Source organism: Lytechinus pictus, chromosome 7 (genome assembly GCF_037042905.1).
Source record: "Lytechinus pictus isolate F3 Inbred chromosome 7, Lp3.0, whole genome shotgun sequence".
In the NCBI taxonomy this organism is placed as follows: Eukaryota; Metazoa; Echinodermata; class Echinoidea; order Temnopleuroida; family Toxopneustidae; genus Lytechinus; species Lytechinus pictus.
The window spans coordinates 11,369,831-11,506,355 of NC_087251.1; the positions used below are offsets into that span (position 1 = coordinate 11,369,831).

Genomic DNA, 136,525 nt, shown 5'->3' on the forward strand with positions numbered 1-136,525 from the left:
AAAATCAAAGTTTGTGATAGATTTTTACACAACACTTGGAAAAATAGGCCTATATTTCACCCTTATCCCTATCCTTTTCTCTTTTTTTTTGTGGTCGTAAAAAATTGGGGGGGGGGGGGGCAAAACGCCCATGTCCTATAAACAGTAATTTCTTAGCTTTATTCGTATAAAGCAACATAAAAGTGTAATAATCTTATAAGCCCTATTTAAATAGTGCGAGCTAAACATTTTGGGAGTTTCATGTATTTTGTTCTGAAAATTGAACATTCTGGGCAATGTTTGTAAACTGAACAAGATGCGTATGAAACTAGATATTATTGTGAGCGCGAAGTGCGAGCAGAAATTTTTGATATTGGTTCTGGCTTGATAGAAAGGACGTTTTGCAGTTAGCCATTAAGACGATGCATATTTCAAATACATGTGTATTAAATAATGTGAGCGCAAAGCGCGAGCTGAAAATTTTTGGTTCTGGCTTGATCGAAAGGACGTTTTGCAGTTAGCCATTAAGACGATGCATATTTCAACTATTGAATAATGCGAGCGCGAAGCGCGAGCTGAAAATTTTTGACATTCCGACCTAAATATTGACATTCTAAGCATTCTTTTTGTGTAATCATTAACGATATTGGTTAATAACCAAACAATTGATGCGAGCGCAGAGCGCGAGCGGAAAAAAAATATTTCAGACCTAAAAATGTACACCCTATTCATGTTTTGTAGATCATGGAAAAGGATGGGTAATTTGGTATCTTCATACATTAATAATGTGAGCGCAAAGTGCGAGCAGAAATTTTTTGATGTTCTGATCTGAAACCGGATAATTTTAGCATGCTTTGAATAAAGATCAAGCTGCGTATTTCAATAAACATGTGTGCGCATGTTTTATAGTTAGAATCTGGGCATTCTGAATACATTTCATTTTTTATCATGAAAATCAATAATGCGACCGCGAATCGTGAGCGAAAAATATTTTATCCGGTATGAAAAGGGTGAATTTAAGCACTATCTTAAGCACTGTGTAGGAGAATCATGGGAATTGTTAGATGGATATGGATAGTACTTAATAAATGATGCGAGTGCGTAGCGCGAGCTGATATTTTAAGATTATTTTGACCTAGGACTGGACATTGTATGCATAAGGACATTTTGTCATCATGTGAAAATAATGACTATCTTCCTATTCTTCCTAAGTGCGATATGAAACTTGTCGATATTTCTTTCTGAAAAAGGGACAATTTAGTCATTAGGAATTCATGAAAATTTTATTATATTTAGTAACGTAATAAGCCTAATGAGTGAGTGAAATTTGTAGACATTGAGGCCTGAAAATTGGATATTTTAAGCACTTTAATCATGAATAGGATTCATGAGTTGATATATGTGTAAAAATTGATGCGAGCGCAAATCGCGATACGAAATTTTTGATAAACTGTATATAAAAGGGGGATTTTAACTAGTTTGTTATAGAATTAATACATAAAGAATCTTATGGAATAAACAAAGACAATATGTAGGCCTACTTGGCAAATCAAATAATACGAGCGCACAGTGGAAAAAGCTGCAAATGATATTCACAATATATAACAGACATTTTACAGAACAATTAAAAAATCCATTTGTAAATCAAACAAAATGTTGAAAACTCGATCTCTGAGCTGAAATATGCCTTGTATATTGACTTCAAACCTTGATATTTTAAGCTACATATCAGCCTATTGAGCAAGATGTGTATCTCATCGAACATGAAATGCGAGCGTGAAGCGCGCGAAAATATAATATGTACCGTGTTTACACTTAATCGGCATTTGAATCGGCTCGCGGTTCTGAACCGCGAGCCGATTCAGCATCGGCTTTTTCATAGCGTGTAAACGCGAGCAACTTGAATCGGCTCGCTGTTCAGAACCGGCAATTTGCACCACCAAAGTAGTAGGTTCTGAACCGCGAGCCGATGCAGAATGGGCTTTTTTACTACGTGTAAACAGAAAGTCGATTCTGCACCGGCAATTTGTGCGCATTTCAATTACTTTACCATTGTGACGTAATTGTAAGCGCACTGATCCAGAGTTGTCTTTATTATGACGTATATTGTAGGTATGCGTATAATTTCAGGTTTTTGCATCGGCTCGCGGTTCTGAACCGCGAGCTGTAACAACGTGTAAACGCAATCCAAATGCCGATTCTGCATCGGCATTTGGTTCAGAACCAATTGCCGATTAAGTGTAAACACGGTAATAGTGACATGAGATATTAAAAAAAATCATTTTCCAAGACTTCCCCTGACCTTATTTTATTCACTTGTCTCCCTCCTCTTATTATCTTCCTCTTCTTTTTCCTCCTTTCTTCCCCCTTCTTTTTTTTTCTTTCCCCCTTTTTTTCATTTTTTCAATAGGGGGGGCCCTGGCCCCTCGGGCCCCCCCTGGATCCGCCTATGTTAAACTCACATTACAGGTCTGCTGCTGTCAGGGACAGATTCAGAATTTCTCAGAAGAGGGGACATTGAAATATCATTTAGGTTTAAAAACCCCTCCCTTCTCTCTCGAAAAAAATATATATATCAAGCTACGAAAAAGGATGCAATTGCTTGCCAAACAATTTGCCATCAAAGACCCCCCCCCCTAAAAAAAAAATCATTTCCAAAGGGAGGGCACTTTCAACAACACTGGGAGGGGGAATTGATGTTTATTTATGGAACATGTGGGATCATATTATGAGTGCCCCTCCCCTGACCTGTGTATAATGATGGAAAAAAGATTGAGGTGCCCCCATAGTATAAATTAAGTTGTAGTAAACCTTTGCAAATCAACTAAAAAATCCCTGTAAATTTGCTATCAGATTCAATAGTATGAATACTTATGCAGAGTATTATATGATTTAGACAGCAGTAGGACTATAATGGATCCGTCAACCAGAACCACCCCTTTGGTATGTAGTCAGAAGAATTATTGGTTGACCCATATACTGTATGGCTTGAATTCTAACTCTAATTTATCTCTTGACAGCAAAATATATTTGACATATTTCAATAGTGTGTACATGTACATGTAGATGCCTGATTTCCAGGATTTTTTTGTTGACTGCTTGTTTAATACAGGTAATAAGTAGTATAGAGGCGTCATAATCATTGAGGTATAAAACCACAGTAAAGATTTATTTTTATGTTTTTTTTTTCATCTCTTTGGTGGGAGTGAACAGTAATTTCAAGTTTAACAAGGGAATTATACTTGTATATTGGTATTAATACACTGATAGTAATGTATTATACCATTTCCTGACCCCTTTATGTCCAAAAATATCCTGGGATTTTCTCAATTCCATGAGTTTCAAGTATCATTAATGTTTCTAATGAAATTTAAAATATGCTCAATTAAAGATGAGCCTCCAACACATACAAGTACTAACCTACATGTATCTGGGCATGAATAAAACAATGCAAGTCTCGTTACTCTGTAACTTAATTACTATCATCATCAGCAGGCGTATAATTGCCTTACCTCATCCCATAATCATATCTCTTTAGGGTATGGGGTCTTTAAAGGGAATAGTCAACTATTCTACCTCTCCATTTTCCATCCATTTAAAGGAATTTTTTGTTATTTTTTGTCTCGCCTGCATCAGACATCAAGTATCAGTGATATCCTGAGTGATTTTCAGGTCACATGACCGAGGTCAATGAACTTTGGCTGTGTAGGGGTATTTGTTGAATTGCCATCATAACCTTGAAAATTTATGGATCTTGTTCATGAAACGTGGACATAAGGGTAATCAAGTATCACTGATCATTTTGCAGTAAGTCTTCGGGGTCACATGATCAAGGTCAAATGTCATTTACACTGTAGGGTCAATGAATATAGTATTTTATGTGAATAATTATTCTACAGTATAGTCATTACTGTGGCTATATTGAATGACTGCCAGAGTCTCCACTTGTTTTTTTTCTTTAAATTTGTTATGTAGACCTACTGTATGGTCATTTTCACAATATATGGTGTAACTCTGAAATTTCAATGTTTTTATCTGTAGCAGTCTCATAAAGCCAAATAATTTAAAGATGCTTTGGCATATGAGTAACCTCAATGAGTGCTACCTCGGGTAGCATAGACATCTTCACTCATTACTTCGTTTAATTTTGGCAGGCACATAAGTACCCTAAGTTGCACCTTTTTTGTGTACATAAAATACATAGACTTTTTTTGGAATGCCCTTTCTTATTTCTGGAATGTTGATGATTACTTTTGTTATGCAGAATGTGAAGTTAGATGTTCAATGAAAAATACCAGATAGGTTTTTAGTGTGACTGCTTCTTTATTTCTGAGAACGGGGTGGTCCAATTTGTTGTTTCGGAGGCTTCATTTTCCGTTAACAATAGCTAACAAACTTTGTATTCCGAGCATTGGTTTTCAAAAAATAAAATTCTGCTCCCTAGGACCTTTATGCAACATTTGAAGTATAAACTTCCAAATAAAAACAAAATATCTTGGATCACACTTCTTTTTACAATTTTTTCAAAGCCTAACTGATCAAGGTTAATTTTCCGTTAACTATTTTGAAGCCTCCGAAACAAACTTTACAGACTGCCCATATAAATATGAACGAAGGAACTTGTCCAATCAATACATCACAATGTAGTATATGGACACCTAGTTCACCTGTCAATAAATAGCAGAGATATTCCTTGCTGTTTGAAAATAAGAGATGATACTAACTTTCCGTTAACAATTGAAGCCTCCGAAACACTTGAAGCCTCCGAAACAGTCAAATCACTTGTTTTTATTTTTTTGTTACTTCAGTCCAAAATTTGTAGGTTAAATTTGTATTATAATCATATGTTATGTTGTATAGACTGGCCTCAGGTAGAAATTGTATGAATATCAATTCAATTTTTTTCAGAATTCGCTGATAACATAAAAATTCTGTTTAGGAGGCTTCGAGCATAAGTTAACACATGTTTTTTTTTGTTATTCTAAATTCATAGATAAGAGAGTGTTCACATTTTATTTTGTTGTTGTTGGTTTTGATCTACTTAAGAACAGAAACATATTTGATTTTATAATTAATAATATTTCTTAAGTTATACCTGAGCTAAGTATTTGAGATGGGATTTTTCACTCATAAAACATGCATTTCCCTATTTCTAACTCAGAATATAAACATTAGATATCAACTAAAAGAAAGAAAAGTCACACATATAAACCATGTAATGTTTATTAATATTGTAATATACAGTGGCTCAAAATAAAGCTCTGCATTTTCCCAAATTGACAGGCATCCTAAACTTATGTTAACACTTGTTTCGGAGGCTTCAAACAAGAGTTAACACCATATTTTGTGTTATTCCAATGTCCTGGATAAGAAAAATTAGGCATTTTTTCAACAGCATGTTTGGTTTTGATCTACAAAATTACAGGAATTAGTATTTCTTCATCAGATTTTCAAATTTTTAATGATATACAAAAGAACTTGTATTTGTGATTGAATTTTACATTTGTAAATGTGTGTTATCCTCAATCAAATTCAGGTTACTCAGTGTGTAGATACATGCATACTTACACACATACGCACAAATACAATATTTAGGAACATTTTAATATACAAAGATTTAAATAAATCTTTGCATTTTCTCAAATTTTCAAGGTATCTGAGACATGTATGTATATATGTACATGTAAATACATGTACATGTAAGTTCTATGTTTCAGAGGCTTCATTCTCTTTGTCATACCATTATAAGTTAAGGTTTTAAGTTTGTCATCCAAAAACCATAAATTGGTGGACAGACCATCCTTTTATAGATTCTGAGGAAGTAATAGTGTTATTACCACAAATGATTAGATCATGATGAACATGTATTGGTATGGAGAAGTTTATGTAAATATTTTAAGCAACATCTAATAGCATATGTATCTTCAAGATAGGCATGAATACCAAATACCGGGTTCTCATTCTCCAAGCACTTAGTCCATAATAGTACATTTGCTTTTTTCATTATCATTATTTTATCAATATTTTCTGCACAATTTGTTTTGATGGAATTGTGAATTCAAGTATTTTCAAAATATAAAAGTCTGTCACTACAATTTATTTCAATGAGCTCTTGGTAATAAGTACATAACAATTGGCATTACACTTTTTGAGTAATGTATGAGCAATGCAGAGTGACACAGCCTTATCATGTTCGCAATCAGTGATTGTGAATTGTGATCATCCATTTTGTACATTGATTTCTTCTGAAATACAGGTTGGTTAGACTGTGACCAGCCACCCCAAACCTACAATAAGTCACTAGGGAAGGTTCTCTGTAAATAGCCAGAATATTATGTTTTTGTAAAAAAATAGAAAAAAAAACTAATTGGAAAGAGTAATTTTTCTTCTTCATATACAGTCAAAATCTCAAGCAGTAAACTTAGATAGAAAATCAGATAAAATAGTCTTGACAGAAGTGTTTGTGGACTGTTTGGACTTTTCTCTGAGATCGCTGCATCTTAAGCTTGAATGGACCCTAAACTTTGAACATTGTTTTTCCCTATTTAAAAAGTTTCTTCTGCATTCAATCAATGACTAACATGTATGTGGGTTATAATGGATTAATTTTGACATGTTATATACCTTTTAAAAGCTTGAGATGAAATAATTTAAACTCAATAAAAATTTCATAATTCATTTTGGCAACATATACACTGTAGTTGGATTCGGGATGGCTGGTCACAAATTACCTATCAAAGCAATGTTAATCCCATTAACTTTCTCAAATAAAATTACTATCTGTGAGAGTTGTATCAGTTTGCCTTGAAGGATTTTCATTTCAGTTTTTAGAATATGATTTGAAATGATTTGTTTATAAATACTTAATGTACAGCTTACAATGTATGTCTTGATTGTCTTTTTTAAGAAAAAAAAGTGGGAAGAAAACCATGTGCCAAAGATATGGTAACATGAAAAAAGATCAAGATGAAAGCAAAGCATGATATAAAACCTTTCAAGTATAATTTGATTAATTTTGTGAGCTTAAGCTCTAGGTTGGTATGCAGACAGTACTTGTGCCATAAATAAAATTACCCTAACTCCATTCACTACAAGTGATTCCAATACCAACAATTGTTTTGAATTATAATCATAACTTACATGTATTGTATGTACTTTTTTTAAAAGCTTGTTGTTGAATGATGCAAAGTAAAGTGCTATTAAGCACTAATTTGAAAGTGCAGTATTAATAAATTCAAGTCCCTAGCATAGAAAATTTCACTAATCACACATACATGTACATGTTTGCTCATGGCTATGTTCCTTAACACTTCCATTTGATAAAACAGTAAGGAATAAATATTCAATTTTATATTGTCATATCAACAATATGGTCGAGGTGCCGCGGCCAAGTGGTCTAAGGTGCCTTGCTATCCATGTACTTGGAAAGTCTGGAGTTTGATCCTCGGCCGTGGCACCTATGCCCGTTAGCAAGGCATTTAATTGACAATGCTCTTTTATCCTGCATTCAAATAAATGGAAATGCTATTGGTATTAACTAGGTGTGCATTTGTTTTAAAAAAATCATACATTTCTAGTGTCAATTCAATTCAAATCCAAACTGCCTTTTAATGTGTGACTTTGATGCACTTACTTTACTTTGGTACTTTGGGTAATGCACATCTACCTAACAAGCAGAATTTAAATATAGAAAATATTTCCTGGACATGTTCATTGTAAAAATATTGGATATTACTTTAATATGCATGTATATGTTACAGAAACTGTTGGACTATTAACATCATTGAAGTCTCCGAAACATACACTGTTGTTACCTAAAGGCATACAAAAAATAATTGTCAACCAACTTTCTGCATTGAACTTAAAGATAAATTCCAGTTTTGGTAATGATCTAAATATTACTTTTTACAGAATCTAATATAATGACCACCTAAGTGTCTGTTTGTATGAATAAAAAATATGTGCCAAAGGATTCTAGAAGAAATTGTGTAATTGCTGAGAAATAAGCAAAATAAGCGCGGATTCGGTCACTTCCGTCGGGTCTTTATTTTAGCAATAATAATACACTGTCCCACGTGTGCCTATCTGTGTTGGTGATCTTCAGCGTGAACATTTTTAGCGTAGATTTCAAGATTTCACAAAGTTCAGTTTATGTAACTGTACCAGATCTAGATCCTCGATGATATACTGACAATTAAGCCTTGTTTTACATACTTTCTCATGAAATCAGTGTTTACTGCAACTACTGGAATTTCTCTTAAACATATAATTCTGGATTTTTTTACAATTGGATTTAACATAATAATAAACAAGTGTTAAAATTGAAATAAGCTGTTAGCTATATGATGGAAAACGCAATATGTTAACATGATTGAAGTCTCCAAAACACTCTGGGAACCCTAGCAAAGCCACTGAAACACAAGTTTCAGTATTTCATCACTTTGTTTATGCATCATGAATATTCTTTTCTGTATGAGATGTACTTCTATTACTATATTCCCTTTAAAGCTGAACAATTACCTATCTTGGCACCAAGGCATTGAAATATGATGTCTTTGTGCAGTAGTTAACATTCGTGAAATACATTTTCCCATTCACGAGACATTAGTTTGTTTGATTTTGTTTACATTCAGTCTTATACTGATATGCCATTTGAAAAAGATAGATTTGTAAAAGTAATCAACTTAAATAAGGGACTTTCATAGTGCTAACATGACTGAAGTCTCCGAAACACATATTTTTGTTAACTGAAGCCTCCGAAACACACTTGGGAGAAATTTCCAACTTTCTTATTTGGTATCTGATTTCCATGGGATTTGTGTTAGTAATTAACCTTCATGGAGAAGTAAATGTACAATAATTTTTGCTTTCCTCTTCCTCTTGGAAGACATGTAATTTTAAACACTTTGTTGTCAAAATCCAAATTTGTGATAAATTTCAAAAACTCATAGAAATTTTTAGAAAACTAATAAACTTTGACTCCAAAACTTTTAAAAACCTCAAAGAACATTTAATTTGTGAATGAAAAAGTGCAAATGAAAATGTTTTCCACGAAATTTTTTTGTAATTTTGGTAATGAAATCAAAAGGCTGATTTTATTCAATTTTTCTCATTTTTCACAGTTGCACATATTTTTTTTGAGGTTTCTCAAGTAGATTAAGCTCCAGAACAGACAGAAATGAAGAATTTAGACATTTATTGACCTGTTTTTATTAGAAATGTTTAAGAAAGTCCATTTTGAAATTTTGATCTTGAATTTTGAAAGTTACACCCTTGACCGTGAAAAGGACCGTATATGTTGTTTAAGATAGAATTCCTGGGGGACACTCATCATTTTTAGAGTATTGTAAGCTCATGGAAATTCTTGTCAGAAATAGACATTAGTTGTGATCACTATCATATGCCAGTTAAACACAAACAAAAATCTGCAAATGGTGCAGAACAGGTATTTTGCAATTATTTTGCAGATAGGACTCAAGGAAATAACAAACTCCACACTGCGAATGATGCAGCTTTTTGTGCTTACTTTCTCTCCACAATCATTTCCTTTAATAGTTCCTTAGATAGATGATGCTCTTCTTTTGGTTGTGTAGATTACAGCAGTCTAACTGGCCCCTGCGCATATCCTCAGTCCAAAACACCACAATTTTACAGTCTGTGCGGGGTATCAGACAGTTTATTGTCACATTTATCATAACAATGGTTGACAAAAAAAGTGAAGTACAAACCAAACATATGAAATACCTGTACTGGCTGTACATGTAGTTTAAAAATATGTGGGTGTTTTTAAAAAAGAAAAGTTAGCAAATGTATGTATCTTAATTAGATAGATGTTTATTGAAATGAAATAGAATATTAAAGGATGTGTATATTTTTTATGTAGACCCTATACATGTACATGTATATCCGATGTTACATTTTAAAGAAAAAACATTGTAAATATATTTCATTGTCTGTTTTTTACTGGAAAGCCTGTTTTGTTACAAACTGTTGGAGTCTGGGTTACTGGAAAACCTGTTTGTTATGAACTGTTTAGAGTCTGGTGAAAGGGAAGTAATAGCAATCACAATAACTTCCCTGAGGTACTAGTATTGAGTCCATATACACTCCCACTAACATTTCAACTCCAAACAACTGTTCTCTTCATCAAGAAGTGGGTTAACTTTTTAAACTGTAACATTAATTTTGGTATAGGACTCCAAAAGGTCCATTTATGCTTTCAAATTTCATATGAAATTGCACCCACAACAATTTGTTACAGTTTGTTTTTAGACAGTCAATTCCAATACTGGACAAAGGCAAAACTATGTTTATAGGATCTTACTTTCCTTATCACAACAAAAAGACTCCCCAAATATTCAGAAATATATTATTAGCTCGTCTTTCAGTGGACCGTGATATAATTTACCTTGATATGTGCATGTTAATATTGTTATCATTCTCCTGATGATATGCCAGGAATTGCAGGAAATTCCCATTAAAAAAAAGTCTTGCATGACTTTAATAGCCAGGGATCGAACCCCCTCTCATTCATGAGGAGGATACATGTTCGCTACCACTAATTGGTCAACAAGCCTGTGTTAATTAGGTGGACTATTTGACAGTCCCCTTTAAAAAAAGCTCTTCAAAGGGTCTCTAATAGTCTTTATAGATTGAAAACTTCAGTAATGGAAAAAAAATCTTGGGTTTATTCATCTTCTCATAAGTGTATATGGGCTTTCCTGAAGTCTGTATTTTTGATTGTTGTGAATGTCCTTGCTTTTCTTGGTGTTTTCCAGTATCACTGTTTTTTTAAACGAAACATTATGCTTCTCTGTCTTTCTCTTCTCAGTATATGTATAAAGTATATTTAAGCGGTGCTGCACCAGCCCGAGTTTGCTCAATCTTGAGATTCTATCCTGATCAGCCCTCTTCGCGATTAATCTTGAGATTCAAGAAACCACATCTCCACTAGTGCAAGAAGAGTAGTTTGTGCTCGAGCGATGGCATCAGGCCCGATATTTCAAGCATGCGCACTTTCTGATCTTAAAGTTTCGACAGCCCGCGCTTTAGAATAACTTCCCGAGGTTGTACTCCCCATCACTTCACTGAATCGTCCATGCAATCCTCTCAGCTCAGCGAGTTAGTGATGTATTCTTTGTAAATATGATGGTTCTAATCTTAGCGTACGTACCGGTAAATTAATAAGATGAAGGTTGAAAAATTAAAAAAGACGAAGGTCGAAGTAAAACGTGAATTGCATTATGGTCCGAATCAAATCTCGAGTGTGTCTGCACATAAGCGGGATAATTAGTAAAATAGCATGCTATTTTGCAAATAAATCTAAGTCGACTTTAAAGGTAAAGTCCAGCCCAGGAAAATGCTGACTTAAATAAATAGAGAAAAATCAATCGAGCATAGTGCTGAAAATTTCATCAAAATCGGATGTAAAATAAGAAAGTTATGACATTTTAAAGTTTCGCTTATTTTTCACTTTTCCTTTGATAGGACTGCATTCTCGAGATTGATCCAGCAAACTATCGCGATGATTGCTTCTCTATTACAAATGATCTTGAGATTGTTCAGCTCAGATCAGGATAATTTGCCGGATCAGAAATAGTGTGATTATTTGAAAACTCAGGCTGGTGCAGATGGCTCTCATGTTGCAAACATCTACATGCTGAAAAACCACCCCAGATTCTGGATTTCTTCTTTTGTAGCAATTGATCCACAATGTGTCATAAGATACAACAGATAAAGAAGATTGTATCCATCAGATACCTCCTATTGGATGGCAGTGGATGTTGCTTTATATGATGTTCCATAAATAGATGCAGATCCAGAGATGGATTTTAACCTGAAAACTTTGCTCGATTTGACCAAAAAAAAGAAGAAAAAACAGTCATCAATATAAATTTTTCCACTGAAACTGATAAGCCCCACCAAAAGGGGCCATCACTCATTATTCTCTACATGCTGCACATGTACATTTCCAATACCCTTTTTACACAGGCTAAAATTTCCTTAACCCCGTACTATAGGTGGGGCTAAATGGCAATTTAGCCCCACCTATAGTACGGGGTTAAGCTTAGCCCACTTTCTTTTTACACAGCATTTTTGCAAAGTGGGCTAACCCCACCTTTAGTACGGGATTATTTGGCCCTGCAAAAAAGCAGGGTTATCCCAGCAATTGCGGTGCTAAGAGCGATAGTACGGGGTTAAGATCGCTAGTGTAAAACGAAAGTGGGCTAAGCTTAACCCCGTACTATATAGTACGGGGTTAAGGAAATTTTAGCGTGTGTAAAAAGGTACGAGTGAAGTACTTGTACTACGAATGATCGACAAAAACCACTAGTCCGGGGTTAGCGAGTTTCGTGTGTGAAAAGCAAGCATTCCTTATCCGGGGTTAGCGATAACAATTTGGCATGTGTGAAAAGGAAAAAAAATAGTACGGGGTTAAGGATAGTACGGGGTTAGCGATAGTCCGGGGTTAAGAAAATCCTGTGTAAAAAGGGTACAAATGTTACGAGGTATGCCCTCCCCTTCCACCCCCCCCCCCCCCTGATGTGCACATGATACAGAACCCCCAATGTACTCCCCCTCCACCTTGATCATCCTAGTATTTACACCTTTTTTCTTTTACCTACTGAAACCAAATGGTCCTAAGACTCCTCATACAAATCCTATATAGGATGAATACTGCAATCAAAAGGGCCGTCTGCACCATCCCGAGTTTTCAAATTAGCGCGCTATTTCTGATCCGGCAAATTATCCCGATCTGAACAATCTCGAGATTATTTGCAATGGAGACGCAATTATTGCGCTAGTTCGTAGGATTAATCTCGAGATTGCAATCCCAAGTCAACTTGGGATTATTTGCAAAATAGCGCGCTATTTTACAAATTATCACGCTAATTCGTAGGTGCAGACGCACTCGGGATTATTTATTCACGGCGTCAGACCATAATACATCAATGCTTCGCTCGAGCAGGAATCGCTCTTCTTGCGATGGTGGAGACGGGGTTTCTTGAATCTCGAGATTAATCGCGAAGAGGGCCGATCGGGCTAAAATCTCGAGATTGAGCAAACTCGGGATGGTGCAGCACCGCCTACAGGGTCAACTTAGAATGATATAAATCATGCATTGTACTGTACATGATGATGATAGCTGCATGATATTACATTTATAAAAAGGTTATTCTATTAGAGCTACATTTCCACCCTTTTCCATCCTTTTGATGTTATATCAGATAAATTTCAAAATAGCTTGACATATTTTTCATTATCTGATAACTCTTGCATTATTATTTGTTTCTTTCTTTACATGCAACTTTGTGCATCACAAATTTACCATTGTATTATTTGTGTTTTCTCAATTGTATAAATAATTAGATGATTCTTTCTTTGTTTTGTTTTTTAGATCCCAGCTACATTAGGTGAATCTAAGGTTACAGGAAGAGAAAGAATAAAGACCTTCACGTATGATTATTCCTACTGGTCAGTCAAGAAAGGAGATCCTCATTTTGCTTCTCAGGAGAGGGTAAGTTTTCAGAGATTTTAATGGCTTTATTATAAAAACCTTATACCTACAGAGGTACTAACATGTATAAATGTATCTACATGTAGATGAATCAGTGTTTACTCTTCCAATAATCAATAATTACACAAACTTTTACCCTATATTACAACTTTTTGAAAATGATAAAATACTGTACATGTATACATGTTATCACTATTTAAAATTGCAAATACATTTGAAAGTGTAATTCTGAAATCTATAATTGATTGCATTTATATGTTCAACCATGTGCTAATCTTTGTGTTACTGGATTCAGGGGAGGCTGTACTCATATGATGTTGTAATCTAGTGATCTGGGTACAAAATCCAAGTTGTTGCACTAGTTCCCTTCACAAGGCTAATTACCAGGGGCCCATTTCAAAGGACTTGCAACTACTGTAACTTTACCATTATGGCAGCTACCATGATAACAGAGTTCAGCAGCCAATCACAATCAAGGTTTCCATGGTAGTTGCCTCAATAATAGCAAAGTTGCCATGAATATATAAGTCTTTATATAGATATGAAACATGAATTTAAAATCATATTCATCTGATAGCATGTATACACTCAGAATTTTTTTTATTACTAACCCTAAATTGGTTAAAATATGACCCAACTATTATTGATTATAAAAAGAATCCCAATTTCATTTTGCGTGCAATCTTTTTCAACCAACAGTTTATTAGTTCATATTTGAACCAACTAAAAACAGTTTAAAGAATTCTGAGAGTATAATGTATAAAACACAAATGCTCTCTTAGCAGCTTGAAACAGCTTGTCAAAGTTTGGTGTTGACAGCTCGTAATTGTGTTTATCTGACTTTTGCTCTGGTCACAGCACCATACTTGAGGCTGGTGCTATGATATCACTGGATGATTAGACTTCAATATTGTGATTGTTACAATTTTGTAAAACCATGTACATTTGATTTTAGAGCTAGGGTAGGAACCCTGATCTATAGTATATTCATGAATTCTTAACACAACACCAACACCCAATATAAAAATCATCCATTTTATTGACTTTATATGGAGTGCTCAGGCAAATTGATTGTATTCAAATATGTTGCTCTATGTACAGTTTTTATAGTTATATTAAAATGCGCATTGTATGCAGGTCTTCTGATGATCAGGAATATACATTGTTTATACATGCCCACATAGACATTTACAACAATACTCTGTGTGTTATTCTAAAATGTGTTTGCTATTGCAGTGTTCAATGTAAATTATGCTTGTAATTCAAAGAGATTGAGAATGTGGCCTTGGTTATGTTGACACATACCCAAGCAGTGCAATCAGTAAGCTGAATTGTTCATTTTCAGATAAAGCCCCATTTTAAAGTGGCTGATTAACATTTTCTTTTATGAACTTTGTTTGGGTTTAGGATGTTTGTTTTGGTCTGATGAGATGGCTGGTAATGAATTTTATCCCAAATATTATAGAGATTCATATAAAATGGCAGCAATTGTGTGACTAGAGGAAAAATAATTCCTCAATACTTTCAATGCTGATTGTAGCACCAATTCTTTAACAATCTGTCCCCATTAAGATAATTGTGGCTAACCAAAAGATCTTTTTACTTTTAGGAAGCCAAATCTTGATAGCATGTCAGCGGGTCCAAATGTGTTAGCCAGCCCAATTGGGCCAGGCAAGAGTTTTTTAAGATCTATCCAGGGATGGCCTATTAGACATTGATGTGTAAGGGTACAAACAATTTCAACCGGTTCAAATCTTGTTGTGTATGAACTTTTGGTTTCCTAAATATTGTAAAAATCTTTTTGCCAGCCCAAATCTTAACAGGTAGATTCTGTAAAGTGGTAAAAAAAGACCTTTTATCCCTAGAGTTAACATTATCTCGATGCGAAAGGGGTTTTTATTTTCATTTGGTTAGAAAATATATTCCTGCTCTACAATTTCCTGGTAAACTATGATGTACATGTATGTATTTCAGGTATGATTGATTTTGTAGATCATTAAAATTACACTGTACATGTAGGATCTCTCGCACAATACTACATTTTCAATATTGAAATGGTGCTCTTCCAGGAAATAGCCCCTTCACTCTCTGCAACATGCAGAAATCAGTATGTGAAGCAGAGATATAGGCTTTTTAATAGTGTATGTATTATCTTAACTATATGCAACACATGTTAAAGATTGTTACATATGAAATAATTATGAGTTTCTCTGTTAATTTCATAGAAAATAATTGATGATTTGCTTATGTTCGGTTCCACAAGTAAATTTTTGTATATACTATTCACATTGAGTAGCAATCACATTGATTTACCTGAATTTCAATAATTGAAATGTAAGGGGGAGGGGGTGTTTTTACTGTATTGTAATACTGATTGAAATCTAGATGAATTAACGTTACTTCCCTACATTGTACTCATGTACCATCATCTTTTTTCCATGTATTCACTTTTGATTATTTTGCATGTTATGTTTGTTTTTTCCTTATGTAATTTGCTTGTCGGTTATATATTGTAAATATTTGTTTACAGGGCCCCCTTGAAAACAGTACATGACTACTGATGGGGCTACCCTGTATAAATAAAACGAAATAAATAAATAAATAAATATCTAACATAGGGCCTATACAGCTTAGCCTTTACCTTGAGATAAATGGATAGATAGACAGGGAAAGAGAATATTCAATATTACAAATTTGACTGAATAAATAGCCACATCATCCAAACAATAATTGATACCAAACTTGATTGTGAATATTTGCAATAAAAATGAAAAGCTTTTAGAATTATTTTGTTACTTGCCTCATTACCATTCCCTCCAAGTTTTCATAGAAACCTACCCATCAAGCTTGCAGTACACTGTTATATTTACATGTACTAATCCTTAATTAAAACTCGTATTCAGAGATGCTATCAGCTTTTAAAATATGCAACAGTTCTGGATGCATTGGGTTCTTGGCCTATTCAAGGCTACTGTATTCAACATAAAAACAGTCACATGATACATGCTAAGTCATGCAACACTTAGCACAGAATTGTTTTTTTCTCTCAAGCGTGATTTCCCAACCCACTCACTCTGAGCCATTGTCTTTATTTGATGCGATGAGTATGAATCATATTGAAGAGATATTGGTGAAGAATTTGATAAATGGAATTTTCTGTGTTATAATATTGCGTAATTATGTACAGTGAAATAAATTGAATTGTCTGAATGCATTGTGTACATTATTTTGACTATTAAAGTGCTCATTTATCTTAAATATAAAAAAAGATGATGCAGAAAAAATAAAGGATAATAAGATAATTATCTTTAACTTTGATATACTATTAGTAATTGAATATTACTTTTGTCAGAATAACATGAACATCAAGTATCCTCAATACACTTCTACTACACAGTGTGCACACAGGAAAGTGATAGAATATCAGTTTTCATTTTTGCAAAATATAATAAATGCACTTTAAACCACTAGACTTGTGTAGGATTCTCACCAGACATCTACATATAGACATTGAAATTAAACATTTGGCATGAAAGACAATTTCTCAAATGGTATAGAGGTTAATTTACTAATAGTTTTAATTGTGTACTATTACAAGAAAGTGTCAAGATGCTCTTGTGACAGAAAATAATTTTAATTGAAATATTAAATATCAGTCAATCTTTTGTGTGAGCTTATTTTGTTTTGTTTTTGCTTTATTATTGATAATAAAAATGAGAAGTTTCAAATTTGATTTCTGATGATGGTGCTGACTTAGCACCCTTCCATGCTTGACATCCTAGTGAGAATCATATCCTCATCAATTTAATAAACTATCACACTTCAAATTTTCATCAGCAAATAAAGAAATAAAAAAGAGAAATCAAATAAAATAGTTATGATATAGTCCACATTGTTATACATGTACCATGGAAAAGGTAAACAATTATGCCAGAAAGCCAATTCATTTTAATTTTTAGTCACCAATTCCAATTCTATATAGTAATTTTGTTTAATGTTCATTTGATTATTGTTATTTGATTGTTATTAATAAATGTAATTACCTTGTCCTATTAATCACTTTTGTCTTAGGTGTATTCTGATCTTGGTTCTGATGTCTTAGACTCTGCCTTTGAGGGTTACAATGCCTGTATATTTGCCTATGGACAAACAGGATCGGGAAAATCATTTACAATGATGGGAGAACCGGTAGGTATTTAAATTGGGGGAAACTAGTTACTATGTTTAGTTTATAGATATACTTAACTTTGTGAGTGACTTTTCTTACAATGATACTAATTCACTTAAGACCATGCAACGCAACACACAATAAGATGGGACATGACAACATTTGTCTCACTCAAGATTCTGTTGAAGCCTTAACCTGCCGAAAACCAGTGCTACATAAAAAATGTAAAACTCGACTAAAATTAGATTAGTATGGGGACAATAATAAAGTCTGTTGATGTTGACTTTGGTACTCTACTTGTACAGTCTCAATCTGTTTAATACCCATGCTGTGATCCAACAAATATGAAAGAGAAATTTGTTATTAAATATTAGATCACATTTTCATGAAAGAAAAGATCATTCTATAGGTGATTTTCAGAAACTCAGGGGAGCATTTCATGAAATGTAATTTTTGCTGACATATGGCTCTAAATCCATCAGATGCAAACTTTTTAGTAGCTTTATAACAGTTGTCACTGGAAGTCTCTGACTAGTAGCTTTATTATTAAATGCTTTTAGCTTTTTGATCAATTCTAATTGATCATGATAATAAGTAACATACATCTACTACCAGTTAGTTACATCTATTTATGTTCACAATACATGCAGGAACCTGAATCAAATAGGAATACGGTCTTTGCTTGATATAACTCCCCCTCAACAGTTCAGTTTGGGTTCAGAAGCCCTCTGTGAATTGGCTTCTTGTCAAGTTAGAACAATTCAGGGGGTAAAATAAAAAGAATAATTCATCACATAAGCAATTCCCATGGCTATGTGACTCATCAGTTTATAGTGACCCTCTCCCTCAACAAACTTAATAGCTGGTACATGCCTAGCAATTTGCAATTACTTGAAGTAGGCGACCTATTTGGGCTTAGTACATTACGTCTAATTAAGCTTCTTGTTGTGAACTAGAGGGGTGACTCTCCAATTAATGGTCGTTTATCTTGTTAATATCGACAAAATTACATATAAATGTGAGTAATTAGGTTAAATCATCACAGGTTTAGAGAAATTACATCATCATTGCTCGGGTAGGTTATGCTTAAAGATGAAACTATTTGAAACTTGTTTTGTTATTTCTATTGTATGTAAAGGGGAAGTTTATCCTGACAAAAAGTTTACTGCAAAAATAGCAGAAAAAATAATTAAAATATTGGCAAAGGTTTGAGGAAATCCATCAAAGAATACAAAATATGTTAGAATTTTAATTACCGGTATTTGAATTGTGACGTCATATGCAAGCAGCTTTCATACACATCCTATGGTAAATAATTGATGAAATGTCATTTTGTCAGAAAATTTTTAAGGTTTTTATTGTACCTTCAGTATATCAGTAGATCACTTCACACCCGCTCCTAAATGGAAACAAAATAGTCATCACAAACCATTAAAAAATAAAAAATTATGCATTTTATATTATGTAACATATTGGGCAGCTGCTAGGTATGTGACGTCACAAATTAAAAAAACTTCAAATTCTAATAACTTTCTTAATCATAAATGGATTTCCTCAAATCTTCAACAATATTTTTTTATCATTTGTTCTGCTGTTTTTACAACAAAGTTCAAACTTTTCGTCTGGGTGTACTTCCTTTAAAAATAGATGCCAACATTTTAGTAGCTATTTATCTTAAATGTGTTACAGTATCTAAATATGATTATAACAAGTTTTATGAAATGGGACAGGTCTTTTCATTCCTTTGACGGTTAAGGCCAGTGTGATATGAATGAAAATTTGTATTTTTTAAAGATAAAACTTAAGAATTACAAAGGTCTGGTTGGTAGATTTTCCTCCTTCATTTTATGTAGGCCTAGTTTAAAAAAAAAATGCAAAAAAGTAATAAAAGTAGAGCATATATGTTGGATAGTGTGTGTACCCAGTACATGTAGATGAGTGGCAAAGAATATCTTTTTGATATTTTATTCACCCTAATAGTGAACATCTTGCTGATTCATGCTCATATTTATGTCTGAAAAATTCTTCTATACAGAAACTTATGTCTTTCTTGAGTTGTAAATAGTCAGAGATTATCTGTGTCAGAAAAATATTTTTAGATGCTAATGTTAGTTCATCAAAAATATTTTTGATTACAATTGCTCCAAATTATTATGTGGAATGGTTTTTATTATTATAGTGCACCTTATAATAGATTATTTCTGGATATGTGGTGCAATATCATTGCTTATAATTTTTTTAAATATATTTGTACTGTGGAGGACTTAAAGCCCAAACCCTATCTACTCTCAGACATATCCATTCCCAACACCATGCATTAAAAGAAAAATCATATTTATCAACTGTATGCGATTTTTCATTGTTATGACTCATATGTCTAAAAATGGCAGAAGACCACCATATGGTTTCCTCAAACAGCAATCCCAGAAATCAAGCAGATCAAAAATATCAACTAATGTGTGATTCTTGCCAATGCAAATATGCTTTAAAAATTGGCCTATTCTACAGCTGTATTGATTAAAGGTCAAGTCCACCTCAGAAAAATGTTGATTTAAATAAATTTAGAAAAATCAGACAAGCATAATGCTGAAAATTTCATCAAAATCGGATGTAAAATAAGAAAGTTATGACATTTCAAAGTTTCGCTTATTTTTAACAAAATAGTTATATGAACGAGCCAGTTGCATCCAAATGAGAGAGTCGATGATGTCACTCACTCACTATTTCTTTTGTTTTTTATTGTTTGAATTATACAATATTTCAATTTTTACAAATTTGATGATTAGGACCTCCTTGCCTGAAGCACAAAATGTTAAAATAATGGAATTCCACGTGTTCAGGGAGGAATGAAACTTCATTTCATATGACAATGACGAGAAAATCAAAATATTTCATATTTCATATAATAAAATACAAAAGAAATAGTGAGTGAGTGATGTCATCAGTTCCCTCATTTGCATACCGACCGAGATGTGCATATAACTGTTTTGTGAAATGAAGCAAAACTTTAAAATGTCATAACTTTCTTATTTTACATCCGATTTTGATGAAATTTTCAGTGTTATGCTCGTTGGATTTTTCTCTTTTTATTCAAATCAACTTTTTGTTGGGGTGGACTTGTCCTTTAATGAGCAATCCAGGCTTCTTGCAAAATCCAGGTTTCTATATTTATACATAGCTGTGTGCAGACTGGGAACCGGGACCTCTCAGTTTCTGTTGTTTGTTGTTGACATTTTAAAGATAATAGTGATGAATTTGATAATTTTGATAAGATGATAAATAAATTGGAGAGAGAGAGAGAAGATGAGCATTTTTTGGGGGGAAGCTACTATTTTCTAGTCAAAATATCATATGATAGCTGCTTGTCTGCAATTTTTTTTTATATACTCACTCCAAAAGATGAAATGAAGAATATCATACAAAAGCAAAGAAACAATTTTTGATATGGAAATAAAAAAGAAAACATGAAATGGTGATAGGACCTATTGAAAGAAATATTTCTTGTCACTATTCTTCATAATAATTTGGGATACAAGTACATTACGTCATATCTAACTCCAGCACTGGATTACCCGACTGAAGAATTTCAAAATACTCCCTCATCCTAATATGATACTATTAAGATTAATGGTATCAGCAAATTGCTGTACCATCCTCATTAAATTTGCCGCCCAGATATGAAAGATTGTAAGAGTGCAACTGGATGTTGGATTGACCGTTGTGTGTGAGTCACCGGGTAAATTGAGTTCATTAGGCAAAACAACATCCCTTGTGTACATCGGGACATCAGGATGGCACTTCATGGGGAGGGGGTAAGGAGGAAGAAGAGGAAGTTATTCTTGTAATGAAAAGGGAAAAGAGAGGAGATAATAATTGGAAGAAAAGAAAAAAGAACAATAAATAAAGAAAAAGATTATTTGATTGTGTAGAGATACAGTATGCCATTTTTTATCATATTTCATTTGAAATCAGAGTAGCTAGATTAATGGTCGAGTGGATCAATGAAAAATAGAACTGGTGCATGTTTAATGTTATGTTATTTTGATGTATCTGTGCATCAAAAAGTTATTTTTATTTACATGTTGAGTTATTTCCTTTGAAAGGAAACAAATCCTTCACCTTGAGCCCTGTTTTGACTAACTATCAAGGTTTCAAAAAAAGCATTTTACAATTGTTAATGAATCCTCCCGGGGGGGGGGGGGCACTCAGTATATAGTGCATAGTGGGTATGTGCCGCGGAGGGGACCCCCATTTTTACACTCAAATTTCCGTTCCAAGGCATAGCATTTTTTGTCTTATTGAGATAATAGAAGAAAGAAATCCGCTCCAAAGCTTCGCATATACATGTATTTCGTTACACCGTTCCGGCCGCATTGATCTGCGACAATGAGCTGCAATTTTGGTGTAAAGCTGCCGCAGAGCGCTGTCCGACCATAGCCTCTGCGCGAGCGCACCACGGAGCGCACTCGGCGCCCATGGAACCGGACTAGAGCTCTGCATGCCCGTTCCATAGGGATGCATAGGCACTCACACGCAGGCGAACCGTTCCAAGGACCCCCGTTTTCACAAACATGTTTAGTTCCGAAGCCCGTTCCGAGGATCCCTCCTTTTTACAATAAGCCCGCTCCAAGGCCCCCGTTTTTTGTCTCGCCCGCGGCACATACCTACCACTTTTTGGGTCGAGTACCCCCCCCTCCCCGGGGAATCCTCTTACGTGCCTTAGAGACTTTCCCCAACTTAGCAGTAAATATATAGATTTAAATCATCCAGAAAAAAAAATCTAGTTTTAATGCACATGATTTTTTAATCAGAGAAAAACAATAATTAGTGTTCAGCTGTACATGATTATAAATGGGTCTTTATTTTTAGTGCAGCAGCATAGATTCTCATGTACACAGTACTTTCATACTGGCTCTTAATATATGCTTTCCAGTTTTAGTTGAAACATTCTTCTTGCATGTACTTGTAAGCAGTCAATGGATCAATGAAGTGTTTCATTTGTGTTCTTATTTTTCCCCACCAGGATGGACCAGGCCTTATACCAAGAATATGTGAGGTAAAATATGTATGCTTTCACTTTCTTTCCTTCTTTGCTTGTAAATGATTAATGTTTCAAGATTAAAGAGAAACTAGATTTTAATTCGTCATGCGGACGAATTAGGTGGTCTGTCCTTATTCTCGCCATCATGATCACTATTACCATGTTCAAGCAGATCAATATGATCTTCATGATGACAACGGAATGTTCATTATGGATGGAATACTTGTGAAAGACGGGAGATGATAAAGCACTGTGAAAAGGGTCTCTTTGATATATGAAAATACATGTGATATGAAAAAAGTAATTATAATCTGTTTAATCTTGCTAAATTTTAACTTTCATACCTTTTCATTATCATAAAGGATCATGTACGAGGTATTAAAAAGAAAAAAAAAAGAAAAAAAAAATTTGGCGATTCTATGTTCCGTTTTTTTGCAAAATGCTTAAAATGGCCTGAAACGTATGGAAAATTAATTTGGAACGAATTTGAGCATTTTAAAATTTTAATGCGCGCGTACGTGCGCGTCGAGGTGCGCGCGCGGAATTTGATGAAATTTTTAGATGACCGTTGACCTGAAGTTGATGTATACCAAATATAGTTGATTTTTGATGACTCGTTATCGAGATATGATAATGACCTGATTTTTACAAAATGGCGCCTGGATGACGTCACGATGACCTAATGACCTTGAAAAAAGGAGGGCACACTTCCGAAAGCTTAGAATCTCAGCTACATCATACCAAAAGCTCAGGGATAACTAACAAGAAAAAATGGAGATATAGCTCACGAAATAGAGGAATGTAGAATCTAGTTTTGAGAAAAAGTCCTGTCCCATAGAGATTACACGTAAAATGAGGAAAAATGACATGCCTCTTTTCATTGCAATTTTACACCATGATGCGTTTTTCAAAATGAGGATTCATGTAACTGACAAGAAATATTACATTCTAAACTACAACACATCGAAATCTGGGCGAAAAATGATCAATATTCACGGAGTTATGATCAAATTTGCATAAATTTGATGACGTCATTTTTGAAAAAATGAAATTTTCAGTTTAGGCGCAATTTTGATGACGTCATGATCAAATTGAGGGACAATGGTGACATGAAATCAAATCTACAACTCATACTCTATCGATATATGAAAAAAAATTGGGGGTCAACGGACTATTTAAAGAGCTACAGTGAATTTTTAATAGGCATGTTTTTGCCCATATATGGCCTATAGTAAGAGCTCGCGCGCACACGTGCTGCAAACTTTAACGGGTGTTAATTTCGTTATTAATGGTCGTAGAAGGTTGATCAAGGTATCAAATTGCTCAGAATTATATTATCAATGCAATGATATAAAAAAAACGGCGTTTCTGTGTTGCGTTGAAGGCGTTACGCGCGGAAACGCGCGCGCATACCTGTGCGTGCGCAAATTTTTGAAATGCTTAAAATGACCTGAAACGTACTTTACTTTGGTCAGAAAGTGATTTTGAGCATTTTAAAAATTTGACGAGCGCGTACGCGCGCGTCGTGACCTCCAGGTGACCTTTGATGACATGACCTGTTGACCCTTGACCTGAAGTTGATGTGATGTTAATTTGATTGATTTTTGATAATTGATAATGGAGATATGATCGACAATGTGATTTTACAAAATGGCGCCTGGATGACGTCATCATGACCTGATGACCTTGAAAAAGTTGATTTTACTTGAAATCATAGGGCTTGATGACTGACAGAAATTTCAAGGAAATTGACCATGTCGATTTCGAGTGAACGTGTGTACAAAAAAGTGTACGGAAGAAATAAAAATAAATAAAGAATAAATAAAGAATAATAAATAAAGAAAGAAAATTCTAGCGAAATCAAGAGGTGATCTGTCGTTGACAGACCACCTAATAAAGAATAAAGAAAGAAAATTCTGGCGAAATCAATAGGTGATCTGTCGTTGACAGACCACCTAATAAAGAAGAAAGAATTGAGCTAAAATATTTCCCATAGACTTTACACGTAAGGAAAATACGAGAATATCCAATCCAATTTTGCAAGTGAAATACGGGCATGATCCCGGCATCTGATCGAAAAAATAGGTCGACATTTTCGAAAGCTTAGAATCTCAGCTACAACATACTAAAAGCTCAGGAAAAACTGACAAGAAGAAATGGAGATATGGCTCACGAAATAGAGGAATGTCGAATCTAGTTTTGAGAAAAAGTCATGTCCCATAGAGATTACATGCAAAATGAGGAAAAATGACATGTCTTTATTATTTGCAATTTTTGAGGATGATCCGTTTATTAAAATGAAAATTAAAGGCAATAATTCAGAAAGAGTAAGACTTAAGCTACAACATATCGAAAAATGGGCGAAAATTGACCAATATTCACGGAGTTAGAGCCTAATTTGCATAATTGTTATGACGTCATAACAAGGAAAATTGATATTTTAACTTCCGACGCCATTTTGATGATGTCATGATCGAATTGAGGGATAATGGTGACATGGAATCAAATCTACAACTCATACTCTATTGATATATGAAAAAAAATTGGGGGTCAACGGACTATTTAAAGAACTACAGTGAATTTTTAATAGGCATGTTTTTGCCCATATATGGCCTATAGTAAGAGCTCGCGCGTACACGTGCTGCAAACTTTAACGGGTGTTAATTTCGTTATTAATGATCGTAGAAGGTTGATCAAGGTATCAAATTGCTCAGAATTATATTATCAATGCAATGATATAAAAAAACGGCGTTTCTGCGTTGCGTTGAAGGCGTTACGCGCGGAAACGCGCGCGCATACCTGTGCGTGCGCAAATTTTTGAAATGCTTAAAATGACCTGAAACGTACTTTACTTTGGTCAAAAAGTGATTTTGAGCATTTTAAAAATTTGACGAGCGCGTACGCGCGCGTCGTGACCTCCAGGTGACCTTTGATGACATGACCTGTTGACCCGTGACCTGAAGTTAATGTAATATGAATTTTATTGATTTTTGATAATTGATAATGGAGATATGATCGACAATGTGATTTTACAAAATGGCGCCTGGATGACGTCATCATGACCTGATGACCTTGAAAAAGTTGATTTTACTTGAAATCATGGGACTTGATGACTGACAGAAATTTGAAGGAAATTGACCATGTCGATTTCGAGTGAACGTGTGTACAAAAAAGTGTACGGAAGAAATAAAAATAAATAAAGAATAAAGAAAGAAAATTCTGGCGAAATCAATAGGTGATCTGTCGTTGACAGACCACCTAATAATGATAGGCTTAGAAAACATTGAGAAATCTGATCTGTGATTAAACATTTTTTTAAATATGGCTGGTTCAGATGTTAAAATTAAATGGTTTTAGATTTAGATTAGTATACATTAAATGGTTTTAGATTTAGATTAGTGTACATGTGTAAAGCATTTCCTTTACAAATTTATTATGGTACATTATTATTTTGAGTGACTCCATTAATTAATTTCCAGGGACTGTTTACGAGGATCAGGACCGATTCAGATGATGTATCATACAGGACAGAGGTCAGGTATGTATGGTGTAGGACACCATAGTTTAACAGTGAAGAAAATCTTGCTGTCATAAACGAATAAGGAATGCATAATGTAAAGTTACCATTTTTGTCTCGCCTGCATAGCAGAGCGAGACTATAGGCGCCGCTTTTCCGACGGCGGCGGCGGCGTCAACATCAAATCTTAACCTAAGGTTAAGTTTTTGAAATGACATCATAACTTAGAAAGTATATGGACCTAGTTCATGAAACTTGGACATAAAGTTAATCAAGTATTACTGAACATCCTGCCTGAGTTTCAGGTCACATGACCAAGGTCAAAGGTCATTTAGGGTCAATGAACTTAGACCATGTTGGGAAAATTATTTTCAAAATCTTAACCGAAGGTTAAGTTTTTGAAATTACATCATAACTTAGAAAGTATATGGACCTAGTTCATGAAACTTGGGCATAAGGTTAATCAAGTATTAGTGAACATCCTGTTTCAGTTTCAGGTCACATGACCAAGGTCAAAGGTCATTTAGGGTCAATGAACTTTGGTCAAGTTGGGGGTATTTGTTGAATTACTATCATAACTTTGAAAATTTATGGATCTAGTCCATGAAACTTGGACATAAGGTTAATCAAGTATTAGTGAACATCCTGCCTGAGTTTCAGGTCACATGACCAAGGTCAAAGGTCATTTAGGGTCAATGAACTTTGGCCAAGTTGGGGGTATTTGTTGAATTACCATCATAACTTTGAAAATTTATGGATTTAGTTCATGAAACTTGGACATTAGGTTAATCAAGTACCACTGAATATCCTGTGCGAGTTTCAGGTCACATGACCATGGTCGATGGTCATTTAAGATCAATGAACTTTGGCCGTGTTGGGGGTATATGTTAAATTACCATCCTAGCTCTGAAAGTTTATGGATCTAGTTCATAAAACTTGGACATAAGAGTAATCAAGTATCACTGAACATCCTGTACGAGTTTCAGGTCACATGACCATGGTCAAAGGTCATTAAAGGTCAATGAACTTTGGCCGTGTTGGGGGTATTTGTTGAATTACCATCCTAACTGTGAAAGTTTATGGATCTAGTTCATAAAACTTGGGATATAAGAGTAATCAAGCATCACTGAACATCCCCTGTGAGTTTCAGGTCACAAAACCAAGTCAAAGGTCAGTTAAGGTCAATAAACTTAGGCCATGTTGGGGTAATTGTTGAAGTGCCATCATAACTTTGAAAGTTTATGGATAGAGTGAATGAAATGTGGACATGGGTGTAGTTGACAGTCTTAAGTCTCCGTTCAAATGTCATTTATGGTCAATGAACGTGGTATTATGTCATTATATGAATGATGTTTTTGTGAATGATTATTTTATAGTAGTTTTCAAAGTTAGCACTGCTGCTATATTAAATTGCGTAATGCAGGCGAGACTGCCAGAGGCGTTCCACTTGTTAGCCAAAAGCGAGTGCAGCATGTCTTGATTTATAATTTTTCTTTGAGTAATATATGCAATTAAAGCATGACTATATGCACACATTTAACACTGGAAAATTTAAAACCCAGTAAGGATGTTTGTCACCTCTTATGCAAGCATGATGTTTAAATCAAATTTAATTTGGCATTCGTTTTAAAAAAATATTTAATTTTCTTTATTTATTAATTTATTGGTATAAACATGACATATAGATATTGCCCAGCAGCACACACTGAGGGGTCAATTTACTAATTTATGAATTACAATATAATACATTTTCAATCACTTACAGTGTTTTCACAATTGCCTGTACACTATTAATTTGCCATTACGTACAAAATGTGTCATAACCAAATGGTCGCAAATGAATCCACAACCAACTGTGAAAGTCCCTGTACATTAATATTGCATTCAGGTGTGATATGATGCATGCATGTACATGTGTCAACATTAATCTTGTTTTGTACATTCATCCTACACATTGTCTGCCTTCATTATTATTGATATTGAACATCATTTTGCTCTACTGCCTGGTGCTCTCACACCCTCCCATTTGGATAATTCCCAATATTGGAAAGACCTTACTCAGGGCCCCATTATTAGAATTGCTGGCAGTGTGAAAGCAAATTATTTGAACATTTACTGTAAATGTTACATAGTAAATGATAAATGCATAGATAGAATTAAGTGAAACAGATACCAACCGAATATATTTTGCTTGTAACTCCTACCTAAACTGGGTGATTATGGCAATGGTTTTATATATGCTTGTAGAGTTTCGCATTTCTGTTGAAAATAAGCATTTTCATGACCTGGGTTTTGAAGGAATAAAAGTTTTCATCAATAGCTTTCACACTGGGAAAGTTTGCATAATTTTGAAAAATACCTTATTGATGGGTACCACTATTTTATAGGGAAAGGAGAGTGGGGGGTATTACAAGTACTTTGCCTCTCTGTTCACATTGGCAAAGTACTTGGTACGGTGTAGTTTCTGATGAATATCCAATCTGAAGTAGACTTGGTATTTATCATTTGCAGGAAGGTGTAAAAGCATGTCTTGTAACATTTTCTCAAAGCTACAGGGACTGTGGTTATAAAACCACCATTAATCATAATAAACCACAGATACACTTGTCTGCTGTGTTAGTTAAACAGCATTGCATCACCTGACTCAGAAACAATTGGCTGAATACATGGCATTGTGATAGTGACAACAGAACCCATTTGCATTTAACATGTATTCTTACTGATCAGAACTTAGTTTTTTTTATAATGTTTTATCTTTTTATAACACCTTTGTAATATTTCATGTACTGGTATGTCTTAACAATTTTTTTTAGATAATACCTTCCCAAGTTACCACCTGTATAAAAAGACGACCTGTCTATAAAATATTGCATATGGTTACCTTTTCCAGATATGAAAGCCCTACTGTATGGATTTACATGATTATTTGACCTAGTATCTTAGTTTTATTGTATTTGCATAGAATCATTGTACAGCCACAGTTGTATTAATTATGTGGGGAAATTTTCCCTTCATTTTGTAAAAGTGTTGCAAAGTGTGTTTTATCAGTTTCAATTTCCATAGTCTCTAAGAGAATGTAATCAAAGTAGTTTTGTTCAATTTCAGTTTATTTGAGATTAGTCAGAATACCATTATCATTTACATGTCAATGATTTAAAAAGCTTTTTTAATATTGTCCTAATTTCCTCTAAGTTGTATTCACATGAACAACAGCCCTGGCTGGATTAATGTTATAGTTTCGTTGAGAGTTTGAGGAAATACAAGCAGAACTAAAACAAGAAATGTCAAGCACAGCATTTGAAGATGTTTTGTTTCATATTTGCATAAAGATAATTGACAGATGCGGTGAAGGATAAAAGGATTTGAATGGTAGCATTTCATTATCCAGTCATATATTTGTAACTTAATCAATAATTTTATGAAATATGTTTGATTGCTTTATGCCCAATAGTCTCTCAGACCCCTTGTAAAATATTTTAAAATGAAACCTGGCTGTTTGTCTGTAAAATGCAAATGATCATGGAAGATGGAAAATAAATCAGATTGTCATTCATTCTCCTCCTCATTGTCATGGTAATCATCAAATCCCACCTTTAGAAGTAATGTACTTTAGCATATCAATATACTTTTGCCACTCTCCACCCAGGTGTTAGATGGCTGACCAGTAGGATATGATCATAAGTGTTATTTTGGGTTCCCAATCTGAGTGCCACTTTGCTGCTTATTGATAGAATACTCCCCAGGGAGTGGGGATTGTTCGTACTGTACATTGACAATGAACAAACCAAGATCCATGACTTGGGTAATGACATATCTTCTCAATGCATGAAGCACTATGAAAAGTGGAATTTTATTACCATTGCCACCATATCACCTTTGTAGATATTGTTTTATTGAATATAGTAATTATTTGTGATATTTATGTTTTTATTGTCTTTCCTAATAGTTATCTTGAGATTTACTGTGAGCGTGTGAGGGATTTACTGAAGACTGGTAGAGAACACACGTTACGAGTGAGAGAACATCCAAGAGATGGGCCGTATGTACAAGGTATGTAAACAAAATGAGAGAGCTTTCTAAGCTTTCTCACTTTACTGGCTGGTTAAGATGGCGGTCCATGATAGTTGACGATCACCATGATCTACACAGTGTTGCACCCATACAGATACTGTGGTAACTCCTGTACCACGAACTCTGAGAACTGTGGGGGAATCACACACCAAAATTAATCATGTTTATTCTTATGTGACAGATTTGGGGTTTAAAATGATGTTCACCATGGGAAGAATGGTATCCTCCTTGATTGCATTATGTAGATGTTGATTAGTGATAAAACCATATAAAAGTCAATCAGTCAAAGTGAAAGCATTTGAAATTCTTGTAATATTGCTGCATTTTAGAATATGTATTTACCCATCGATGTTATTAATAACTGTATAAGGGTAAATTGTAATGTGAAATTTATGCCATCACTTTGAATTAAGAACTTCCTTGAACAGGGTTAGTGAGATAATACGAGGCAATAGGAGGAATGTACATAGCAATCTTATAACATTCCATAGCCATAAATATTTGATCATCTTTATTGTGGATACAAACATCTTATCTCTGGTTTAAGAATAATCCTAGCAATTCTTCTTTGGAAACGATAAACCTGTCATTATTGTGAGATATTTTTAAGTGGAATTGTGTCTGCCTTTTTCTTAAGATTTATCACATCTTATTTCAGATTAGTTTTGTGTTGATATAACATGTTCTATTTAAATTCAATGTTCTTGAATACTTGTCCTTGTATTTGTAACAAAACTCTGATTGTTTATTATTTTGTCACTCCAGATTTATCAAAGCACTTGGTTTCAGATTACTATGATGTCAAGGCACTTATGGATAAAGGCAACATACAAAGGTACTTTCATATCAGGTTCCTTTAAGGTCATTTTCACCCATAGAAAAAATTGTTTTATGAATAAATAGAGAAAGTAAAGCAAGTTCAGCACAAAATATCTATTGAAACTGGATGTTACATAAGACATTTATGACATTTTAAACTTCTACTTATTTTGACCAGTCATACTTAAATTTGTGTGAAACGTTAAAAAAAAAAATCACCATCTAGGAAAGTTAGTTTGGATGGTTAACAAAAACATATGTAATTTAAGACCCTTTCACACTGTTCTATGCAAGCCTAGGGTGTGACTTGCAGGTGACAATTTTTGCTACTCACAGTTTCATGCAGGCAAATGACAGTAATTTGTGCAGATCTTGTTGCAGTTTCTTGCATGAATGCATGCAAGTCCGATTTGCCCACAGAAAAGTTTTGAACACACTTGTTCAGGGTGATTCGCAGGTGATGCAATCAATCAATATGTACATGTAACATGAAAAATCAAATTTTTTTAAAGAAAAAAAAAACAAAGTCCTTTCATTCCTTGATCTATATATTTATTCATGTTATATTTCCACAAGGTAGCCCTTTCAGTTAGCAAACCGATATACAAAGGGGCCTTGCAACACACAAAAAAAACACAATTTGATATATTACAATATAAACATAAAATATGAAATAAAATGAAAATAATACATAGAGAAACAAATATACTATATGAAATGGAGTTTAAAAAGAAAAAGAAAAAAAGAGCCTCTCAACAATGACAAATGTATGAATAAAAATCAAGATTACAAAAATTAATCAAAGGAATGACATTTAAAAATTGAACATTAGCTCCTGCAAAATTCATTAGAGCAGAAGTCTAAATTGGAAATGCAGGATTAAGGTGATTAACAGATGATTTATTTATCAGTGATTTATTTAATTCTAATGTGAGCTCCAGCAGTTGGTATCACACTCCCTCTAAGCGGCCATTTTCTTTCAGTTTTATTTGTCAGGCTTTTCCTGTGTCTTTGGTGATGTGTCGTCACTAAGTACCCCGATGATAGTGCTTTCTGACAAGGGGGTTAGTAGCGACCTTGAAGAAAGGTTGCTACATGTATCTGCCTGGTTGTCTAAGGCAAATAATGCCTTTGGCCCCGCCTGGGCTGTGGATGTAGTGCCGAAGGACGATGGTCCTTTGATGGGGATCTGAGTCAAAGCCTTCTGCGTGTGCTTTGTACTGGGAGCCGTCTTTACATCTGATCAAGGAATACAGGAGGCGATCTGCATTTTTGATTAGCATCTGCCGTCTGCATGCTCACGCCGTCTGCATGAAATGGGCACCTGGTTCTGGCTTTGTCTTTGACTGGTGTTGCTCTATGGCCATTACCAGGATTCTGGCTGGTACATCTTGGAAGAATGCGCAGGTCAGACTTGTTGCGTGCTGCTTGTTTGAAGGCTGCTGACTGCTGATGTAAATACTGTGGCTGTTACCTCCTCTGCCTTGTGTTTCTCCTCCACTCCAATTCTAGTTCAACTGAAAGCTTGAGATAATCCTCCCAGTCCATGAATTGGGTCCATGAGCTGTCGCTGCAACTGGAGAACCTGCGTGTGGACAGTTGGCGAGTCACCTCCACCAGAGTGGAAGGTTTAGCCCTCTTCCTCTTTGTACAGTGTTGTTGCTTTGCTGATATGCTGGATGGGCCAAACAGGGTCATCAGCTGAGTTGGTCTCATGGTCCATCATAGCGATGATGTTTGGTTTGTTCCAAATCACCATATTCCATTGCCTTGGGCACGGCAACCTTCATGTATCTACACATGTATACAAAGATCATCAAATGATATGTAATCATTTTGAAATCATTGTACTCTACAAATTTGCCAAGTGGCAATCACTTACAGAAAAAAGATTGAACCAACTCATGAAATTAAAAATAACAATAATGTTATCCAATGTATATAGCATCTTGATCATACAGACATGTAGGTTTACTAAAGTGGACCCGTGCATGATAGAATCAGGAGGGGTAATAGTTTGAACATGTTTTCTTTTTCTCTTTCTCTTTTCATTTTGGTGGTCGAAGGAGGAGGCTGTGGTATAGGGTAGCCAGGAATATCTCTATATGTTCAGGAGGGGACTCACTAGGTGGTTTCAAACCGTCTTGATCATAAGAATCCCCGTTAAATTACGAGAACTATTTAAGGCTAAAAAATACCCATTAATTATTCCTGCATTCACACCGCCCCGAAACATACCCTTCGGGATAAGTTCCAGAAGTTACGAGCATGCGCAGTATGGTCTATATAAGCAGGCAAGGCGCAAGATTCAAAATCACTAGCTCAGCAGCCACCCACGGCGCCCGCGCCCAACGACACACTGGGCTAATAGTTGCCGTAAATTGCTTTCACATTGCCAAAATACCTGCGACCTTGGAAAAATCCCCGCGAAAGTTCTCGTAATTTCGCCAAGTACCTACTATTTAGCGGGTATTTTCTTTCGGGGAAATTACGCATAGTTTGCTTTCACATTACCAAAATACCTGGTATTTTCTGATCAGGGTAAATTTCCCGATCAGAGAATACCTGGAACTGACGAACTTCGAGGCGGTCTGAAACCACCTACTGAGCAGTTTTCCAAACTTGGGAAGCCTGAAGGACCACTGCCCTTGAAACCTGTGCCTGTTGGACATTTTAATTATCCAATATTTGCAAAATTTATTAAAACACTCGCACTGCATATGACGCAGGGCACCTTTTTTTTCATTACTTCACTGTGTGGGCCAAGAACTTATTCCCCTGGTATGTGTACATATGGGCCCCATTTCCGGACTTGTCTTTTAATAGTTGTTAAAAATCAACATTGATTAATATTATTGCATTGAACATTGGTCATATAGATGGTACCAGCACAACATTAATGTAACCTAACATTTTTATTCTGATTGCTATTGAAACAGGGTAATCCTGTTGCCTTACGCATTATTGGTAGCATCAAAATTAGAATGAAATGTTATACCTTTAAAAACGTGATGATATTGGTATGATTTTTAACATATGAGATTATTTAAATTGTCATCTTTCATCTTTTCTGGCGATAAATTTGATAATTATCATTGTTGTAATAATCTCTCCTTCCTTTTTCTCATTCATTAAAATAGAACCACAGCTTCCACCAACATGAATGACACTAGCAGTAGATCACATGCCATCTTCACCATTACATTCACACAGGTACATCTTGATGATAATGATGAAAGTGGTGGTTAAAGTAGTGATGATGATGATGATAATGATGATGAAATTAATTGTAATGATGATTGTGATGTTGCTGACAGTGATGATGATGACAGTAATAACGATAATAAATTATAACGATGATGATGATGGTAATGATGATAACGACGATATTGATGATGATGATGATAGTTATCATGATTGGTGGTTATGATTGATGATGATGAGGATGATGGTTATGATTGTTTATAGTGATAAGGTCGAGTTGTGTAGGATGGCGTTTTTTCGGGGGGGGGGGGGGTTAGGAGGTAATGTGTTCAAATTATTGAGTACATACCTTAAGATCATAGGTTTCAAATCTCACATTTTTACCCCCTAGTAAGATATATTTTCAAATACTTTTTTGAGACAATTTTCAGAATTTGTTATTATCATTTGTCAAAATATTCCTCTACTATCTATTTGATATCATTGAAAATTGATTGGTAACTGCTGAAGTGTTAAAGTGCAATTAAATGATGATAAAAGATTGATTTTTTTTTAAATTCTCCTTCACAATCTTGCAGACAAAAATAAACTTTGTCAATGTATACAAAGCCACAAATGATTTTGTGAATGAAATTTTTTCATAAGGAAATCATAGTTTCAATATTAAAAATGTTTTGAAGAGTAAAAATTAACTATATACAGCATAAGTAAACTATGGGATTGTTGTTTTGTTGGTTAAATATGGTTGCATTCTTGATCCCTCTCTGTCCATGTCTTGTGTTCTGGGTAGATGAAATGAGGGGGGGGGGGGGCTGCAGCTGTATATGTTATAAACATGAATATCCTTTTTCTATCACCCTGTACAGGCCAAGTACATAGCTGATATGCCAAGTGAGACAGTTAGTAAAATCAATCTAGTGGATTTAGCAGGAAGGTAATTGTATTTTCTCTTGTCTTTTTAATCTATGTTTCCCTCTCCCCCTTTAAATGTGTCTTTAACCCCTTGCCATCCTCCAAAACGTAAAATGTGTTAACTTTTCTTTAAAATGTTAAAAAGTGTAATTTGTAGAGAGATTTATCTACATTTGCTACTCTCCCCTTTGATGTTATATTGCATTTTTTAAAATAATTTTCTCAATCCTCAAATGAAATTAAACAGAAAATAATCACTAAAAGCCTTATCATGGAAATGCAATGAACTTGTCCAAATCATTGCCTTTTCATTGTTCATTTATAACTTGTAAAGGTGTTCTTCATTATTCTCTATTTTTGTTACATAAGCTTTAAAGGGAAAAATGCAGGGATGAAAGATACTATTGTATTGTAATGTTGCCAACAAAGAACAAAAGCTTCAAATGAGGCTTCATATAATAATTCACTGTCCCTATTGGTGTGCACAAATCCATCATCATCACATTCTTTTCACTTGCAGTGAACGAGCCAATGCTACCGGTGCTACGGGGGACAGGTTAAAAGAAGGTGCCAATATCAACAAATCTCTTGTCACCCTTGGCAATGTCATCTCTGCTCTCGGTAAGTGTGTTTTGGCCTGGTCTCACAAAGAGTTGGGATCAAATGCAACTCCAAATATCCTACGCAACTTGAGTTTAAACCAATCAAATGTGTGCATTTAGGACTTGTGCTTGATATGCAACAGGCCCCTGTCTCTTTTCTTAGCAAGATGTGGGATAGATTAAAAACAAACTATGATTGTGGTTGATCTAGATATATGTAGTTAAGAGAGGGGAGTTTTAGATCAATTCCAATTTGAGTTTGATTCGACTCTCACAAGTTTTTGTGAGGCAGGGCCCTGATAGGATCTAGGCCTCAACTCGTCTTTTCTAAAAAGCAATTCTCATGAATTTTGATAAAATAGAAATCCTATATAGATGAAATTCATTCTTATACGTCGCAGGTTATTTGAAATTATTGATTCATCATTACAAGTAATTACATTTTGGGCATTTTTGGCAAATGTCTCAACGTGCATTGTACATATGACATTTTTCTTTAATAGTCATCCATTATATTGTGGGGTGTTTTTTTTTGGTAACTGAAAAGAGGCATCGTCATATGAAACCTTGTACTACCTTGTGAAGTTATTTATGTTTTTAAAGACTGAATTGATTCTAAAATGAAGGAAATTGTCCTTGGTACATTCAAGACAGATGAACATAGACAGATCTGAATTTTATACAGGCTTTGATATCAAATTAATTTAATACAAAGAGGAAATTCCATAAAATATAGCCAATCACCTTTCTATGGAGCCTTTTTAAAATGATAAGTCTATGCTCATGAAGTGAATGAAAAATAGAAAAAATGGGGATGAGAGGTAAAAAATGAAGTTCATTTCATGGAATTGTCGAAAGATGATTCATGTTTAGGGTGATATTAACACTCTTAATATTTTTTTTTCAAATTTGACGGGTGGTTTATTTATTTATTCAACATCTTATTTTTCAATAAGCGAGATACAAAGTTAACTTTCATATTCCTCTTTCCATTGAGTCATCTTACTGTCTGTGCCTTCTCTGCCCCCCCCAGCTGATGCTTCGTCATCCTCTGCTCCTAGTCCAGGAGGGAACCGGAAGAAATCTCTCTTTATTCCATACAGAGATTCTGTTCTGACCTGGCTTCTTAAAGACAGTCTTGGTGGAAACTCTAAGACCATCATGGTAGCAAGTAAGTTTAATCCTTCAATTTATGTGTAGTGGCATTCTGGGCTTGTTTCATTAAGAGTTACAACTATTGTAAATTTTTCATTATTTCAACTACTACAACTTTCATTGAAGTCTTGATTGTGATTGGCTGCTGCACACTGTTAACATGATGGCAGTTGCCATAATGGTCACAAGAGCAAAGGTTTTGTGAAAGACTATTCCACAACTCATATGCATATGCAGTTCATAATTATTGATCACCAAAAATATAAATATAGATTTCATTTATACCTTGGTAAATGATAAATGCAGATTTGGCATTCTTCTCATTTGTGCTGTGATGCACAATAAGCTTTAGTGGACATTATTGTGCCCCTCTGATGGAGTGTTAAATGGTGGTCTCATTTAAATCCTAGATCCCTCTGCAATCAAGCCAACCTGTATATGTGCACCTCAACCATTCAGTTTTACTAGGATTATACACCTATGCCAACAGGACAGTGGGTCAGCAATATTTGAAATCAGCACCCCAAAATACCTCTTTATGCAACATTTCAGTGCCACAATTCATTTAAAAACTCAGAGATAGTATGAATAAGCAAATAATCACCATTGGTGAAGGTGTTGGGCAAACTATCACTTTCAAGGCAAGCTGGATGTAGCTATTTTTCCGAAGCGAAGCTGAGGAAAGATTGCAGGTACATCCAGCTTGCCAAGGAAGTGACAGTTTGCCTTGTCACCTGAAATCCAGAGGTGATTATATGCTTTATATTCCGCATCGGTATCCACTATAAACGAAGAAACAGATATCAATACGTCTCTCTTAGAATAATTTTGATTCCTTTGAAAAAAATCAATTGAGACGATTATGCTTGTTTTAATGCTAGCGCGTATGTAAACTGTGCACAAGCATCCGAGATCTTGCTCCAGCAAGATGTATTGTGACCTCAGAGGAATTTTACCATTACAACAAAACAATCGAGGCAATGAGCAAAGTGCTTATGTACACTGAACATATGCATTTAGATCTTGCGCGATTTTCACTGCAGGTGATTTAGAATGATGGAACAAAAAAATTGAGTGGCAATGACCTCTTCATTTCGCTTGTATTCAAACTTATTCATAATGCGTTATGACCCTCTGGGCTGAAAATATCAGCAAAACACAAAAGTTCCATCACTGCGAGTGATGATTGATGGGGAAACTACCCTTTATCACATGACTGACTTCTGACCAATCCTATTGCAAGATTCTTAGTATGCAGAATATAATAAGTTTTAACGATTTTATGTGGGGGCCATTGTTTAATTCAAGATGGTGTGGGCAGCAATTCTATTAAATTGTCTTCCCAGAATACCCCCCTTTTGCCAAATTTCACTCTTTCTGCTGTATCACAATATGCACTATAATAAATTAATTTGTAATTCAGTCTCACAACAGTACCAAATCTTAAACTGAAGTATTATTGGATTTGGCTCTCAGACTTGGCTCTTACAATACTTGTGTTTTATGGTCTTTCAGCAACTGTACATACCAGACTGAGTTTTGATTTAATATTCAAGTCATGGAATCGTGTCAGATTTCATTATGTGCTTTGGCACTGTATCGTATGTAACCCAAATAACCAAAAGAATCATGCACGCTTTCTTTTTCATGTAAATTCCAACATATTTTGTAATGATCTATGTTAAATAAAAAAATCTGTAGATATTCTATGATTTGAATATTTCTTTTTTCTTCTTTGCCTGTACTTTCCAGCCATTTCACCTGCTGATGTGAACTATGGAGAAACTCTAAGCACATTACGATACGCAAACAGAGCAAAGAACATCATCAATAAACCTACTATCAATGAGGTATGAAGATTTCAGATTTATGTGTTTCAATCATTAGTAAGAACATTTTAAATCATTGATTTTATTATGATAATGATGAAAAATTTATTAAAAAGTGGGTGGTTCAAGGAGGAGGGGGAGGGGATTGCCAGAGTCAACATTGAAGGAGCAAGTGGGGGAGGGTAGGAGGGTGGGGTTGTGCAAAGTGGAAGGAGGGGTAAAGATGATTGCAGTTTGGGGTGAATCCAATGGGTATTTCAAATAAACTTGATCCCATCCTCTTTTTTCATGAAACTTCATAATTCTCTGCTGAATGATCTGCATTTAAATATAAATATAATGATGTTATTGAAAAAACTAATCTTATGTAGATTATCACTTATTTTTATTTTTTCTGTCACCTATATTGCATTTTTGTTTATGCCAACAATTCAGATTTCTATATATTAATTGTGGACACACATACACCCTGTGGATGATACAAAGAACTGCGAAAGCTTCAAATTGAACCCAAATTTAGATTGATTTAAATCTTATCTCTTAATTCCACAATTTGAATTCAATCTATTACAGTTCTCTGTAAGATAGGAATGAAGGATGCAGAGTTATCTGAAAAGGAAGAAGTCTTTTATTACAATTTTTTTGCTGTCTACTTGAAAGATAATATTCCTAGAATGTGTTTATGTTTACACATCAAATTACATTGTGAATTATTTGGATAGTATTCTTGTTAACTGGTTGGGATTGAATTATGTAATATGCTTTATACACGACCATTGAGTCAAGTAGGCAAATAGTTTAGCAAACAGTTGTTTGAATGAAGAAAGTAGCTTGTCATTGTTGACTGTTTTCATTCTATTCTTGATATCAATTTATAGGATAAAAATGTAAAACTTATCAGAGAACTGAGAGCAGAGATTGCCAGATTAAAGAAGAGACTTGGAACATCAGTGAGTATCTAAATATTTTAAGAAGACATCTAAATTATGACAAACTTAAAAGCTTTTGTTGTGAACTTGGAAGTTATTTTGACAGTTTTTCATACTTCAGAAAAAGAATAATTTCATTCCCGTAGTTTGCAGAGGATTTTCAACTGCATGCAAAACTTGTAAGATTTGAATATTAGTGGACAAAGAAAATACATGCCTGGTGTTTAAGTCATGATTTTGAATTCAAAATTCTAGTTTTTCAGTGATGTATTCAGTTTATTTGTAATTATGTAATAACTCATTAATATGTCACTTTGTTGTGTGCCTGGATATAAATTTATTTGTTGTGCATATTTTATCAACAGTCTTAAAAATATTATTGTTCAATCATTTGAACTAGTTGTTAGGTTGGGCAAACAGTCTATTTTATCAAATTTATGAAATTTTGAATGATATAGTAAAAGATAAAAAACAACACCCTAGTAATGAATGGGAAAGTAAGCAGAAATAATAAGCCAGTTTATATATAATTAATCCCAAATCCAGCTGAAGTAGCCCAATATTGTTATGATTATATTTTTTCTATTAAAGAATTAATTATTAAGGAGTGTCTTTCATCCATACTTTTACTTTGCCACTTTTATTGATTGTTGATAATTAGAAGCACACTGATATTATTTTTCCTAATATTATATCTAATATGTGCAAGTGGCGTGTTCCCTTAATTAACAACTAATAATTTATTGATTAGAGGTAAAAGAGTAGGTTTAGATAGTGTAGCTATGTGATTAGATAGAACCAACTTCTTGAATTTAATTTATATTATTTTCTTTTCCCCCTTAACTCTCCAAAAGGACTTTGACGATCTCCCTATAGGCAATAATATGATGGACAAATTACATGAGAATGAAGAAAGAGTGAGTAATTTTATTGCTATGAATTCAGCAAATTGAGGGTTGATTTGAAAGCATATTTATTCAACTGTTAGTGATGAATCAATTCTGAGTAAATTTCTTGCATCTTCTTTATTTATTTCCTATTCTTTTCTGTAAAGCAATAAGACACGTACATTGGATGACTAGATTATATCATACTGTATATCACCCATCTTCTTTTTGTCTCTCTCTTCTTATCCTCCTCCTCAACCCTCCCCCCCCCCCCTCATCTTCCTCTCCCTTCTCATTATACCTCAAGTCTTGAAGACTTTGCATGTAGATGTACAAGGTTTCTTGCATTCTCTTTTCAGGGAATGTTGTTGGTATAATGGAATCATTGATTTGAATTCCTTTCCTGAATTCAATATGTTACTCTCTCACTATGGTCAGTTGTCTTGTACATAGCAGTAGTACATCATATCTTTATTAGAGATCAAGAATAACAAGAACCAGGCCCTGCATCCTATCAGGTTGGCCGGCAGGTTAAAATTTACATTATTACCAGATACATAACAAACAGTACATTATACATTACAATCATAATACATTATATGCAGATGCCAGATGATATACATATAACAGTAAAAGCACAAATAACGATGTTGTGAACAGCTGCCAATAGCAAAAGTGCAGAGGTTTGCAGTGGTGCGACTACCATGCTACCGGCGCCATGTCCTTTTTTTTTTGGTCAGTTTAACTTTTCTCTTATACATAACTAGTGTTTGCAATAAATATTTCTGATTTCAGAACTGTTCTTTTTCTGAAAAAGAGTTAAACAATTAAGTTTATTTCAATGTCACTGTCTGAAACTATATTCATTTGTAGAGTTTCAAGAAATTAATCTGTCAAATGACTTCTGTCTGTCTCTCAACATGTATTCATTTTGAAACTATATTAATTTGTAGAGTCTCAAGAAATTAATATGTCAAAGGACTTATGTCTGTCTCTCAGCATCAATTGTGACCACCTTTCACAACCATTATTACAGTGATCCTTATATCATGCAAGATGATGTGACCTTGTCATTGTTGCCTGGCCAACAGACAGATGAAATTCCCCAATGTATCATGTTGCAGTACTAGAAATAACATAACTGGGTTTGGGCAAGATGGGGATGGTAAAGTGGAAGGGAGACATTTCTGACTGTACTAGGACATCAGGGGTGTATTTTATGGAGAGTTTTGTCAGTGGTTTTCACTGACTAATTTGCTCTCAGCCAATCAGATGCAAGGATTTCCAGTACCTTTGTACACTGTACATGTGTTGATGAAAGCCACCGAGAGAACTATTTATGAGATGCTCCCTAGGAGAGCATTTGAGGACGTGTTGTGCTAGTGATTTTTTCACATACTGATTTGTGTTCATCCAATCAGATCGAAGGATCACAAGAGCACATGAAAGTTGTCACTGAAAACTCACTGCCAAATTGCTTCATGAAAGCGAGCTGAAAACAAACACAAATTTCATGAAGATGTACATGAATATTTTATTTGGTTTTATTGACAAGTTTAACACAGGCATAAAATTTTACAGCTCAAAATACACTTTCATGTGCTTAAAAGAATACACTTAACATCAATTTGTGTTCCTTAAAAAAAAAAAAAAATAATAATTCCTTTCCTCTTTATCATGTGAAAGTAAATTCTTTTAATTTGAATAAAGCATAGAGATATTTTTTTTATATTACTGTGAAGGAGCATGTTGCTAGAAATATATTTAGTAAATTTTGATTCACTTTGAAACTTTTGTAGTACTTTTATTATATTAACTAGCCATTTAATGAAGTGCATAATTTAAAACCACTGACAGGTAAATTTCATTGAAATTCTCTTTTTGTTTGTAGTAGGAGTAGCTTGAGATATTTGGAAGATTTAGGGAAAGGTCGCATTAAATTGAAATTTTTTTGTAATACTTTCATTAGCTCCGTACCACTTATTATAGTATCCATAGTGTAGACAAATCACAGAATGTATTTGCATGAGGTGAAATAGTGATTTCCTTTTTGCCAAAGACATGAAGCCAATTTAGGGCTCTTTAATGTAAGTAAATTGTAGCTACATACATGTATATCCTGTTGAATTGTGATCTTCTCATTAAATTGATGACCAGCCATAGTTAATCTATTGCTTCAGCCAAAGTTAATCTATTGCTTCAGCCAAATTTTTATCAGGGAAAGTTCTCCTTTCACTAACAGACCCTGAAACTGTCTTAATACCATTTGCACTGTTTTTTCCTAAAGAGGAGCATGGCTTGACTTCTATTGAAGACCGTTCGTCTTTGACAAAACTTGGAAAGTACCTTTTGAGGAATGTTTTTCTAAATGGTGCAAAAGTGATCATATATATAAAGGGGTTCATTGCACTGTTGAATTTGGCCAGGAATTCAAATGTGACGGATAGTTGCCATGGAAACTGATGTCTGGTGATGAGGCCGTAGTGCATCTCGATGGCGAATGGTCCCCAGCATATGAGGAATACGACGATGACCACGAAAATGCGGGCTGTGATGGTGATTTGTCTCCTAGTTTCTTCCAAACTTGTCTTTTCTCTGGCCGTGACCTGGTTCTGAACGTTTATCTTCTGCCCGGCTTTCCAGCTAATGTTTGTGATGCGTAAGCAGCAGTAGAAGATCACTCCCAGCGAAATGTAGAACCCGCACGTCAGTAGAATGATGGTGTAGGGCCTTGTGTTGTTGCTGGTGACATCGATCCCGCAGTTGTAGAAGAATGGCTGGAACTTGATGAAGTGTGATACCGTGACAGAAAACAATGCCATTGCAGATCCGTAGCCCCACGTTAGGAGGAGAAGGGAGAAGACGCGCCTCTTGGAGAAGATCAGTTGATAGCATAAGGGAACAGAAATGCAGACCAAGCGGTCAATACTGATGAGGGCTAGTGAGGTGATGGAGACAATGACCGTGCAGATGGCCGTAGAGGTCATGACCCTACAGAAGAGGTCAGTACTGTACCACTGACCTGTAATCACAACCGGGATGCAGAATGGCAAGTAGAAGATGCCGATGGATAAATCAGCAATGGCAAGGTTGATCAAGCAATAACCTACAAGAATACACACAAGCAGCGAGGTAAATCAAAGTGTAATTGAATTAAGACATACATTTCAGCAAGGACCGTTGCCCTGAAAATGATCTGAGCAAACTGTAGTGTCATAAGAGCATTCTGATTAGGCAAAAGACTGGAGGGGCTAGCTGTTCATAATCCATAGTGGCTTGCCCCTACAATACCTTTTGCTATGAATGTTCTGATACAACCACATTCTACCATATTTCAATTTCAACACCTTGATCAGAAGACATTGTTTTATCCTAAAGTGTTCAACAGATTTATGAAAATCCATTAAAGTGAATTTTTCATATTCACTGTTTGCTTTCATTTCCATATTGGTCATATTAGGCTTAGGGGATGTGCTTTTTTCATACTGTTAATAATGAGGTTTTGTGTGAAATGTCTCGTGCACATTGCAATTTTAATCAACAATTGTAATAATTAGTGTTTCTTTGTTTCATCAAACCACAAAAGCCAGCAATTAGCCATGATACTTATTTTATAGGAAAGCAAAAATTAAAGAAGTTATGAAAATAATATCCTTATTTTTATCCCCTCAGAGTTAACTCAGCATGAAAAGAATTGAGCCTGATTTTCATTCACACTTCCAAATATCCCCTCCTTCATAGGTTTCACTAGAAAGTGGACATAATGTATTTACCTGTTTGGTTGAAGAGACTGGGTGTGGAGACTATTGTAATGATACTCAGTGTATTACCTGTGATGATAACTGTTATGAGGATACAGATCATGATTAGTAGAGGGTAGTTTGGAGCCAAGACTTCCACTGGAGGAACCGTCTCAATTAGAGATGACATTTCAGTAACATTCTGTAGAGGAGATTAAAGTTGTATCGTATTTCATAGAATTCTTTTTCAATACCTGACAAACACAGTCCCAATTCATAATTAAATAAATTTCTTATGATATGGATTTGATGCGAAGATGAAATCAGAAACACTGCTTCAAATCGGTGTACAGCGAGAAACAAAGAGACAGACAGAGAGACAGTGAGAGAGAGGGAGAGAGAGAGATTAAAAGGTGATAAACAGTGAATAATTACAAGAAATATGCAGTGTACTCTGTATTATACCTATATGAAAGAATGAAGAAGAAAATCAACACTGAAAAGTTAAAATAAAAATTGGATATTAAATAAAAATGTTATGAAATTGAAATTTCACTTATTTTTTAACAAACAGTTATGCACAACACATGTAATATGCAAATGAGAGAGTCAATGATTTGCATTTTATTATATGAAATAGAAAATATTTCAATTTTTACAGATTTGACAATAAGGAAGCATCTTCATTGAATCCATCAATATAGGTTGATTGAATATGAAAATTAAAATAAGAACCCATATTTCATTGTTCAAAATATTAATCTGAATTAGAAATCCTTCATAAATTCATTTTGCTCTATCGATCGTGGGCCTGGCAGCCATTGTGCAGCGTCAGATGGACAGTGCTCTATCCCTTCAATCATTGAATGCCAAAAAGGGTAGCAACAACTCATTTAACGTCTATTTGGTCTGATTCGGCTGGGGCTTGGACTCCCGACCTCCCTATTGTGCGACAGACTCTCTACCAACTGAGCCAATACGTAATGACATTCCCATATATTCAAAGTGGAACCAATCCTGTTTCACATTATAATGAGGAAAGATTTGAGACATTTCAAATTTCATACTGGCAAGGTTGTGCATTTAACTTTAAAATTGTGAAAGTAAGTGAAACTTCAAAATGTCATATCTTTTTATTTCATATCTGATTTGATGAATTTCTCTTTTCATGCAGATCAAATTTTTTTTGGTTTGGACTTGCCCTTTAAGTACATAATGATTGTTCAAGTTCATGCCGTTGTGATGGCCCTGCTATGTCACTGGACCAGCTGCGAAATGCATATTTAAAGTTCAAATGATAGATCATATTTTCGCTGATGATAAAAGGAATGCATACATTATAAAAAATATATTGTATTACCGACAAATGCCATGTCAACATGCATGTACATTTTCTGTTTGACTTTTAACTATTTATCCCTTTTACATATCAAAGTATATTAATTTCTTGTTTGAAATAGATTCATGGAATGAAAGCATAAAATGGTTAAAGTGGATATATCTCCATTTTTCTACATGTGAAATTTGATTACTGAAGCTATTAAAGGTGAAAATGTAAATTTGAACAGGATTGGATATCAGACAAGGAAATTAAATATGTGTACTGTAAAAAATAATATGTTTAGATATCTGGCAACTATAACACAAAGCCCATCTATTGATAGCACATAATGATCAGTGCAATAATCATAATGATACATGTATTGACATCTGAAGATTCCAACAACGTGGTAAAGAAGAGATAACAACTAAAAAATTAGAGCAATTGAGGATAGACCAACATTTACAGAAATCAAATCTTCATAATAAGGTTTTAGTAAGATTTTGAAGCAACCAACAGAGGAAATGATCTTGGAAGTGTGTTTCCATAGGAATTGTCTGCTATATTATAATGATGTATTCTAAGAATGGTGAGATTGTGCTATATCAAGTAGAGATGGATTGGAAGGATACAGATTTCCACATACTAAGAATCTCGCTATATAATTGGTCATAAGTCAGGCATGTATTAGTTTCCCCATAAATCATAACACTCAGTGATGACACTTTTATGTTTGGCTGATAACTTAGCACAAATAGTCTGAAAACAATGTGTTATGGATGATTTAGACTATGCGAGACTACTGAGTGAGATTATAGACACCACATTTCTAGTGGGAGCGGCAGCATTTCCAACATTGAAATCTTAACCAAGGTTAAGTTTTTGAAATGTCATCACATCTGTTAAAGTGCAAGGACTTATTCTTTAAAACGTAGACCTTTGGTTTTTATTTTCAAATAATTTTTCATTCTCCAGTTTTGAATAATTATTCATTTACATTTTTTCATATTCAGTGAAGCATGTATATAGGAGTATCATGTATCAGCCATCATGTGAGTAAAATTTCAGGTAATTTGGCTAAGGTCAAAGGTCATTTTAGGTCTAAAATCTAGATGAAAATTTATGTTTTGTCCTAGATGGTTATATCCACTCATTTCCTTTTTTCCATTTAGCTTTTCTGTCAAGTATTTGTTGCATATGTACATACAGCAAGGCTCCACATTAACTTTTATTGGTGGTGGCTCGTTCGGGCCACCAAAACCATCAAATAATTTTTTTTGGTGGCCCGATATTAAAGTTTGGTGGCCCGAAAAATATAAAGAAAAACATTAAAAATTAATAAAACAAACTTCTGAAATATTAATTCTGCAGCCACTACCACTAAGTTACTTTCACTTTATACATCTTGTATGTAAACCTTGTTTGCTGTTATTTTACTTTGCTAATTGATAATTGTTTCTATCGTTGTAAAAATGAAATGATTGAAAGTGAATAAATGAATTGTATTGTTTGCAGGTTGTGTGGACTTTTTTTTAAATCTCTGTATAGAGATAATGGTAAAGTAAATAAATAGTGCATAGCAAACTCAGATAGATACATAGTACAAAACAATGGTTTTTCCTTCCTTCCTCTTTGAATCCTAAAACCTAGATTATGCATGCCCCAAATCCAGTTTATTTCTGTTTTCTCTTTTGCAGCATATTAAAGGAGAAAATCACAGAAAAATATGCTGCAAAATTAGAACAATGCATAAAAGGGGGAAACAAACGAAAAAAATTTTCAAAAATTATATAACAAAAAGAAAACAAAAATAATAAAAGAAATTAGTGAAATAAAACAAAAGAAAGAAAATGAAGAAAGAAAAAAACAAAGTCAAAGAACAGGGGGAAAAAAAGAAAAAAAGAAAAGAAAAAAATTAGAGAGAAAAAAGAAAAGAAAATGAAAGAAAAATTAATAAAACAAAGTTAATATAAAAATGGGGAAAAGGGGAAAATTAAGAAGCCATTACATATATTTTTTAACAGCTGTGGCGACAGTCTATTCTGACTGGAATATAATTAAAAGCCAAGCAAATAATTTTCACTTACCTTTTGGGAATGGCACATTTTTATTTTTATATCCTTTAGTTTGTATTATTTTATTTTCAGTAGAAACGTGTTTTTTTAATCAGGCATATTCGATGGGAAGGGGTATAAATGGTTTAACCACTGTCAAAAAAAAAAATGAAAGACAAAAAAAAAGAAAACGGCAAAAACTATATCTGTAAAAAGTGTGAGAATAGTCCTTCCCTATATTTGCCAAAATGTTGGGGAAAAAAATCACATTTCATATCAATGAAATGCCTTCCCAAAGTATTTACTTTCTCAAGAGTGGTTTAAGAAGTCATTTATAAACAAGAAAGAAAGAAAAGAAAATACACAGCTTCGAAAGAAACCAAGTATCAACATACATACAAATGCACATGTGGGACTGTGATGTACTTGCCTATGTGTTTTTATGTGTATTAATTCATGTGGAAATCGGTCTTTTTGAGTCAAAAGAGAGGTCATAATTCCTCTTCTTAATACTTGCAAATAATCAAGGTACACCAGATTTTCGTAATATAGACTGTAGAATTGCATTTCATTGGTGTAAAAGGTGACTTTGACTTAGATTTTCAAAGTTCTGTGGAAGATTTCTCAGCAGCAACATTTTTTATCGCAGCTCCCTGAGTCTGAATAGGCTGAGCTAGATCTAGAGCACAGCTGTATGCAGGGGCTTCATGCAAAGCTCACGCCAGCCGGCCGGCGCGGCTGGCTGGATAATAGCTACTGTAGGCTATAGCTGCAGGCCTAATATGCAAACTTTGTGTGTGTGTATTTGTGTGTAGATCAACAAAAAGGGCGCATGACAAACTGGCTTGCAATTTGAGCTGTAGAAAGTTGATAAATGCGTGCAAAAATGGGAGAAAAATTGCGCTACTTTGAAAATTATTGGTTGCCCGATTCGGGCCACCAAAACTTAACATTTTATCAATAATGGTTGCCCGAGGTGAATTTTTGGTGGCCCCGGGCCACCGGGCCACCGCTAATGTCGAGCCTTGATGACATACATGTACATGTTTTCATATACATGTAAATGTTAGATCAATATTTCTATAGGGCACATATTATATCACAAATTGGGAAAATTAAACAAGTGCTTCTGATTTCATCAAATCCATATAAGAAATTTATCTAATTATAAATTGGGACTATGTCAGGTATTTGCAACTATAAGTCACTTTTCAACCAAACTTGGATTGTAGATGTAATTAGGTGACTCACATGTTATGGTGCAGTCGCAGGTCACCTGTAAAGGTAAAAGGTCATTTTGAGGTCAACGTTAAAGTTTAAGTGCAAGGCACTGGTAATACACATAATCTGCAACTGTAAGTCACTTTTCACCCATAATAAGAAGAAACATATTAATGAATATCTAGCAACAACAAAAAAACAATTGACTTAAGGCAGAGTTATGAATTTTTTTTTTTAGTTATTTAATGTCACTGTGAGCAGCTCCGCTACTTTTTAATGATAAAAGTCAATTTGTTGCCATTTTAAATGGTTTACAATGATTGAATAAGTATTCCCTTTATTTGTCCAAACATGATGAGGATAGTGTGTCTTATGAATTGAATTGATTGGTAAGATCATTTTCAGTTTTCAAGAAATGTCACTTTATGAATTCATGTGATGAAACTACATTCATAATGAAAAGAACCTTTTCTTGTATTTTCTCTTTGCATTTTATTTCTGTTCAAATTTTAGCAATTTCATTTTTTTATTTTAAGAATGCCACTGCCAGAACATTTAAAATGTTCACAAAATACCTATTTGATGAACAAAATTGAGCCATATGAATTTTTTTCTTAAAATGAATATTTGATTTCATAATGAAAATATAACTTTCATAAACTTTAATTGATTACCAGCCTTAAGTTTGAAGGGGTACCCCAGGCTGAAGTTAATATGATTTGAACAGATAAAGAAAAATCAGACAAACAAAACACTGAAAATTTGATCAAAATCGATGAATGACTAAGTTATGACATTTTAAAGTTTTACATTATTCCGGTGAAACAGTTCTAGACATGTCTTCATGATTATTCAGTTAGCAAATTGATGATGTCATATCCCCACTTGTTAGACTATTGTATTTTATTATATGAAATTAGGTTCATTCAAAGTTTTTCCTGCAAGAACTAAAAAAAATGGATTGACAACTGATTTAGTGCATTAGATATTCATTGCTGCAACTTATTTCATTATAAGGGAGACAAATTATGCACACATGTATGAAATAATGAAACATTTATGATTTCATGTAATAACATAAGAAAAAGGAAATTGGGGATGTATCATCATCAGCCCACCTAAGGAATATTCATGACGATGTGCATATAACTGTTTTCACAAAATATTGATAAATTTTAAAATTCAATAACTTTTTTTATTTCTTATCAGATTTTGATAAAATTTTCAACATTTTGCTCTGTGAATCTAACTCTATTTATTCAGATATAAATGTTTTCAACCCGGAGTACCCTTTAACTTTGAAATGGCATACTGTAAGTAGTAAGACACCTGGAGAAAAGCCAAAGCAGCATTCTTTGCTTCCTAAGCGTCTTTTCATCACTAATCCGCAGAAGACGCATAGCACATTTATAGCTGTGGAATTCCTGCTAAAAAGATGCAACACAGACTTATTTTAGTTTAGGTAAGGGGGTTCTAGAGCAAGAATATTATCTTACCTCCATTGATCTTCCAGACAAGGGCTCGACACTGAGAAATTAATGAAGACAAATGTTGAAGTTTCTTCCAATGAACATAATAATCCTATTAATTAGAAGACATGTGAGTAACAGATTTAAGCAAATTACGTTTATATTTGATATTTCTGTAATACTGAAACATGTATGTTTCAGACCTGGTCACTGCTGTATGGGATGATGGGCCTTCTACACAAGTCTCATCAACCAGGTCATATTAAATGGACACAACTTATCCACAATAAAATGTCTCGAGTTCTTCTTTCCCAAGTTCATTAGATAATAGACAGAAACTCTTGGCTTGGGTAGCTGCTGATACCCTTCCAATTCACACACCTTCTCAATGAGCTGGGTAAAGGAAGATCTATTGTTTATAGAATGAAGGTGCATGATGGAAGAATGATCAGCTCTTTGATTGGATAATAGCAGGCTTAGCACATGATCCAGTGAATAGCCAACAGCCAATCAGAGCACAGAAGGAGTGGGTGGCAAAATAGTTGAGAGTATCCCATGCATAGTGTGTGTTGGGGAATGAAATCAGGAAAATTCTATTTTCAGTAGCAATGCATCTTCTGTTAATCATTTTCTTTGTCACTTTGCAGTGCAAGTCACCATTAATTGATAGTTTAATAAATTAATTTCTGCTGCTTCCTTTTGTTTTTGTCTTATCTTAATGTAATTGTTAATGAAAATATTTATCATGTAAATTGATTTACATGCAATGTTTGGTTAATATTTTGGTGATTGTTTTGTTATAGTGTTATTATGATATTGATTGTTTGAATGATTGATTAATGAATGATTATTTTCTTATTTATGCACATTCATTTACTTATCTATTCAATTAATTGATCAAATGATTGATTGATTGTAGAAGTTACTGAGAACTCATTTATATATTCACCTACATGTACTTATTCGCATTTTAAAAACTTATTTATTCAACTTATTCATTAGCGTATTTCTTTATCTACATGTATGTGCTGTGTATGTTGTATATTTGTCCACAGGATGTATCCATTCATTTTAATGTTTAATGATGTATTAAAGATTATCTAGGTTACAATAAGAATCCCCTACCAATAGCAAGTTACCTATGGCTATGAAGACAGATACCTGAAGGTAACACAATAGGTGAATCTTCTCCTCTATCGAGTAAAATTCAACATTTGCAGGTTGTTTTTCTATCCATCATTATAATGACACAAGTTGGCCATTTCCCATTTCCATTTGACATCACTGATTTGCTGCGAGGAGGAAAATGATTTTCAAACCCCACTTTGATGTCCGGAGATAACTGTCGTGCTGTTTACAGGTTTAATTTTTTTTTTTCATTTGAAGGGTGTTGATACAGTTTTTTGGAGGTTAGGGGCTTTCACACGTGCCCTGTTAGAAAAAAAATGGTATTTTGTAGTGTGAAAGCAAATAGGATATCAGCAGTATGAAAGTGAACTATCCCATCTGCAAGATGAACATATAATGTTATCCACGACCACAAACATGAATATCTCAATGCTTGCTCATGACAATCTCAGGGGGCTGTTTCATAAAGATGTTCATAAGTTAAGAGCGACTTTAAGAACGACTGCCGAACCTTTCTTATGCGCTAAGTAATCACCATTGAACATTTAATGGTAAAAATTATTTACCATAAGAAAGGATCACCAGTCGTTTTTAAAGTCGCTCGTAACTTACGAACAGCTGGTACTTTACCAAAAGTCAAAGCCACATCATTCTCACTGAAATCTTGCAAGCACTTTTATTTCATTGGGAATTCTGACATTTCATCAATGACAAAGAAATTAACAAGCTGGAAAGTTACTATGAAAAGATGCTTTGTACCTTTTAGCAGGATTCCTTGCTAAAAGATATGACATAGACTTATTATTTTGAAGTCAAACTAGTTCTTGTAATTTTACAGGTATTTTACTTGATATGGTAGGTCTGAATGTACCCCATGTGATGCCATGAGTTAATTATCATGCTGGTTTTTGGTTTCATTTTGGGAATGTCGATGGTGTTTTCATGAGATTGCCATGGTTATCATCTAAATGTCTGGAATCTTCCATGGTGAAGTACTGGTCAACTGAAATAAACACTGGTTTTCATTCAGTTGCAGAGAAATTTAATGGAGGACTGACCGGATGGTGTTGTAAGCCAAGTAGTTGATTATTTAAACCAAAGTTGGATCATGATGATGCAGATTTATTTACACAAATTTTCATTCAGCGATATCAGAAAAGTCTGAGCATACATGTTCATAAGAGTGGAGTGGCAAATTATTGTCGACACATTATAGTGGTTAACCCCTCCAATCCTTTGTGTACTCAGTGTTTTGGTGACATTTATATATGCCACAATAAGAATGAGATTGATATATAAAGTCACACCTTGTTTATCATCAACCAAATAATGGACCCAGGAAGTAATTCCTATTCTAGCCCTTCATTAGGTAAAGAATTAATGTTCAAATCTGCTTCTTTTGACCCATTAAATGTATGAGAAAAAAGCAAAGTTCTTTTAATCTTTTATAATATTTATTACAAATATAAACAGAATAATTATATAATGCTGATTTTTTAAAGATATTTTGAGCTTAAAGGACAAGTCCAACCCAACAAAAAGTTGATTGGGATAAAAAGAGAAAAATCCAACAAGTATAGCACTGAAAATTTCATCAAAATCGGATGTAAAATAAGAAAGTTATGACATTTTAAAATTTCGCTTAATTTCACAAAATAGTTATATACACATCCTGGTCGGTATGCAAATGAGGGAACTGATGACATCACTCATTCACTATTTCTTTTGTATTTTATTATATGAAATATGAAATATTTTGATTTTCTCATCATTGTCATGTGAAATGAAGTTTCATTCCTCCCTGAACTGGTGGAATTCCATTATTTTAACATTTTGTGCTTCAGGCAAGGAGGTCCTAATCGTCAAATTCGCAAAAATTGAAATATTGTATAATTCAAACAATAAAAAACATAAGAAATAGTGAGTGAGTGACATCATCGACTCTCTCATTTGGATGTAACTGGCTCGTTCATATAACTATTTTGTTAAAAATAAGCGAAACTTTGAAATGTCATAACTTTCTTATTTTACATCCGATTTTGATGAAATTTTCAGCATTGTGCTTGTCTGATTTTTCTCTATTGATTCAAATCAACATTTTTGTGAGGTGGACTTGACCTTTAAGCAATATTTTCTTCTCACAAATATTTTGGGAGGATTTGCTGCTTGTGTCATTTTACAGGTGAACTTTTTCATTTTTTTATTTGACCCAAACCTTGCCTTCATTCTTGGTTTCCTTGTTCACTGAATTATTGCAAGTGAAAAAGAAAAATAATCAATCACATCCTGAAAGAAACTCATTAATTTGATAGTCATTCTTCTATGATCTCTCTCTCTCTCTCTCTCTTCCTCTTTCAGAAAATAATTACAAAAAGAGAGAGGGTAACATTGGGAGAATAGAGAAATAGAGAGGGATGTTGGTGAATATTATCATATAAAATCTGCATAGAGTGTCCATGGAGTATTCATTTGAAAACTAATTGAGTAATTGTTTACATGTATTTCCCGATCATCGAACATTCAAATGATTTTACCTCCGAATAATCCCACATTATGATTGATCTTTCAAATCTTCTTTGTAATTCTATACTATCTGCGTACTTCAGAAAACAAAATTCTTTCTCTTCTCTTAGTTAAAAGCTTCCTCTCTGACTCAAGAAACCAATTAGACAAGAAAAAAAATTAGCTGCGATTACAATGCCACCAAGAGTGCTTGTTGGTAATTGACTCTAGTTTTCATCTTTTGAAGAAAAAAAAAACACTTATTGTGATTGTATATTTGAAGTCGATTGTGTTGTCACTCTAAAAGAGTAAGTTTTATTGAAAATTTCTTACTGGAATTCAAAATTTCCAAATTGTTTACTATATCTTTTGTCATCATATCAGGAGGGGGGAAGGGGTTTCCCAGTTGCATGCAGTATTTATTGTATCACCACATTGGTTAAATCATGCCAATGTCATGTGATCTGACGTGATCTAAAATCGGGAGTATTGTCTGAGTCTTTGTGAAACACTCCCCTTTTCAGGGCCCTCTGACATAAAAGGTAAATTCAATGGTAAAATTCATCATAACTAATTATATGGTAAGCTATAAAAGAGGAGCTATCAGTTCTAAACATTTATTAATCATAAGACTAATTTTATGATTGATTACATTAATATTTAATGTAAAAATCAATTGTACAATCTTACTAATTTAGTTTGATGTTTCCCAGGTTGATAAAACATACACAATAACAGATTATAACACAATTTATCTGTTATCACAGTTAAATTCAATTCCTCAAGCTCATATAAATTAATTTCAGTAATACTGATAGGTTTTACATACCTGTATTTTTCATAATCGCTTGTAGATTTGCAGAATATGTCTAGAACAGCGGTGTTCACGAATGGAAGGTCTAAGAAAGCAATGAAGCTTCCATTAAAGTATAAAAGAGTTGCATGTTCAAGTGATATTTAGATTGTCATTAATGTAATATATCTTTCTCATCTACATCCAACTTGTTTTATACATCTAGTAACCTAGAAACATTATCTATACTGATAGTTCTTCTGTCTCCTTTTTGAATAAAATTCTTCCTTTATGCATCTCTTTAGTTTTATTAGCCAATACAGTCATGTTAAAATACTTTTTGTATTTTTTGTTCTTATAGGTGAAAGTCCTGACTAAAGAGTGGGCTTCCAAGTGGAAGGAAACACAGAACCTTCTTGAGGTATTTAATTTATTTAAAAAAAAATTGTTTCAATATTTGCCGTGGAAGGAGTATCAGCTAGATATTTGGTGGTGTTTCATGAAAAAAACTCTAATTACAAATTTCACTTAAATTCTCTGATGGTGTGTTACGTATTACATTGATTACTACATTGTTGAGAATAAGCCTATGTGCTGCGTATTAATCAATGAGATGATACATTAGATATCAGGAATACATTGTCTCTAAAGCATTTCTGTTACGAATACATTGGATGTGAATCATTTCTTATAGTCATATTTAAATCTTTGTAAAACACCCCCTTGAACTAATGAAACATTTCAAGATTCTTTGCACAGAATGCAATATTTTGATGGCATGGCCGCACAGTAGATGCCATCTACCAGTTACTGAATAAATCCGGTACTCCTTTAAAATTCTTGCTGCCAAAGTGTTACCCAAAGAATGAATACATTGTAAGTTCAACTTTAATATGCTTGGAGATATCTTTCCAATAAATATAGTTATCATAGTATATGTTGCACCTGGGATCCTTTTCATAAAGATTTACAACTATGGTAACCTTGCCTTTATTGTAAATACCACAGAAAGCTAGATTGTGATTGGCTGCTGAGCCCAGTTACCATGGTAAAGTTACCATATCTGTAACTTTTTATGAAACATCCCCCCCTCGATTACCTCCATATTTGTGCTGCTGCGGTAGCTAGCAGTGCACGGCAAAGTGTTATGACACAATGAAATGTCAAAGGTTTTGACCGAGTAATTTTTAAAAATCTTTCCCAGTGCATAAGTGTCAAATTCCTATGAAATTTAATTCTTGACAGTCTTTGAAATAATATTCAGATTCCCACCTGCATGACCCTAACTAACTTTTCCTGATCACAGGAACGGACGCTAGCCCTGAGGTCAGAAGGTGTCGGGGTGGTGCTGGACTCGGAGCTTCCTCATCTGAGTGTGATTGATGATGATCCGTTGAGTACTGGTCTTAAGCTCTACCATATCAAGGAAGGAACCACCACTGTAGGTCACCAAGATGCTGATAATAAATGTGATATCAGTAAGTCAGTCAGTCATCCAGGTTTCATGTCCCTGACTACGGGGGCAGCCAGATTCACCTTGCACTGTCAGAGTTCACCCTCTCTCTCTCTCCACTGTTCAGTGCATCCTCCTCCCTCAACCTAACCATCCTCCTTTCCTCCACCACCTGCTTCTTCCATGTCCACTTCAGTCATCTCCTTCCCCTCTAACCAGCCACCTTGAACTCAACCACCCTTCTCTAAACATGATCATTATCCCTCCTGAACACATCTCCATACCTACATATTGAAAAAGTGCACAATGGAATCTGTCATGTTGTTATGACGTTGACACAAAACCCATATTAGTCAGACTTTCAGGCATCATTGTATGAATTTCACTGAAATTTACTCAAAGTGCACCTTTAAGGTGACATTGATATTGGTGCAAAACATAAGGAATTTCACTCCTTCAACATTGTAATGTTGAGAGAAATTTTGCAAATCTGCCAGACAGCTCACTTCTTCAACAAGCTTTATTGTATGTCGCTGCAGATGAGGAGTCTCAATCAATATTTGGGCTTTTATTTTTGTCTTCTTTGAGGTCAGCATTCTGACCTATGTGTAATTAATACTTGTAGTGATCAGTATTGTGATGGATACAACTTTTTAAACAAAAATTATCAAACCCTATCAACTTGTTTTCAGCCAGAGGAAATGGGAATTTTTAATGAAAAGTTTTGTCAGTGATATTTATCGACAGTATTGCTGTTGGTTAATCAGATGCAATGATTTCAGTTGTTTCTAACAAAGGTCAATGAAGATGACTATCTTCCTAAATCGGCAATTATTCATGGAGTCTTTCTGAAAATGGAATGATTTCAGCATCCGAATTTTAATATCTGTGTGATTCTTTCATTGATTATGATTACTTTCATTAGATTATGTTTAGTTGAGGAAGGCCTCCATAATCAACTCTTATTCCTATCCAAGAAATATAAAGTTTAATTACTTGGATTTATCATGTACTTCCCATTTAAATATTTGGTGCAGATCATATAATATATTGAGCAGCTTTTACAGCCACATGCACACTCCCTACCCCCCTCCCCCTTATCATTGCTGCATATCATTTTTCTCTCTTCATTTACGATTCCTCTTATTTCTTTTCTAATGATCTTATTTCCTGCTGTTCCTCATGTTGCCATCCCTCTTTTTGTTTCCCATCCCTTCTTTTGACAATAATGTACATTAAGCATCATACTCTCGACTGTATCACTAATCAAAAGATGTTTTCCATGCTTTCCTCTTCAGTGCTAATAGGCCATGACATCCACGATGAGCATTGTCGTATTGTGTGTACCAATGGTAAGGTGGTATTACACTCAATCCAAGGGGCAGACTGTGCAGTCAATGGCAAGGCTATCACGGAACCAACCAAGCTTACACAAGGTTAGTGAGGCAGAAGATTCCGTGTTTACATTTCAGAGTTGCATGGGGAGTGAAATGTATTTTAAAGGGTTTCAATGACTTTGTGGAAACTTAAATGATAATTGTGACACAATGTTACTTATAAAATGTTATATTCATGTTTCATCTTTATCCCTGAGGCAGGGGGAGGCCCCGGAAAATTTGTATGATAAATTGTGATTGGCAACAATGCATTGACTCATTAATTTTTATTGCTTATCATTTCTGATGTCATAATGTAGACACTTCAATATGATTTTATTTAGATAGATTTACAAAGAACCGGTAGTATGAAGGATTTGAACTGAGTGATATAATAATCAACTTATCTATGACTTAATGGTGCTTTCATGAAATGGTTTTATGGTACCCTTTTACAACCCTGCTGTCTATAATAAAGGAAAATCACCTGGAAATTTCAATCTTTTGCACATCTTCTTCATCATTTAAAGCACATGATTCTTTAATATGAACAAAAAGGTTAAATATTTTTATTGGTAAAAGAAGATTATAAAAAGATTAGTTTCATTTAAAGGTATATGTAACATTAGATGAAAACTGTAAGCAGGTTGCTGCCTTTGTAGTATTTAATTTTAATGCAACTGAAGAAATCTTTCTTTTTTATGAGAAGAATAGCATACAGCAAGTAACAGGGAAGAAATGTTTTCAATGAAAACAGGGGATGTGACACAAGAAGAGGCAAAAGAATATTGATGCATATACAAACTAATCACTTTTGAAATAATATCTGATTTCAAATCATTTTGCTAAAGATCCCTTATAAATTGGAATTAATTGAATTGATGTTTGTAGTCCAATCAGGAGAAATTTGTTTATATGTAATGGAGCTGCATTGTTTTTGTATCTATGAGTGTTTATATTGATATTTTTTGTAATCATGCCAGCTGATCACAAAGGTCGATACTCTTAAGTAGACATTGAATATAATGAATACTTAATCTTGAATATTTACATCAATAACTGGGATATACTCATTTGATTTGCTAGTTCATTACGATTAACTTGCACGCCGAATAAAAGTACACAATTTTTCCTGCGCGCGCGCAGCATCTCCCTACGCACGCACTATCCCAAGATCATCACGCAAAAAGGCGTCCATTTCCTCTTTTACTTTCGCCTGCCGCCGTGAGCAGACGTTAGCTAAGTACACTCCCACTTTTCTATAAAAAGTGTCCGTTGTTTACATATTTATCTATGTATTTACAGCCTATTTCAATCCTTTGCCTTCGACTATAGACTGATTTCATTTATATCATAGTGCATGGAGCATTCGTGTTATTATTCACGTTTTTCTTTAAATAAACTTGTGAGTTCCGAACGTCAGTTTCGTTTTCTCACAGACGGGTTGCTTCCGCTTCCCTTACCCGTAGCTCCGTGCTCTATTCCTGCGTGCCGCAGGCATTGATACGACGCCAAATCTTTTTAATTCTTTATTATTCTTGACTTGCACCTTTGCCTCGTCTTGAATTGAATTGATTTTATATTCCTCCCCACAGCTTAGGCTATGGGACAGATAGGAGCGTCGTCCTTGTTTGTTCTCAAACTTGTTTTCAACTTGTTCCTTTGTGAGTTGGTTGATTGTCTCAATCAATATTTTGTTTTTGTTTGATTAATTGATTGATTGATTAATTAATGAATTTATTAATTGTTAATTAACCAATTGGTTAATTGTTTAATTATTAATTAATTTTAATAATTATTTTTGTATTGAAATTTTTTTTTTTTTAGACTTATTGTCTTAAAAAAAATTTTCTCTTAAATTTTTTTGGGAAGCCCCCCTGTTTTCTATTAGCGTCCTTTAAAAAAGTTTTCGGCTTTCCAGTTTAAGGGAAGTAAGTTTTTACTTCTTCCTTTCAGATCAGCTCCTTTACTTATTTCTTTTGACCCTTGTCAAAAAAAAAAAAAAAAAAAAAAAAAAAAAAAAAAAAAAAAATTGTTTTTTTTTTTTCTTAGCTGATCCTGCTCTTCGTCCTTGGACTTAGACGTTTCTGTTTTTAATTAATTAACGTCATGTTTACGTGTAATTGATTCAAAAAAAAAAAAAAAAAAAAAAAAAAAAACTTAGTTTTTTTTTCTCACTTCAGCTTCTTAACTTTGTTTGATCTCATGTTTAAGAAGTCGATCCTGTTCTTCCGAAGTTATTAATTTTATTATTAATATTTCTGATAAGGATCTTGCTTTGTCACCTTTCTTGTCCACCCACCCCTCCGCCCCCTCTCTGTCTTCGACCCTCCTTTTGTTCTTTCAGCTAAGAACTTACCAGGTAGATGAGCTCTTTTGACTCATCTCCTGATGACTCCAAACCTGCCGCTGGGAGAGAACCAGACATGGTATTATTGTTCCCGTGATCAGCGGCGGTGAGTATGAGGGCAAGAGAGTGAGACCCTTTGCGATGGGCTCTATAAAGGGTGGAACCGTGGAGTTGCGTCCACGTGCCTTGGAAAAAGGAGGGTGGAACCGTGGAGTTGCGTCCACGTGCCCAAGAGGGTGGAACCGTGGAACCGCGCCCACGTACCCGAGCGTTTTAGGGTGGAACCGTGGCGCAGCGGCCACGTGCCTGAAAGGTGATAGCCAAGGCTCCCTCGATGGGACCTGAACCTATTTTGGGGAGTGTGGTACTAGTATAGAAAACTTCACTCCTCCAGGGCTGCTTTACCCACCGGCTATCGGGTCCATCAAGTCCGGGTTAAGAGCATGGGACTCTTTTCCCGGCACAGACTAGGCTCGATGTTTTGTCAGCCTCCTTCAGGGAGCATTAGCAAAGGGCTACCAGCCCCTAGTCGCTAGAGACACGTGAGCTCGACTCCGTCATTCTCACGATTATCTGATCAGGGTGGAACTGTGGAATCGCGTCCACGTGCCCTTAAAGGTGGAACCGTGGAATTAGCGTTCATGTGCCTAAACGGCTTGATCAGATTTGGGTGATTTTTCTCATGCGAGATATTACGTCCCCCCTGTCTCTTGTGCCCTATTCTGCCCCCCGGCGGGGGCCGCATAGAAGAGGAAGAAGAAGAAATTCTAGGTTGCTAACCCCGCTTCGCGGGCAGACCCTTTCTTTCTAATTCTTGTGCCGATGGTCAGGCGTCGTAACTTCATGTTACAACAGAACGCCCTCGAGCATCACAGATTTTTATCCTCATGCTCTCTGTCAGCTAAAACCGCCGTGTCAAACACCAGGCAGGTCAAGCAGACATTCGCCATCTCACACCTCGGAGAGTCACCGGCAATTTCATGATTCGCCGGCGCACGCACCTGCAAGGGAAATTCCCGCTAATACACAGGTGTTATCGACATACGGGCATCGCCCCCCATTATGTCACCAGACTCCCGATAATTGTGGGTCACGCGTCGCAACTCTCATGTTGCTTCACACGCCCACGAGCAGTGCGGGTAAATTCCCCCACGCTTCATGTCAGCTTCAGCCGCCGTGTCAAGCACCGGGCAGGCCAAGCAGACATTCGCCATTTCATACCTCGGAGAGTCACCGGCAATTTCATGATTCGCCGGCTCACGCACCTGCAAGGGAAATTCCCGCTAATACACAGGTGTTATTGACATACGGGCATCGTCCCCATTATGTCACCAGACTCCCGCTTCATGTCAGCTTTAGCCGCCGTGCTAAGCACCGTGCGGTTCAAGCAGTCACCTGCCCTCTCACGCCGGGCTTTTATTGAAACGCTGTTCACCTACACGGTGACCCCGTTTCCATGCAGGTGCTTCCAACATACGGCTTTCAAGCCAACATGTCGGCAAGCTCTCGATGACCGACGGCTGGACGTTGCATCCTTACAGGTTGCATCAACACGTCCCGAGCATTACGGGTTCTTACCCTCGTGTTCTCCGTCATTACAGACCGCCGCTACGCGACGGCTGGGCTTATCAACAGCCTCGCACCAGCCACCGGCCCTTTTCTTTGAAATTGCCGGCCCTTTTCACCCGCACGGGTGTTTTCATGATATGCACAGGTGCTGCTGACGTATGGGTCTCACCCAGCAAGTCGGCAAGCCCTCGTATGTCGCTGGTTGGTCGCTGCAGCCGCTTGACTGTTTTCTGTCGGTCTTATTGCCGGTGACGGGCATTGAGCGGATTGAGTTTCTCCCGCCAGCCCGCACTCCGGGGAGCCGTCGGCGAGTTCACCTGCATGGGTATCCCCCATTAATATGCAGGTACTCCCGAATTCGCCCTCTACGTCAAGCCTCACAGTTTGACCGGGCATCGCTTTCGGCAACGGCTCTTTCAGCGGTAACTCTCTCCATTCTACCCCCTAGGCGGGCCTGTAGATTGGAGGTAAGATTTTCTAACATACCGCATGCCTTCCTTCTCTCATGAGAATGTTTGGCTATCCGATAGACTGCCCTCTATGTGGGTCAAGCTTGCGGGCGTCTCCGCCGCTTCCTCGTGTGGAGTGGGCTACGGTCGATGCATTTACCGTGCCCGTGTGTCGAGTTGTCTTTTTTTTAGAAGCTTTTTCAATCGGCACACTTGAGTCGCCTCGCAGGCTGCTTTCATCCTCCTTCCATGCTATGTATGTGACCGAGGATGATGTAATCGTGGTGGATATACATTTATGTATAAAATGTAAACGTGTGTGTATGCATACTTATGCCTGTCTAACCACGATCACCACGACCCGCTTTCTCTCGGGCCGACTGTGGATGAGTCCCTCCATGAAAGTGATTTACTTCACTGGAGTTCTTCTTTTTAGAAGCATAGATTCTCATCCCCCGCTGCTTAGGGCGTCATTTTTGCCGCCCCCCGCAGTTTCTCGGAACTCCTTATCTTACCGATATCGGACTGTTCCATGCTGTTGCAACCGGCGCCGGCGGTGCTTGCCCTTGCGATCACCAGAGAAACCAGGCCTTGTGGCTGTTTTCGTAAACAACTGGTTCTCATCGCAGACTGAGGGAAATATTGGTGATTATTTTCCTCAAGTCGCCTTTCTCCTCCGCTTGTTTCGTCAAGCGAGGACTTAGACACTCTTAGCCAGTTTCCGTCCCTAACCTTGATAGGACAGGGCCGTTGTTACCTCACTCGATCCCGTCGGGAACGTAACTGTTGAGGTATCATGTCTGGCGTTGTCTGTTGGTTCAGAACATCTTGACCGACATCTCTTGATCATCGTTTACACGTAAGATCATGACAGAGACATTGTTCGCCAGCTCATCTCTGGCGTACGCTTGCTGCGACTAGGGATTACTCCGCTCAGCGGACATCCATCGTAGCCTAGTCTTACGGACCCTCTCGGCGATGGTGGCTTCAGCCAAACCACCGCCCACCTCTCCCGCCGCGGGCACTGCACCCTCGGGCGGGTGTTTTATTTAGTACGGGACAAAAGGGATCCGCTGTCTATCACACTTATTATGTCGTGATGCGTGCCGCGTTTTTCTCCGACACGCCCGTTTGAGCTGCTTTGACCAGACTGTTCTATTCTACATAGACAGCAGGTCCGTGGCATTTTCTTATTAACAGAATGGCACTCAGTCGCCTTTCTCGACACATTGACTGCCTTACGAGTGGTTTACTTCAACCTTACTCTCTGTCGTTCCATGTCCTTTTCGGACCGCTGGAAACGTCCTGCCACAGCTCTCTATCAGAATTCTGCAGATGTTCTGCCCTCACGCATTTGAGACAGATATCGAATTCTGGGCGCCTTCTCCCACGCGGGGGCTTCTGAGTTATCTCGCATTCCTTACGTTTGCATGGTTGCGGCTTGGCTTAAATTATTAAGCCGGTGACTTGACCGTGGCTTTTATTAGCCCCGCTGTCGCCTTCTCAGATTGATTGATGGATCACTTACTGAACCGTACAAGTTTCAGTCTTCCGATCACGATTCTTGTCGAAATTTTCAACAAAATCGGATCGTTTTTTGATCATCGGCAATTATCATCCCTCCGGTTACGGATGATTAATACCTTCAATCCGAATCTTACAACCTCTTAAGTTTTTCTCAAACGTTGAGCTTGTATGGCTTAGTCCGTCATGGCACATGTCGGTCGTTCTTGACGCTTGACTAACTCCCTCTTGGGTCGGTTTTCAGGGTATCTTTTGTCTGTCTATCAGTCGAGATCCCTCCTGTATCTGTTTATATATAACCATTTACAGTACAAAGCTTTGCATACTTATGCATTGCTCCCGGACCGTTGCCAGGATAGGCTTAGATTAGGTGTTACTTCTAACCCTCGTCTTTGTTTGCCATTCTTCAGACAATTCCCAACTCTGTGCAGTTGGTTGTTTTGTCGCGCGAGCCGTTTGCGGCAGCTTCTCGAGACATCTTCTCACGCTGGATTGTTGAAACGATCAAGTCAGTTGGTGATGATGTTCTCCTTCTGACACTAGGCCGAGGGCCCATGATATTATAGTATTATTCTTCTTGGGCTCTTTCTATGGAATCGTCGTATACGACATCTTGAGGACCGCCTTTTTGGCGCTCTTCTAATTCCTTGTCCTTAAGGACCTTTCTTCACATGAGGCCTTATTTACCTCCTCTGTCCTTAAGGCAGCGGCCTTTCGTGTCTTCATCTCCCTATTTTTGTACGCACTTTCTTAGTCTAGACATGCCTCCCTTCACGTTGAATCCGTGTTGGTCTAGCAAATCAAATGAGTATATCCCAGTTATTGATGTAAATTATGAAAATACTTACCATGATTTTCTTATTTACGAGATAACTGGATATACTCATTTGAACCCTCCCACCGACCCCTCGCCTTGCGTGGCAACATGTCTTGCGTTCAGGCTCATGAGAGGAAATGGACGCCTTTTTGCGTGATGATCTTGGGATAGTGCGTGCGTAGGGAGATGCTGCGCGCGCGCAGGAAAAATTGTGTACTTTTATTCGGCGTGCAAGTTAATCGTAATGAACTAGCAAATCAAATGAGTATATCCAGTTATCTCGTAAATAAGAAAATCATGGTAAGTATTTTCATACTTGATGAAATACATGTAGAGATCTTCAGTAATGTATTCAGTAATGTGTGTAATAGGAATATACTCTCAATTAGATATGCTGAGCTGACGGTTTGATTGATATATCACTGCTGGCTAGGTATTTAATCACAGTAGATAGTAAGGTACCATGAACTGTAGTTTCTCGAGAACTTGTATTTTGACGTCAGCCCTTTGGAGTCTCATAGTCAATCAGAGGCAACACAAGATGAAAACATTTAGATTTTTTTTTCTTTTTTTCTTCAGGTTGTTTTCTGTCTATCGGTCAGAGCAATCTCTTCCGCTTTAAGCACCCTGCTGAAGCTAGGAGATTAAGAAAAGAACTGAAATCCAAATCCATGAACGATCTCTCTCTCTACCGATCCATGGACAATCTTCTTGCACCGTTGTCCTTTTCTCCGTTTGGGTAAGCACTAAATTAACAAACTAAGAAAACATGCACAATTTGTGACACTTTATGTGCAAGGAGAATAAGATCTCACTGATACAGGCAGTATTACAGCCCCCTCCCCTTCCCCCCCTGATTCTCAAGCAGTTTTGGGGTGGGATGGTTGGAAGAGAAGGAAAATTAAGGAAGAAAGAAGAAACAGTATCAGAAGTGAGGTCTGGATTATAACACTGCAGTATACAACTCCTGATATTCCATTAAGAAAGAAAAATATATTTCAGCCCCTCCCAAAAAAAAAAAATTAATAAAAAAAAGTAAATAAATAAATAAAGTAAAATATAAAAAAAAGAATGAAATAAAAACCACACAAATACAAATGAAATTCCCTGGTTCTGCCTCTTTATTGATACTGTTCTGTTATTATCGATCTGTGAAATATAGAAAGTACTTCAAATACGTGGGATTTTTTTCTACAATCATGTGACATTGATGCTTCATTAACCTGTAAACTGCCTAAGCTTTCCCTCAAAAATGCACCCCAAAGAGCTAAAAAAAATTAAATAAATAAATAGGAAATAAAAGCTTTAAATTTGAATTGCTTAAAGATGCAAGTGATATTGAATAAGATAATACCTTTGCATTCAAAATTGATATATTTCAATAATCTTCTCTATTAATACTAAATAGGTTCATTATTGCGGAATGAAATAATCGCTAGAGGGTATTCATTTGTCTCGCAATCTACTATGGTCAACACTTGATAAAGAGTTGCAGCGGCACTCGAAAGCTCGTGAACTTGTAAGCTAGTGAACACTTTTTGAGAGAGTGATCACGAATTTCCTTTTGCGAGAGTGATCACGAATTTCCTTGTTGACCATAGTAGATTGCAAGACGAATGTATACCCTCTAGCGATTATCTTCTCTATTCATTCTACATCTATGTATTATGATGTTGATATTTGTACTGTTTTGTACTATGGGTTCCATGTGTTCCATGCTTTTCTATTATTTCTAAAATCTTTATTAGGTATTAAGATTTTATGTTCAGAAGTCAATATTTCATGTATTTGTCTGTCACTATTTCCGATCTATATTGGGGTTGTTATTTTTTTTTGTATCTCACATTATGCATAGATGTACCTTCACTTATAAAACAAGGAATAGTCATGAAAGCAGCAATTTTTTGTCTTCTTCGTGCCGTTTGTTCCATGTTTGTGAAAATAAAATTGAATGGGCACACTTTAAAAATATACTGAATTTGTAATGTTTTTACTGTGAATTTGTATATTTTCTTTTTTGATTGCCCATAATACATGTAATTCTTTGTCTTCTGCTGCCCTCCTTTGTCTCTCTGTCTCTTTCTCTATGTGTCTCCTATTTTCTAAGTCTCTTTCTCTGACCCTATTTTAAAGTACCCCTTTTTAATACCTTTGTTTAATTTCAAGAACTCTATTGGTTTTTTTTATTTAATTTTGTTTCATAATCATATCCCAATATTTCGATATATATATTTTTTTTCAACTCTAGTTTCTATCCCTTTTCTTATATCAGTATTTTCCCTAACAACTCTTTAATTTTCAGCCTTGAAATTAGACAAAAGAACCAAGAGGAATGGAATAGATTAAACTTAAAGAGGTTAGAGTACCCCCTCTTTGTTTCACCATCTGACGAACCACCCCACCCTTTCTTTATTATTTTCCATTTGCACGGTCATTAGGAATGATAGAAGTGCCAAAATTTTAGTTTGGCCATTCACATGTGTATTCAGTCTTTTTGTGCTGCTCTTTATTTGACTCACTGAGATTTCAGGAATTTTTTATGAATCTCATTTTGTGGAGGTAGTGATTTTTAACAATTTCAATTCAATTTCAATTTATTTACCATCTTTAAAAATAATCATATCCATAAAAATCTGACATGAAATACAATTACGTATTATTTTAATATAGAGGGATACCCTTAATAAGCACAGTGCTTGTAAGCAGGGTCCCAACGATATGTTTTCATTTTGAAGCATTTCTAAAGATGAGCCTCTAAAATATCAATACGTATGTGAAATGCCATTTTGCTCTGATTTGCTTTTTTTTTCATTTGCAGCTGATGTACTTTAAAGTGATTTTGTTTATGTTCCTTTGGTTACATAACATTTTGCCCCAGTGACAATTGCTCTGCTTTAAATTCCACACACCAATTGAATGACTAAGTACTGATTTAGTACTGCCCTTCTCCAAACCTAAATAAAGCCCTATTGCAACCCTAACCTAACATCTCAGAAAAAATAAAGCCTAGAGCAATTATCATAGGAGCAAATGTTGTGTCACCATTCTCTTAAGCTATGTATTTATGCTTTTATCTGCTGTTTGCTTTGCTGATTGTTTCCAAAGCTTTATATATCATACATTTTTATGGGAGGAAATACATGTTTACCTTAAAAAAAAATCCATAATTTCAGGAGGAGTCGTTTAAGTAATTAAAAAGAAAAGAGCAATCAAGCTGTAAATGAGTTGTCCTTTAATTTGTTGGATATTCTTGATCTGCAGTCATATTTTGTTTTAAGTATTGCATGCACATTTATGAATAATATTTGTTGTACATATGAAATCATCAAGTCATTGCATGTATCCTTGTATTGTTATATTGAGTTATGATTCACCCAAGTATTTTTTTTTATGTTTTTCCATTGTACGGTGTCTTGTTTTGCAGTGGTATTTTGTTGATGTTTACAAGTATATAATGGATGGGGATGGTTCTGTGTTTCACAGAAAGGTCTTACAGTTAAAAGTTAAATTTACAGAGGGCGATTATTGGTTCATGATTTTTTTTCATATAATTGTTGGAAAAAGAAAGGACACTCATGCGGTTTAAATTTAGTCACTTTTTTTGCTGTCAAAATGAGTAGTTCCTTTTAATAATAGTTTGAAAATTTAAATCTGCAGTCCTATTTATTTTCAGCATGGTATGCATATCTGGGAATACCTTGCATTATGTATGTGTTATATGTTGTCCATCTGGAACCAGCAATCCTTGCTTTCTTTGTCTTGTTCACATTTTTATTATCATTGATATCTGTATGTACGATGTTTAGAAGTATATATTGGAGGGGAAGAGAGGGCTATTGTGTTAAGTTATTTGATTTTACTTAAAATGAAACTCTCAGAGAATAATTGAATGTCTCTCATCTTGCAATTTTTTAAAAGAATTAGTATTCTTTTGAATAGAGAATGAATAAGAAAGGAGAAGTTTTTCTGTGTTAAGTGATTTAATTTTGGTAAAGGTCCTACAATTGAAAAATGAATTTGCAGTGAGCCTACATTGCTGTGTTCTGTTCATGGAGCTCTTAACCCTTTCCACGCGTACTTCGCACCAATGCACACTCGGTGCCGTGCGAACTTCGCATTTCACACTCAACAAACAATGCATTGTTTCCCTTCCTGAAAATAATTCAGTACAGATGGGTTCATGGTCCAGCGCACAAAGAGTTGATGTGTTTTGAGGAATGTGTATTACTGTAAATAAAAATAAATAATGGAGCAGAGGGGTTCTGTGTTAAGTTATGTAATTTTATCAAAGATCTTATAAATGAAAGTTCAGTTCAATTTATTCATTTCCATGTGAAATTGAAATTTGCATTGAGTATTTTGATAAATCTTACTTGGTAAAAATAAAATTAGAGGTCTCTGACATTTGTTTTTCAGTATTTTGTTGCTCTTTATCTAAACTAACCTACATCATATACATATATACTAACACTATGCATGGTACGGTAAATACAGTTGGGCTTGAACATTATATATCTTGAGGAAGAATTATGTTGCAACCCTTGCTCAATTGACCATATCTGTTCATGCACAAATGGACACAATTCCTAAAACTGATTAAATTAAAGGCCATTGACTTGTCTTGTATTTTGATGTTGTACATGTATGTGCAAACATACATCCTAACTGCAAGGGTTGAATAATTCTGCATGCAACTGAATGTCTTGTACATCATTGAGATTTGTAATAGTTTTCCTCACTGAATACAAGTTTTCAGTGTGAATTGTGTGAATCCACATGAAAGATTCAAACATTTATGCCTGATATGCATCTATATATTACTGTTTCCTGTTAATATTTTATTCCAAGGATCTGAAGCTCCTTAACAGCTTACACCAGCAATATTCTGAATGTTTCAAGTATTTTTTATTAACACCTGCTGTGATACTCTCCTTCAAGATTTCTCTGATCATTTTAATATGTTCCTTATCATAGGTCAGAGATCCAGGAGCTTGAAGAGAAGCACAAGCAGCAGGAGGCAGCCCGGATCCAGGAGCAAGAAGCCCAGGAGCGGAGCCTGGCCGAACGTATGTCGACACTGGACCGGCTCCGGGAGGAAGGGGAGACGGCCCAGCAGGAGACGGCCGAGGCAGAGCGGAGGCTGGAGCATGAGAGGCGGAGACTGAAGCGACAGAGCATTGACATCATGCAGCAGTTGGAGGAGTTCCAAAAGGAGAAGACCCGACATCAGAGGGATATTGAGGAGCGGCTCAAGGAGCTGGAGAGTGAGAGAAACTCCTTAGATCAGATTAAGAGGATGGTGGATACGCAGATGGAGAAGAATAGACAAGAAATGGAAGGTAAGAATTATTCAACCATTTGATTAAAGTTTAAATTCAGACAATTTTTTTTGCTGTTGCTTGCTCAAGTGGTTGAGCAAATTTCTTGAGCTTGGCGTTAACTTTTAGATTGTATCATGTATATATGCCTACCCATAAGTACCTATTCAAGATCCTATAGACTTAAATGATTTCCCTTGTCTCTATGATACACATTCTGAACAAAGGCTGTACATAATTAAGGTTTATATCCAAGATTTATGTTGCCTATGAACAGATAAATATATTTTTTTATAGTGAATGTTTGAGTTATCCATATTTTAGTACTGGCTCCCGGTTGGACCCAATAGCTACTAATTCAAACCATGGTGTGAGCTACATGTATTCATCACGACTTCAGAATATCACTTAATATATTTCACTTGCCTTTTCACTGCTTTATAGAGGACCTAAATGCAGAAAAGGCTCAATTGTCTGCACTTGAACACAAAAGGGCGGGAGAGGTATCTAAGGCTATAGAAGAATTGGCCAAAGAGAAGCAAGAGCTAGAGCGTCAGCTAGAGGAACATGAGAGGAAACATAAAGAAGATCTGAGATTGGTGGATCAGAAGGAGGCTAAGATGAAACAGGCAATGAAGAAGGTCGGTTTCTTTTGCTCACAAATTCCACTTTTCAATTTGCATGTGTAAACTCCTTGCTAAAAATAAACACAATTAGTAGGCCAAAATTAATTCTGTGGTTTGTTTTCTTTTAGTATAATTTGAAAAAGGTGATATTAAGCTTTAAAATCTTAAAAATAGTAGATTGCTTGTCAAAGTAGATAAATCAAATACTAGGAGTGAGCACTTTTAAGATAATAGATATACTCAGAATAATATTCTTAATTGAATAGGTTTAATATATTTCCATCTTGGTGTTTGAATTTAGTTTAGAGTTTAACAAATAAACCAATTACATTTTGAAGTGTAGTTTGAGTGTGTAAAACAATAACAAGAATCATGTGCATTGATCATAATGTTGTGTTTCAAATCATAAATTTATTATCAGATAAGAAATTAAAGTGAGGTTTTATTCTTTGTTTTCTCTTCCTTAGCTACAAGATGAGGTTAACATGAAGAAGGAGAAGCTACAGCAAGAAAGGGACGAAGAGCGCCATTTTCTCCTGGTGGAGAAAGAGAAGCTGGAGGCACTCCGAGCCAAGCAGGAGATTGCTCAGAAGATCTCTTCCCAGATGGAAGATTCAGTCAAACAAAGATTAGCCAGGGAAAGCAGTGAGATTGCCAAAGCTAGGGACCAGTTTGAAAAGTTGAAACAGACGCAGCTGGATGCCATCGAAGAAGAGGAGAAAAACATTCAGTCCAAGGCAGAGTTCTTGATAGGACAGATCTGGGAGAAGAGATCGCGATTAGAAAGTGAAAAGATAGAGTTGGATGACAGGGAGAGAGAAGGGCAACAAAGGCTGGATAATGATTTGTTTACAAGTGTGGAAGAGAAGGATCTGCTGGAGAGAACTTTGAAAGAGGTCAGCAAGAGAAGGAGAGCTGTTCTTGAGGAAAGAGACTCTTTGGACGATGAGGAAAAGAAAGTGGAGAAGGTGATTGAGGCAGAGTTTGTGGTCCTCGAGCAACAGAAGCAAAAAGATGAGAAGCTATTAGAGGAGGAGTGGAAGAGCCTTCTCCAGATTGAGGCGGCAAACTTGGAGTTCATTGAACAGGAAGTGGTGGATAGGACAATGGGCTGGGAAAAGCAGAAGACAAAGCTGACTAATATGGAGAAACAGCTCAAGAACTACCACCAGCAACAGAATGACTTGAGCAACCAGCAGCAGGCAGCTGTTGGGAAGCTTGAAACGGAGAGGACAACCATCAAGAATGAGTTCCATCAGTTGGAGCATGGTCTCCAGAAAGAGATCGGCCATCTGGAGCAGAAGATCATCGAGATTGACTCCCAGGATGCAGGAGGGGCTGCCATCAAGGACCAGAAGGTCAAGGTGGACAGCATGGAACACAAACAGGCAGAGATCCTGGAGAACTACCAAGAGAAACTCAAGTCCAGTGAAGCAGAACTAGCCAGGGTCTTAGAGGAGATCACTAAGGAGAGATCGAAGTTGGATGAACTCAACCAGACTGGTAGCTTCATGGAAGGACAATTCAGAGTAGAGCAGAAGAAACTCAACTCTAAACTAGAGGTATGTCATAGAGATTAAGTACCAAGTCATAAGGCGTCATTGAATGTTATGGGTAAACCTGTCTTGCTCCCAACTGAGCAAGGTTTCAAATCATCTGACTGTAAAAAGCCAGCTATTCCATAATCCATCATATCTGGGCATAGTACTCGTAATTCTTAATTATACCATTGCTTTTTTTTTCCTTGAGTCTATGACCAAGTTTGATCAATTATCGCTTATTGTGATATGTGAACACCCATACATGTATGTTGGCGATAATGATGAAGATGATAAGAGTTTCATTGCTTGATTAATACAACTTTAATTTTTATTTATCATCTGCACATTTACAGAGTGTTCAAATCCTTGAGGAACAGATGCAGCAGGCCGAGCAAGAACTGGTAAAGAGAAGAGAAAACTTTGAAGAGGAGCGAAAGAGAGAGCTTGAAAGAATAGAGGAGGAGAAAAGTAAACTCAGTGATCTTGAGAATCAGGAAAGGTAATATTCATTCTTCATATTTCAAAGTTAAGAATGGAGAATAATTTTTTTGATAAAGTTAGAAACTTTGAGACTGAGCATGCTTGTAAGTTGAGCCCTATACCTGAGATAACTTGGGCTATAATCTTTAAAAAATGTGGGTTATAATAAAAAGTAAATTGTGTTCAACGGGTTAAGATTTGTTTTGAAATTCATTCGAGCCACAGTCATATATTATTGTTACAACATCGAAGTAAGGAAGCTCTCAAGTGTCATCGACTTGACAAGGTGGTGATATTTTTATCTTGCCAGGTTGACTTATAAACAGTTGTAAGATGGCAAGATGCATAATAGATGTATCTTGCCGTGTCAACATAAAAAGAGTATTAAGTCGACTTTAATAGCAAGATCACATATATCAACTTGTTGACATAATATCACTTTAAAGTTGACATGACAAGATAAAATATCTCACCATTTTGTCAAGTTGATGGAACTCTAAAGCTTCTTTGTCTAAGGAACTTGTGCATGACCTATTTTCTTTCAATGATTGACAGAATAAACCGACTGGTGGAGGAGGAGGTAAAGAAGAGACTCCTAGAAGAACAGATGGAACGTGAGAATGCCATCCTAGTGGAAAAGGAGAGGGAAAAACTTGAAAGAGAACAACAGCTGACAGCCATGAGGGTGGCTCATGAGAGAGAGATGAGTGAAATGAGACATCAACTAGCTATGAGGTAGGTCAAAAGAGAGGGGGAGGGTTCGTGGGAGTGATGGAGGGAGGAAAGAAAAAGAAGAGGAAAATAGAAAGAAAGGAGAGTCCAGAAAGGGAACAGCTGACAGCCATGAGGGTGGCTCGTGAGAGGATTGAAATGAGACATCAACTAGCTATGAGATAGGTCAATAGAGAGAGGGGTTTGTGGGAGTGATGGAGGGAGGAAAGGAAAGGAAAAAGAAGAGGAAAATAAGAAGGAAGAGAGAAACTAGAAAGTGAACAACAGATGACAGCTTTTACAGTGACCCATGAGAGAGTGATAAAAGAGATAGATGAAATATAATGAGAGGGAAGGGGAAAGAGGAGTGATAAAAATAGAAAGAGAGATGGAACAATCAAAATTCTTTCTAAGAATATAAGAAGGGGGAGGAGGGGAAAGAGAGAAAGAGAGAAAAAAAAAACGGTTTTGTATATGCAAATCAGGGATGCCACTTTTCAGACAAAACTAGGAATTCAATCTCTTTTAACCTTTTTCTTCCTGAATAAAATGTCCTAATGATATGAATAATTTTCTTTTCTTATAATTATTTAGGAGTCATTCCCTTGCTGATTTGAGGACATCTATCCTATCATTGGTAAGTTACATACTCATTCAGTCCCATCACATTTTTTTTGACTTGGTAAAAAGATATATATATAAACATACATGTATATTAATCTCCAAAGTTTAACCCTCCCTAAAGCTTTGATATAGTTAGAGAATGTCTCAAAGAGACAGATAAGGTCTCAGAATATTGAATGGAGAAATATGTTAAATGATGTATTTCGATAAATCTCTTCTTAACCCTTAGCATGCCACAGATACATTTTTGTGAAATCGGATTCACTGGAATGCTGTCGTTTGGGCCAAATTTTCCTTCAAATACTTCATTAAAAGAACATTTTCTATTGAATAGATTTTATGCATACAAGTCTCTCTGGAAAGACAACAGAGGTTAAATTAACCCAAGTATTACAAGGGTTATTCTCAGAATTTAATTATACAGAATAAATGTAATATGAGTATTTTAACTGACAACATAGGTATATATACATAATAAACATAGTGTGATAAAGTATTTATATATATATGCATACATCCTACATGTACGTAAGGGCGAAGTCTATGAATGGGTTTATAATACACATTTAGATGTTAAATCGAAGGTAGAGGGCGTTAAGGCGCATTACGAACATTGAAAGAAGACAAAAAAATTTGCCTTAAACACAGATGTAGAGAAATATATATATCTATATATATATCATTAAACATGTTAAATACATGTACAATCATCAGCGTAGAATCTGGTGGATATGTCATTAATGAAACATAATAATAAAGTTGGGCCAATAATTTCCCTTGAGCTTTTGATGCTTTACTCATCGCTTAGTTGATCAACCTTGTTTCTTTCAACCCATCTGCCACTATCAACCAAAGTGGATGTTTGAAACATTGAAGACGTTGCTTTATAGCATTTCCGTTGATGACTTGGTCTGTGTCTTCTTGAGCTTTGTCTGGCCATTGTTACCACAAGTCACCATCAACCAACTCTTCAAACTCACTACTAGCGATGGGATTAACTTGGTTATCTGACTGAAAGCTCACAGTAAATGCATGCTACATGTTTACTGCATTGTCACGCAATATGAAATCCAATTTGTTTTGTACTTCATATTCATCACAGATGCCTTCAAATTCATATCTATTCCTTGTGTTGTATGCCTTGAGGTCAGCTCCTTCTCGAGGTAGGAAATTGCATTCTTGGCCTCGAAGCCTGATGTCTCGTCCTCATGTGTGGACAGCCATATCTCATTCATGGCTGAGCCAGCCTAGGATAAAACAATGCTTATCCTGTTACCTGTATGGACTCCTTTATGAATATTATTTGTTTGTCTATATATAGAATGCCAACGCTGACAGCTCTCCAGAGGAAAATCATAATAGAATATCGGTAAGTGATTTCACCTTTTTAGGACACATATAAATTTTGCATTTTTTGTCCTAAATGCTAGCAATAGACCATGTACATTCACATCATGATGTCTTACATGTAGCAATACATTCTGTCATTAGATGAGTCTTTTCTCTCTAATGTAAGATATATCATGTGCCATTATATGCTTATTGTTGTGATTTTTCAGCATTTTTAGGGAATTTTAGGCTCGCCAGAACAAAGTTTGGCAGAGACCTAGTAATCACTTTTCCTGTTGGTCTGTTAGTCCGTTGGTCTGTTAGTCTATTTGGTCTGTTAGTCTGTCTCAAAATGTTAAAGTTTTTGTTCAACTTGCTCTCTTTTCTTTATTTGTGCATCAATTATGTTTATACTTAGTACGATTGATCCTTTAGGTAATACCGCATGTGTGTTCATGAGGATGGTGGGGTCAAAGGTCATATAGGAGTCAAATAGTCAAACTATATGAGGTCATGTCCATCCTTTTCAAGTTAATGTTCAACTTGCTCTCATTTCTTTATATCTGCATCAATTGAGTTTATACTTGGTAAAAATAATCATTGGGTAATACCACACATGTGTTCTTGAGGATGATACGGTCAAAGGTCATCTAGGGGTCATGAGATCATTTTGCATATTTTATGGATCGCAAAATCAGGCGAGAAACATGGTTTGTGAACCAAGTTTGTATTTCATTTGGTTTTCAATATAATGTAAAAATCTTGCTCAATATATTTCAGATTTTACAATTCTCACCATTCATTTTCACACACAATCAACCAGAAAATCTAATAATTAATTTAAAATTCAGTTGTATTTGATCTTATATGCACACTTTCCGCACACAGTGTGTGCACATTCTCCGCTCTCCGGGATTATGTGTAGCTTATTTAGAAAGGGAGTATGCCAATTTCTCTATCCCACTAATCTTCCCCTCTTCAGAATCTAACATTCATTGAGACGCCTCACACCGCAGCCCTTGACAACCCCATTCAGATCACACTTCCGAGGTTTATGCAAAGAGGACATGGATGGGATTCATACTTTGTCTTTGAAATACATGTGAGTATTCTTGGGATGAATAGAGGTGCATGGAGAGGGATGTAGGGCTTGTTACAACCGATAATGTCACAGCAACGCATAATGTCTCAGATTGCGACATTATGCCAAGAGCGTCCAATGCATAATGTCGCAGTCAACGCATAATGTCGTAACTTTTCTAACGCATAACATCATGATCACATGTCGCAACGCATAATGTCGCAGCAAATTTCTAACGCATTACATCACACGTCACAACGCATTATGTCACAGCGGTATTTTCTTCAGGACTCGAGTTTCAGATAAGATATAAAATGTGTTTTCACTAAGTATTTTGAGACACGAGAAAGAGAATTAAGTGATTTGGAAATCAGGATTACTCTTTGGATATTTGTCGGCTGATTGTCATTTCGTCTACTGCCATTTTGCCCACTATCACAAGGTCTAATATCATTTCGACTACCATTAGTTAGTCAACTATCAGCATAGTCCAATAACCATTTCGTCTTATTACCACTTTTGGTCTAATAACCACTTGGTCTACTTTCATTTCGTCCATTTTCCATTTGGTCTAACTGCAGTTGGTCCACTATCATATTGTCTTAGCCCATTTCGGCTAATAATCATTTGGTATCGTTGCCATGGCTCCAATCACCATTTCGTCCCTTAGGCATATTCATTTCATCTTATAACCATAATGGTCTGCTGGCACTAGACCCATATGGGGACTCTCTGTATCATTGCCGCCAGTAGGGGGGGGGCCGGGCCCTTTCTCTGGGTCCGCCTATGCCCTGTCGGCGGATGGTAGAGGGTTTTTTTTTGCACGCGAGCTGATCTGAACCACAAAACAGGAGTAGTACAACAAGTCGGCAATGATACAGAGAGTCACTGTAGGGGTCAAGTGCCAGTAGACCATTATGGTTTATAAGATGAAATGAATATGCCTATTGGACTAAATGATGATTGGACGAGATGGTGATTGGACTTATTGGTGATTGGACCCATGGCAACGATACCAAATGATTACCTAGTATTAGCCGAAATGGGTTTAGACAATATGATAGTGGACCAACTGCAGTTAGACCAAATGGAACATGGACGAAATGAAAGTAGACCAAGTGGTTATTAGACCAATTGGCAATTAGACCAAAAGGTCATAGACGTAATGATATTGGACAAAGTGGATATTGGACTAATTGAAAAAATACAATTAGACCAAATGATAATAGACGAAATGGCTATTAGACCAACTGGCTATTAGACGAAATGGTAATAAGACGAAATGGTTATTGGACTATGTTGATAGTTGACTAACTAATGGTAGTCGAAATGATATTAGACCTTGTGAAAGTGGGCAAAATGGCAGTAGACGAAATGACAATCAGCCGATAAATATCCATACAAAGAGTAATCCTGATTTCCAAATCACTTAATTCTCTTTCTCGTGTCTCAAAATACTTAGTGAAAGCATATTTTATATCTTATCTGTAGCTCGAGTCCTGAAGAAAATACAGCTGTGATATTATGCGTTGCGACGTGTGACATTATGCATTAGAGATTTGCTGCGACATTATGCGTTGCGACATGTGACGTTATGCGTTAGAGAAGTTACAACATTATGCGTTGGACGCTCTTGGCATAATGTCGCAATCTGCGACATTATCGGTTGTAACAGGGCTGGCGTTGAGGCCGAATTAAGGTAATATTTTATGGTCATACCCTTGGGTCTAGGCACATGTACAAACTCTGTGGAAGAAACAATTATACAATGGCCTCATGACTTGTATCACTCAGCCTCAACTCCATTGCTGAAAGAATACAGGGGAGGTATAGATTTATAGAAAAAGCATAAAAAATGTCTTACTGAAAAGAATTGTCTAAAAGTTATAAATTCATTTTGTTGATTTAGTGTTGTGTGTCATTGTGATGCTTTTTCTGCACAGCTATTTAGTGATTGTATATGACAGTTTTGTAGGGCGGCATATTGCAATGTTTCTGTTAAAAATGTGCTATATTCTATTGTAGTTAACCCAGAATTGTATATTTATTGCAACATAATGTGATGTCAGTTAAATCATGTTTTGGATTACTGTTGCATTGATAATATTTCGAACTGTTTCTTGAGAAGTGCATTTTTTTCTTATTTCCAGTATATGTTTTAGCCTGGAAATGTTATGAATGCTTCTTTAAAGAACTTTCTCAGTTAAGAAAATTTTCATAAATTAAGTTTAATGAATAATTAGTATACATTTAAGTACAATCACTGTACTGCATAATTTGACCACCAACACATGTTGGACATTTACATTGAGTATAGCATACAACCTGACATGTTAAAACCAGATCTGATTTAAAGTTTCTTATGTAACAACATTTTTTACTATTACTACTTCTTGTCCAGCATTTATATATGTTGTTTTCTCTCATGTATATTTCTTAGGTGAAAGTTATAAATGAATCCTGGATTGTTTTCAGGAGGTATAGGAGATTCAGGGAGCTTCATGATTATTTGAGAAGGAAATACAAAGAGGTAAGCAGATTATTTTGTATGACCATATGTTATTGTGTAATGTAACAGGTGTGGCCATGGTAGGGGGCTGCATTCCTATGATTTTTAAGGGGAAAAAAGGTAATAGAAAAAAATAATAAAAAATAGAAAGAATGGTGTTAAAAAAGAGTGTACTTGGACGAGTATATTTAATAAAAATACACAGTTCTTGTATAGCGCATATCACGTTTTCATATAATGTCCCTATGTGCTTCCAAAGGACTTAAGCCCCTTAGCTTATTACAGCGTGCACGCATTTCAAGAACTTAATCCAGACAGGTCTCTATTTACCTCACCTGGGTTGAGTGAAGTAAAGTGTGGATGTATTCCTTGCTGAAGGAAATCAACCCCATAGCTTACATTCAAACCCTACGATCCTCTGGTTAACAGGCGAGAGTCTGAATCAGTAGAATGCAACACTTTCATATGATAACCATATTATTTTAGAGGAACATATAAAGTCCATTTGAGATTACCTTCCTGATCAAATTCCATGGCAATGCTCATGCATAAATAATATACACTAAATAAGGTAAGCATATAATTATCTTTCAATAATCAGTGGTGTCGTTTTATTGAAAATTGTGCCATTAGAGAATCAAATGTGCGCTTAGATTTGGAAGCTTCACAATTCGCTCACAGGAGTCGTTTTTACTTTGGCTCTTTTTTAAAATCTAAACCACTCATAAGCACATCCTCGAACATTGTTCTCCATAATTTATTTTGAAACATGTCTCAAAAGCTTCGTCATATGCACAGGATCTTCTAAAAACCTTTTTCCCCCAAAGTATTCATAAATCCATAGCTAGCTCATGAAAGTTTTTTCAAGTGTTATAAGTCATTAGTGAATGTAAAGAAACACTTCATCTTTCCACCTCTCTAGGTGAATGCCTTACAGTTTCCACCTCGTCGTCTTTTTGGTAACAAATCAGAGAGGGTAGTGCTAAGGAGAAGGATGGAATTAGAGGTATAGTAATTCTTGGAAACTTCTCATAAGCTCTTGTAACATAACATTATATTCAAATGTTCTTCATTGTATGCTGCTGTTCATATTGATGTATGTCAGATTATGAACAAAGACAAGGAGATAAACTAGTTATCTGACATTTAATTTGATTTTATTTTGATATATATATATATATTTTCTATTTCCAACAAATGAAATATGTTTGTTTGTATCCCACATCATGATCTCAGTCATTAAACAATAGATTACCACATAGACAAGAGAATTGTTCAATTATGATTTATTCCTAACTGAAATTGGAGCAAAATTTCAAGCTCTACTTTCCCATCTATGCATTTCATATTAGGTATCAGGATAAAGTTTACAATTTTCAATTATTTGTATTAAATATCAAATATTTTTGCCTATGCTGGAGTTAATGACTCAAACTCCCCTTTTATTACCTTAACACACCTTTGAATTTTGACCATATTCTTTGAATAAATTATATTTCCAGAGATATCTCCAAAACCTTATGCAAGTATGTATGAAGATCCCAAAGTGCCCCATTGCTCCTGGTCCCGGCCGCGTCATCTCAAAACAGGTTCTCTGTGAGTGGTCACCGTTCTTCCGCAAAGGTGCCTTCGATATCACTAAGTACGGAACCGGGTGATGTAAACAATATCACTGAAGAACAATTTTGAAATCTGAACAGAACTTGCCAAAAAAAGTAAATGATTCCTACGTCAAGATGTTACTGGTGTATTATGATCAGTGCTTCAGGAATTTACGCCTCGCTGTTGACCTTGCCATATTTTGTCTTGAAAAATGGAACAAATACAGTGGATTTTTCAAGTTTCTTTTTTTTTTGTCTGTATATTGTTTATGTTATTTCACCCGACTGCTATAGAGAAAGCATAAATGCTTGTAAATACACAATCTTCCAGAGGACCAATGACTTCACATCTTCTCTAAGGGACCTGGTAATTTGGATCAATTCTTTACCAAGGGTTGCTACTGCATTGACTTGTTTCAAACCCTGGTTGCTATATGTTGATGAGACTCTATCAGCTGAAGCTTGAGCTATAATGTATTTTCAAATAAGGTATGGTCATATGATGTAATGTAGACTTGCAATTCAATTCTAATATACCTATATGTTAACCCATTAAACACAATTTGATTTCTGCATATTACAAATTTTCCAAAGGTTTAACCAAAGTTATCTAGAGCATGGGGCTTAAAATTTTAGTAAATTTTGGGTCACACTCATTCCTTGGATAAAATTTAGATTATCGGGCTCATATTGATCATCATATTAGAAATACAAGTATTTAAGAAATGTGTTTGAAATATCATCCTCTCTACAGAGTGATTATAAAAGGTAATTTCTTTTTCATTGCACTCCAAATCACAGATCAATCATAATTGTAACCAGATTGATTATAAAAGGTAATTTCTTTTTTCATTGCACTCCAAGTCACAGATCAATCATAATTGTAACCAGAATGAATCTAGTTGAAAATCCTTTCATTTACAGCACTTGTTCTATAATTAATGCAGTTCTGAACCAAAAGAACAACAGTAAAGCCAGCACACTACACAATCCACTGTGATTTGCAGCAAAGCAGATTTCTGATTTTAGTATTCTTGGCATTATGCCAAACTTGAAATGAAGTAATTTTACCTATTGGCACTTTCATATTTCATGTAAAGTGCAATTTATTTTAAAATCTTGTTGTCGGATTGTGTAGTATGTGGCAAGCTTAAGAGTGTACAGTCCGTAATTGACTAGGGCAAGTAAACATAGATTGCTTTATATTCATAATATGCATAGTATATAATATATATGCACCAATAATGAAAAGACTACTTAATCTTGCATTACAATCCTTTCACCATTGATATGAAAAGAAAAGCAACTGTTAGACATGAAATCTTCTAATTTGTAAAATACTGAAATACTGTGTTGTCGATCCCTTTATGATCAGAGAAAAAGGCTTTCATCTACTTTGTGTAATTTGTATTTATCATGATGATAATTTCTACTTAATGCATTTCATTGTTTCCATGTGTTTTTTTATGAAATTGGGTTTATGTGAACCTGCTACCTGTTTAGCAGTTTTATTTGCAATAGTAATTAGCCTTTGCTGACTTTGGAAAGGATTTCTGCAAAATAGAGGCAATAGTGGGCTGTGTGTAATAGATAATCAAGATTATATGAAATTAAGTTTAAAAAAAAACTTTGTTTAATGTGCTAGAAACGTGTGCTAATAAAATGCACCGCTCTTTCATTTTTAATAGAAAACAGAGTAGCACATGTGTTTTAAATGATAAATCCTTGCATCTAATTGGCTGATGCAATTTTATTAGAGAGAAAAAGCACCAACAAAATGCTTTATGAAATGTTCCCTGGTTTTGTTATAGAAGTGGTGGTCTGGGTTAGGGTAGGGCATGTTTTCTACCCCCTTCCCCCCGATTATTTGATCCAGAAGTCTTATCCACTTTCACATATGATCAGTCTGTAATCGAGAAATTTTACCTTTCATCATTACCGCCTGAATTGAAAACTGTTAGAATGACCAGAATACTATATAAAGTACAATTTTCTAGTTAGCTTATCACATAATATCCATCAAGGACACAATGAAACAGAAATGAAAGAGCATATGACAAAGATATTGTAAATTTTTTACTCCTCCTTTATTTACTTTTCTTTAATTTTTTTTTGGGGATGCAATAGCAGATTTTGGCTCTGAATAATATTATGGTATATTATGTAATCTTTATTGTTAATGATTTATCTAACATAATAATACAAAATGTTCATTGTAGTTGCATGACTGTCGGACTGTCCACTTTACTATGACTACTGCTATATAAGGAAATATTCAGAAATCTTGTTATAAAAAGTTTTTTAAGGTTTTCTCACCAGTTTTATGACCCTGATTAGATTATATTTTGTATTTTACAAGAAAGTTCCATCCTCATGGCATGTGAAGAAAGAAATAAATATTTAAATGGTGTATGTTTTAAAGAAAATATAGTCCCTGCAATGCTCATATATTATTGTGAGAAAACTATTATATCAGTGACTATAATGATCATATCGCTTAAAGGGGCAATTTGTTAGCAATTGAATGATATGGGCCAAGTAGAATCAAAGTATCATTCAAATGATAACATTTTAAAATGATTACGTTTTTGTTGTCACCAATTCAATATTTGTTCTCCTAAAAATATTTCATATTTGAGTTTCCTTTTTAAATATGGGTTGAACACATACTTATTGTGTTTTTGTCTTATCAATTCAACTCAGATTCTGATATGTATAGCTTATAGTGTCACCACAGGTTGGAGATTCAAAGAATTATCCATTACAAAAGCAATGAGAGCTACTTATATATAGATTATTAATGTATTGATATATGTACTAGTATTGTTTATGTTCATTGTGTTTTGTTATCGGTTCATGTGTGCAGTTGTTATTTTAAATGTTATTTATGTAGCTAATCATTTTTGCTGCAGTCTTAATTTATTCTGTTAATGTTTGTTTTAAGTTTGATGAAGTTATAAAAGTTCGGTACTTGATCCATATGAATAATAGTCATAACAACTTTAAATCTTGTTTTGTTTTTGTTTTTATTTATTATTAGGGGGTATATTTTTAAGGGGGACGGGGTATAGGATATAAAATAGATTGATGGAATTCATTAAGGTGGTTGAGATTTAGATCATGGACTTTTCATATTTTGTGGGATGGGTACACTTCATTTATCTTGTTTAGCATGTTCCTACCATATTGTTTGCATTGTAAACTTTGAATTACAACTCATTCATTTTAATAATTGTATAACATGTGAAATTACAAATTCCAGGCATGGAATTAGTCTCCTATTCACAAACCTCAAATAAAAAGTATCATACCTCACACCACATACATATGTATGTACATACAGTTGAGGCCAAAAGTTTACAGACACCCATGGAATTCACTGAAATTTATTCACTTGCCAAACATCCTAAAATTTACTATATCTTCAGAAATATAAATACTACCACGATGAGTTTGTTATCAAATGAAAGAGCATATTAAGCTCTTTCACATAATTGGGATGACGTTGGGATTAAAGTATGTTTCAGGTAAAATTTTCTTTGAAAAAAAAAGAAGTAATATTCATGCCAAATGTATTCTATTGATTGTTATTATATTTTCAAACATTGTTTCACAAAAATAGAGACATGTCAAATCTATTATTTATATTACATTTTCTATCAAGATATGTCACCATTGAACTAAAAAGTGTAATCTGAAATGTTTGTGTTGAGAAGAAACTAGCACAAATATGAAATTTTTTTGTCAAGGTTTTATTTCAAGTTTGTCTAAAATATGAAGATTTTTGGGGAAAAAATGACACCTCAATATTTTTCAGCTCCTGATGACAAAGCAATGTGAAGAAGGGGCATGATATACTAATTTCTTTTATATCAAATTTATCATGATAGCACAAATATTTTATAAGATACAGTAAATTTTATGATGTTTTGCAAGTGTCAACTTTTCTTTTAATTCCCTGGGTGTACGTAAACGTCTGGCCTCAACTCTATATGTTTCAAATGTTTCAAAATGTATTTTAACAATGTATTTTAACACTATATCAGGCAAATGTTTTTCAGTGTCTATAAAATCATTTTATGTGATATTCATCCCACTTATGTCAACATTTCAAATTTACTAGATTTTTTTTCCATTTAAGAAAAAAAGGCATGCTGCTTTTTTTTTCTAAATTGCTATGAAAATGTCAGTGCAATAAACAGTGCGTATCATAATTAAGGTAATTTATATTTAGAGGGCTAAACTATAAGAAGATATCGAATATTACTAGCTGAACTTTTCAGAATATGAATATTTTTTCTTGTATCACTAACATCATTGGTAACTGAATTCATTGATCTGAATGACATTTTTTCTGAGTTTTTGTAAAAGTGCATGGAAACTGGTGATTTAGTCAGAAAATCCACCTTTCGGCCTTGCATTCATGGACATAACCCCCCCCCCCAAAAAAAAAAGGTCTATCCAAAATTATAATAACTTAATCTCATGAAATTTATACCAACATGGCCATTTCCAGTCATAAAGAAATCCCCCAGTTTATGCATCAGTGAGAGTTTCACCTCGGCCTCTACTTGCCTAAACTTGGAGGAAAAAATAAATAAATTGTATGTGATGTCTTTGACATCTATTTATTTGATTCATTGTGGTGTCAGATGTAAAGGTTATGTATTTTTGAAAAGCTGAGAAGTTGCTCTTTCATATTCTGGCATTTAGATTGTAATATATTCAATATTTTATGAATATATTACACCTCTAAAATTTTCATTAAATTTGTTTGATACACACTGTAGCACTTACTCCCATTTATAGTTATTCTAACTCAAATCATTTACTTATTCATTATTGTCTGTGCTACTTGTGTAAGCTCTTCAATAGAATGTTTTTCACAAATTAATGGGTTTAATCTCTTTTGATACCTTATTAATATGTCATTACACTTTCACTTCGATATAAAAAAAAGTATCACAATGTATTGTTTGTTTTAGTTTGTGCAAGAGGATATAACTTCTCCTTCTTTTATATTCTTAAGCTATATTGATGCGTCTTTAATACTTATAAAGATAAATACTTAAGAATGTATAAATGTTTATTTTGTACATAATGTTGTAGATATTGTATATTGAAATGTCTTTCTATTTTCTTATCTTTAAGCTACATAATGATATGATGCATTGGTAATCACAACAAAAAATTGACATGGATAAGAATATTTTCTTTGATTTAATAGGATAACTTAAATGCAAGCCCAGAAAGTTAGAATTGTTTCTAAAATGATTATCAAGACATTATAATGAACGTGTTGCATGTTTTAAAGGACAAGTCAACCCCAACAAAAAGTTGATTCAAATATAAAGAGAAAAATGCAACTAGCATAACACTGAAAATTCCATCAAAATCTGATGTAAAATAAGAAAGTTATGGCATTTTAAAGTTTCGCTTAATTTCACAAAGCAGTTATATGCACATCCTGGCTGGTATGCAAATGAGGAGACTATGACGTCATCCACTCACTATTTCTTTTGTATTTTATTATATGAAATATTCGAATTTTCTCATTGTCAAGTGATACAATTATTAATTCCTCCCTGAACATGTGGAATTAGCATTGTTTAATACTATATGGTTCAGTCAAGTTGGTCCTTATTGTCAAATCTATAAAAAATGAAATATTGTATAATTTAAAAAATAAAATACAAAAGAAATAGTGAGTGATGGACATCATCGACTGACTCATCTAGTTGTGCATATCACTGTTTTGTGAAAAATAAGCGAAACTTTAACATTTCATAACTTTCTTATTTTACATCCGATTTTGATGAGATTTTCGGCACCATGCTAGTTTGATTTTTCTCTATTTATTCAAGTCAGCATTTTCCTGAAGTGGACTTGACCTTTAAAATATGAATTGGGTCAAAATACCATACGACTTATTTGTAATAATGATGATAATAATTGGATGTATATAGCGCTTTTTGCCTGAGGATACAAAGCGCTTTTTATTATTACCCCGGCTTCAGCTCAAGCTACCATTTGTAAACTTTATCATAGACGTTGAAGTTGCCTTGTGATATATTATCTTTCAACAAAACAAACAAAAAATTGAAATGATTGTATCGGAAGGTTGCAGGTTTTTTGTACTTTTTCATCATTCTTAACTAGTATTCTGAGCAGTCAGCAAATGTTTTCTTGTATATTGAATGTGAAAGAAGATCCTATCATATCATTCTTGTGTTAATTCTGTTAGGAAGCAGAAAAATAAAACATATTATAGTGTCATAAAATTCACCAGGCATTCTGACAATATAAGCACATTTTAATACCCACTGTAATTATGGTATTGAACTATTGTTCTGAAGCTAAATGACTCGATCACTGATTGAAGAGATATACGTTCCACTAGTATGATGATGAAATGATGGTGTTTTATGAATTAAACTGAAAGTAGTATTCATCATGTGTATTTATTGTCAATATCTTTCTTTTTCCTCATTCATGATGATCTTTTAGCATTTTTTTTGTTTTCTGTTATGATTTATCATCCCCTGATCCGGTTCCAGAAATAGTCTAAATTTTATCCTTTCTTTCAGTTGATAAACTTTCATTAGAGTGACAAAAAGGCCTTTGGCCTGACCATATATATTAAGTTAAGGTAATCACCTTTTGAATGACCTAAGTTGAAGATGTAACTTTGAATGGTCAATGATAATTGACAAAATAAATCATGAGTATTTTGATGCAAATAAATAATTTTTCTAGACTGAAGAAATTTTTCCATGGTATTTTTATTTTATGTGTCAGCCCCCGACGTCTTTCAATTACTTTCTCTTTTTACTATGAAGGCGATTTCCCGAGCAAATATGATTCAAGATTATTGCAGCTTCTTTTCTTCCTCCTTCTCTTCCTCCTCTTCTTCATTTTAATATTAATGTCCAAGTCTTTTGGTAGCGCATAGAAATGATATGCGCTATATACAAGAACGGTTTATTATTATTCTTTCTTTCTCTCTCTCTTCTTCCTGTGCTTCCTCTTTGCCTTTCTCTTCTGTTCTTCATTATTTCCCCCACTCTCTTTCCTCTTCTCTTCTCTTCTCTTCTCCTCTCCTCTTTTTTTTTAATATCCCCTTTTCTCTTTTGCCCTTCCAGAAGAGGGATTCGGCCCCCTTCTGGATCTGTCTATATATGATCATTGTTATTTTGATTCCTACTGTACATGAGACATCCTTGAAATGTGTAGGGATCACATACCCCCTCCCCTGTCAATCTAGGTCTTTTGATCATGATTATTTTGTTTCAATATATTATCTTTACACTACAAAACAAGAAAGAAACAGAAATGGGGAATATAAAGAGTGAGAGAAAAAGGAAAAGATAAAGTTGGTATGATAGAGAATTTTTTTTCCACTTATCCACTGGAGCTGAATGCAAGAAATTTTGTAACTTTAGGGCACCAAGCCAAGTTGTTTTTTTCTTTCATAACCCGTTATTAATTCTAATAGTTTTTTTTTGGGGGGGTGTCAGGTATCCGACTTTGGCATCCACTTATTTGGGGTAGGAATTTATCTTTCATACCGGCGACTTATTTTGAAAGAGCTAGTTCTGCATTATGCGGCATTTTTTTGGCATTTTGAACAAATATTTAAATATCTCGTTAACTCCGTATATAAGCCTATATAGGAAGAGGGGTAGGGGTGCTAAAATCCTTGAAAATTATGACTAAAATTGTTGTTTGTCAATGTTTGTAAATCCATTGAATTTGATATAAACATAATTTTCAGTTATTTGTTTTCTAATATTTTGGTCGGTTTGAGAGAATCAATTATATTTTTTTTGCCATTGTTGTTGAGGTTACTTTTTTCAGTTAGTTTCTTGATTTTTTTTTTTTCAAATTCATATCTTAAAAAAAAAAAAAGGGAAGAAAAAGAAAAGAAAAAACCCTGAAATTGTTTATTGTTACATGTTTTTGGAATTAAGGTATCTGATATAACAATTTTCAGTTAGTAAAATATATGTATTAGTCGTTTTAGAGAATCAGTTATTGTTTCATTTCTTTATATGTATTTCCTGTTATTGCTTTTTCACTTAGCTACCTAATTGTTCTGTTTATTTTTTTTAGAAAGAAAAAAAAAGAGGAAGAGAAAGTTTCCCTTGGACCCTGGACACCCCCCCCCCCCCAGATGTAAAAATATATTTTTTTACGTAACTGATAATCGTGTCATATATCAGATACCATAATTTCACAAACATATAACAAACAAATATCAGTGATTTTTTAGGAGCAGTAGCCCCACCCCCTGCATCCAACTGTACATGATGGAACACTTGTTACTTAATTGTATTTCCCTTGATCGGTATTAAGGTCACCTTCTCATTGTATCCGCCTGTATCTATCCTTGAAGTTTTCAACACCGTTTGGAAAAAAAAGAAAAGCATATTGGGAATCGAACCTGGACTTCCACTGTCAGAAACATTGCACTAGTGTGAGTGCTTTCTGGGCATTCCTGTAGGCAGCAGGGCCAGATAGCTTTTAAACCAAACCTGGCTCGGTGCCTTAAAATGACGAAATATCATGCGTTGGGCTCCTGCCGTTCAGTGGTAAGGCATGTGTCGAGGTGTAGGGTTCGATGCCTACTGTTTCTTTATCCTTTTTTTCTATTTCTTTCCGTCTTTTTTTTTTAGGGGGGAGGGGGCCTGCTGCCTACAGGAGCGCCCAGATAGCAACTGACATAAGTGCAATGTTTATGACCCTGGAGGTCCAGGTTCGATTCCCAATATGTTTTTTCTAAATTTTTTGTAAACAACTTTGGAAGCTGCAAGAATACACGAAGGCAAATATAGTGAGGTGACATTAATACCGATCAAGGGAAATACAATTAAAGGAGAATGAAACTCTTGGAGCAAGTTAGCTTTTGTGAAAGCAGAAAAATCAAAGAATAAGATTGTAGGATCTTATTCAAAGTTAGATAACCCTTTTGTTAAAGTCCATGTTTTGTTAAACTCTTTTGTTAAACTCCATGTACAGATGTGGACTGCATACCTTAGTAACTGAACTATAGGCATGATAGGTTGCCTGGTATTTCAACAGGCTGGGTTGTCATAATAAGTAGACTATAGGTTAACAGGTGTGTAGGATGACAGACTCTTTGTGTTACATATTTCTGTTTGGTGTGCTGGCGAGAAAAGCCAAGCCAGCTCACTCTGACTTCTGATTTTGGAGAGGAAGGTCCGTTTTGGGGTGTTTCCTAACCAAGGAAAAGGGCGTGTGCCACAGTGCGGGCAGGTTCCTTTCTACTCATGCCGAATTGTAAGTAATGTTTGGTTTATATGGTTTTAATGTTAATACAATTCTTATGCTTAATATGGCATGTCTGTTTTCGGAAAGAAAGATAGATTTACATATATATATTCTGCTCATTTTGTCACCAAATTACATATATTTCTTATCTTACTCCATTCCTCAAAGTGAATACAATTATCCTTACTAAAATGAACAAAGTTGTATTTTGCTATTTAAAGTCGTACAATTCTGTGTCATTTATAAAAAGCTTGTTATGCAAATTATGAATATTTCATGTGATACCTCCGGTGAAGGAAACGTATTTTGCAAGTCTGTTAAAGTCAATTATATAATCGATCTACGATTCAGAGAGAAAGTTAATTATATTAGATTTCTCCACACTGTTATGTATTTTTTGACTATCACAAAGCTCATGCTAATAAAAGCTTGTTATTTATTTACTTTGATAATATGACAGCTAATTTCGATAAGCTGACATCTTTGTGAATAGAAAATTGTTAGGGTCTTTGCTGTTAAGTATTTGGTCTATTCCTATTTTAGGCGGCTGTCAACCTAGGGTCAACCCAGGGTTAATGTAGAGTCAACGTACGTAGGTCAGGGTAGCACCTATACCCGCTATGTCAAGGTCATGAGTCACAGAGGGGAATGACTCACTTCAGTCAGCCGAAGCTACGGTTCGTCGGACTCGACCATAATTCTTAACAGCAAAGACCCTAACAATTTTCTATTCACAAAGATGTCAGCTTATCGAAATTAGCTGTCATATTATCAAAGTAAATAAATAACAAGCTTTTATTAGCATGAGCTTTGTGATAGTCAAAAAATACATAACAGTGTGGAGAAATCTAATATAATTAACTTTCTCTCTGAATCGTAGATCGATTATATAATTGACTTTAACAGACTTGCAAAATACGTTTCCTTCACCGGAGGTATCACATGAAATATTCATAATTTGCATAACAAGCTTTTTATAAATGACACAGAATTGTACGACTTTAAATAGCAAAATACAACTTTGTTCATTTTAGTAAGGATAATTGTATTCACTTTGAGGAATGGAGTAAGATAAGAAATATATGTAATTTGGTGACAAAATGAGCAGAATATATATATGTAAATCTATCTTTCTTTCCGAAAACAGACATGCCATATTAAGCATAAGAATTGTATTAACATTAAAACCATATAAACCAAACATTACTTACAATTCGGCACACTGGCGTAAATCCGTGTTGAGGGGTGGGGGGGATGACTGAAATATTTTGGCATTTTTTTTGCATTCATGTTTTTAGATATGCAAGGAATTGTAATTGATATGTCCACAATGGCGTACCGTGGGTCACGGTATTGTGGGGGCACCAGCAAAATTTTTGAATCACTGAGTGAGCGCGCGAAGCGCGCTCAGTTGCTAGTTATTCTGACCTAATAGAGACATTTTAAGGACAATGTCATTGAACGGATATGTATCTCACTGATCAAATAATGCGAGCGCGAAGCGCGAGCTGAATTTTTTTATATTCACACCTAAAAAGGGACATTATAATCAAATTTGCGTAATCATGATAGTTACCTGTCTCGCTAAACAATGCGAGCGCGAAGCGCGAGCTTAAATTTTCGTATAATTTGACCCCAGCAAACAGCGAGATTTTAAGGAATATATTTTAGGAATCCATTAAGAGTATGCATATCTCACCATAGTCATCTAATGCGAGTGCCAAGCGCTTGCTGATTTTATTAGAATTACATCTGAACACATGAAACACTTTTTGTAGTCATTGCAATCATGATTATCATACGCACCTCACTAATCAAATATTGCGAGCGTGAAGCGTGAGCAGAAAATTTAGATAAGTTAGATAATTCAGACCTGAAGTGGGGCATTCTAAGGTTTCTTTGTAGGAATTAACTTGGACCATACGTATTTCATTAACCAAATGATGCGAGTGCGAAGCGCGAGCTGAAAATTTTTGATATTCAGATCAGAAAAAGGGACATTTTAAGGACTGATTTTAGGAATTCATGAAGAGCAGACATATCTCACCAATCCACTAATGCGAACGTAATCACGGACAGGAAATGTTTTTATATATACGAAGACCTTAACATGGGGCAATCACTTTTTGAGTTATGTAAAAGAAGCATACTAGGCCTATGTCACTACATAAAACAATGATAACTCAAGTGCTAGGAAATATATTTGGTTTATATTGACTTGAAAACGGGATGTTTTAGTACAACAGGATTATATATCTCGTTGAACAGACAATGCGAGCACCAGGAACAATGAAGACGTAGGCCCTGGGCAAATTATGTTTCATAAAGTTATGATAAAAATGTTTCTTATGTAATGTAACATAACATACTTATAATATGATATAACATTATAATGAATAATACTTTCTTCTTTCCCACTACGTTTCTTTTCCTTTCTCCCTCTTTTCTCTTTTTCCCCATTTCCCCGGGGTTTTTTTGGTCAGCCGATGGGGGAGCATGTGCCTCCCATGCCCCCCCCCCCCCGTAGTTACGCCACTGTATGTCCATATTGCAAATACCCCTCCAATAGTATTATCTTTTACCCCATGATGGTTTAATGATTTTTATTAGAGATTACATTCAAAAAATTTTGACATTCCATCTTAATCCCTTCCCAAAGACCCCAACATTGATGAATTGGAAGAAACGGGGGTTTCTCTTCAATGTTATAATAAGGACATAAGTATTTCGTTTGGAAATGGTGAACTGGCTCTTTATTTGCATTTTATGATTCAATAATATTGTTTTATTTGTTAAGCGGTATTTTAGGAAGAATTTTCACCAATAAAACAATTATCTCTTGTGATTTTTTTAAATTTCTTTCGTAAAAAGTGGGGGGGGGGGATGATTGTACAGGCCATCCCCCCCTCCTCGAAAAGTGGGGGGGATATATCCCCCCCATCCCCCCCGGGATTTACGCCAGTGATTCGGCATGAGTAGAAAGGAACCTGCCCGCACTGTGGCACACGCCCTTTTCCTTGGTTAGGAAACACCCCAAAACGGACCTTCCTCTCCAAAATCAGAAGTCAGAGTGAGCTGGCTTGGCTTTTCTCGCCAGCACACCAAACAGAAATATGTAACACAAAGAGTCTGTCATCCTACACACCTGTTAACCTATAGTCTACTTATTATGACAACCCAGCCTGTTGAAATACCAGGCAACCTATCATGCCTATAGTTCAGTTACTAAGGTATGCAGTCCACATCTGTACATGGAGTTTAACAAAAGAGTTTAACAAAACATGGACTTTAACAAAAGGGTTATCTAACTTTGAATAAGATCCTACAAAGATCAACAAAAGTTTGAGTAAAATAGGACTAGCAATAGAAGAGTTATGAGCATTTGAATGTCGAGATCACTAATGCTATGGAGATCCTACCATTGGCAATGCGACCAAGATCTATGATGTCACAGATGAACAACTCTCCCCTTTTGGACACTGAAAATATACCCCAAAACATCTCTTTTTGCTCATTCTAATCATATGACAAACGATTCATCAAAGATATAATGTTGTGAAACCTCTGTACTTGTCCTCTCATAAAGAGAACACCTCACCTTGTGATAGACTCTATAAAAGTGAGAATATAAGTGAAATAAGTACTAAAGTAATGGAGTTGTACGTGTGTGACATCACAGATCTTGGTCGCATTGCCAATGGGAGGAACTACATGGCATTAGTGATCTCAATATTCAAATGCTCATAACTTTCTTATTATTCATTCAATCTTCCTCAAACTTTCAACAATATGTTTCTTTGATTTTTCTTTTATATGGATTCAGCTGGTTTCAAGGGTTTCATTCTCCTTTAAGTAATAAGGGATACATCATGTAACGGTGGCGGATGGGGAGGGGGCTGAAGCATCTGAAAATTTTCACTGAAATTATTTGATATCTTATATATTTCTTAAATTCTTTTCTGTTATGAATACAACTTTGATTTTTTTCCCCGTAATATTTCGGTAGGTTTAAGATGATAAATCATCACATTTTCTCCCTTTCTAACTTAGCTTATTTTTCTTCTTCTTCCTATTTATCCCCCCCCCCCTCAGTTGTCCAGGTCTTTTCCTCCTTCTTGTTATTTTTGTTCTTCTCATATCCCCTTTTTCACTTCTTTTTGTGAATTCAATCATTTAGCAATCCATTCTCTCTTTGCTTTATAAATCCATCCATCAACTTATCCATCTGTCCATTTCATCCACCAACTCATACTCCATCCTTCCATCCATTCTCCCATCTATCCATCCATGCATTCATCTATCAAACCATCCATCATCCCATCTTTCCATCCATGCATTCATCTATCAATCCATCCATCCATCCTCCCATCTATCCATCCATGCATTCATCTATCAATCCATCCATCCATCCTCCCATCTATCCATCCATGCATTCATCTATCAATCCATCAATCCATCCACCCACCCACCCATCCATCAATCCATCCTTCCATGATCCATCCATCCATCCATCAATTGCTTTCATGCAGCAGATCAATTAAAGTTTGTATTGATATTTACCTATGTTAAATATCAATTTGGAGGGAGAGGGGGGGGGGGGGGCTTTATTATTGGATAAACTTTTTTCTTCAGACAATAAAACAGATACTGATACAACTTCAAAAATCAATTCTGATCCCAGCTCTCAAATACCATTTTTTAAGAAGCTTTCACTTTGGCCAATATTTGCATCCATTCTACAACATACTGGAATATCAATGCACAGAACAATCCAAACTTATCCCAGCTGACACAATTCATGCAGAGAACATTGAAAAACAATAATAATAAACAACATATGACATTTAGATATATTTATTAAAACTTGCAAATTCATTACTTACATTAATGTATAAATCATTTAATAATATTGTAATTATACTTAATACATACATGTTTACATTATGTACATTATAATAAAACAATAGATAACAATAGTTATTTACAAGTTACCTCAAGTAATTTGTATATTTACTAGTAACTGTTTGCATGAAGACGAGGTGGCTTGGACGGAAATATAAAGTAGACGATAATATATGGATTGCTTTTTCTTTAAAATTCAATATAGAACATCTGAAAAATATTTCAATGTCAAGAGAAGGATGAAGTATCCATTGCTTTTACAATCTAAAAAGTAGTGCATTATTGGGGAAGGGAAAACACTGAAAACAAATAGGAAGATATAAAGAAGACAAAGTGTTATGGATGTTTAATTAAATATGGTGAAAGACAATGTGCCATTCTGTAGAAAGATGAAGCTTAACTTGGCAAGGCTTTTTAGGAATAACCTGCAAGATTAAACCTTCATGCATGGCATTTTCATAATTCAACCAAGGCTTAATTCCAAACTAAAACATATTCCAATCTACACTTGTATGGTATGCTAGTTTTCTTCTTCAATATCAATGACAGAAATAGTAGTTAAGAATTCATGAAATTCATTTTATATTCATACTTTCATTCTCTTCATACTCACAGCAGGATATAAATAATCTGCACTTTATGAATTATTAAGCCACTAGCATTCTATAAGTGTGGTTTGAGTTAGGTTAAAATAAGTTCACCAATGCTAAGAGCATATTAAGCCATTGAAAATGATTTCCTGTTGATGTGTGTCGTCATATATCACTGACTCACCCATTTACCAATTAACACAATTATCACAAGATATTTAATGGGTCATTTGAGAATATGTTTCAATGATACCAGGGTTCCCTCTTATAAGAGTTGTGATTGATCCGATCAACTTCAACCATATGGAAATCCATCGATGTCATGATTTTTCCTACAGGAAATTTGCACAATGTCGTTTGGTAAACAAAGAGAAGCACACTGAATTGTCAAGATGATGATGAATGTATGAGCATATATCATATCAAGGAAACATTTTGAACAAACATGCATTTTAGAAGTTTGCATTGCTGGCTTTCCATAATTGTGGTTGAAAATGGAGAAGTGTATATTTATAGAATACAAGCATAAGGCAACATTGTCATGGTTGCATCACACACAGGGGATGCACTTCTGCATATTCATCAATAGGATAATGCTAACTACCATCAGATCATTTGTTTTTAAGACTTTAAATCACTCTTTCACTTTGTGAAACCCCCTCCAGAACCAACTTAGACATGAAAAGAACCAATGTTACTCCATGTTTTTTCTCAGAACTGTGGATTACCAAACCCCACTTCCTCCTGCGTCTTGTTGATTTCCTCCAGAAGCCCATCATCAGACAGTCCCACCTTGAGGGAATACTTGTAGGCCTGCTCAGCCTCCTGCTGTCGACCGGTCCTTAGGCACACCAGGGACAGGTAGCCCCAAACCTCAGGGTCGCTGTTGTTCAGTATGTTAGCCTCACAGAGAGCATCTTCTGCTTCAGACAGTTCTCCAAGCTTCAGACGAAAAGGGGAACAGAGTGACCAATACTGTATCAGTTGAAATTTAGAACTGGTTGTATATCTTTTAAGCTAACATGTACCACATCATCCAAAAATTCTACTTCTGTATATTTCCATTGCTGTACATGAAAACAACAAAGTGTTAAAATTACAACTTATAACTATGCTGAATCAGTGAATTATAGTCATAGTATACGTACAACAGAATATTGGCTTATTCAGTTGCATGGTTTCCAGTCATTTTATTTAATGAAAGTTGGTCTCATTTCGGGGAATTTTTCACAGAAAGAGTTTCGATTAAAACTACTCAAACAGTCAAGAGCGAGTCTCAAATGCACCCTGGTTGAAAATCAAGTTGTGTTTGACTTTCAGAATTGTATTTTGCATTTGATTGCAAATCTTTTTTAAATGGGTCCCTGATCACCACTACCGACAATTTTAGATGGTTTTTCAGTCTCATTTGTGCCCCTGAAAAGGCAGCTATATAGTGGTGCTCTGAAAATTACCTGATTGGATTGTATTAGACCATTACCACGACAACCCAAACCCTGCTATATTTGGCCAACACCTCTTGATTTTAACAAGGATTATTGAAAGGTAATCTTAAGATAAGCACTTCATTTCTTACATAAGAAAATTACATTGTCTATGCCAAAATGTCTACAATCCTCCCATCTTTAGTAGGAAAATTACAAGATTAAGAGAATAGAGCTTAAAAGAAAATGGGTTTTTTTCTGCATATATTGTGTTTTGTTGCTATTTCAGGTGACAATCCTGAATAGATACCATTCCTCATAATGCAGTTAAAGTCATATATACACACATGGTGCATTTCTATTGATACTGACAAGTAATGCACAGCATGTAGTCTAGGACATTTCATTTGTGTTTCATTAGTTTCATTAACTGTTTTTAAAGTAACATTATCAAACTTTATGAAGAGGAAAATGGCAAGACGAATATTCCTCTCAAGGATTTTTAAAGTATAAGAATATTTTGAGATATGGAGATTTGATGAACATTTTCACTGCAAAACTACATTTTCAAGAAATTTCTTTAAAATCATTTGAAATATAGTAAAATTAATAAGAATGTGGGGAAAATACTTGGCCTCGCATTTCAAATTCATATCCTAGTCGTTTGCAAAGATATGCATACTTTAATGAAGGGGGGGGGGGGATATTCCACAAAGAGTTAAATGTGACTTAAATGCTGACACACACATTATATGTAACACTCAGTCTTATTGAGTAATATGCAGAAGCGTACATTCTCTTTGCATGATTTGACCAATGCGGTGATGCAAGCTACTGTGAATTAAAGTGTAACTCTAAGTCATGCTCAAGTTTTTATGAAATATCCCCCAGGTCTATGAAACAGGTGTCATGTGTACTTACCCTGAAGCATGCAATGCCTACACCAAGCCATGAAATGCAAGATGGAGAGTTCTTACAGGCAAGCAGGAATATTGTCTTGGATTTATCATACTGAAAAATAAAACAAATAAATCATGATTATGTTGTCTTCATGCTGCTTCTATATAGTGAAACAAAAATAAGATCTTGTAGACATCCAGGACCCCATACCATAAAGCTTAGTAATTGACTGTAAAGTTCATTTGTACAATCGATTGCACAAAATGATAAATGTAATTAATCTTAAAAATCATTGCTTTGACCAATTTCTTAACTTTGTGTTAAGGAGCCTGGAAGACAGCCGATAAAACGCCTAAAGGCTAAGAGCATTCTTAAAAACAAGTTGATTTTAATATATAAAGAACATCAAACAGGCATACATGTAACAATAAAATCTCATAAAAAAGTTTCAGTTAAAAAAACCAAAACAAGTGGAACGCCTCTGGCAGTCTCGCCTGCATTACGCAATTTAATATAGCAGCAGTGCTAACTTTGAAACTACTATAAAATAATCATTCACAAAAACACCATTCATATAATGACATAATACCACGTTCATTGACCATAAATGACATTTGAATGGAGACTTAAGACTGTCAACTACACCCATGTCCACATTTCATTCACTCTATCCATAAACTTTCAAAGTTATGATGGCAATTCAACAATTACCCCAACATGGCCTAAGTTTTATTGAACTTAACTGACCTTTGACTTGGTTTTGTGACCTGAAACTCACAGGGGATGTTCAGTGATGCTTGATTACTCTTATATCCCAAGTTTTATGAACTAGATTCATAAACTTTCAGAGTTAGGATGGTAATTCAACAAATACCCCCAACACGGCCAAAGTTCATTGACCTTTAATGACCTTTGACCATGGTCATGTGACCTGAAACTTGTACAGGATGTTCAGTGATACTTGATTACTCTTATGTCCAAGTTTTATGAACTAGATCCATAAACTGTCAGAGTTAGGATGGTAATTTAACAAATACCCCCAACACGGCCAAAGTTCATTGACCTTAAATGACCATTGACCATGATCATGTGACCTGAAACTCGCACAGGATATTCAGTTGTACTTGATTAACCTAATGTCCAAATTTCATGGACTAGATCCATGAATTTTCAAAGTTATGATGGTAATTCAACAAATACATGTACCCCCAACTTGGCCAAAGTTCATTGACCCTAAATGACCTTTGACCTTGGTCACGTGACCTGAAACTCAGGCAGAATGTTCACTAATACTTGATTAACCTTATGTCCAAGTTTCATTGACTAGGTTTATATACTTTCTAAGTTATGATGTCATTTCAAAAACTTAACCTTAGGTTAAGATTTGATGTTGACGCCGCCGTCGCCGTCGGAAAAGCGGCGCCTATAGTCTCGCTCTGCTATGCAGGCGAGACAAAAAACAGGGTTGCAGGGATGTGCACAACATGGGCAGTATGCAAATGAAGAGAAACCGATGTTACACAAACACTGTTAATTTCATATTTGATAACATAAAATTTCAAACATTAAAAAAAAATTCTCAATAATATATAATATGACTTGTCTCCTCATGGAACAAAATCTAGTTGACTATAAGTTATTATGATTAAATGGAGAGCTGCTTTATCAGAACTGAAATATAGTAAATCTTTTTAAGAGGATAAAGATACCAATAGAACGATACCACATTTCAAAGTAAATAATTAATTAAATCAAATATCAAAATAAGAAGATGGGATAATTACCTGTCCATCTTGGAGATAAATGGAAGCCAGACGAAGGTAAATGGCATGCATCTCCCTGGCATCAGCAACAAAAGACAAGGTCCTCTCATAGCAATCCTTGGCCTCCTCAAAGTTACCTTGAAGGTAACGAAGATGGCCCAAGATAGACCAGGCATCAGGGTCCTGGACCAGAAAAGGAAAGGAAAGTTTGTCAGCAACAAGGTTTAGTTTAATTCATTCAGGATAATGAGATTATTTGCAAACTTAAATGTATCGGATTTATTATTAAAATCGTGTGAATTAGTATTCTTTTTATTATTTTGTTACCTTTTTCTTTGATCGTTAATTATAATAAATAACAATTATAAATGAAAATACAAATAATAAAGTGCTTGTATCCACTCTGAAGAGTGCTCAAGTCATTAATTATCATTTGCTCTAGCCCAAATGCTTTCCTGGTGCACACTCGTTTCAAGGAATGAATATGCAGAAAAAGATAAAGATAGAGTCTTTTAAAAATTCGAAATTGGCAAATTTTATTGCATTGCCATTTTAAGGATTTGGATATCATTTTTTGTTAGTATTGAAGGAGGGACACTTTAGGCAATAATCATGAGTACAGTACGTGTGATTTTTTTCTTTAGTGATATAAAAGAGAAATTGAAATGAAATATGAGTGAGATTTCTGTGAATAGATACCAACTATGAGGTGCATTCTAGATGTGATCTATTGCTTTTATCATCATTTTCAATTTACATAATCCAAATTCAAATGAAAGAAACTTAAATCTTACCTGATAGTTTAGTACCAGTGCTTGGTTGAGACTCTCATTGGCTTCTTCTAAGGCTTTCTTCTGTAGTTTGAGTCTAGCTAGGGCTACATGATAGGCTGTGGTTGGTCCTCCCATTGGGTCTAACAATTCATGGGCCAGGGCACGTTCACAGAACTACATGATGAGAAGACAAATTGAATGAATACTTGACAATAACAGGCAACTTTAGGTTTGCTAAACAATTTTGATTATATTAATCTAAATAAATTGAAGGAAAAGGAATTTAAAAAAAAATTAAAATTAGATCTTGAATTGCCTAATTTTCTCCTTCCTGCATGCTTTTATCTCCTAGTAAGTACTCTACAAGAAACGTCTTGTCAACTTCTACAATGTAAAGTTGGCATGTATAATAGATAAATGTGAGATCCTTAAAAAATATAATAAAATAACAGAAGGTAATATAAAAGGAAAAGTACAGCTCGAACTGCAAAATTGTCTTACCTGCATGCCTTTAACCTCCAGTAGGAACTCCACAGCAATCATAAAGATTGTGGTCTCTGGGACAGGAGGACTTTCCTTCTGAGTGGCCCCACCCTCTTCTTCCCCCTCCTGTTGTGGTTCGGCAATCGCAGAGCCTGGCCGACTGACCCCCTTGACGCTGCCTGCTCTCTGACTGGTAGCACTGGTTGTCCGTTTGACCTGCTCTGGACCTAAGAGAGTACGACGACGATGATGATGATTATGACGATGGGGATGGACTATATATATATTCATTCACAAATAAATGGATTAGGTTTTGTGGGATTTGATATGGCAATGGTAAAGATAAGAACAAAATTGATTGCACATGATTGCAGGTTGTCAAGAGATAATTATAATTTATCTTTGATACTTGCTCAAGCATCACATCATCATATAAGATGATTTGAAAAGTGGTAATCTGAAATTATGAAATGGATAAAGTTAGTATCTCAATCACCAATGGTATATATCACTGAATGAAAAAATATATATATATTTATATATATATTTATATATATATTTACAAGAGTTTGCATTTCAAAGATATTGATTGCAAAACCCCCAAAAAGCAGCTTTTAAATAATTTAAATTATTTTAAAGTAAGATGGGCAAGATAAAGACAAACATTTGATTTTGGGAGGGGCGGGGTCATTAATCTTTGAACTGATTTCAAATTGAATTTTGAGAAACACCCTCTGTAACATGTATGTAAAATAGATAATAATTATTGCAAATTCCACACACATGATGTACATATTTTTCCTCTCCAAAAAAATCATAATGTGGTCCCTGTGGATGTTGCATCAATCCCTAATAATAAATTATAGAATAAATATAAAATATATTAAAAAATCACAAATCAATGAACTTTAAAGTGAATTTACACATATCAGATAATGCATCATGAAAATGGTGCATAAACATAAGAAATGTTAGAGCTATATGTTTCTTTATTCATAATCCATGAATAATACAACTGCTCAAACCTTTGACTACCGTTATTTTTCTTGTCTTCAAACATCAAAGTTATTTTTCTTTGACTTTGGAGTATGATATATTACATCATTACCAGCCATTGAAATGCTCTTGTTATAAAAAGAATCTATACCCACAATCTTTCTTCATCACTTATTAAGACAACAGAATACATGTTTGCCTAAAATTCTTATATTGTTAATGGAATAGAACTCTATTTAGTTATAAATCTTTGAATTTAACATAATCATTAGAAACTTCACACAGTGTTTGATTAATAAACACACTTCCAATGATAGGGAAAATAAATCCATGTTAATAGTAGGATTGTGGTTTGGTGTGGGGTAATCATATTGTTGATGGGACATGGAGCAGGGAGGGTGAGGGGGATTGTGGGGTGAAAAGAGTGTGGAGGTAATGATAGTTTAAATAGCAAAAATGTACATGATAGTGATTTCAAATTCATTTTACAATTCATGTACTGCTTTTCTTTTATAATGCTTAAATTATAACTTGTATCATTCTTACAGAAGTGTTTTTTAAAAATCACCAGAGAGCAGTTTTAGATGAAAAAAAAGCCTAAAGTCACCAAATAACACCTTTTCTCCATTTTACTACAATTTCAAGCAATTTTACACAATCAATTGCTAGCCTCCTTTTTCTTTCTTGTTCTAAGATGATGCTATTTATTGTTTTCGTTTCTGGTTTTCTACCCAGAAAAATTATGTGTGTTTTAAGGGAAATTATACTATTATATTTTTTGCTAGCTGGCAAGATACAAGAGGGGATTATTCTAAAATATATGTGGGATGAAGGAAAGCAATAGATATAACTCAAATATTAAGTAAGTATCCCAAATTGCATCCCATTGTGTGATTTATTCCTCTGAAAAAAAAATGACAACTACAAAATACATTCTTTAATAAACAAAATATTCCCCTTGAGTATAATTAAACTTTGCATGTAATACATCAGAATTTACATTTGCAGGCATTAGGAATCAAAAGTTTGGTTATAGTTAGTTCAATAAAATACAAATCTTAATGAATCCTTTTGGTTCCTGGTAATTAAACACAAATGGAACATCTGAAATTGATTGGAAAAACTTCAGAAAGACTTTTTCTCTCCTTTTTGTTTTACATACATCAATAAAGGTTTAGCTGAAAGAAAACCAAATTTTGAATTTACATATGTGAGAATAGCTCCATAATTTATTTCTACATATTATTCCTCTTTAAGAAGAAATTTTTTGGCAGCAATCATGCATTCTTTATACCAAATGATTGCAACCACATAATAGCTTTAATTGGCTTACTGCATATGTCAGTTAGTTTAATGGAAGCCTCTTTTCTGGACAGTGTTTGTGTCATTTATGACAATTATGACATCTAATCAGTGATTTTCCACTGACAAATTTGCTCTCTGTCAATCAGATGCACAGATTTCATTCGCTTCTACCAAATGTCAGTAACATCTACTGCCAAAAAACATTTTCATTAATTACTCCAATGGTGAATGTAATGACACCATGATATTTTCAATAGACTCCTTTATATGTAGATTTAAAGGGGAAGTCTACCCTGGCATCAGGTTGGCTTAATTGAGAGCAAGAACATGAGAGAAACATATCAATGAGGGTTTGGTTAGAATGTAAAAATTATTTTATCTTCAAATGTTTGATGTCTTAAATGACCAGTTTCCACATGTTTCATGAAAAATAAATTCTGTAAATTACCATTTTAAGGGTGTTTTATAATGACTGATTGCATGTATATATTTTCATTCTGATAAAAATGCACAGGTAAAACAATTCCATTTTCTTGAGTAAAAGGCACTCTTAATGGAATTCACGTTACATGACATATGGGGGAGATGTTGATATGTAAATTGCAAATTTCAAATTAAAAAAATGTGTAATTCCGTTAATCTGTGATGGATTTTCACCAAACTTAGTTTCTCCATACGTTCTGCTTTCATTAACATCAACTTGCCAACGGGAAGGATTTATATAGCTTGGTTATTTCCATTTCATTTATATGATATTTAGCAGTTGTTAATATGCAGCACACACAATCTTTTTATGTTACTTCAAATACATGTTAATGATCTTTGCTTCATTATAATCATCAGAGCAAACAATATAACAAGTTACCTTTCTGGCCAGTTTGATTAACAGACTGAAATGAGTCTAAACAAGTAAATGAAATCAAACAAAATTAACAGAAATACACACGCAAAACATTAAAAAGAGAGTCATCTATTAAGCAAAATATGAATTAAAAGCAAAATGCCAATGCCCAAGTCTCAAAGAAAAAACATCGCCACCTGAAAAGGCAAGAGAACATTATACAGCAATGGAAAAGAAAAGATAAAAAATAAAAAAATCTGTGTGAAGTATTTAACTGAAGCGATGTTGAAAATGATTTTCTGAATCAGATTTTAAAGATTCCTAATTTTAAACTCAAGAGCACAATGAACTTTTTCAAAATCACTGAGTCAATATGAATATAATTAGTGGGATATTTTAAGAGCTTAAACATGCCAACAGAAAAAAAAAATTGACAGGAAGAAAAAAAAATCTGGCAGTTGTGAGTTTTATGTAAAAGATCATCGAATCATTGTTGATTGCCTAACAACTCCTATACCAATGCATCATTGGTATTCATATGTGTTTGATTGTAATATTCTTTTCATTTTCATTTCCCTGTTAAACCGTTATCCAGGTGATGCAATAGTAAAACATATTGCAAAAAGCGAGCCTGTACAATACACAGTTCAAATAATGCAACTGAGATATTTGAAACTCATATAGGTCAAAGGAAAGTAAACTTCATATACATGTATTTGAAAAATCAATCCACTCAAGTAAGACTGGTATTTTTCTAGCATTTTCAGAGAAGAGGATTTACCTTTTGATGAAATGGACATCCTCTTCTTGACCTGGGCAGCGGCCGGAGGAGCAGGCTTGACCGCTGGTGATTTGGCCTGACTCTTAGAAAGTTCAGTTGGGGTAGCAGGGATTTTATTGAATGTTGGGACACTGCTTCCTGTGTTCACAAACATCAATGTGCAATATAACAATAAACAGCAAGCACAAATATTAACATCACCACTACTACAAGTCAACCACTAACACATCATACAATGAAACAAACACTATCACTGGTGCAACCACCACCAACAAAATATGACTACCACCAGCAACTCCACTGCTACAACTAGAAGAAAAGACAACACTACCATTGTTTCAACCATCAATCACCTAAAATCAACTACAAAATCTTCTACACCAAAATAGCACACAACAAATGGCACCATCAGTGTTACCATCCAAGAAGAATAAAACCAGTGCTATCATAAACATACCACCATCATCCCCAGTAAATTCACCACTAATAAACACCACAGATGTCATCAAGTACAATTGTAACAGAACCATCACCATCATCACCGCCACCAGTACCACTTCCACAACAAGCAGCAATAAAAACAAATACCACTATCCAAGCTACCTTAAGGCAATGAGGGCATTCAAAGAATAAGTTCCTACCTTTTTCACTGGACATATCTTCTCCATTCTTGGATCCATCACCTTCCCCATTCTCTTGGCCCATCACACCTGACTGCTGGTCCTCTCCCACCCCAGGGGGTGCGGCTACCTCCTCCTCTTCTTCCTCTATAACATTGTCTGGTGCAGAAGCGGCAGCAGCAGCAGCGGCGGCAGCAGCAACAGCCTTGCACTCCTTCTGCTTGGCAGCGGCATGAGCCACATTGAGACGTCGAGCCTCCATCAAGGCATACTCTGCCTGGATATCACAGTCAGTACCATCATAGTAGAGACCTGGGAGGAGTGAGGATACAGAGTGATGTTTCAGAGAGCTACTTATTAATAATACTGGAACATGATCTTGTGTTTAATCAGATATCATACCCAAATTTCCCGTGTTCCAACAGAGTATGCCTGAATTTTCTATAACCCTCGTCAAATTTTACAAATAAAATCTACAAAAATCATATTCCAACTTGAAAAGATTAGAATATTGCTAATTGCTAATCTGACTTAACCCCAAGGAACAGAACAATGCAAATAGGGCTGTAAAACATAACATACTTGGGTATGTGATTATCACTAACTTATCATGCTAATGCAATACACTGTTTCTCATGATTCATTCAGTATATACCAAACACTATAAAAAACATTTATGCAGAACATTGACAAGGGCCCTGTTAAACTAAGCTTGACAATTGATCATACAGTCCATTTGTATAACTGATTGTAAATGATTATCAATACAATCAATATTAAATACTAAACCTGCAATGAGTCTCTAAGCTTTGTGTCCCATTGCCCCAAAATGACTTCATATCTCACCTAACATAGTCCAAGCTAAGATGCTTGAGGGATCAACACAGGTAGCAGCTTCAAAGAATGTCTCAGCTGCTTCATTACCTTCCTCCATAGCACACACTACCCCATAGAGCAAAAGACCATACAGATGTTGCTGGTTAATAGAGATGGTCTCCTTAAAGCACTCCTCCGCCTAGAAGATTGATCAGAAATTTTACAAAAATAAAACAAAACAAGAGTTTGGGGCAATGTTCCATCAGCATTTGTTGTCAGAACTGACAACTTTCCTTGCTTTTGAATTGGCTGAGAAGTACAGGTGTCTGTTGCTATGGTAACTGTAGAATAATATCAACTTATAATACAATTGAAGAACAACAGACCACTATTCACTTTACACACCAGCTCAAGATGAAAGCTATTCATATAGTTCCTGTATCCTTACTCAGGTTCAAAAGGCTGTGGCTTTTGTCAACAATATCTTTCTGATAGTTTCATGAAAGAGGTATAAATTTACGTATCCAGACTATCATAATAGCAAGAGATTCACTGTGAGGATTATTGAATTCTTTACTCCAGATAAGAATTTTTGGGTGGTGCACTCTTGCAATGAAGTGGCCTCTATGTAAGAAGTTAATGATAAGCATACCTTTGCTATGTCATTGATGTACAGACAGAAGCAGCCATAGTCAAACCAATGATCAGCATCATTTCTATTCCTTGCAATGCGCTGAAAAATAAAGTGGGGAAGAAAATAAAATTATTGAATTTATGAAGAATGAATTGTGCAACCTGCTTTCGTTTCATGCTTAAACATCTTCAGTAGATATGAAGCTATTTGAAAATAATAGGATATTAATCTGATTTCCTAACATTATTTTTTGTAATACTTAACTTGAATTCTCCTAAATTTCCTTGTCTTCAGGTTTGAAACAAGTGACCTTTGATCTCCTCTCATGAGTTCTTGCATTTCACCCCCAAAATGGCCAAGTAATAATACACATCCATTAAGATATCTAATGCCTTTTTTCTTCTTACTATTGTTAAAGGAGCTAACAGAGTATCATGTGATTGACAAAACTTATAACCAAATCTATTTTTTTTTTCAAACACTTTCAAATTTATTGCATTCAATTCCCAATACGATATCAAACCGTATACCTCCTGGTAGTATTTTGATGCCAGTTCGAAGTTCTCATTGACCTCGGCCTCTCTGGCAAAGTGCTTGAGCTGGGCGGAGTCTGTGAGAGGGGCGGGTACAGGGGTCTCATCTTCCAACGAGAGCACCTTACCAATCCCAACATGCATCTGGTCGACCAAGAAGACGTATAACTCACTAAGGAATGCCTGAATAGCATTTAATAAAGAAAGAGAGAATGGTTAGATAAACAAATATTTCAGTCACTATAGACTAGATCTGTCACTCTCATGGTTTTAACATGGGTCATTCAAGCAAGAATATCCAAAGTCAATTTTTTTCTACACAAAATTTATTGCAATTCGTAAATCATATTTTGCAGATTTCAAATAATCCCCCTGTCAATAATTAATATCCACACAATTCAAAACCACTCAGACAGAAGGCTAGATTCCATCCCAAGATGTTTCTTGTCACATTCATGTCACATATTTGCAGCATACAACTAGAAATTTGACGTGTCTAAAGGACACAGATGCCCCCGCTCAATGCGATCAGAAATTCATTCAATATGATTGAACTTAATATTGTGCAGAAACCAATATGCATATATATAAGAACAAATTTAGACCTTTGAACCAACTCGCATATATAATGAGCTGTGACCTTTGACCTGTGGACTCTGAATTCGAACTTAGCCTGTATTTTGGTGTCATCTACCAACACACCCCAATCTTTTTTAATCTGTTGAACATTTCATAAGTTATCATGCGGAAACCAACTCACATATTTAATGAGCTGTGACCTTTGACCTGTGGACTCTGAATTCAAACTTAGCCTGTATTTTGGTGTCATCTACCTACACACCAAAATTTTTTGAGTTATTGCGCGGGAACCAAGAGGGGGGACGAACGGATGGACGGGGGCAACGCTTAATGCCCCTTCCGGCTTCATCTACGGGGGGCATAAAAGGTGCCCCCCCTCCATACAGCACAGCCACAGTAAAACGACACTTTCTTTGTAAAGTATCTCAGATTATATATGTAATTCAATTTTTCCCAAAATGCCCTTATAAACTAGTAGTACCTACAAATGATTTATAAAGTAGAAAAAGATCCTGTGCCCCCCCCCCCTCCCCACAAAAAAAAAATGTTAATAAAGTAGGAATACCAATTTTAGCCTATTAAATGACATCCCTCCATTATTTGATTTCTGGAATATATGAAATCAAAAATAATGCAGTCCACAAAAAGTAATAAATACATATATAATTTCAGGTATTTTGATACTCGCCTGTAATTCTTCTTTGTCATCAAATGTGCTTGTCTTCAGGTACTTTTCTCTTACTATCTTTACAACAGAATGCTGAAATGAAATATAATACCAAATAAAATAAAATATCATGTTAAATTGTAACATACCATGCATAATTATAAGCTCATTTTCATCAAACTACATACAAAGTGCACATCATTATTAAAAGAACTGTCCTTATGAAATGCTCCTAAGGAAAAAATAATCCATGAAGATATGTTGAGCATTTCTTGGCAGTAATGTTATACAATAAATAGTACCTGCGAAATTTCCAGAGTAAATTTATTTGTTTTGTTTTTTTCAATAAATATACCAAAAAATGATGCAAAAATCAATGGTAACTACAGTGTTAACAGTACTCAATGGCCAGTCATAATCAACATTTTTGTTTTTGAGTTGTATTCGAAGGGGCACTGATAAGCTCACCTTCAGTTGTTCCTTGAAGGCAAAGTATTTTCCAGTAGTATTGAGCTCATAGATTAGTTTTCTTCTTCTTTCCTCCTGTGCTGCACCACTGCTCTTACTCAAATCACCAAGATCTCCAAACAATCCCCTACAAAATTAAACAGAATTAAAAATCCGTAATTGGGTTGTAAAATCAATGCGGTAAACTATAACCAACAATCAAACAGCAAGAATATCACAATATGATATGAATTGAGACAGTGAATCAGCACATAAAGTACACTTTTATAAATAAATAAAAAATCACATACAAAGAGGCCATTTGTTAAATATTATGTTTTTCTAAAAAAGGAATATAATCATTTTATTGGCTGCAGTAGAAAATGATCCATCAATCATCAATATTTGCATTCAAAATTTGCAATTGATTTCAATCTAGTTTCCTGCAACATTTTAGTGCACTTTTCACACAAAACATCCTCCAAAATCAACTACGATAATAATAATAGATATTTATACAGCACCATCTAACTACATACCATCTATTCCTCGGTACACTGCAGCAAGAGAAATGGGTATTATATTGCAGACATGTAACTCTGGACAATAATATAGACCTTTGTGTCTGATAAACTACAAATATATGAGCGCTCAGACACACACATACACACACCTGTGCATCAACCTCTAAACATACCTGAATTCTTCCAGGACAAGTTTGCTGATGCTTGCTACCTGATGATGGAAGTCTTCTACTGCTTTCTGTGCTCCGTTGGTCCTCCTTGGAAAGAGAGGTCTGGGTGGAACAAGCTCAGCAACTCTGTGGGAATGAGGACAATTATACAAAGAAGTGTTTCATAAAGGTGTTCCCATAGTTAGTAATGTCTTTACTAATGACTTGGAATGAAGTGCCAAAATATGAGCTTAGAGTTCTTTTGGGTTTAAAATAAGAAAATACAATGTAAACAGAAAGTCCTTGGATGGCACCACACATCAGCATCCTGATCACAGAATAGGGGAGCTATAGCTGGCCATTTCATTAAACAAGTGGAGCGCCTCTGGCAGTCTCACCTGCATTACGCGATTCAACATAGCAGCAGTGTTGCCTTTGAAAACAACTACAGAATAATTATTCACAAAAAAACACCATTCATATGATAATAAAATGCTACGTTCATTGACCCTAAATGACATTTGACCTTGATCATTTGACCTAAGACTTGTGCAAGATGATCAGTGATACTTAATTACCCCTATGTCCGCATTTCATGAGCTATATCCATAAACTTTCAAATTATGATGGCCAAAGTTCATTGAACTTAAATGACCTTTGACCTTAGTCATAAGACCCAAAACTCATGAGGGATATTCACCGATACTTGATTACACTTATGTACAAGTTTCATGAACTAGATCCATGGAAAGTTTTAACATTTCAAAAAAAAATTAACCTCAGTTAAGATTTTGTTTTGATTCCCCCAACATAATCTAAGCTCATTGACTCTGACCTTGGTCATGTGACCTGAAACTCGCATGGGATGTTTAGTGATACTTGATTACCATTATGTACAAGTTTCATGAGTTAGATCCATAAACTATCAAAGTTATGATGACATTTCAAAAAAGTAACCTTAGGTTAAGATTTCAATGCTGATTACGCCAAAACATGTGTGCATATGATGATGATGCACAGCATTTGTATAGCGCCATGTATCTGTCAAAGACATTCAAAGGCGCATTTGGGTCGCCCAATCTGGGTCGCCTAGAAGGGCACGCACACAGAACTGTGACCCGCAGGTCTCTCCTCCCGATGTAACCAATTGGGGGAATGCAGGTGGACCACTACACCGGGTTTCCCCATACTCTTAATCGAATAGTGCAGTGGGTTCTTAACGTGCAAAGGTGGTGACTCTCCTCTAAATGGGGCCTCCATTTAACGTCCTATCTGAGGAACGGAGTGTTTTCCACTGTAACATAGCCTGCATCTATTAAACAGGGGAGAGACGTTTACACACAACGCATTGGCTTCAGTCATCCGCCCGGGGTGGACTCAAACCCACGATCTTTGGTTCGATGGGCAGACACTTAACCGACTAAGCCAACTTCGCTCACTGAGTTATATTTACCTCTTTGCTAACTCTTCCGGGGCCCTCTTTGGTACGATAGGCGACTCCAGCTCAAATTCTATAATGATGTAGCTCCGTGCCTCATCATATTGCATGCCCTCTAAGTTCTGTGGGGGTGGGGCATCTGGGTCTACCGCCCCGTCCGTCCCAGGGGCACCAAGCTTCATCATCTGGGAGGGTTGCTGAAAAAGGTCCATAGAATGTGTAATACAGGTCAATTGCTAAGCACCAGAAAGAGTGACAACAGAAACATATAACTACTTATAGTATATCACCCTGAAGATTGTCCTTAGGTTCTTTACGCCTAAATAACCTAATACTCATCTCATGTTTAGACAATTTCATTTTTGTCTGTTCAACATCTTTTACTCAACAACTCAATTTCAGTTCTTCAATTCAACATGAATTACATATTTTTAGAAAGTATAGTAACTATAACATAGGAAGAAGAAAGGCATTGACCCTCTAAGACAAAAATTGCCTGTGATAGGTACTATATTGTACAGAAATACATAAATAAAATGTACAAAACACTTCCTATTCACATTTATCTATGTAAAAAATAAACATAAAGAATTTTGTCTCTTCTTTTACAGAACAAAAATGTTACTGGTAGTTCCTTGAAATAAATAAAGGATTTATGCCAAATCATGTAGATGCAGTTCATTTTTATTTTAAAAAAATGAATACAAGCATTTTTTATTTATTTCAAAGTTGTATTCATACCTTTTTGGTAGCTGCATCCTTTTCTTTTTCCTTGTCTTTACCCCCTTTCTCTTCTTTTCCTCCTTTCCCTCCTCTGGTAAAGGGAGATGCATTCCGCAGCATGTTGGCTGCCATGCGTGCAGCCTCATCAGCTAAGCCACCTTTTCTCTTGCACTACAGATGAAAACAAACAATTATCGTGCATATATACATTTCTTTTCATATATTAGATTATGGAAATGATAAAAACAATTTCTGATCATGCATTATTATACTTTAAAACAATATAGTTTTGCCATGGCACCAATTTTCCCCATCTCTCTTTGGCCAACAGAATATAACTTCCTATCACAAGTGTAATGTGAAAAGATAACATCAGTGAAATAGTTAAAGCCAAAAATGATGATAACTTTTGCTTCTTTTTTTTTCTTTAGACAAACTAAACAAAAATCTAGAAATGAGAGAATTGGCACCAACAATTCTGACAGAGTCAAATAACCACAACAGATTGTATTATCACCAAGGGACAATTTCATAATACTATGCAATAACAGTTTAAAGATACCCAAATCATTTGATTGGCTGATAGTAAACTCATTATAGAAACTGTACATCTGTTATTATAGCAAGTCTTAATGAAACAGGTCCCAGATAAATATATTGTAAATGACACATTCCTTCTTGTTTACAAATTTTGACATCACTTGGTGGTAGATTTCATCCTTCCTGTAATCTACATTACATTACTGTTGTTCCACATCCTGTATGTAAATTTCACATCAGTGGTATGCAAGCGTAATGTACAACCTGTCAATCAAAGCCAGCTGTTGAACTTGTGACCCAATTCTGTTCTCTGAAACTGGTTTAAACCAGTTCCAAGACAAACATGATCAGAGTATGAAACAATACATGAATGAAACAAATCTCGAGGGAAGCCAAAATATATTCACATGGCATCTCCAACAGAAAAAGAAAGTCATGAAGTACTGGTATAAAGTCCATACACCATATCGACGATGTGGTCCTCATCTGGCACCAAGTTATTGAGTAAAATTTGTACAATTTTCAATGATATAATGTGTTTCTACATCAGTAACATACATATTATCAAGTGCCTAATACCAATCTAGTTAAACACCATTTAACCAGATAGAACAAAATATGAAATTCAGATGGTAAATGAAGGCAACAAAAATTTACTAAAAATTATGAAGTATTACTAAAAATTATGAAGTTACATTATTTCAATTTTTTTATCTCCACTTACATCATAAAGCAGAAAGATTTGAAGTAGATGAGAAATGATATACAAGGCATCTTTTGCAATTTTGCAATGTCAAAGCATGTCATAGACTAAACTGGCTTAATCAGGCTAAAATGTTTCATTTTGATTAATGTTATATCATATTGCATTTTGCAAGACAGTATTGCAATAGTAATTATTATTCATTGCAAAAATGTATTTCTCATGCAATTTCAAGTAATTTGGGGACTCTATGTATTTCCATGTCTTATGGATTGAAATTTCTGTCTCCTGATATGCAATAAAACTCACCTTTTCCATGACTTCTTGCTCAGTAAAAGCATGAACTCTGTATGCTCCACGAATCTTTTTGACTGTTGATGAAATCAAATTATTACAAACAGACAAACAAGAGAAAGTGGATGCGAAAGAACAAAAAAAAAATGTTTCAGTGGGTAGGAATAGGAAGTGGCTTTAATATTGTAAATTGGTTATACTTGTTCAACACACACAAAAAGTATTCTGAAGCGCCTACAGGATAGATGGTCTATAAACTAAATAAGCTAATTAAGAAACAAAAATACTTTTATAATAAAACGGTTTAGGAAGTTTCCAATGTGCCAAAAACAATATGGCAAAGAGCCTTTTGCTACCATTTCATAGTAGATCTGGATCTATTAAGTCCTAACATAGTATGCTAAATGTTGCGAAAAGATAAAATTTAGGCTGAACATAAAAATGCTGAAGATCAATGATAGAGATAAGCATATATGTATCATTGTTGCTTGGATGAAGACTAATATACCTGCAGAATGCCCTTCTAATTTTGATTGTTACTGATTTTGAATCTAACTCATTTTCTATCAGAATCATTTGACACTAACTAATTTGTGATTATTATGCAAGCTGGAATTTATGATAAGATAAATGTGTTCAATTATTGCAGCAATAGACATTCATGTGTGCCATCTGCATTCTGATCTCTTTCACTCTTAAAACTTTCCCTAAGCACTGTCAAGAAGACCATCCATGGCAAACAAGAAAATTAGTCTTCGTAAGCATGTGATCTTCAAAATTAAGTTCCTTTAATACATGTTTCAATGGGGGGAAACTATTCAAGGGAAACCAAATTTGTGGTCTATATAGACAGGTGGAGCTTAAATCAAGTTTGGCTGTACTACAATTACCAAACAAAGTAAGATATTTCTCTTACCTCCAGGATAAAGCAGTGGAGCCATGTTAATGAAAGCCACTCCATGAAAAAATATAGGATTTTCTTCCTCCTAGCAAACACAAAGAAGAAATAATATCTGACAAATAGCATTCAAATAAAAAGATGGTGAAAAATTACATTTCTTATTTGGAACTGTGTTTATCACAAAATAAAGTTCATGGGTGAGGTATCTTATTTTGGTTATGACTGTACAATTGTAAAACTCATCTGTAATGAGTCAGATCTATATGATGATGACACACCACTTGAAATTCTCTCAAATCATATATATCAAGGCCTGTTTCGCTTCCAACCATGTTATTGATTTATGGATTGATTGACTAATTAATTTTATTTCTTATAGTAAAAAACCAAAAATAAATACATTCAAACAAAAACTATACAAACTTAAAGTAATGACATACCACGAAAGTATATGTATGTGGAATTAAGAGAAATAGGGGAAAACCAAAAAGCTGCAAATTATCTGATAACCATTTTGTCTATTTGGCACTCAGTTCACTTAAAATATGTTCAATTTCATGACATTCATGAAATACTATAAATCCCTTCCTAAAGGAAATCAATGACTGGAGTAGGATTCAAAACCACAAGCCTCTGTTAACAGACAAGAGACAGAAACATTACACCATGATGACTTTACTCAATGCCTTTTGCTGATTTTCAGTTACTCTGACGTATTTTATGTTTTGATTGACTTAATACTTACTTTTCCTTTTGTTTTAGCAGCTGAAGGCATAGGCATTCTCATGATCTCCACCGGCCAGTATCTTGTCTTGGCTATCTTTGTCTGCAAGCTGTGATGGATGAAAGTATGATGATAGCGAGACTACATGACAATACTATCCTCCTCATCATATCATACCAATACTGCAATATTATGGTAATAAGTGCACTTTGGCAAGCATTTTCCAAAACTAACATTTATGTACACCTCAGAATATTCCAATACTGCAGCAATATTGTGGTATTTGACTTTGGAGTATATGGACAATATAAGCCTACAGAGTGATTCTTATAAAGAATATTGATTTTCTAAACTTTTAAGAATATTGCTTGTCGCAGATCTTGGGGCGACTTTAGAAAAGAGGGTCGCCACAAAGCATTCAATTGATTGAACGGATTCATCCATTAATTCATTATATATATATGTATTTTATAATTCTGTTCATGCTCATTTTATGAAATGTTCACTTGATTTTCACTGTTGTTATATTATTCAGTGAATATCTTTTTGTAACAAGAATTGACAAATGTATACATGCATCTGTTTTAATGGATTATAAATAAATGAATAAAATAATTGAAATAATGAATTTTTGAAATTTTATGGGTGATTGGGGCTATGATGAGGGTCAAATTGCCCATTGCTTTCATATATTTCCTACAATGATTGTAAACAAACTGTAGGCAAAATATTGAATCAACAGCTCAAATTCTGACCTCTGTACAGCTGATGGATCCATAAAAGCTCTTCTTTCACAGTTCCAATATACTCTGTTCTTCTCATTCTCTGCTTCCATTCTGAAATCTCGATCCTATCACAGGAAAAAAATAATACTTTTACTGGAAAATCCAAGTGTCATCATTGTTCACAAGAGTTATGCTATCTATACACATAAAAAAGAAATATGACTACTGGTACAATGTTCTTTTAAGTCTTTAAATCACTTTAGTTCTGTTTATTCTTTATCAAACTAAAAGTATGGCATAATTTATCCACAAATGACTGAAAAGCAGGACCCAGTAACATAAAGGCTTGTCATCAATTACAGAAAAATGCACAACAATAATCATCATAGGCTTTTTTAATTCATAAAAAATTAAATATTTTTATGCAATGTTGAGAAAGTATTGCTAAAAATTTGCATATTGTTAAAAACTTCAGAAATGTATGGTCATAAAAAACGCATTCAATCAAAGTGTATTTGGTATGCTGATTAATGTGGTTTTTGATGATATAAGTTAGATCATCTTTCATCATAACTTTCTTGTAAAGATATTGAATTGGGTTTTCTTTCTTTTTTTAAACACATGGTTTCTCTGATATCAAAATTGTTATTGTTAGGTGTTTGAAATTAATAATAAAGAAAACTAATTTTACTAAAAAAATGAAAGATCTTACCTCTTTGCTTGTCAGTTCCCCATCTTCTTGTTCTTCACAACTTGGTTGCACAAATCTATAAAAAAAAAATGTCATGAAGCATTTGCTATTAAAGGTAAACTACATTCCGGAAGGGGCTCTGCGTTCATTCCACAAGCTTCAAATAATAAAAAGAAACATTGCAAAAGTCAAAAGGCAATGAGGCACAAACTAGTCAAAGCAACTGTACACATACTTCGAAATGGGGATTCGCACAGAACCAAACTAATGCTAGGTTCAATGTGAGCTCCTAAACATGACCATTGTCATTAAATATGCTATTTTCCATTTTTGTATTTTACCTTGATGTTCCCAAACTCGTAACTTATAGAATGTCAGATACATTTTTTGACGTAATTTCATTAATTTTGGAGCATATAAATAATTTGTTAAGTGGTGACTACACTTTTATAGTAAAATCAGGAGAGTGTTTCATGACAGGACTTGTAAAATGTTTAATTCATCAATTCCTATTTTATCTGACAGTTACCATAGCAACACTGCTTTTTAGCCATTCAAAATTTATGAAACTAGTCAGATCTGAATTGTCGGATGAAAAAATGTTGATGTAATGGCCCCTGTTTTCACAAGTAACTAAGAGTAAATAATAACCTACTTGTCTGGAATGTAGATAGCATTACCCTGGGCTCCACCTGGGACAGGCCATTTCTTTTGTTTGGATGGTATTTCTTTATCGTTTGCTGCTTTAAGGACACCATTGGACATTACCACCACAGACTCTCGCTGTCAGGAACAATAAATCACAAATGAACAAAATATCATTATCATTATGATTATCATTTCAATCATAATTAGTATGGTACTTTCTCTACATAGTATAGTGCTTAAAATAGATTAAAATTTGAATATAAAATAATAATATTTGCCTAACTAAAGTGGTATAAAGTGTTGTTTTCTTTTAAATTACATTTGTTATATCAATGATCTGAACAAAACAAGATTCAACTGTGACCATTCTAAATCATATTACATCAAAATATTCTTGATGGTAGTTTGAAGACATTTACTTATGCAAAGCTGAACATATTTGCTTACCATACAAAGCATTTACATACCTATAAAAAAGTATAATTATGGCACTATTCCATATTTATTTTCTAATTCTTTTTCTAAAAAAAAAAAGGAATTGTCTTTACAAAAGGTACTCTATCTTGAACCTTCATGGGGAGTGAATTATAATTTGCTATCAACCAATTCTGTGAAAGGCAATGGAGATACTTGGGATATAGCTGCATCTTTAGAGATCAGCTAAACAAACTCTCCCACAAAAGATATTCTTTTGCCTGGTTTGGATATTGCTGGGCCAGGGAAGTGTGATGAGGCAATTGGTGAAATCAATATAGCAAGGTTACATACATATCAGGGGAAGTCCACCCTGAAAAAAAAAATTGTTGTAAGAATAGCAAAAAAAAAAAAAAGTTATTAGGATTTTAAGTTTTGGATTTGTGAGATCATAAATGAATAGTTCCTGATGACTTAGATTTGTTTTATTTCTAGGAACAGATGTAAAATAATTTGTCTATTGATATACTAAAGGTACAATAAAATCTATTTTCAATTTTCTGAGAAAATGACATTTCATTGATTATTTACCATATGATATGTAGGAAAGCTGCTCGCATAAGATGTCACAAATAATTAAAATTCTAATAACCTTTTTAGTCTTTGATGGATTTTTCTCAAGCTTTCAGCAATACTCCTTACTATTTTTTCTGCTATTTTTACAACAATCTTTTGTCAGGGTGAACTTCCCCTTTAAAATTTTTTATTCCACTCTTGGTGATGAACAACCACTGTTACTAGGTAAACGGACCTATTTTAAGCTAACACTTCAAAATTTATAAAATTGGGAAATTTGATATTAAATAACAAAGTAGTAATGATCATAAACATTACTGATATGAGTAATTAACATGAAAATGAGATCAATAGGTCCATTACTTACCTCTTCTGTAAGTGGGAAAGGTAGAGTGACATTGTACATATATTGTGTTCCAGTTGGATTCCATGCTTCAGGTACCGAGTATAGAGTCTCTGCTGTGATGGTGATTAGATTACCACTCTTCAATTGGTCTTCGGTCAGCAGCGGATCATTCACATACACAACTACATCCATCTCAGGCTAAATAATGAAAGGATAAGGGGGGTGGGATAATTTATGTCATAGCCCAATTCAATTCATATTAATTGATTTTCAATCCACTTATTTATTTGACCATCAAAAAGAAATACAAAACAAGATAAAGATATACATTGAGAGATACAATAATATACATAAACAAAATAAAAGAGGTGGAGTGTAAAGGAGATGGTGATTAGCAGGGATGGAATCGAAGCTGACTTTGAAGCCAGATTTTGCTGCACTTAACACCAGGTCACATGACCTGAAAAGTCTACGAGAGAGTGTTTTTCTCCATTGGCTTTGTGACTTGAATCTCCTGTCCCTGAATCTATCCACGTTGATAAGACATACACAGATCACATTAATGGTAAAGAAGGCCAAGAGAAACTTCTTTTGGTTGGAGAAGTGACGTCAAGAATTGTGAAACAGCATGAACACCAATGTCAAAGTTGGAAAGAGATTTGATCTTGGCTTGCAAAACACTTCAACAAAAAAATTCATGGTGCGAAAAAAAAATCTTACTAGCTATTATACATTTAACATATATTTCAAGATGTGAAATCCATCCTAAAATTTTAGATCAGTAAAAGTGAATTTCGGAGTGGTTTTCACGAATCCATTCATTAATATGAATCAATTACAAATTATAGATTTCTATAATGAACAATGTGTTATTCATTATGGAAAAATCAAACTCCCTCTCAATGTAGGCAATCTACTATCTTGGGCATGATTTGGCGCCAAGGGCATTGGGGGTGAGTGACTTACCCTTGGGGCATCAGGTGGTATTCCCTCCAGGGGAGAGCCTTGCAGGGGATGGATCTGTAGGGTGCTCTTATATCTTGTTTCTCCCTTAACAAGTGGTAGCAAGTCTATAGTGCATTGACCCAGAAGTACAGTCTTCTCTTCTTTCTGTTTCTTCTCCTTAGGAAGCACTTCCACAAAGGTCACTGTGCAGAGTCAAATTAGGATTTGAAATTTATACACACTGATTCTTTGAAAAATAAAGAAGTAACAAATGCACTTTTTACAAGAAAGTGAACTGAACAACAGTGCTCAAATCAATCCAAATTTGACAAATTTTAATTTTCCAATAAACTTTTCCAATAAACTTTATGAGCAAAATAAGCACAGAATTCCATCAAATATCAGGTATTTTTCAAGCAATTTCAATACACTGTCCAACACAAGCGTTTCTGTTTTAGTGATCATCAGAAATATTGGTTTTCAAGATTTCGTGATTTCACAAAGATAAGTTGACATTAATGTACCATTTCTAGATCTATGATAATAAAGTGACAATTAACCCTGATTCAAAAGATTTTTTCATGAAATAATTGTTTGCTGCAACTACTTTCTTTTAACTTTGCCAATATTCTTGTGATTAAATGCCTAATTCCTATTTCAACTGACATGCAAATGTAGTCCCGGTTTATGATATCAACTGTATATGATAATAAGTTCATACTTGCGTCATGGGATAAAACGAATAATAGGAACAGGAGTTTGAGGCAACTTACGAGATTCAAAGACATTTCAAAATTTCAAAATCTTTAAATGAAACTCACCTAGAACTGGTTTGTAAGCGATTTCATCTATGATGGCCGGGTCATCGAAACCGCAGTCAAACTTGGCATTGAAGTTATACTCGGTGGTCAGGTCTGGTCCAGCATCCACCTTGGCGGATTCACCCAAGACGTTAGAACCATACTCCACACGGACCAGAGAGTTCAGAGTCTCACCTTTGCTTCCTTTCTATTAAATAATTGAAAAGAATGAAGATAGAAATTACTTCTCATTATCCAAATGTTCAAAGGTTAGGAGGGAGACTTTTTGCATTAACAATGGATTAATCCTCCAAACCTTTGATCAAAACATTTCAGCACCAGTAATGACTCCATTTCTGGTCCTGCTGTTGCATCACTGTTCTTGGACAGGGGACAGGATATAAATCTACATTCACAACTCTCCATCCAGCGACTATTCCAGAAGGAGTCTGTGTTTAAGGACGTTCCACAGTTATGTTTGTGCGCATCATGATCTGCACATATGTTACATTCTGCGCGCTGACGTCACAATGGATGAACTGGTTATTAATCAGCTATAGGTAATGTGAGCTGAATTTTCTCCTTATCTGCACTAACTGCAGATCCTATGTGTTATTTTATGAAGCTAATAAACTGGAATTATTCCACGGACCATTTTTTTATTTCTCTACAATTTCAAAATAGTTTCTTTGTAGTGCTGCAAAGTATGATGAATATGGCCCCGAGTTTGAATAAATGGAAAAGTGGTTCGGATTTTTTCCTCACATAGATACAAAGCTTTTGGCGCGTTTTTGCGGGTGTTTTAAGAAGCAAATTTGCTCTAATAAGAGTGCTGGTAGTTTGAAAACAAGCACATGAACCCATATTTTGTAATGTTTGCACCTCTTAGGTATATCTCCCTCTACAACTTTGCAAAGTTTTGTGAAAATGACATGGGTTTTGAATAAAGTGCAGCATTTTTTTTACTTCTCAAGTTTGTTATTGAAATTTGACATTTTTGAGGTTGAGTATCTTTCCCACAATTTCTAAGAACTGAGAGTGTTGTTAGACTTATTCCATGGACCATTTGAGTATCTTTCCCGCAATTTCTAAGAACTGAGAGTGTTGTTAGACTTAAATGAGCAAACAATTGACAACAATATAAATAGATTATCCATCTGACGGATACAAGTATTAATCATATTGCAAAATTTGATGAAATTTTCATGGATTTTGACTGAGTAATAGAGCTTTAAACTCATTGTTGTGATCTCGTGAGGTCTAAAAATGCCAAATTATTTTGGATGCGCAATTCTTAAGAACATCATCCATTTTGGGTTAACTTTGAAGCTCTATAGCAAACAAGTGGAACGCCTCTGGCAGTCTCGCCTGCATTACGCGATTTAATATAGCAGCAGTGCTAACTTTGAAAACTACTATAAAATAATCATTCACAAAAACACCATTCATATAATGACATCATACCACATTCATTGACCATAGATGACATTTGAACGGTGACTTAAGACTTGTCAACTACACCCATGTCCACATTTCATTCACTCTATCCATAAACTTTCAAAGTTATGATGGCAATTCAACCCCAACATGCAAGCCTTGAAATAAGCGGGCGCTGAGCGCAAATTCGCGCTCATAAAGCCATCAATTGCGCCCATCAAGCCCCAAAATCATCAAAATTTTGACGACCGGGCGCAAATATTTTCCAGGTAATTGCGCCCGCCGTGAGTGAGCAGTGAAGCCATATCATATGTAATTTAAATATCTGAAAAGCCCAAATCAAGTAACTTTCAATTTACGATTAAACTCAGTTTAAAATTGCCAAGTGCGTCTTTTTTTCTGTACCGTAAAAAGTGAGCTACGTCCGTCTTTTTTTTTTCTGTAATACATGTGCGCGCGTGCTTCCGGTAGCGGTTTTTCCATACTTCACCATGTGCAATTTCTAATGCACACATTTCCAGTTGGGATATCACAAGTCTGCGATATAGTAATTCGAATTGCACAGGAGATAAATCCCTATTCACAGCGCATACGATGTGCGAGTCTTTTATCCTCACATTCGCCGACTTTGCTTGTCAAAACGGAGCCTTAATAATCCAAAATCACTTAGCTTATAGTGAATTGTAGCTTTTTAATTTCTTTCTTGGAGAGGGGTAAATATCAGACAATAAATCATCAAACAAGGCTCCATCTAAAAACAAAAAATAGGAAGACGCCGTACACTTGAGTGTGGTGTTCGGCTAGCCAGTTTGAGCTCATGTTCTCTGCCAGAGCTCTGGGTGAGAATTCTATCAGTAATGGCCTAAGTGACGGTGATTTTCCGATTCAGATAGAGTTTAGATTTCATGTTAATTTTTGAAAACTGTCACAAAACTTTATGATTTCTTCATTGTGATGAATATTTAAGTTATTAATGAATACATTTTCACCGTATTTAGACTCTCCCAGAATGAAAGGCATTTTCTGTGGAGATCTGCGTTTTCAAATAACTTGTGAAAAAGTTAATTTTATACATGGACCTACAATACATGTACATAGCCTGTGGCTATGTGCTGGAATTTGAATAGACTGAGTTAGATATTGATTTAATTTCTTCATTTCTGTAACATAATTTATATGCAATCCAAGTGCACCTCACAGTCACAATCACACACAAACACTCACCCACACCTGTGATTCTAACCATGAAAAAAAACCTTGAATTTTTTTTTTTTCCTAAATTTATTTTTATTTGATCTGAATTCTCTCTTTCTCCATCTCTCTCTCTTTTTTTATATTTTTATTTTATTCATTTATTTAGATTTTTTTTTTTTTTGGGGGGTTCATTGATCGTGGTTCATTAAAGATGAAAAATAAATAAGCCCATATGTGTGTGGTTGTAAAGGGGATGTGGAGTGAGGGTGTCAAAACACACTTAAACATTTAAATCTGATTTCTTAAATGTTTGAATAAGCCTAATATTTAGCATGCTATTCATGTACTAATTAAAAAATTGTAGGAGCTGCGCTTACTATAAACAAATTTGCGGTGTGGTTCACCGTTATACATATTTTTTTTTAATTGCCCCCGGTTCCTGTAAAAAGCCAGTGAGCCGGGGGCAATTTAAAAAAAAATTGCCCCCGGCTCACAGGTGCTTATTTCAAGGCTTGCCAACATGGCCTAAGTTTATTGACCTTAACTGACCTTTGACCTTGGTTTTGTGACCTGAAACTCACAGGGGATGTTCAGTGATACTTGATTACTTTTATATCCCAAGTTTTATGAAATAGATCTGTGATTGATTTTTCATCAATAATCCAGTGATGTTAAATTCTTTTGCTTATTTTAAAACCTAATCAGAAGCTGGATGATCCTCCCCTTCAAGAAATGTGACTTTTTCATGCAAATGTAAAGGATTTAGTCTTTACCAGGGACACCCCCATAATGCTCAGAGCCCTGTACTGACTGCACAGAAACGTAGTTAGCGCTAACAATGCGCTAACAGAGGACCTGTTACAACTGGTAATGTGGCAGCGATGCCTAGTGTTATAACAATGCATTACTTACAAATTGAAATAAATGTTTTGACTTAATTCACAATCCGAAAGATGTGACTGGGCTTACTGTTAGCACTCAGTTAGGCTAACAACGTTTCTGTGCGGCCCGCACAGGAAAATAGGGAAAAAAAGCCCAAGAAAATCCCCATTCACTGCAAAATTAAGGATTATTCAATGATGAAGATTTAGGCAGTAGGAAGACAAACTGTAAGAATGTAAGACAAGTACTCACCAAATTTCTTGATCTCAAGATTGTGATATTCACTGGCTCCGGAGGGCGCTGCTTCTGTTGGTCCTCTTCAGTCGCCATGATGAAGACGCTTCTTTTTTAACACTGAATTTTGAAAACAAAATGTAGGCCTATACTTTCTTAGAAAAATCATAAGTCTGTTTGGGGGAGTTTCAACATCAAACAATGTTCTCCTCATACACAGATGTATGTAACACAGCTGAGTATACAAACGCGCCAGCCAATCTCGTTTGTACGCTCAGGCTATAGCTCAGCTGTATTACAAACATTACGGTGAACGATCAAAGAACCTGATCCTCAATGTATTCCTATAGATCTAGATCGAGATCTGATAAATCAATATGCAAATAAATGAAACGATCCTGATCTTTAGGAATACGTAAGAATAATCATGATCTTGAGCTGCGATTCCTGCGAATGCCTAATTTGCATTAGTGATGTTTTGAAATCGGCAGTGAATCAATACGTGTGATGAAATTGTTACTGGCTTTATATCACCAAATTTGAGACTGATAGAAGGACAAGGTCGTGAGACGTGTAATTAGAAATGTAATTAGTTTTTGATAGTTTGTAAGGTCATGTTGCTGCATGAGTTTTATGATTTCTCCACAAAAAGTGACACTTTTGTCACACGGAGCGTCAGAACAAGTTACCCGACTGGATGGTTCGGGTAGGTGTAGCGGTGGTGAAGTGTAGTGGAGCCTACACCAACCATCACTTGAACTTAGCTTAGCCTTATGTACATAGAGTAAAGTGCCCAAATATCGGACACTTAATTAAGTATAACTGGACTAACTAAAACAAAAATACAATCATTGAATCAAATAAAAATCATGTGTATTTCTGTGATAAAAATGTTGAATATTAATGTCATAAAAAAACAGAATTGAAAAAAATTATGATTAACGGAAATTTACTTACTACCAGAAGCTGTTTTTTGCCAATTATCAGACGCGTATAAAGTTGTGCGCCAGGATCAATTTTGGCGATCTAAATCGCGCTCTTTGTTAGACCCCAAAATAATTGCTTAATTGTTGAGAAAATAACTTATTTTAGCTGTGCAAATGCCGCTTTTAATTATTGTATTCAATAATTTTGATTTGATTTTGATTCAGAAATTGGTAAATAATTAGTATTTACCTACCAAACGGACCTCTTTCGGCTCTAAACATCAGACGTCTTAGCTCAGCTACGCACAACTTTGTTCTGAAATTGAGCGTGAGCGGTTCAACAGTTCGCATTTCCAATTCAATCGGCCGATATGTCCGATGTTTGGATGAGTGCCATATTTGGAAGGGCATCAAATTTCCTGCCATGGGGAAACCCCGCAGCAACCACTGCAGATTTTTATTGCGATCGATCGGAAATGTGCGATCTCGGCGGAAATCACTTCCTCCTTACGAGTCTTCTTTTGGTCATCGATCTTTTGGAGTCCAAATTGATAATTGATTATCTCCGTGAAATCTTCACTAAAGATCAAGAAAATATACATATTTTTTAAAAGAATCTTCAAGGAGAAGTCACGGAAGGATTCTAAATGATTCGGTGTCATAGCAGAATCACTCTAGGCGACACCCCAATACTTACCCGTGCTAATAAACTGGGACTCCACTCACGCGCATTTGGGCCGCCCTAGCTTAGAACTAAGCTTTGTTTTACTAAAAAATAAATCTTGTAATGATTCAATAAATGTTACTTAATAAATTAGTACTGTTAAATCGGTACTCACCGGTTCTTTTCTTGAATTTTCTGGCAATTTCCCACGCTTCTGGCTTCAATTCTGCGGCTGTTCCTGTCGCGGTAGACAGCTACATATGCAACTTTATTTATAAATAGAGCGCCCCTTACGATAGTTGTTAAGAACGCGGCCAAATTGTTAGGTTTTTTGCACTGTGTCCAAGGCGTTTTTATTTTGTTTGATTTTTATTTTTTAATAAATATTTTGTTAAATAGCGATTTTTACGTCAAATATTAAATTCATATCACAAAATATTTTTAATTGTAGAAATATATATAATATCATGCAATTATTTATTCTATATAGGCCTATATTTTATAATAAAATTTATAATTGTTGCGGTCTTTAAAAAAGGATAGTCAATCGATCAGGTGATGACTACTCGTATCACGTGATCTGAAAATCAGCTTCGTACCGCTTTGATCGCACTCGACGGGACCGGACTGACTGCCAAGAAAAGATCGAAAAAGGACTCAAATGTAAGTTTCCCTTTATTTTATAACATTTAAAATATGAGTAGGATTATAGTTAATGGGTAATTTTTTAATAAATGCTAAACAAATGAGGACAAAGCTTGCATTTTTCGAGTAATAATCACTAATATCATAAAAATACTTGGGTGCAGGACTTCTAACCTGTTTTTAACGCATTGTCGCCTATGAGGTCCATACATGTTAATGTTTGGACCTCATTGGTACTAGGAGTGAGCAGAATGTGAAATACCAAATTATGTGTGATATTTTATGTGGCCAAAAGCACTCTGGGGCTACACCGCTATTCCAACGCGTGTTGGAAAAGTCGACGCCAGACGGGTACGTTTTGGCCTTGAATTTCCAGCAAATTAATCAAAATTACGACCTAAATTTAGGTCTATGTTATCAATTATATACTAATTTCATAATTATAATGTAAAACGGGTACTCACGGGTTCTTTTCTTTCCAAATTTTGTGTTTTCATCGCCTCTTCTGGCCAACTCTTGCGATGGATTTTGTCGCCATAGGATCCTGTACGTGCAAATCCAGGGCGAGTTGTCACATGACGCTCGCGAGTTTCTAGGGGTAATGGCCTTTAATCAAGGCGTTCTTTTTGCTATAATTTTATAATGACGCTTAAATATCGAAATCAATGTAGACGAGTCTGTGCAGGGGCATAACAGGGGTATATAAGAGGGGGCATAGTACATGTCGCATGTGGAAGATAAAAGTTACGTAATGTAAGTCCCGAGCACTAGCGTACCTAGGGGGGGGCAGTCTGCCCCCCCCCCCCCCCCGATGAGTCACAAACCCATGCAAATTACATATCTCTGCCCCCCGGCCCCCCTGACGAGCTTGAAAACCTATTTTGCCCCCCCCCCCCGACGAGCTTGAATACCTATTTTGCCCCCCCTGGCGAGCTTGAAGACTTTTTTTTTGCTTGTCAAATTTTTTCTGGTACGATTGAAGACCTTTTTCATTGAAGAGCCTTTTTTTCCTTGTCAAATTTTTTGGCGGCCGATTTTGCCCCCCTGTGGAAAATCCTAGGTACGCCATGCACTGCCCGCGCTACATGTATGTTGGTAGCCCTGGGACCTCTGGATATTAACTAATCCAATTTAATTACAGATGGCAGATTTTTTTATTATCTGAGTAGCCCCCCCCCCCCCCCCCGGATTATTTGTTCTCACATTACTTTCCTTTTTAAATTTCCTTTCGTTCTTTCTTTCATTTTTCTTTCTTTCTTCCTTCCGTTGCTCCTATGTTTTTTTTTCAGGTGAAATCCACTCGGGGGATGGCCAGCCATGCCCCCATCTGTTTATGCCTCTGAGATGTAGGCTATACTCATGATCTTAATCTTCGATTTTCCAAAGTAGGGGGGTGCAATTTCTCAAGTAAAATTTGACAACCCCCCCAAAAAGGTTATCACAGAAAAATTGTCATTTTGTCTCGCGTAAGATTTGACAAGTAAAAAGAAAAGATGGTTACTAAAAATAAAAGACTCATTTTGTCCGTGTAATATTTGGCAAGCCTCCCCCCCCCCCCCAGTTTAACATATCGGAGGCGCGATGGCTCAGTCGGTAGAGCAGGGGTTTCGGATTCCGGTGACCCGGGTTCGATTCCCAAGTGGTGCGCTAGTGCCCTTAAGGCTTATCCTCATTACCAGGTCCCTCGGAGAGGACCTTAAGCCGTTGGTCCCCTGGTTGCTTGCTCACAGGCATTCGTGCTTTTTTAGCAGTCAGGTAAAAAATCTCGATATAACATAACATTAAAAAAAAGTGAAGGTCATTTTGTCCTGCGTGAAATTTTAAAAGTAATAAAAAGATGGTCACTAAAATTGAAGTTCATTTTGTTTGTGAAATATTTGGCAAGCCCCCCTCCCAAAAAAAGGTTTTAACTAAAAATGATTGAAGGCCATTTTGTTCCTCTTAAAATTTGTCAAGTATAAAAAAAAAAATCACTAAAAAATGAAGGTCATTTGTCCCACGTAAAATTTGACAAGCCCCCCCCCCTAAAAAAAAATGAAAGGTAGCTGATAATGATTGAAGATCATTTTTTCTTGCATAACATTTTACAAAAAAAAGTGTGTCACTATTTGGCGAGCCCCCTACCCTCCAAAAAAAAGGTTTAATTAATAATGATCGAAGGTCATTTTGTCTCTCGTAAAATTTGACAAATAAAAAAAAAGTTGTCACTAAAAAAAGAAGGTCATCTTGTCGCGCGTTATATTTGGCAAGCCCCCACCCCCCTAAAAAAGTTTGTCATTAAATATAGAAAGTCATATGTTCAAAGTAAAATAAATTTGGGAAGCAAAAAAGAAAAGGACAAAAAAGAGCAAAGAATATGAACAAAATATCCCCATTACAAATATTGCTGTGATTCTCATAAGGAGGTGGGGGGGGGGGGGGACTTAACTTTGTACGAACGACATTTTTTTTTTACATCCAAAATATTGACTATGAATCTCAAAAGGTGGAACGGGCCAGAAATGCTCAACCCCCCCCCCCCCCCCGATCTGCCATTGATTCCAATCGATAATGACTTTTCCCTGCAATACTGATGCTTGAAATCAAGATACTGAAGATTGATATATTGTAATATAAATTATGAACGTCTGACAAAAAGATAACCAACCGATCACCTGACCGATCAGCTGACCAGTACGTGAATCACATCGTAGTTGATCAGTCCCCACAGCGTTTGGAACGCTCACCAAGAATTCAAGAAAAAAGACTGAAAATGTAAGTTTAACCTCAATCCATTAAATTTCAAATGTCGTAGAAGTTTCCTTATCATGTTTAAAACTAATTAATACCTAAATTGTTACCATCCACTATGTATTAAGGCGTACATTTGCCAAAGTTCTTGGGTGCAAATAGAAACGGCAATGTCTAACCGGTTTTATCACTGATGTCGCCTATGAGGTCCATACATGTAATGTTTGGACCTCATTGGTACTAGGAGTGGCCAAAAGCCCAGTATATTTTGGATGTGTCGTGTGTATCGCGTGCATATGACTGATATTCCTTCGCACGCAAGATGATATGAACCCATGGGTGGCCTATGTCAGGATTTTAAAACATTATTTAATGAAATTAAAGACTAGTCATCATCATCAGTAGAGGCGCTGGTCAGAAAATTGGGATCGTCCCAGAATACAGGGACTGTCTCAGTTTATAAGGATTTCTTCACACTAGAAATCTAGGAAAGTTCATTCACCTGTCAAGTGCCGACACCAATCAAGTGTGCTAGTCAATGTAAACATATCAGGTTTCATAACAAGATTATTGGAAGACGGTAAGTCATGAAAAATAGACGGCGAACTGGGGGGAATTGAGGTCACTGAATCTATTTTTAGCACTCTCAATTTCCGTAATTGCTGTCTTTGTCCCGTAGGGAGAAGTGAAAAAAAAACGTCCCCATAAACAAGGACAGTCTCAATTTATCAAGACATGATTTGTCTTGGTTTATGAGGATATCCTTGTTTTCTGGGACAATCCCAGTTTTTGGACCAGCGCCTCTACTGATCATTGCGTCCTCAAGTCAAGACTAGTGAGTAGTGTGCATATCATTATCAATGGCAATAAATGGCAGGTATGTTCATGTATCTTTTGCAAGTCCCCTGCCAGTGCGGGTCCCTGTAACTTAGTTGTGGGGAGGGAGTTGAAGTCATTTTCGTCCGATATTTGGGGACATTTTTTGGTAGGATACCGGTATGTTAACATGCAACAGTTCGACACAAGCACAAAATCAAACGAATGGGACCACAAGATATTCATTTCCAAAATCACTCAAGGAAAAGCGGACCAAAATTTCATCAACATAATATTCATTTACATTCCATATACACTTTGAAATAATTAATCACAAAATTCAATTCTTAGCTACCTCAGTGTATACTGTTTTGACAGTCTACTTGCAGAAAATGTAAAGTTTATGAGCCTTACCACAGCTCTTCAGATTCGGTAGCTTCGCCAAGTTTCCATAGTAATGTCGGAAGTGCGCATGCGCAGATAAATTAGGCAATATCGAAGACAATCTTTGGCAATATATTTACCTTTTCATATTTGGTTATCTTTAATTTCTTTATCCTTGAATCAAAATGATAATGTATTTGATATCAGACAGGCTAAGTTACCATTCCTTTTAAGCCATCTTGATGAACCGGCAGACAACATTTTAGCTAAAACTACAGTCATGGGCGGAAATCTGTCCCGAAAGGTAGGGGGGACACAACAGGGGCTGATCCAGCCTTCGCCAATAGGGGGGGGGGGGGGGGGGGGCGAAAACATTTTCAGTCATATGTTAATCCCCGATCGGCAGCTCGAAGGTAATTTTTGTCTGTTTCATTGAAGGAGTAGTCCTCATGGTCACTTTTAAGCTTTATCCTTATAAATCAACATAAATATATGATATCATTGTCCTTATTCATATAATGCAAGCGCGAAGCGCGAGCAAATTTTTTTGGAAAATTTATGTATTTTTTCCCTAAAATTTGAACATTCTGGGCAATGTTTGTTATCCTGAAAAAGATGTATATACAACTAAATATTTACTACGACCGCGAAGTGCGAGCAGAGGTTAACTGATGGAAAAGGTACCTGTTAAAGACTGCTTGCAATTAGCCATGAAGACGTTACATATTTCAACAATCAAATAATGCGAGCGCGAAGCGCGAGCTGAAATTTTTACCTAAAGACTGGAAATTCTAAGCACTTTTTGTAACTTAAACATATAATAGGTATATAACTAAATAATTGATGCGAACGCGAAGCACGAGCGGAAGGTTTTGAGATTTAGACCTAAGAACGAGACACTCTGTTCATGTTTTGTAAATCATGAAAAGGATGAGTAATTGGGGTCTTTTTTACACTCGGTCCTTACATTAATAAAGCGAGTACAAAATGCAGCCAGAAAATGTTCATATACGTTTAATTTGAATTGATTGAAAGGGTACTTGTTAAGGACTGCTTGCACTTAGCCATGAAGACGTTACATATTTCAACAATCAATGCTAGCGCGAATCGCGAGCTGAAAATTTTTGACATTTTTTCAAAAAGAATCGAAAATTTTAATCAATTTTTGTAATCGTGAACAGGGTAGCTATATAACTAAACAATTGATGTAAGCGAAGCTTGAGCAGAAAAATTCGAGATTTAGACCTAAAAACGGGACACTCTACTCATGTTTTGTAAATCATGAAAAGGATGAGTAATAGGGGATCTTTCTACATTAATAATGCGAGCACAAAGCGCGAGCAGAAAATTTTTGATATTGTGATCTGAAACTGGATAATGATTTAAATAGAGAACAAAATGAATATCTGAATAAACATGAGCGTGTTTCAGATTTAGACCTAGAATCTCGGCATTTTACACATCTATCAGCGAGCGCGAGCTTAAACTATTTGATATTCCGATCTGAAAAAAGAGTCAATTTCAGCTTTATATTTCAAGCACTTTGTAGGAAAATTGTGAGGTGGATATGGATCACACTTAATAAAGAGCTGATATTTTTCATTATTATTTGAGTTTTAACATAGGACCGGGACATCCTTAGGACAAGTCATATGAAAATGATGACTATCTTCCTATTCCTCTCACTAAGAGCAAGATGAAACAAAAGGGACAATTTAATAATTAAATTGATATCTTATTTATTAATGCATAATGCGGGCGAGAAATCTGATGATATTATGGCCTGAAAACTGGAAATTTCAAGCACTTTTGTAATTAGGAATAGAATGCATCAGTTCAAACATTTTAACCATCAATGCGAGCGCAAATCGCCAGCCAAAATCTTTGATAAACTGTCATGAAAATCAATATTGAGACATACATAAATCGCCAATCAAAATACGAGTAGCACTATCTGCTACGTTTGACTATCAGACTTGAAAAGGGATATTTTCAAACTAAATGGAATACACAAAAATAATAGGTACTGAATAAATCGAATTTTGCGAGCGCTCAGTGCGAGTAGAAAATGTCAATATTCAGACCATAAAAGCTGTAACTTTTACAGATCACTTTTTTTAAAATCCGTTTGTAAATCACACAAAATAATGAAAGTTTGATTTCCGAGGTGAAATGTATAATGTATATTGACTTCCAAACATGATATTTAAGCTCCATATTGAAAAATCACCTAACAGGCAATGCGAGCGCGAAGCGCGAGCGAAAATTTTATATAGTGACATGAAAGATTCTTTTTATTTTCCAAGTTTTCCCCTCATCTTATTTTATTCACTCTGGAAAATTTGACAAGCAAAAAAAACCAAGGTTTTCGCCAAAAATGTAAGGTCATTTAGTCCAAAATACACGTATTATTTCGAATGTGAATGATGCATTTTTCTCCATCATAAAAGACCAAAATAGTAGGGGGGACATTTGATATTGTGTCCCCCCTACTATTTTTGGTAGGGGGGACACGTCCCCCCTGTCCCCCCTGGGATTTCCGCCCATGACTACAGTCATTTTCTCCCAGCAAAGCCAAAGCCAAAGGCAAGGTTCCTATATTGTTGGAAAACAACCAAGAAATAAATAAATAGAGAAGAAAAAAAAAATCAGTCGATCCATTCCCCTGTTCAATCTGACTGATATTTTCCCCCTTTTCATATTATTCCTTATAAGTTACCTCTTTGCTAGAAAGAAATCAGGCGAAACACATTTAGACCCGACAAGAGAGTATAGCCCCCGGCCCTGGTCCATACCGTCCATTTTGCCCAAAAGTTCTCACTCCCAAAATGGACTCGATAGCTCAAAATCACACCCCACCTAAAATCCAGTATCATGAATTTAATAGTATTCCGAGAGCAAATATTATAGTCAAGGCGTTATTTTTCACCAATCACACCCCCTACATTTAAATGGTTCCTTTTTTAATTATTTTTTTTACTGAGGTCCATTTCACTATTTCTCGCCTTCTCACAATTGTCACTTTCATGATTCAATTTGAATTGTTTATTGAAATTTTATCGATGGAAAGGCTAACAGTAATTTTTTTTTCTTCTATTTTTGTTCTTATAAATATATAAAGGGCTTACTTCTGGACCTCTGACTATGCAGCTCGATATCCCCTCAGATTTCTGAAAAGTCTACTATCAGACACTCTGAAAGGGTGAAGATATCAAAATAATTGGAAATAAAATATATTTTCAATTGGTGATTGTGAAATCGTGAAATAAATAGGCCTATACTGGGCAAATCAGTGATAACGAAATGTCCATGTTTTTTTTTTTTTTGCTTCTTGAAAAAAATAGTACCCCCTTCATTTTAATTGGACCCCCCCCCCCCCCATTTTAACAAACATAAAGTCTCCAATTGAATCGTTTACTCGGACTATATTTATTTAGAGCTGGTAATCAAGTGCTCAATTTCAGTTTAATCAGTGCATGGACCTCACTTTCCATAATAACTGCACATTTTCAGCATAAGTGTTTAACAAGTATTCTTAATCTCAGTATACTATTTTATTTCCTTTTAACGGCCTCTCTAATTTTTCCGCTTGCGACCACTTGGATACATTTTGCTAAGGATTGCAACGGTTACAAAATACGTGAAGGCTTCTTAACGGCAAGTGCCCCTTTTAAGCTAAGAATTAAACAAAAAACAAACAAAAACACTGTATTAACACAAGTGCGCTTGTGTTCCGGCCATTCTAAATGTTAATTTTCCCAAGCCAACTTACTTCATGATGTTCCTTTGTATTTTGTGATATCTATTTTGTCTTTTTACGATCATTTCCCTAATGAATATTCCCGTGTAAATGTTACCCTACTAGTAAGATGGCGATCTTAAAATAAAATTGATTATATCAAAGAGCACGGGCGGATTCTGATTCTGCTTTCGCCAATAGTGAGAGGCGAAAAATATATTCATCCACATTTTCCCTGATCGGCCGCTCACAAAGGTGAGTTTTGTTGGTTAATTTCAAGGGTTAGTCTTCTTGGCTTTATTCTTATAAAATTGATAATTTCATCTCATAAGCCCTAATTAAATAATGCGAGCGCGAAGCCAGAGCTGATTTTTTTTTGTAATTTCATGTTGTTTGTCCTGAAAATTGAACATTCTTTGCAACATGATTGATCAAGAACAATTTTATGAAAGGAAAAATAAAGGAGAGATTTAGACCTAAAAACTGGACACTCTTTTTATATTTTGTAATCATGTAAAAGATGGGTATCTTCCTACATGAATCCCATGAATAAAACGAGCGCGAAGCGCGTGCAGAGCTTTTTAAGTATTCTAATCTGAAAATGGAAAATAAGTAAGCACGTTTTAAACAAAGAGCTAGCCATGCGTGCGCGAAGCGCGAGCTCTGTTTCTTTTCACTTTTTTTCACAAAACATATTTTATCATTGTGAAAAGGAAGAGTACTTCCTAAATCAATAATGCGAGCACATAGCTCAACTTAAATTCTTGATTATCCTATCTGACAAGGGGAAAATTTAAGCACTATGTAGAAAAAATTGTGAAGAGGATATGGATATGGATTGCACTTAATAAATGATGCGAACGCCAAATACGAGCTGATTTTTTTCAATATAATTATTTTGATATATAGGAACGGGATATATATTCAAAGCGCATTTTTGTATCATATTCCTCCTAGTAAGTGCGAGCTCAAAATTGTTGATATTCGGATCTAAAAGGGACAATTTGAGGATTAGGAATTCATGAAAAGGATATAATTATCTCATTTAATATTATAATAGGCGTAATGAGAGCGCAAAGTTTGCCGATATTAATTACAACATGTAAGCACTTTTGTAATGATGAATATGATGGGTTTATAATTTAATGCAAGCGCAAAGCGCAAGCCGAAAGTTTTGATAAACTCTCATTAAAAGGCCGGGATAGAATTCATATAGAAGTACATAACTCACTAACAAAAATACGAGCGCGCAGCGCTGGCTGATAATTTTGGACAATCAGACCTGAAAACAAATATTCTAAAATGAAGTACACAAGAGAATAGGTAGGCCTATTTCACAAATCAAAATTTCGAGCTTGCAGCGCAAGCTAAAAAAATGACATTCTAACCATAACACAAAATATTTTAAGTGCACTTTTTTTTCTAAAATAAATGGGTAAATCAAAGAAAATAATGAGAGCTCGATGTCCGAGCTGAAATATGTTTAAATGTAGGCCCACAGTGACTTCTCTGAACCAGATACTAATATTTGAAGCTCCGTATCAGCCTATTGAGCAAGATATGTCCGAGTCATCGAACAGGTATAAGCGATCATAATTTTTTTTCTTCTAATTTTCTAAGTCTTCCAATCGTCATCATCTTATTCACTTGTCTTCCTCCTCTTATTTTTTTCTCTTCTTTTCATCTTATCTCTTTCCCTTCTATTTCTCTCCCTTTTTTGCACCGCCAATATAGGGGGGGGGGGTTCTTTCGTCCCCCATGGATCCGCCTATGAGAAAGAGGTTTAAAATTGAGATTCCCAGCATAAATCAGTGTCATGGCAGCTCTATAATAGGGCAGTTCCTAGCTACACGGTGGGCATAATCCGCCTCCCCGCCCCCCACATGGTGACGTGTTAAGGCGGCAATCATTTGAATTAGGACGAGTGGAGGGGGGGGGGGGGTACCGACAGTAAAAAGGGCATTACTATGAACTACCAATACAACCTTGTTTACAGGGAAACTAGTGACTGCTAAATGAGGACGGGGGGGGGGGGGCTTGGCGACTTCACATTTTTCCAAAGGCAAGTAACAAAAAACGTTTGAAATACCCCCCACACACACTTTCAGAACGGTGCACGAACCGCGGCCGGCCGCCCCTGCAAAAGAAATCGATTATTCTTAAAAGCCCATCTCTGATCTCGACTAGAAATTAATAATATTTATAAGATAATAATAATAATATCTATAAAATATAGGGCTATATGTTCAATTCATCGGCATAATTTGATGCTCAAGTGAAGTCATTCATAACTATAATGGTAATTCAGTAGCCCATTTGTTTGTGAAATTTGATTGCCTTTTACTCCCGATTTGAAACGTCTAATTTCAGAAATTGAGGGCTGTGTGTGATCAAATTCCTTTATCACCACATTATGCATCTATACAGAGGCGTCAATCCTTGGGGGGGGGGGGGGGGGGCGGCAGGGGGGGGGGGCGATCGCCCCACCAATGAAAATATGGGGGGGACAAACATATCGTTTTGCCCCCCCCCCCCAATAATTCCGCATGTGCAATAATAAAGTAAGATTGTAATGTTACACAGAAATCAGCAAGCGATACACAACTCGTTCTTTATTTAAAATCGTGCTCAAAATGTCCGCTTTTTAGATTGGAATATAAAAATTTTCAGCTCGCACTTCGCGCTCGCATCATTTCTGTAGCAAAAACCCATACTGCTTTTCATGATTAAATAGGTGAATAGAATGTCTCGTTTTCAGTTCTAAACCTCAAAAGAACTCCCGCTCCGATTTGCAATAGCAATAATCTTTTGTTGAATATATGTCTTGTTCTTTATTAAAAAAACTCCATTAAACACAAATTTTTTCAGATCGAAATATCAAAATTTTCAGCTCGCGCTTCACGCTTGCATCTGTTGTTCTTTTAGATACCCATCTTAATCATTAGTACCAAAAATGCTTAGAAAATCAAGCTTTCAGGTCAGAATATAAAGACATTTCAGCTCGCTCTCGGCACTCGCATTATCTGTGTAGTGAAATATGTATCCTCCACATGAGTTACTACAAACAGGTATCTTTTTCCTGCTTTCAGGTCAGTATACTAAAAAATTTCAGCTCGCGCTTTGCGCTCGCAATAATTTGTTGGTGAGATATGTGTCTCTTTCTCATGAGT

General features: G+C 35.2%; 4 protein-coding genes across 17 annotated transcripts; 2 read left to right on the forward strand and 2 right to left on the reverse strand.

Moving 5' to 3' along the window:
- The first annotated feature begins 2,892 nt into the window (after nt 1-2,892).
- On the forward strand, nt 2,893-44,871 carry LOC129265524 (kinesin-like protein KIF16B). The gene is made up of 14 exons (XM_064101361.1): nt 2,893-2,922; nt 13,379-13,498; nt 17,570-17,686; nt 22,690-22,722; nt 26,187-26,245; nt 30,171-30,274; nt 31,061-31,130; nt 34,255-34,327; nt 35,185-35,252; nt 35,751-35,851; nt 36,866-37,003; nt 38,740-38,837; nt 39,695-39,766; nt 40,600-44,871. Exons 1-14 carry the CDS (start codon nt 2,893-2,895, stop codon nt 40,696-40,698), a joined length of 1,182 nt encoding a protein of 393 aa, XP_063957431.1. The 3' UTR covers nt 40,699-44,871.
- LOC129265523 (D(2) dopamine receptor-like) lies at nt 42,182-50,865 on the reverse strand. Of its 3 annotated transcripts, none has more exons than XM_064101917.1 (3): nt 50,465-50,865; nt 44,406-44,574; nt 42,182-43,738 (listed from the first exon to the last, which is right to left on the reverse strand). In XM_064101917.1, exons 1-3 carry the CDS (start codon nt 50,468-50,470, stop codon nt 42,819-42,821), a joined length of 1,095 nt encoding a protein of 364 aa, XP_063957987.1. In that variant the 5' UTR covers nt 50,471-50,865; the 3' UTR covers nt 42,182-42,818. The 3 variants fall into 3 exon arrangements, with proteins under 3 accessions (XP_063957987.1, XP_063957988.1, XP_063957989.1); XM_064101918.1 differs by having other exon boundaries at nt 42,718-43,738; nt 50,594-50,670; XM_064101919.1 differs by having other exon boundaries at nt 42,718-43,738; nt 44,463-44,574; nt 50,465-50,553.
- Nucleotides 50,866-53,685: 2,820 nt separating this feature from the next.
- On the forward strand, nt 53,686-84,662 carry LOC129265522 (kinesin-like protein KIF16B). 2 transcript variants are annotated; one of them, XM_064101915.1, is made up of 16 exons: nt 53,686-55,281; nt 56,167-56,338; nt 57,612-57,749; nt 64,978-65,137; nt 66,701-66,754; nt 69,373-69,737; nt 70,161-70,357; nt 70,810-71,904; nt 72,237-72,382; nt 72,919-73,098; nt 73,669-73,711; nt 75,020-75,067; nt 76,010-76,129; nt 78,549-78,638; nt 79,540-79,623; nt 80,120-84,662. In XM_064101915.1, coding segments are annotated over exons 2-16 (2,877 nt in total). In that variant the 5' UTR covers nt 53,686-55,281; nt 56,167-56,337; the 3' UTR covers nt 80,276-84,662. The 2 variants fall into 2 exon arrangements, with proteins under 2 accessions (XP_063957985.1, XP_063957986.1); XM_064101916.1 differs by lacking the exon at nt 66,701-66,754.
- A 9,685-nt stretch (nt 84,663-94,347) lies between these two features.
- LOC129264965 (cilia- and flagella-associated protein 70-like) lies at nt 94,348-129,748 on the reverse strand. 11 transcript variants are annotated; one of them, XM_064101923.1, is made up of 27 exons: nt 129,647-129,748; nt 123,470-123,571; nt 119,726-119,912; nt 118,926-119,107; nt 117,981-118,157; nt 116,631-116,758; nt 115,997-116,051; nt 115,315-115,409; nt 114,581-114,668; nt 113,851-113,920; nt 112,950-113,011; nt 111,416-111,568; nt 110,690-110,871; nt 109,261-109,383; nt 108,585-108,711; nt 108,138-108,209; nt 106,868-107,053; nt 106,356-106,436; nt 105,734-105,902; nt 104,909-105,199; nt 104,268-104,405; nt 103,511-103,546; nt 100,363-100,571; nt 99,883-100,035; nt 99,110-99,271; nt 97,347-97,436; nt 94,348-95,943 (listed from the first exon to the last, which is right to left on the reverse strand). In XM_064101923.1, exons 2-27 carry the CDS (start codon nt 123,545-123,547, stop codon nt 95,713-95,715), a joined length of 3,525 nt encoding a protein of 1,174 aa, XP_063957993.1. In that variant the 5' UTR covers nt 123,548-123,571; nt 129,647-129,748; the 3' UTR covers nt 94,348-95,712. The 11 variants fall into 11 exon arrangements, with proteins under 11 accessions (XP_063957993.1, XP_063957995.1, XP_063957994.1 ...); XM_064101925.1 differs by having other exon boundaries at nt 123,470-123,597; nt 129,647-129,700; XM_064101924.1 differs by having other exon boundaries at nt 129,588-129,691.
- Nucleotides 129,749-136,525: the final 6,777 nt, after the last annotated feature.

Coding starts and splice junctions, on each gene's coding strand:
- LOC129265522 (XM_064101915.1), top strand. Junction 66,755..69,372: donor AATAGATTAAACTTAAAGAG/GTTAGAGTACCC, acceptor TCCTTATCATAG/GTCAGAGATCCAGGAGCTTG. Junction 78,639..79,539: donor TGAGAAGGAAATACAAAGAG/GTAAGCAGATTA, acceptor CCACCTCTCTAG/GTGAATGCCTTACAGTTTCC.
- LOC129264965 (XM_064101921.1), bottom strand. CDS start 123,547: ATGGCGACTGAAGAGGACCAACAGAAGCAGCGCCCTCCGGAGCCAGTG. Junction 116,052..116,630: donor GCTATCTACATTCCAGACAA/GTAGGTTATTAT, acceptor TTTTTTTTATAG/ATTTGTGCAACCAAGTTGTG. Junction 113,921..114,580: donor CTGCTAAAACAAAAGGAAAA/GTAAGTATTAAG, acceptor TGTGTTTGCTAG/GAGGAAGAAAATCCTATATT.
- LOC129265523 (XM_064101917.1), bottom strand. Junction 43,739..44,405: donor CAGTCTCTTCAACCAAACAG/GTAAATACATTA, acceptor GTATTCTTGTAG/GTTATTGCTTGATCAACCTT.
- LOC129265524 (XM_064101361.1), top strand. CDS start 2,893: ATGGATCCGTCAACCAGAACCACCCCTTTG. Junction 35,253..35,750: donor CTAGTGGATTTAGCAGGAAG/GTAATTGTATTT, acceptor TTTCACTTGCAG/TGAACGAGCCAATGCTACCG. Junction 35,852..36,865: donor CAATGTCATCTCTGCTCTCG/GTAAGTGTGTTT, acceptor TGCCCCCCCCAG/CTGATGCTTCGTCATCCTCT.